The sequence below is a fragment of the Malania oleifera genome, chromosome 5 (assembly GCF_029873635.1).
Source record: "Malania oleifera isolate guangnan ecotype guangnan chromosome 5, ASM2987363v1, whole genome shotgun sequence".
NCBI lineage: Eukaryota > Viridiplantae > Streptophyta > Magnoliopsida > Santalales > Ximeniaceae > Malania > Malania oleifera.
In genome coordinates, this window is record NC_080421.1 from 3,317,857 (window position 1) to 3,462,035 (window position 144,179).

The 144,179-nt window shown below is 36.6% G+C and overlaps 8 protein-coding genes and 1 long non-coding RNA gene across 15 annotated transcripts; 5 read left to right on the top strand and 4 right to left on the bottom strand.

Moving 5' to 3' along the window:
- Nucleotides 1–5,941: 5,941 nt before the first annotated feature.
- LOC131156623 (translation initiation factor IF3-1, mitochondrial) lies at nucleotides 5,942–17,417 on the top strand. The gene is made up of 4 exons (XM_058110452.1): nucleotides 5,942–6,136; nucleotides 14,957–15,025; nucleotides 15,819–15,881; nucleotides 15,987–17,417. The coding sequence occupies exons 1-4, from the start codon at nucleotides 5,972–5,974 to the stop codon at nucleotides 17,007–17,009; spliced, it is 1,320 nt and encodes a 439-aa protein (XP_057966435.1). The 5' UTR covers nucleotides 5,942–5,971; the 3' UTR covers nucleotides 17,010–17,417.
- Nucleotides 17,418–19,110: 1,693 nt separating this feature from the next.
- On the top strand, nucleotides 19,111–39,553 carry LOC131156624 (uncharacterized). Of its 2 annotated transcripts, XM_058110454.1 has the most exons (14): nucleotides 19,111–19,299; nucleotides 19,709–20,371; nucleotides 24,678–24,759; nucleotides 24,875–24,931; nucleotides 26,102–26,157; nucleotides 30,786–31,020; nucleotides 31,486–31,572; nucleotides 32,154–32,228; nucleotides 35,747–35,830; nucleotides 37,220–37,284; nucleotides 37,362–37,611; nucleotides 37,714–37,802; nucleotides 38,921–39,035; nucleotides 39,131–39,553. In XM_058110454.1, the coding sequence occupies exons 2-14, from the start codon at nucleotides 19,749–19,751 to the stop codon at nucleotides 39,167–39,169; spliced, it is 1,857 nt and encodes a 618-aa protein (XP_057966437.1). In that variant the 5' UTR covers nucleotides 19,111–19,299; nucleotides 19,709–19,748; the 3' UTR covers nucleotides 39,170–39,553. The 2 variants fall into 2 exon arrangements, with proteins under 2 accessions (XP_057966437.1, XP_057966436.1); XM_058110453.1 differs by having other exon boundaries at nucleotides 38,921–39,553.
- LOC131156625 (uncharacterized) lies at nucleotides 27,650–29,539 on the bottom strand. Its single transcript, XR_009137043.1, has 3 exons — nucleotides 29,372–29,539; nucleotides 29,229–29,292; nucleotides 27,650–28,155 (listed from the first exon to the last, which is right to left on the bottom strand). It is a non-coding gene; the product is annotated as an uncharacterized LOC131156625 (long non-coding RNA).
- Nucleotides 39,554–41,392: 1,839 nt separating the features above from the next.
- Nucleotides 41,393–46,612, top strand: LOC131156626 (probable 26S proteasome non-ATPase regulatory subunit 3). The gene is made up of 9 exons (XM_058110455.1): nucleotides 41,393–41,570; nucleotides 41,698–41,788; nucleotides 41,864–42,054; nucleotides 43,917–44,054; nucleotides 44,136–44,272; nucleotides 44,469–44,523; nucleotides 44,602–44,712; nucleotides 45,014–45,253; nucleotides 45,633–46,612. The coding sequence occupies exons 2-9, from the start codon at nucleotides 41,710–41,712 to the stop codon at nucleotides 46,143–46,145; spliced, it is 1,464 nt and encodes a 487-aa protein (XP_057966438.1). The 5' UTR covers nucleotides 41,393–41,570; nucleotides 41,698–41,709; the 3' UTR covers nucleotides 46,146–46,612.
- A 1,759-nt stretch (nucleotides 46,613–48,371) lies between these two features.
- Nucleotides 48,372–53,198, bottom strand: LOC131156627 (uncharacterized). Its single transcript, XM_058110456.1, has 4 exons — nucleotides 52,921–53,198; nucleotides 52,199–52,277; nucleotides 51,970–52,051; nucleotides 48,372–48,723 (listed from the first exon to the last, which is right to left on the bottom strand). The coding sequence occupies exons 1-4, from the start codon at nucleotides 53,048–53,050 to the stop codon at nucleotides 48,583–48,585; spliced, it is 432 nt and encodes a 143-aa protein (XP_057966439.1). The 5' UTR covers nucleotides 53,051–53,198; the 3' UTR covers nucleotides 48,372–48,582.
- Nucleotides 53,199–54,879: 1,681 nt separating this feature from the next.
- Nucleotides 54,880–63,171, top strand: LOC131156628 (probable ubiquitin-conjugating enzyme E2 23). Of its 6 annotated transcripts, none has more exons than XM_058110457.1 (8): nucleotides 54,880–55,005; nucleotides 55,988–58,042; nucleotides 58,532–58,672; nucleotides 59,175–59,690; nucleotides 60,109–60,178; nucleotides 60,292–60,431; nucleotides 60,566–60,877; nucleotides 62,697–63,171. In XM_058110457.1, exons 2-8 carry the CDS (start codon nucleotides 55,988–55,990, stop codon nucleotides 62,946–62,948), a joined length of 3,486 nt encoding a protein of 1,161 aa, XP_057966440.1. In that variant the 5' UTR covers nucleotides 54,880–55,005; the 3' UTR covers nucleotides 62,949–63,171. The 6 variants fall into 6 exon arrangements, with proteins under 6 accessions (XP_057966440.1, XP_057966443.1, XP_057966445.1 ...); XM_058110460.1 differs by having other exon boundaries at nucleotides 59,199–59,690; XM_058110462.1 differs by having other exon boundaries at nucleotides 59,214–59,690.
- Nucleotides 63,172–123,460: 60,289 nt separating this feature from the next.
- LOC131156631 (uncharacterized) lies at nucleotides 123,461–124,343 on the bottom strand. The gene has a single exon (XM_058110466.1). It carries the CDS (start codon nucleotides 124,149–124,151, stop codon nucleotides 123,702–123,704), a length of 450 nt encoding a protein of 149 aa, XP_057966449.1. The 5' UTR covers nucleotides 124,152–124,343; the 3' UTR covers nucleotides 123,461–123,701.
- Nucleotides 124,344–125,731: 1,388 nt separating this feature from the next.
- Nucleotides 125,732–127,107, top strand: LOC131156630 (basic blue protein-like). The gene is made up of 2 exons (XM_058110465.1): nucleotides 125,732–126,058; nucleotides 126,340–127,107. Exons 1-2 carry the CDS (start codon nucleotides 125,869–125,871, stop codon nucleotides 126,708–126,710), a joined length of 561 nt encoding a protein of 186 aa, XP_057966448.1. The 5' UTR covers nucleotides 125,732–125,868; the 3' UTR covers nucleotides 126,711–127,107.
- A 489-nt stretch (nucleotides 127,108–127,596) lies between these two features.
- LOC131156629 (transcription factor ABORTED MICROSPORES) lies at nucleotides 127,597–131,212 on the bottom strand. Its single transcript, XM_058110464.1, has 8 exons — nucleotides 131,118–131,212; nucleotides 130,847–131,029; nucleotides 130,671–130,749; nucleotides 130,072–130,140; nucleotides 129,167–129,895; nucleotides 128,595–128,903; nucleotides 128,314–128,490; nucleotides 127,597–128,125 (listed from the first exon to the last, which is right to left on the bottom strand). Exons 1-8 carry the CDS (start codon nucleotides 131,204–131,206, stop codon nucleotides 127,910–127,912), a joined length of 1,851 nt encoding a protein of 616 aa, XP_057966447.1. The 5' UTR covers nucleotides 131,207–131,212; the 3' UTR covers nucleotides 127,597–127,909.
- Nucleotides 131,213–144,179: the final 12,967 nt, after the last annotated feature.

A 144,179-nucleotide genomic window follows, 5' to 3' on the forward strand; every position in this document is an offset into this window, starting at 1 on the left:
CTCGGGTTCCTACACCCGGTGCAAGTCACCCCTCCGTGAACTATAACTCGGGTTCCTACACTCGGTGCAAGTCACCTTTCATGAACTATAGCTCGGGTTCCTACACTCGACGCAAGTCATTCTCATGTGCTCTCAAGCATACATGCAAATCGGTTTTCACAAATCATTTTGGTCTCTTCCGTTACAATGGGCCTGGTCCAAAATCAGCGTCTTTTATCTTTGCAGGCTTGTTGCCACAAATAACGTAGGAGAGATCTTACTTTTACTTTGAAGCAACGAATCCCACAAAGAGGGGCAGCTGTAGACACCCCATTTTTTACCCAGGCCCAATCTATGTATTACTATTATTATTATTATTGTTATTTTATTATTATTATTATTATTTTATTTATTCTTATTATTAATTTTCACTAATCTTATTATTATTATTATTATTATTTTCTTTATTATTATTATTATTTTTCATTAGTATTATTAATATTACTTTTATTTTTATTTTTTATGTCTATTTTATTATTATTATTATTTATTATTTTCATTATTATTTTTATTATTTTTATTATCATTATTATTAGTATTTTTATTACTATTATCTTATTTATTATTATTATTATTATTATTATTATTATTATTATTTTTCATTAGTATTATTATTATTACTTTTATTTTTATTTCTATTTATATTGTTTATTATTATTATTATTATTTATTATTTTCATTGTTATTGACATTATTTTTAATTATTATTATTATTAGTATGTTTACCTTTATTATTACTATTATTATTAGTGTTTTATTTATTTATTTATCTTTGTTATTACTATTATTATTGTTATTATTTATTTCGGTTATTATTATTATTATTATTATTATTATTATTATTATTGTTATTATTTTGTTGCCACTATTATTTTTAGTATCTTTATTATCATTATTATTATTACTATTATTTATTATTATTATTATTATTATTATTATTATTATTATTATTTTCTGTATTATTATTATTATTATTTTGTATGTGCAGTGTATGTTCATGTTATGGTATATTCAGAATTTTTTTTTTTTTTTATTTATATTGCCTGTTTATTTTATTCATTAGGTTGAGATCATGATGGTGTTCTACATCTAGGTTATTTTTCGTATATTTCAGCTATTATGAAAGTGCGGTGTATTTATGCTATTGGTTCGTTTGCATATATTCTCACATATTCGTGTTATTATTAATGTGCGATATATTTATGTTAGTGGTATTTTGTTGTATATGCATTTTTTTTTTTATTTTTTATTGCTTGTATATTGTTTAGGGGGGATTTAGTATTTTATTACGGTTATTCATTTGTTTGTATATGTATTTAGGGGGTTTATATGACAATGCATTTATTTTTATTTGTATATTTACTCAGGATGTCCATATTCATGTTTAATCGTTTAATGCTTTATCCTTATTATGTATTTGTGTTTATATTGTATATTATTGCATATTTAAAATTATTGCATCGCTGTTATATATTTTTAACATTGTATATCTTATTCTGATTTATTGTATTATCATTTATGCATATTAATGTTAGGGTCGATGTTGTTACCATAATTCCATTAATTATTTTCCATATTTATTATTGTATATTTACACGTTGATTTTCAGGGCGATTGGTCTCCATAATTTCCATATTTATTATTTTTGTATTTACATTAATTTTAGGGTGACTGGTTTTCCATATATATATTAATGTATACATTTACATATTAATCTTAGGGCTACTTGATTTCTATAATTTAATGAGTAGATTGTTTCCTTCGTTTTAGTAATGTTATTTCTATATGTATTTAGTAGGTCATTAATTGTGTGTTCATATTAAGGTAAGTGTCTTATAGTTAAAATATGCATATTATCTTTGTTACTATTGTAATATTGTTATTATTATTGTATTACTTCTATTACTGCTAATACTACTATGATCAGTATTATTACTATTACTATTATCTGGTTTAATGTTGGTATCAATATGGTATTAATTATTATCACTATTATTAATATTATTGTTATTAATTAATATTATCATTATTATCACTATTAATATTATTATTACTATTGTTAATATTTTTTGTTATTTGGCCTTATATGTATCAGAGGATTTATTTTTATTAAAATATTTTCTTGATTTTTAAATCCCTATGATTTTATTGCGGGGGTATGAGCCTTCGGGCTTCACGTACCTTAAGCTCTGAGGGAATATATGTATATATTTATTTATTTATTCATTTTTCATGTGTGTTTATTAATTCATAAAAGGAGTAGTTTAAAGACTTATTAGATTAACTTAGGGATAATTTAAAATTAATTAGGTACCGTTTGTAAGAACGGGCGCGTAGGGGGTGCTCGTACCTTCCCCTCGCGTAACCGAACTCCCGACCCCAACTCTGGTAATGTAGACCGATTCTACCCCTAACAGGGTATTAATCATGTGTTCTAACCGCACTAAAGGTTAGTGGCGACTCCGACATCCATGTTTTTCCATGAAAATATTATAATAATTTTAATTTCGCCGCCCGGGGCACACGCGCTCCCCGGGACGCCGCGACATTAGGTATTGGATCAAACCATACAGTTAAGCACCTATCATCTACTCATTTTTTTTTTAATACAAGAAAAACCCAGAAGTAAAATTCTCAACATCCATAGAACATTGTCTCATAATAATAACTAGTCAAATTGATCAAATTGACCACTAATTTTTATGTGGAAATGAGAGTTCAACTAATTACTTCTAATTTCCTAAATATTGTAAATTACTACATGTACAAATCATGATAATTGAGGATAATTTTTTTTCCCAATTACAAATGACATAATGTCATAAACACATACATATTTCGATTAAAATCCATTAACCAAAAAAACTAATAAAATTTCAATTGGTTAAATTCTCTTCTGCTCCATTTTTAAAATTAGTCAAGACCTCTCCCAATTATAAAAAATATACAAACCAAATTTTTTGTTCAGTTTGGTTAAATTTATCAAAATCACCATACCAACTCAATGGTCACTCCTATCGTCACATGATAAAAAAAAAAAAACACTTTTCTTTCTTTTTCTTTTTCTTTCTTACATCTTTTTCGTCCTTTTCTTTTTTTCTTTTGTTCTTTATTCATACACCACCTCAAAAAATTTTAGAGAGAGAGAGAGGTTGAAGCTTAAGAAAAAAAGGGTTTCTTGAGAAAAAAAAAAAAAAGGAATACATGGTTGAAGGAGAGAGAGAGAGAGAGAGAGAGAGAGAGAGAGAGAGAGAGAGAGAGAGAGAGAGAGCTTGAAGCTTGAGAAAAAAAGGGTTTCTTGGGAAAAAAAAAATAGGGATACATGGTTGAAGGAGAGAGAGAGAGAGGGAGAAGGGTTGATGCTGAGTTAAAACCTCCCTATCTCAATAATATATAGAGGAGAGGAAAAGGGTTGAAGCCTCCCTCAGAATAAATGGCTTCCTTAAAGATCTTTAAATTTTTTAACATTGATACCATACTTCAAATAGAAAAACCATTGATGGGATTCCCATCTGCAAGTGTGGCCTTCAAAATTTGGCCTCTCCTTTATCTTTATCCCTTTATTAATTTTATTGCTTCCAACATTACACCACAGGCATTGACCATTCACTAACTTGGAATTTCCAAAACACTTTTCTGCAAGCAAATGCTTAACGTCTGTGACTTGTATGTGTAACCCACTCCCCATGTGAAACCCAAAGCCATATCTCTGAGTGGTCAATGCATGGTGAGGTGTGCAATGATCATGTTTAGAGTCTACATGGGGAGAATTTTGCCCTAAAAATATTAAAATAATAGAGTGTGTTTGGATAATGTTCTCTTAATTAAAGATAATTTAATCTTTAGAATGCATTTGAAATTTTATTTAATTCTTTTTGTTTGGATAGACTACAAATAAAAAATAGTTGTGGGTTGATGAATCATTTGTGGCGACGAATTTTAAATTGTCAAGTAGAAATTGGTAGGTTTTCTTTTTCTTTTTTTTACATACTAGTTAGGCAAACAAAGAATTTTAGAACTTCTATGATTCTATGCCGATCATTTTGATTTAGTTTGACTTTTTAAGGTTGATGAAAATAAAATTTTGAAACGAGCTTGTTCATTTTGTTGTAAAACAAAAGGAGCTTTTGAAAGGAAAAAAAAATCTTCGATAATATTTGACAAAAATATTAATATAAGTGACTAAAATGTTTAAGCCCCATTTGAAATGTTTTAAAAATAAGTATTTTTTTAGAAAAAAAAATGCTTTTTATGACTACCTAAAAATAAGTACAAGTACTTATTTCAAAAACTATATTTTTAAACTACATCTTTCTAAAAGAAAATTAGTACTCAAAATTTTTTTTCTAAACCAATATTTATTTGAAATATTACTTATAAGAAGTAATTTTAGACTACTTTTTCATCAGTACTTTTCTTATAGGTATTTTTTAAAAAAATACTTTTCTGTAAGATCTCCAAAAATAAAATTGATGATTTATCTAAGATAAATAAATACAACACTTAAGTCACATTTTAAAAAATAAAGAATAAATATTGAATGAAACAATCTACCTTTTGAAGTAAATTTTAAAAATTGTAGTTTTTACAGCATAAAAATAAAATTATTTACTTTTTAATCACTTGGAAAGAAATATTCAAAACAAAGGGCCAAATCCACTCTCAATAAGAATATTAGAAAATTTCTTTTGTAATTTAAACCATTTTTTAGGAAAAAAATTATGCATATATATCCAAACAGGGTATAATATTTTTCAAATGAAGAGTCAAAATTACATATAGCTGCAGCCTGCAGGCAGGCATGCATGCTGTTCATTAATTATTGAATCTTAGATTTGAAAAGACAAGCACATCTGTGATGAATCAAACAGTAGGGTCCAAACACATATCCTAAGTCTTCTTCCCATATGCATAATATTTTTTTTTTTAGAACATCACAGTCTCTCTCTCTCTCTCTCTCTCTCTCTCTCTCTCTCTCATGAGTATGGAATCTGGCAAGCTACATTGTCATGATTTAAATTATTGATTTTATCATGTTGCATGTCAATTTTCAAACCATGAGAATAGCTTCATGTCGAAGGTTATGGTGGCAAGAAAGAATAGACCGTAAAGCTAAATTTGAAAAATAAAATACTAGCTATATGTACAGTTCTTTGTTACGTGTGTTAGTCTATCTATGGTAGGCAGGAGCTTTTATGAAAGAAAGTTTATTGATTAATGGCTCGGCTAACAAAATTATATTTGATCATTAGAAAGACACTGCTGCTCAGCGAGTTTGTTCAAATGATAAGAGTGAAGTTGAGCCTTACTAGCTTCACGGTTTGAAATTCGATTCTTCACATATAATTTGTCTAGTGAATTACCAAGGATGTCATTAGTAGGCTAGCAACAATATTGTCATTTCCTAGGTTTACTGCTACCTGAGTGGGCGCGAATAGGGGTGGCAAAATGGGTCGAAATCTAACGAGTGACCCATGACCCGCCCGTTTAAATTTGGTTTGAATTTAGTAAAAGGAGACCTCTTTAATTTGATATATATATATATATATATATATCACATTAAAAAATACTAATTAAGCAGATGTACTATTTTTTACATTTTATTTTTTTGTTAAGATAATAATAAATAAAATAAAAGAGTGTTGCTTTTTAAAAAAGAATATATGTCACTTTATATGAAATGTTTTTAAAAATTAAAAATAATAAATTATATTTTTAAACGGGTTCTTAACGGGTACCTGTGTAAGAACCCAAACTGTGATATAGGGAATTAATTAATTAAGAGAGGGGTAAATTGGTAATTAAGCAAGCTTCGTCAATGAAGCCAGAGTTCATCGACGAACTCTTTGTAGTTCTCGGTGAAGAAGTGCAGAGTCTCGTCAACGAGGAGTGGCCGGATGAGGAGGAGGTATTTGACTTAAAAAATATTGTCATGCCGATGCCTGCTAGTTCTAAGAAAAGAAATCAACCCATCAGTTATATCTTGTTTTTGAAGTCAATTTTTTGGGAGATTGATTATTTATGCCTTTATTTAATGCAGTCTGAGTCGACTGTGCGGAAAGGAGATTCCAAAGAAGTTCGATTTTCAGGCAAAACTGTAAGTTCATCCTGTAATGCTGAATTTTGAATTTATTCTTAGCTAAATGTTGGCATTTTCTCAATTTCCTCATGACAGCACTCAACCGTTGAAGGCCACAAGATGCGGTTGTGCAGTCATTACATGAATCTTCTTCTGCCAGTCGCATGATCTAGGGCGCACATTAAAAAAATATACTACACCTATGTTGCCATTACGACATGTTTGGTACATAGAAATAGAATAGAATCAGGCTGAATCAAATTTATCGCTTAATTTCTTCATGTTGTCTATTTCCATTTAAATTTTCATTCCATTCCATTCCACAAACCAAATGTGACGTTAGTGTCTTCATTCTTGCCACACACAACTGGTTTCAAATTCGGGTGAATGAGGAGCATTGTGTTAGATGGTTGATGGCAAGCTTAAAACTCATTAATTCTCCATCATATGAATCCAAAAAAATAAAACATTTGCTATAATTAATTTCTTCTAATGTCTCTGTTAAGATTTGATTAAAAATGAGTGACCTAACTTGAAGATAGGTCTCTCCCTCTATTTATAATACAAATTTAAATACATTCTAATGATAATAATATCCTTACTAACTCTCACTAATTAACATACTAACACACTCAATAACAATAATACTAAAAGACATATATAACCTCTAACTCTCCCCATCAAGCTGGAGCATAAATGTCATTAGCTCCTAGCTTGTTACAAATGAATCTAACATGAGCACCCCCGACGCTTTGGTAAACAAATTAGCAAGCTGCATGCCCGACTTCACATAAGTGGTTGTAATGAGCTTCTGCACAAGTTTCTCCCAAACAAAGTGGCGATCAACTTCAATGTGCTTCGTCTGCTCATGAAAGATTGGGTGGGAGGCAATATGAAGAACAACTTGATTATCACACATCAACTTCTTAGGTTGAGAATGCAAAAACCCAATTCTTCCAACATGTTCTTCTACCAGACAAGTTTACAGGTAGTGTGAGCCATAGGCCCATAGTTCTATATTCTGATTCAACACTTGACCTTGCCACCATAGTTTGTTTCTTACTTTTCCAAGAAACCAAATTACCACCAACCAAGATACAATACCTGGTGGTGGATCTCCGATTAGAAGGTGATCCAGCCCAATTTGCATCTTTATATCCATGGATATAAGTGTGACCCTGGTCACGATATAAAAGACCTCTCCCAGGTGCACCTTTGAAATATCTCAAGATGTGAATTACTACGTCCCAATGACTTGTCCTCAGAGTATTTAGAAATTGACTCACAACACTTGTTGCAAAAGATATACCTGGCCGAACAACTGTGAGATAATTCAAATTTCCAACAACTCTCCAGTATTATCCAGGATTAGGTAGCAAATCACCTATATCCGACATTAACTTCTTGTTAGGATCCATGGTCTTAAATTTCCACGAAATTGTTGAAATTTCTGTCGAAATTTCCAATTTTTGTCACTCTCGAAATCGAAATGGCAGTTGATTTCCGTCTTGCATAATTTCTGTTGAAATCTCAACGAATCATCCAAAATTTATCGAAATCTCGAAATTTTAGCAATACTTATCGAAATTTTAACTATTCGATGAAATTTCATCAGAGTTCAAATGAGAAATTTTGGAGTGAAGTGAAATTTCTATCTTGATTTATTTTATTGAAACGAAAGATTATTACAAGGGCTTTGGAAATTATATGAAGAAATAAACGTAGTGTAATTTTTTATTTAACCATTCATGTATAAATTTTCATTAGTTGTATAATAAATCATATTTAAATGATTTATGAATTTCATTTGTATTAACTAAATATGTTTAATGCATATTATCTTACAAATATGTTTGATATACATACTATTTTGCAACTTTTCCACCTTATACAAAACATAGATGTATTTAATTTGTAATATATTAGTCCTAAAACTTATATTATTTTGTTTGTTAACCATTTCTAAAGTTTCACAAAGAATTCCATGCTTTACTACTAAGTTTCTTTTTTTTTTTTTCAAATTGAAATTGAAATTGACCTCAAAATCGAAATTTTCGGCAAAATTTCCATATTTTTGGAGCTTTGAAATTTGAGTTGAAATCGAAATTTAAGACCTTGGGTGTATGAACCGGTTTAGATCCCAACAAGCCAGTTTCATCGAACAGAGGAAGAGCATACTTTGTGACACAACGGTTTCAGTACGAGATCTCGATATTTCTATCCCCAAGAAGTATTTCAACGGTTCCAAATCTTTGGTTTGAAACTTAGTTTGTAGAAAAAGTTTGAGACTCTGAATACCTTTGTAATCATCACCTGTAATAACGATATCATCCACATAAACAACAAGAAGAATCCTACCTGATGAAGTATGACGATAAGACAAGGAATGATCCACAACACCCCGTTGAAGACCAAACTCAAGTACTACAACATTGAAATGACCAAACCATGCTCTAGGAGCTCTAGGAGACTGTTTTAAACCATATAAAGCCTTCTTATGCTGACCCACTAACCCTGACTCCCCTTAAGCAACAAACCCAGGTGGTTGCTCCATATAAAACTCCTCCTCAAGGTCATCATGCAAGAAGACATTTTTTTCTTCTAATTGATGCAAAGGCTAGTGACAAGTAGTAGCCAAAGAGAAGAACAGATGTACCATAGTAGTCAAAGCACAATGCGCATAGAGGCACAGAGGGTACTTGGAGCCGTCATGCAGGTGAGGCGCACAATTATTAAAATTGTGTACAATGCCTATTTGGTGGGTAATTGATATAAAAACACATCAATAGTTATATTACAATTTAAAATGCCAAAATATTCTAGAGTAATTATGACAACGAAGTACCCAGTTCCAAGTGAAACAAACATAGTTCAACATAAGTAATTACTATGCAAGATTTCAAGCTTCAAATTAGAAATGAAATAAAATTGCCAGGCTGAAGGCCCAAAAGTATCTTCAATATCAAAAGAAAAGAGTACAATAAAACAGCAGCTAAATTCAGTAAAAAAATGATATATATTAATATATTTTAAAAAAAAATGTATAGTTTGTATACTGCATTTCCAAACAAATTACAAAACAGCAGCAAAATTCAGTAAAATATGTTATATATTAATTATAAAGTATAAACTTGCATTAAACTACATAATTAATTACACATTATATAATATTAACTTAGAGGCTTGATGCAAGTTAATATTATAAGAAGCAGCAGCCGGCAGGAGGCAGCAGAACTGAAGGAGAACTGAAAAACAAGAAGCAGAAGAAGAATTGAAAAAGAAAAAGAACTAAAGAAGAATAAGAAGAAGGAGAAGAAGAACTGAAAAAGAAGCAGAAGCAGAACAAGAACTGAAGAAGCAGAAGAACTGAAGAAGAAGAAGAAGAAGAAGAAGATGAAGAAGAAGAAGAGAAGAAGAGAAGAAGATGGGCCCCTGCTGGCATGAAGGCTCGAACCTCAATGACGAAGGGCTTCTTCTGGTTCGAAGGCTTGAAGGCAAACTGAAGAAGGGCTCTTGCTGATTTGAAGGCTCGAAGACGAATAGCTCCTGTTGGTTTGAAGGGTCGAAGACGAAAGCCTCATGCTGGTTCGAACTTCGAAGGGTCGAATAGAAGGGATCCTGCTGGTTTCGTACTGCTTCAAAGGATTGATTGGTCGAAGACGAACTTTTCCTGCTGGGTTCGTGCTACTTCAAAGGGTCTAAGACGAAGGGCTAGGGCCGGTGCAAGTCGAACTGTTGGAGGCTGGATTCCTGGAAGGGGGCTGGGGCTGGGACTGGTTCTGGCTATGTTTTATTTCTTAACAGCTTCAAAAATTTCAAGGTGCGACTCACGGCACCTGGAGAATTAGTGTGCTTCAGTGCGCCTACCTGCGCCTCTTGAAGGTTGCCTCCCTTGAAGAAGGATGAGGCTCTACCTTGATTGCCTCACTACGCCCCGGCCTAGGTGTGCCTTAGGAATGCTTTTAACTACTATGAGACATATTGATGTAAGTTTGGTATCAGAACAATTCATACCATACACTTGAGTGTATCCTTAGCAACAAGACAAGCCTTTAGACGAGCAACAGAACCATCAGGGTTGACTTTCATAGTATAAACCCAGCAACAACCAACCACAAACTTGTTAGGAGGAAGAGATACCTAGTCGCAAATACCATTGTCTTGTAAAGCATTCATCTCTTCAACCATAGCATCCCTTCACCCTAAATGGGCTAAGGCTTTCAAAACAAATTTAGGAAGGGTAGTAGATGACAGAGTAGTGACAAAACAGTAATAGGAGGGTGATAAGGAGTCGTAAGTAACATGGTTGGAAATGGGGTGTTTACATGTGTGTTTACCTTTCCAAACAGCAATAGGAGGATCAACGTCATGGGAAGTATGATCATCAAATGAGGAAACCAAAAGTGTGGTAGTAGAAGCTAGAGGGGACACTTTTCTTTGGAGCTACCGTTGTGAATACACTTGCAAATTAGGATGATCAAGGCAATGTGAAGGACTCGAACTATCCGGAGACTTAGATGGTTAGTTGGGCAAGGATGAGACTCTCATTGAGCTTAGAAGCGCTCAGTGACTAGGTGTAGTAAGGTGTAGACTCAAAGAAGGTAACATCGGCTGAAACAAAGAAGTGATGCAACACAAGACTATAGCAAAGATATCCCTTTTGAGTATACGAGTAGCCCAAAAAGACACATCTTATGGCACAAGGATCCAACTTATCTACCCAAAGAGTTATTTGATGAACAAAGGGCACACACCTAAATATATGAGGAGGAAGAGAAAATAAAGGTGAATTAAGAAAGAGAATGGAGTAGTGAATTTTACCACTAAGAACAAAGGATGACAATTTGTTCATTAGATAACGAGCAATAAGTACAACATCACTCCAAAACACTTTAGGTACATGCATTTGATAAAATAAAATAAAGTGCGAGTGATTTCAAGATGTCTATTTTTCAACCCCATTTTTTTGAGGAGTGTGGGCACATGATGATTGATGAACAATTCCAAACTGAGTTGTATAAGGTAGTGAATTGTGCACTGAAAAACTCTTTAGCATTATCACTTCGAAATATTTGAACTGGCATACCAAATTAAGTCTTAATTTCAAAACAAAAAGCACAAAATACATGAAATAACTTAGGACGGTCTTTTATTAAATATAACCAAGTCATTCTTGAATAATCATCCACAAAGTTTACAAAGTATCGGAAAGCCAACTTGAGCACGACTAGGGGTGTGCAAATGGTTGGTTCGGTCAAATTCGGTTAATTAACTGAATTAATCGAATTTTTTTGTTAACACTAATCCCTAACCGAACCGACCAAATTAGTTGTTGTAACCCAATCGTACTCGATCGATCCAACTTTTCGGGTAATTCAATTAACCGAATTTGACTGAATAAATTTAAAATTAATTACAACAACAACAACAAAACCAAACCTTATTTCCACTAAGTGGGGTCGATTATATGAATCATTTTCCGCCAATTTATGCGATCATGAACCATTTCTTTTGATAGATTCAAGGATATTAAATCCTTACTCATTAGCTCCTCCCAAGTTATTTTAGGTCTACCCCTACCCCTACCCCTTCTACTGCCCCCCACAGTAACTAAGTCACTCTTCCTCACAGGTGCACTATAAGGCTTACGTTGCAAGTTTCTATAGCATCTGAGTCGTCCCTCCCTTATCTTATCTTCTATAAGAGTTACACCTAACTTACCACGAATATGTTTATTCCTTAATTTATCTTTCAATGTTATACCACTCATCCATCTAAGCATTCTCATCTCGACAACTTTTACTTTTTGGATAATATGTTTCTTCATCGCCCAACATTCCGATCCATATAGCATAGCTGGTCTTATAGGTGTCCTATAAAACTTCCCTTTCAATTTTAAGGGTATTTTATGATCACATAACACAGTTGAAGCACTTCTCCATTTTACCCAACCTGCTTTAACTCTATGCATTACATCATCTTCAATTTCTCCTTCAGCTTGCATAATAGATCCAAGGTATTGAAATCTACAAGTGCTATTTATTTCTTCATCATCAAGTTTAACTTTGTCTCTAATATTTCTCCTATCATTACTAAAATTACATTTCATATATTTAGTTTTATTTCTACTTATCCTAAAACCTCTAGATTCCAAAGCTTCTCTCCATAATTCTAACTCAGCCTCTACTCTGTCCCTAGTTTCATCAATTAATACCCAAAATTATCCAAATCTCAAACCGAACCGAACTTGTATATTAACCGAACCGACCGAACTCGGTCGGTTAATTCGGTTAAACCCGAATTATGCTCACCCCTAAGCACGACCCTGCTAGGACCCCATTCATTTGTATGAACTAACATAAAAGGGCTTGCAACCCATTTATTGACCTAGGAAATGAAAGAAACACAATGGTGCTTTCCCAACTGACAAGGCTCACAATCAAGACTAGACATAGAACTCAAACAAGGAACAAGACATTTTAACTTTTCCAATTAAGGACGACCAAAGCAACATTGAATTTGGAAAGGTGTGGCAGCAGTAGTGCAAGTGGTAGAGGGAGATAGCGGCTCAAAGTGATAAGAGTCCACCAACTTCATGCCCTCCACTAGTCGTCTTCCTCATCTTCAAATCTTGAATAACCACAGAATCAAGGAAGAATGTCATTGGACAATTCATGGATTTAGTAATTTTGCTAATGAACATAAGATTGAAAGGAAATTTGGGAATATATAAAACCAAAGGAAGTGATAGAAGAAGTGGGATTTACAGTCCCAATTCCCTTGACTGTAGTAATAGATCCATCAGCAAGAGTAACACAAGGTAAAATTTGCAGGATGTTGAAGAGGGGAGTAAAAGCTAGGTATACCTTTGAATCTTTGATATGATCAGTGGCAGCGGAGTCTATGATCCAAGGACTAGGATGAAAAGTACTGGATGACATGCATAGATTGGGAAGAGAAGCTTGTTGTGATGCTTTATGCTGTTGGAACTTGGAATACTCTTCCTCTGACATAGAGACAGTACGTTACCCCCACTCGACCCCAAAGGTGAGGAGTTGGTGGTGGCTGCATTGGCTGCCCACAAAGGTGTGAAGTCAGTGGTGGCTGCATTGGCGACACATGAAGGTGTGCCTTTGAAGATCCCAACACTGCGATAACTTTTGTGGTTGTTTGGTAGAGAAATAGAATCACTCTATGTAGCAAAGGCTGTCCTCTCAGAGCCAGTTGCAAGAATAGGAGAATGTGTGCTAAAGGAAGCACAAGGACACGAGAATAAACATGAGCAAATGATGGCAGCTTGGCACTACTGAGTATCTGGGACCGAGCTGCCTCAAACTCAGGAAGAACTGTCATCTGGTCCCTCTGTTTCTGCATCTCACGAACATCGGCAGTTGTAAGTTGCATGACGTTAAGCTCCTCATAAATACGCTTCATCTTTCCAAAATAATCTGCAATGCTTCTTTCGCCTTGTTGTAACTGAAAATACGCCTAGTATAATTCATGCATACTTGTAATGTTACTAGAGTAAAGAAGTTTGACATAATCCTAAATTTCCTTGGTCATATCCGTGCAATCTGTGGCTCCATCGAATTCCATAAAAGGGAAACAATAAAGGCATCTTCCTAAACCCACATGTCTTTTCTCTTCTTATCAGAAGACTCGAATTGGAGCAAGTGGTCATATTTCCCTAATCCTGCTAAATAAATCCAAACAGCTTTAGACCAGTGAACATAGTTCTTTCCATCCAACTTTTGAGTCGTTATTTGCAGCAGTGATGTAGGGAACAACTTTTTGGGATTCATAGATTCCATCCCAACACTCACAAATCAGTAATCACACCAAAAACAAGAAGAACAATCAAAACTAATCGGGACAATCACAAAATATGTGAAGCACCGACGCAACCACAGTCAAGGTGAACAACTCACCGACGGATATAGCACTGCAACAGCCTCACATCTGAACATACGAACTCTGCCATGGCTCCAAAAAACTCACAAGGAAGCCTTCACAAACCTTGAACAGAAATTAATGGAATACTGCGAGTGCATGGTTGATAAAGGTTGAATTTTTGAGCAAAAAACTGGCAGCTTAATAATATAGTCTAAAGAAGGAATTGAAGCATGGCAGAAGAAACAAAAAACGAAAAAACATGGCCAGAACTGCTCTCACGTGCCGGCATGTGGGGTTGGCCCTGGTGGCATTTGGCTGGTGCGTGGAGGGCCCTCCGGCGATGGAGTTTTGTGGAGTGGGTCGTTGGGGGGGGGGGGGGGTGTCTGATTATAGGTATATGGTTGGTTTTGTGATTTAGTATGGGATGGAGGTGGATTAGGGAAGAACAGACGTGAGAATGGTGTTTTCTGGCGACGTCTGAGGGAAATAGGGTTTAGATAGGATCATGCTCTGATACCATGTTAACAGAGATGGAGTCCTGTGGGATATGTCGGTAAGCATTCATCTATAAACTGGATTTTTTTTTGGCTGAGGTTAGAGAGGGAATAGGTATTTAGAGAGAACAGGAAATTCCCTTGTTAGATACACTGGTTTTGTAGTTTGGAAGTTTGCAAATTTCTTTAAAATAGTTGCTACTCACAATTTCGTTAATGGGTGATACATCAATACTAAATTTTGTTGCTACTCACAATTTGTGATTGGTACACTGGTTAGTAGTTTAAAAGTTAGCAAATTTCTTTAAAATAGTGTCAATGCAAAATCTTTGATCCTTTTAGTTATAGCTCTTGATGTTTATAATTTCTGCATAGGTTGCATATTTTGGGTTGAAAATGTCTGCAGTTCAAACCAATGATGTTACATAATGCCCTCTATTCATGCTTCCAGGACTTGAAAGACCTCCAAATAAAAGCAGATATGATTAAGAGACTGATGGAACGTCGTTACAGGGTTAAGGTATTTACCATCTTCTCTGGGAAATATACTCTGCTTGTTCATTTCCTATTTTGTTTAGTTTATGTTTGATTTCTTTCCATGTTATCCTATTATATCATGGGAAATTTTCAAATGGAGACCATCTGTTCACATTTTATGTTTTGTAATAAATGTACTTGCTAGAAGTCCTCTAGGACACATCCCAATCATTAGAGCTTGACTTCTAGGTTGGAGGTCTTGGGTTGCAATCTTGGTGGGGTTGGGAAGAGGTATGGGATGGGAGATAGGTCATAGATTACTTCCTGTTGTGTAACCCAAGCCGACTTCCATTATATGTACTATGTAATCAATGTATGTGCTGGTTGACTATGGCTGAGTATCTAATGTACTTGCCATATAAACTCTGTTATTTATGTGCCCTGATATGCAGTTCAATTTCAAAATTTTCAAATTTTAAAATGACAGCTTTACTTGTGTGTGTCTTACATGAGGGAGATTTATCTCTAGGGTAAGGCAACTTGGAGGATCCTCTCTTCTTTTTATTCTATTTGGAGCCTCTCAATTGTTTGGAAGGAAGTTGCTCATGAAAGCAGTTGTTAATACATTAAAAAATGTTATTAAATACAGCAATGGAACATATACTTATTTGTATGCAAATTGATACATGTATCCTGTATGTACTTAGAACACTCATGATACCTGGTCTTTATACCTTGGTTTGTCTAAAAATTTGTAGTATGTGTATGTACTATGTCCTCTCTCTCCTCCTATCAAGGATATAAAAAATTAACTCATCTTCTTGGATCTGAAACAGTGTACAGCTGTGGGTACTGAAGATCAAGATTTGGGAGAACTGTTATCTCGTCTTGCTGCTCTGGTACCACCATATCCTTTCGTTTTCGCAGTTTTCTTTGAGCTGTTTATATATGTATGTTGGTATGTGCTGTCTTTTTCACGTTGTACCATAAACAACCTTTGGCAGATTGAAGATGTTTCCTTTGTGGAAAGTGGGCCTTGGGTGGAGAAAAAACAAGCATATATGGTAGTCAGGCATATCAAGTTTGGCCCCTCAAAGAAAGGTGCTGGAAAAAAGGCTTCCAAAGCTGTGGGAGCTACAAGTTTGCCACCTAACACAAGCCTCTCCTCTCAAAGTGCCGAATGTTCCGAAGAAGATTTGAGCCCAGCAGAATCTGAATCGGAAACCGAAGACAATTATCTTTATGATGATGATGATGCCCCTGTTTCTGCTGCAGGAATGCCAGATGAAAAGCATGAATCAAACCAGACCTCCTGGTCAGTTTCTAATGCAGGTGATGATTTTGATCAAGTGTTCGACATCAGTAGTGGGGCTAACGACAGAGAAAAGACTGGAAATTTTTATGGTGAACAAAAGAATGATGGAGCAGTAACGCCATCCTCTCCAGCAGACCTTTTGCACCGCAGACTGGAACTTGATTCCACCAGAGCTCAGAGAGTTCCCGCCTTCTCATCTGAGCCTCCACGTGGGGCTGAAAATAGGTACAGAAGAAGGGAACCCAGCAATAGAATTCCTGCGACAAAGCCTATGGACAATGCAGCTTCGTCTGCAAATGAACCTGCAAGTTTAGAGCCTCAGTTCCTAAACCAGGGAAAACAACTGTTAGATTTGAATGGTTCTCCCTCAACGGGAGATACAAAGCGACTTAGAACCAATTCCCCTGCATTCCAAAACTCGAGACTTCCTAATGAGATTCCTAGTCGAGGACCATCTCATCCTGGCACTCCCAGTTCATCAGCATCCGGTTATGGGATTTTTAGTGTTCCAAAGGCCAATGGCACCGGGAGACAAGGTATTGCCTCAGATGTCAATATGGACAAAGAAAGAAGCACAGATTTTGGGAGGGATCCTAGCCCCAGACGGGTGCCAGAAAATTTGAGCTTACCCTCCCCAAAGTCGAACGAGCCCCAAGGGAAGTGGGGAATATTCAGTAGAGATGGTAACGTCCAACCTAAGGTGCAAAGGTAAGAATTTGCAATGGCTAGTTGGCTGGATATCTGCTGAATTGCACCCTAGATCCTTGGAGAAAATTCCTGTACTTGGGCAACCTTTCCCACTTCCCAAACAGTTTTGGTTAAAAGATTTTCCAAGCATGTATTACGCTATTACTTGGCATACGGTTTGGGGAATTTGGTGACGAGAATCCTATATATGAGAATAGGAGGCCAGTTCCTAATTAATTTAAGGTTATGAAAGAAAGAACAATTATGTATTTTGTGATTGCTTTGTGGAAATAAAATATTAGATTCATTGAAAATTCTAGCAGAGGGATAAATATACTGGGAATTGTTGTATTGTTCTTCCTATTCTTATTGTAATTGAGATATTTATATATGGATGAGAATGAATAAGTGTTCTTGATGTTGAAGAATTAAATGATGAGTACTGGGGGACCCGCTAATGTGGAAGATAAACTTTGTCTAGGCAGAAGACTTAAATTACATGCCTTGACATGCAAGTCTTTCTCCTTTTCAAGTATTATATATATATATATATATATCACCATTCATAGGCACCCTACCATAGCCTACTCAGATAAGCCACAAGATGGAAGAGTTCTTCATTTCCTACGCATGCCTTCTTTTCTACATTTGTTTTCATCAAATGCATAAAAATGAAAAAAAAAAAAGAAAAAGATGGGATAATGATCCTGATTTGCTAGTAAGAACCAGCAAAATCACTATGGATTAACTCTACAATATCTTATCATTCGTGTGCATTATAGAATATTTGTCTTATCCTCTCACTGGCTATTATGAACACTCAAACCAAACTCGCACATCCCTTTGATCACAGAGATGCAAGAACCAATCTGAGGTTTCAACTATTTTTTATCTTTTTTTCACAAAATTTGCCTCCAGCGTGATAGGGCGACGCCAAAAAGCCGTCAAGTGCAAGAACACTTATGTTTTTTTGGCTTCCTCTTTCACTTGAATTTCAAAATTTAGCTACGTATCCTTTGGACCCTTTGGCCACTTGAAAGTGGATTCAATCCATTGACACAAAAGATTTTGAGCCTTTGCTCTAACCAGCTGAACTACTTGAACTTTTTTATAATTTATTTATTTTTAAATAATAATTCATTTGAAATGTTTACTTCATATTGTGCTTTAGATAATAGCCAAATTACTAAGGAAGGTGTATATAAAGGCCACATGAAACAATTATTCTTAACAATCCTCTTTATCTTCAGTCACAATTTATTTAAACTCAAATTCATTGCCAATTTTTTCACAATAAAATGATAACTAAAAATGATTTCACATTTTGATTAAAAATTAATTCGTTGGTTGTATTATTTTTCGAATTCTTCCGTCTCATATACATGTACATGCACATATTATTCACTAAACAAATTTTAACAGTTTGCGCTCGTTTTTTTTTTTTTTTTTTCACTCATCATAATTTAAAAGCTCATAAAATTATTTACATAGTCCACACCTGACAAACTATCTTTTTTTTATTGAAATCAGACATTAATTTCATAGGTTTTACATCACCAAATATGACATTATTTTTCGCTTACAAAATTTATTTTACATTTAGTACTAATAAGAAAGGGGATTTTTGAAATCCTACAATTTATTTATAATTGATCGTTAATTCATTATATGATTTATGTAAAAGGATATAACAGTAAAAGATTTCAAAGCAAAAGATAGAAAAGATTTCAAATTCAGTTAATACTTGCGTAGCGTTTGCCATGATTATTATTATTATTATTAATTGAAAAAAATGGCATTATTTTTTAGTATATAATTGTAACATTGAAAAATAAAAACTACATTAATACACAATTAATTCCAAAAAATAATTTTAATTTTAAATTCTTCAAATATAAAATTTATAATTTTTCATAATTTCATAATTTTTAATTTTTAATTTTTAAATATTATGTTTGGAATGATTTGGGTATAGTGTAGGAATAAAATCAAATTGAATTTATCAATTTATTTATATATATATATATTCTTTATTAATCATTTTATTTTGTTTCGTTTTGCCCCATCGCGTTCCATCATTCAACCCGATTCGAGTAACCGACCCGGAGACCCGATAGCCGCATACCATACCGGATCAGTCTCCTACGTGTCAAATTCGAAGTCTCCGACTCTCCTGCCCTAAACCTCCCCCTTCCTTCGTAAGCTGGGCCATTTCTGCTCCGAGCAGGCAAACCTTGCAGCAACCTGCAACTTCGAATCCGCTCTACTAACTCTTCCAATTCCGTCTTCGTTCGAAGCCTTCTCCATTCCTCGAGGTAATCTCTCGCATTTGCGTTAAAACTTCCTTTAATTAAATTTAAGTGAGTTTGTTTCTGTGTTGTTTTTTGTCTTCGTTTTGTTTTTCTCATACAAAGGTTTGCGGATTTCGATCGCGTAGTTGATTCTTTCTCTGTTTGTTTTGGCGGAAAATATCCCTGGGGGTATTTTCGAGAATAGAACATCAAACTTTGATTGTTAAATAGGTTTGCTATCCCGAAGGAGAAGTAATGTTAATTGGTGCGTTTTTTAGTTTTTCCATGGGGAAAGTGTTCAGTAAACTATTCTTTATCGAAACAAAAAGAGATATAGGGTTTTGAAATTTAATATAGTATTTATTTGAATAAGTAAGATTCTGAATTTGAGTTTTTTCCCCCCTTCTTTTTGGTGGTCTTGTTCATTCTTCAGAAGTAGGTAGGTTTGGCTATTTGGTTTGAAGAAGTGCTCGATGGATTTTGACGAGTATGACTATTTGGAGAAGACGGTGGAAAATCCAGAGTTGCAAAAGGTGAAGGAAACTGCAAATGGTGTTGATGATGCTGTGAAATCTGGCAATAAGGAGCGCACAAGGAGCTCAAGGCATCGGAGTGATGAGAATGACAGTGATTTGGATCATCGATCCAAGCGGGTGAAGTCTGGGGATGAGCCACGTGATCTTGAAAGGCATAGAGAGAGGGGTTCATCACACCACCGCTCGTCGCCAAGAGAAGGAGAGAGGAATGAGAAGGATAGGCGCAGGAGTAGCCGTGAACACAGGGAAAGGGATAGGGATAAGGATAGAGAGGAGAGGAATGGGAGGGGCAGAGACAGAGACAGAGACAGAGAGAGGGAACGGGATCGGGATCGTGATCGTGATCGGGACAGACGAGAGCGGAACCGTGAAAGTGAGAGAGAAAAAGACCATGAGAGGGACAGGGACAAGGAAAGAGAGCCTGAACAATCACGCCGAAGCAGAAGCCGTTCACAAAGACATCACAGTCATGATGATAGAGAAAGGGAAGGGAGTCGAGACAGGGTGTCTAAAGAAACAGAGAGGGAGAGAGTGTTGAGGGAACCAGAAAGAGAAACCAGGTATTATATGTTTCTTTGTACACTCATTTTGAATTTGAAGCTAATACATAAAAGTATGAAATTAATCTTGAATGGTTTGCATATGTCAATTGTATAGTCATATTCTTCTTTGTCTCATCATCATCCTTAGTTTACTTCAACTCAGTTTTGCCCTGAAATTTTCATGTGATTACTGATTAATTGGTTGATTAAAAAATGAGTTTGCTACTTGCTATTTATTGTTTTATATGGAGTTAAATGAAATGAATCAGTTGTTGGTTGCATTGGCTTTCATGGGTCCATATTGGTTTTGTATGAAGCTGCAATGTATTTCAACAAAGCTTGAATGGTTGATGACTTGTGAAACACAGTTCTCATCAAATTTAACATTTCCAGCAAACTACTCTTGGAAAAAAGCATTATGATAATTACACAAAAAGGAGATGTTCTCTGGTCTTAGGCATATCATATCTTGTCCCAGTGCATTTTGCATAATGTTTGGTTTGTATAACTTGAGTCCTGAAGTAAATAATTTAATTGTGTAATTTTATTTATTACAATTTTTGAAAATTTAAACATTTGTTTGAATCCATGGATTTCTCTTTGAATTGCTTTTCTTCTGAAAAATGGGTAGGCTGCTGATGGAATTCTGATGTGCTCAAATAGGTATCCTTTTACTTGGTGATTTTGCTGTGAACCATTGGGTTGGAGGGTTTAAAGCAAGTCTGCTCTTAATTTGTAGGCTCAAATTTGTATCAATGAATCAAGTGCACTCCTAAAATGATGTTGAAAAGATAATGCAGAAATTGTTGTGGAAAGTTGACAAGGTTTAAATGGCCTTCTTTGTGTGAAAGCCTTTCATTGGAAACTGTCTTGATTACATGCACACACACATGCATGTTGTTGGATTCCTGGTTGTGTAGATTGTGTTGGAGATTCAATTTTGAGGTGAAGAATTTATGGGAAACTTTTCTGGTAAATTATGGTATATAAGATGTTGGGTACCATGATGCATTGGCGATTTATCCATGGAGCCTTGATTAAATTATTGGCTTCTTGGAAGTAGTGTATAATCATAGTTGTATGTTTGGTCTTCCACTACTTGTTTGTGTAATTGGAAGTTAACATTGGCCCCTTTAAGATGTCAAGTCTGATGACTGTTCTAGCTGGTTGGGACCAATAATAACCAGAACCATTGGAACTTGTGGAATTATCTATGCATAGATATGGGTGTATGGCCTCCTAGGAGACACCCTAGTGATTAAGCCTTGGGACTTCCTTGGAGGTCTTGGGTTTGAATCCTAGGAGTGGCGAGGGATGGGAGATGTGCTACCTCCAATTGTGTAGCCTAGGCCTAGTGTGGGTCTCAATTGACCAGAAAAAAAAAGATGTGGGTGCATGGTTTCTGGTTGTTGATGTGATTTACATTTAGTTTGGACTTTGGAAGGACTCTGGGGCAATTGATAATTTGATACAGATAAAAATATGCCAATGAAAACCAAAAACGAATGCGAAAAATTACAAACTGTTACTAAATGAAATTATGCACTTAATTGAATGCATGTTCATTTTCGTTGTTGGATAAAAATAAATAAAAAATTTATTCAATCACCATTTAGTTTTCCTCTATCTAGCACTAAGCAATTTAACTATACCACTATTAAACCTTGATAATTAAATATTAGAAATAAATTTAAAATTTTAATCAATTAAAATATAATAAGGATAATGAAAAATGTAAAAGAGTACAAATTTAAAGATAATTGTAATAAAAAATAGGAATTAATTGCTCGATGAATATATTTCTAAACTCAATCATTAGCATTCCTGGAGCAACCCTATTGTATATGAAGGTTGAAAAATTGTGAAATATTTTTGGGACGATTTTCTTATATTTTCTAATATTTGGAAATTTTAGAAATATTGTTATTTATTAATTATTATTCTAAATTCATGTGGTAAATTTATTTTAATTTGTATCCATTAAAAACATTGTCTACACAGTGATTTATGAGTTGCCCCAACAAATAAAAGCCAGAAATTTGGCTTTTAGTTGTTGCCACAGCAGTTGAAAGCCTGAAACCAACAGCAGAAATTGAAAACTAGTAATCCAGACAAACACGTTGCCACAAATTATTTTTGTTTTTTTGGTTTAAAATTGTAGTACAATTAGTGCAGAAACCAAAATGATACCAAACAGCCCCTTCGCTTTTCAATTGGTCAAATATGAATTCTGGTCATGCAAAGATTATGTTTCTTTGGTAACGTATGCTTTGATGGTTGGCCCTTTTGCGAAGCCCTGTCACCCTCCAACAATTTTTTTTGGCCTTGATCCTCTAATCAATCCAAATTGATGAAGGTCGTCTTTTTGACGTGGAATACATCTGATTGAAAGATAAGTTGCCTACTCTACACCATAGATATCGTTTATCCACTTCTATTTTAACAGTATAATTCTCTGTTGCATAACGGGTTTTATACTATATTCTAAATGAATTCTTTCAGTAGTGGTTCTTAAGTTACATATAGTTGTTTGTGCTGTTTAACAGTTAAAATTCTGAATATTGAACATTAGATTCTGGGAACTCGCAGATGTGCTAGAGCAATCTTCAGGTGGTCATTCTGGCAACTGAGCCAGGCTCAGGAACTCAGGTCATGGGTTTAAATGTTCCTTCCTAGCCTCTCTGGAATCTATATTAATGCTTGCATTGCAAGATTGGGGGGTTTCAGTAGTTGGAGGTTTTGACCGGGGTTTGGATACCATGTTATGATTTCGTTATCCTCCGTCTTTGGACTTAGTTGCTTAATTTTATTTATTCTGTTGCAGAAATGCTGATGAGGGAGTGATGGGCTTTGCTTAACGGAAGCACTTCATCTTCTTATGGTTGTGGAAAATTCATTGTTCAGTTGGCTACGAGATTGGCCATTATACTTTTGCAGGACATATTATTATTTTTATTAATTTTATTATTATTATTATGTGCCATTAGGATGTAGGTTTCTAAATGCCCATAGTGCCTCCAACGAAGATCTAGCTGGAAAGTTTTTGTTTTCTGTTTGTTGGTTTTCATTATAGTGGAGTTGAACCATGCAATTGAGGTATTGAACAGAAGTTTTCTTTACGTCATTTGTCAAACGAGTCTCCAGAATACTCTTGCCCTATCAGTAGTTGGTTTGCATTCATTCTTCATTTATTTTCTTGTTTTGTTTTCCCTACATAACCTTCTTTTTATTCCTAAACTACTTTTTTTTTTTTCCTAACATGAAATTCAACTGTTTTACTGCTTGGATATCCATTTAAAAATTGTATCCTATTTGCTGCATTTTTTTTCATTGCAAAATTTGTAAGTTACAAAGTGGTTTTTATAAGTTTTAATTGCGTTAATTTGGTTCCAGGTTTTATTAATCTTGCATTCCTATGTTATATTATTGTTATGCTGTTATAAACTTGAGTGTACATGTAGGAATATGGTCAGAACATTTCAAAGCTTATGTTTTTCAGAATTTGTTTATAAATGTGAAACTTTATCCAGTAATTAGCATTTGTCCATTGTGTAGTTCATGTTTTTGTTTTGTTGCCACCTGGCCCCCTAATTTTATTTTGGGTACTGGATGCCTTTTCGGGTTATGCCTATATGATATTTGTGGTTTCTTTTCTTTATCATGGGTGGTATATATGAGAAATGTTTTGATGGTTTTTTTAGCACTAAAATTGGAACAAAATGTCATTTTTGACTGGAATATAAGCTTTTAACAGGTTCCAAATGATGCTCTAGCAATCAGGTCCTCCTTTGATCATTTGTACCACTTGATGTGGTGTCATTTAAGATTAGGCCTTTTTATAGTAAGGAACAAAACCTCTTGTTAATCCACTGCCTGGAGTTGGATTATATCACTTCTTGGTCTCATTGTTCCCATTTTATTCCCAAGGTTGGTTCTTTAAATTTTAAAATGGAAGTTTCTTAATTTCACCAGCTCCATTTGTTGGTCCTGTCATGTTAACTTTGTGTAGTGCCCTGCAGGACTATGTTTCATGGGGTTCGGCCTTTAAACACATACCAGAGAAAACTTGGCTGGCATTTGGGATTGTTCTTTTCTTCCTTTTTATCTAATAGTTCAAAGCATTTTTTGCCGAATTATATATGTTCCTTTTGTTTCGGTAGCCAATAAAGGTTGTGTATATTCAAAGGAGCAAACATATTTTCTAAATGGTCCTCCCTTTTTAATGGTGGCAAAATTGTTTATTTATTATTTATATATATTTTTTGTTTTAACTTTATAAAAATGTTCCTAGTGGTTCATCAAGTTGTTTGTTATTGTCTTGCAGACGATACAAAGAGAAAAAAGAAGATGGAGCAGAGCCAGAGGCTGATCCTGAGCGGGATCAGAGGACGGTATTTGCTTATCAGGTAGTTGAAATTCATATGGCATTTCATACGCTTTTGTATTTGATTGTGATTTGTTGTGCCTTGAGTATTTTTTACATTTAATTTTTATGGCTGCTAACTTGGGTTCTATTAACAGATTTGTCTGAAAGCTGATGAAAGAGATGTCTACGAATTCTTCTCAAGAGCTGGCAAGGTAAACCGTTGTTTTTAAGAAACGGATGTTGTTTCAGTTTAATATTACTTAACTCACTTTATGCAATCCAGAGTATGATGGATATGGATAGTAGGTGACTTGGTGCCCCCCCACCCCCTCCCAGCACACGCACCAAAAAAAAAAAAAAACCTGAAGGGTTACTATGGGGGAAAAGTTAATTTTTTTTAAAAAGCTCAGTTGAGCAGATGAAAATTCAAAATTTTCGGCTAGATTTGAAGTTCGAACAATTGCAATAAGAAAGTAACAAAAGTTAAATTTCTTTTGATGAACAAAGAAATTTACTAGATAGACAGAAAAAGAGTACAACGGGATGAAAGAAAAGAAAACAGGAGGATAAGATATCCTCAAAAAGAAGAGGAAAAGACAAAACTAAAACCTCAAAACACAGGTCATTACAAAGCAGCTAATGCCGGAGCAAAGCGAAATCTGGCTGTAAATCTACCATGTGAATTTAAAATTTTTCAGTTAATGTTTTAGCATTCACACTACATTTTTTCTGGAATTATTTGTGGTACTTGGAGAGAGTTGGATTTGTCCATAGTTGGTGGAAGATTTGTTGGCTATTTCATGTACAGGTTTTGGGAAGAGTAGAAGAGTAAAGATAGTTTGGCTTTGTCGTGATCTTTTGCCCCCTGTTTTGTGGGGTATTTCGTTGGAGAGGAATGATCGTATATTTATGGGGAAGAAGATGTTTTCATTCTATGCTCTGTGGGATAGGATTCAATATAGGGCTTCGTTGTGAGCTTTTGCAGCTGGTTGTATCAGAGGGCCGTCTTCCCAGATTTACAACGTGATTGACTGGCAGAATTGTTTTCATTTTTTTTTTCCTTTTTTGATCTTTTCTCTTCTAAGGAGGGTTTTTAGCTTCTTTTTGCACATTCTTTCCTTTTTTTTTCCTATAAAAAAACATATTTTCGAATAAACTAGAGTAACTTGTTTTTTGTTAATATTATAATAAACATGTTTTTTTGTAAAAGCATGCATGCATGCATCTATGAGCTTCCTCGTGTATTGAAATGACTTTGAGAAGAAAAAAGGGATATATGCTCTTGATGCTGAATTGTTGTTTGTTGAGTTGAATGATTTTCTCATCATGCCTATAAATTTTTCAATTTTGACTTTCTAATGCCCATGATCACAATTTTTCAGGTAAGAGATGTGCGTCTTATAATGGACCGCAATTCAAGACGTTCCAAGGGAGTTGGGTAGGTTTTATTTGTACTTCCTTGTATGAACTTATGCGTTTTTGTGCATGCGCACTCATGTCCCAAATCATCAAGTTTTTGGAATATATCACTATTTCTAGAATAATCTTGGGATGTGGTTTCTGCATCTTTATTCCAGTAAATAAAGCAGCTAATATTAATTAAGAAAGATTCTGTGCACACAGTAAGCACAGCAAAGGAAATATTACCCACTCCTGACATGGGACAAGCCAGGAGCCCTATGCTTACATTGGCTGTCCTTGGAGCTTTGTAGTAGGTGTTCAATCATGTTATATTCTGATAAGACAAATTGAAAGTAAAAAAGTAGCTTAGCCTCTGTTTGAGAGCAATAAATAAAAGTGCTTATAGCATTTGTAACAAGTACTTATTGCTAAAAGTGCACTTTTTTAGAGCCACTTTTTTGATTACTTTTAAGTGAATTTTGAGAAGGAATTTTTGGTCATTAATAAGTGGCATTGTTCATAGGCAGGGTCAGTTTTGTGAATATAAGAAATTTTAGTGGTTATTTTTGTAATTTTAAAAAATATATTAAAATATAATCATATAATAATGTATTAATTGTCAATGAAGCATCGATTCTGGAATGAAGAAGAAGTACCATCTATTTATTTAAATTAATACTAAATTTTAAAAAATACTAATTACATTAATAATATTATTTTAACATACATTAATGTAATAATCATATGTTATAGATATACATTATGAACAAGATTGTTGATATTTTAAAAAAACATTATGTTATTCGTACGTAATAAAAAAATTATTAATTAAATTTTTATTTAAAAATTATATTTTAAATTTAAATTATATTAGAAATAATCGTATATTATTTTATTATGTATTATAACATATTAATTGTTAATAAAATATAATTTAATTTTGGGATGAATAAAAAGAACCATTTATAAATTTAAATTAAAAAATTTAGTTTAATTATTAATATTTTTTAACATAAATATGAATTATTGTGATAATCATATGTTAAAAATATACATTAATAAATAGATTATTGTTAATTAAAAATAATATTATATTATTTTAACTAATTGGAAATATTTAAATTTTAATTTGAAAAATTAATATAATTATCAATAAAATTTTTAATTATAAAATATTAATTTTTATTTAAAATATATTAAAAATAATCGTATATTATTTTACTTTGTATTATGACATATTAGTTATTAGTGAAATATAATTTAATTCTGGAACAAAGAACAACCATCTATTAATTAAATTAAAAATTTTAATTTAATTGATAATATTTTTTTATCATAAATTAATGTGAGTCATATGTTATAAATATACATTAATAACAAGAATATTGTTCATTTGAAATAATATTCTTATGTTTTTAAATATTAATTAGATATATTTAAAATATTATTAATGAATTTGTTAATTAAAAAATATTTAAAATTAATCATGTTGCTCCCTATAATAGCAGTAAGTATCCAAATACTACTTATTTGAAACACAATCAAACGCCACTTATAACTTTCAGCATTTTTACAGTTGAACACTTACTAAATTGAGCACTTTTTCTGAAAAACAATTCCTCTCCTTCTTCTAGACCTTATGGTGTTAGTTGAAGGGGGGCTGGGGAGAGACATCTTGTAACGACCCTACCCTTTACACGGACTCAGGTGTCACTCACATACATCAAATACCTATACCTGTTCAAGATATGGAAAGAACCCGCCCTAAACAGGGACATACAGGTGTAAATCATACATAATCATGATGTATATGTCGCGGAAAAACATAAACATCAATTGGGATTACTACTAGCCTTATACCAGAGTTCACTAATACATCCATAATTTACATACATTCGGACTTAGAGTAATCGTCATATTACAACCCTTCAAAAGGACTTTTATCAAGTTTAGTACAAAATTTAGATGCTTACGTAAGCTAACCAAAATAACCACCCCAGTCCCTTTATCTACTACGACCAACGCACGGACGGACCTGAAAACAAAGGTTGTAAGATAGGGTGAGACACCTCTTAGTAAGGAAGAAGGAGTTACAACAGTGTGTGACTGCATACATGTATATTTTCATTTAACATCTTGAATATAAATCAAATATTTTCAATATAGTAATGCATCAGGTATATCATCATTCATATTACAAAATTCTCACATCTGTCTTTCGACCATTTAAAGATTTATCAGATGACCAACAGCAAAATATCCCTATAACCAGTTTTACCCCGTGGCTCGGGTTGTGCACTGGTACTCGTCCAATGCCCTGTTCGTGCAGACACTGCCGAGTACCTACATACGATCCGACTGCCCTCGTTGGCCCAATATCAGACAATGGTTTCACCCTGTTAGCCAACCATCTTGGTACCCACATCGTTTAGTACGTGTGATTGCACGTGTACATCTAGCTACGATATCATGCCGTATCATATAACAGTGGTTTCATTTCACCTTGCAAAGAAAGTATTTTTCAACCCTCCGGGGACTCTCAAGCTGTAGTTCCGTGTATCATAAATTCAATTTATACAAATATGATAAGATTTTATATCCCATAATTTATATCAATAGTATAGAAATAATTCCAGCGGGTTCAAATTGGCGTCTTTCCACTTAGTTTACCCCTCTTTGTTTACTGATGCAGCTCGGTGTATCACCAGCCTCTGTTTATCACATTGTCAGTATAACAAATTGGAATTTCATTCCCATATTCTATATCAGTAGTATAGAAAATACATTCATTTCCATTTCAACATATATCACACAAGTTTAATACAAAAACCCGCTAAATGATAGAAATTTAATATACATAGTTTAACTAAATAAATAAAGGATTCGAGCCTCTCCTACTATAGTATAAATACAAATAAACAATATTTGTAAAATTTGGAGATCACACATCGAAATCCTTGTTTTGACCAAAAACCGTAAAATCGTCAAACCGGCATCTCTGCTCAGTAGAATTTCACAAATAAGCAGTTAAATCATACATAATAACGTAAACTAACTTTTTAGCGGTGTAGTTTTCCAAAATAACTGTTGTAATCAAGTTCCCCTTACCTTATATTCGAAATGAAATTTCGTATGAAAACGGTCCAAAACGACAACCCGAGATCCCGAAAACCTAAAACCACAGAACATAACCTTACTATGTTTTCTATTGCTATCCAAATATCCAATCAAAATTAGGATCAGATTCCTACCTCGATTCTTGGGAAAATCCAAAACTCTTCGAAACGACGATCCGATCCACTAAAAGTGTAGAGTTTCCTCTTCTGATCCACGCAATACCCTCCGTTTTTGGAAACGGACAACGAATGATGAAGAATCTTAGAGAGAGAGAGAGAGAAAATGAGGGAGAGAGAGAGAATAAGAGAATTTATAGAATAAATCCTTACTTAGCCCTTAAGTAATCTAAATAAATATCTCCTCCAAGATATTTATATATAAATATCTCAAAATATCTCTTTTCAAAATATCTTCTCCAAAATATCCTTTTGTTTTCAAGGTCGGGTTACTACACATCTAATCTGAGTTTGAGGGTATATACAATTGTGGAAGTTGATGAGTTTGTCAAAATGGTGGTAGAAGTTCTAATTAAGGGATCTTCACTCAATCTTCTATGGAGCACTTTAACAACTGGATTGGATTGGACAATGGCCTACATTTTGTGGCAAGCATAGTCAAAATGGTGGTAGAAATTCTAATTAAAGGGATCTTCACTCTATCTTCAATAGAGCACTCCTCCTATGGAACACTTCGATAACTGGATTGGATTGGATTCATTGGACAATGGCATATATTTTGTGGCGAGCATAGTAAAAAATATGTAGAATGGCGGAAGTTGAAAACTGGATTGAACTCCATCATTGGCTTCTCCTATGGAGCACTTTTTGGAAGTTTTGCATCTGGACCTCTCATTGGCCTATTTTTTGTACCAAATCTAATTTATAATGATCATTGATGTCATGGACCTCATGGTGTTAGTTGAAGGGGGACGGGGGGAGAGACATCTGAGTTTGAGGGTATGTACAATGATGAAAATTGAAAAGTTTGCCAAAATGGTGGTAGGATTCTAATTAAGCGATCTTCACTCAAGTTCTATATTAAGTTTAAACTACCCCAAGATGTTCTGGTAGAAAGGTTGCTGGTTGTTCAGATTCGAAATTTCGAGAGGTCCAATAGAAAGGAGTAGTTGGGTGTCTCTAACAAAGAATAATAGGCTTTAAGAAGTGATTTGAAGGTGAAGTTTTAGAAATGGATGGGTCGAGGCAGTTAATTATTGAAAAATTGAAGTAATTTGGTATATGGTGACAGGAAGTTGATGAGGTTCTTGGTTTTTATGTTGCTGTTAGTTTTACCTTATGTAGGGATAATAGTCCACCTCCCTTAGTACCATATTTTAATAATAATTTTTCTGGAAAGAAGAAGAAATTTACTTGTACCTTTAGTTCGCACAAAATTATATCAACATGATCTTAGAATTTCAATCACGAGTTTATCAGCATTCATTTTTGTATGCAGGAGAGTTGATTCAATTTGATGAATGAACTTCAGTCTGTTTTAATGATTTCTTTTATTGGTAGCATTTTGATATTGGTAAAATTCTTTTTGCAGGTATATTGAATTTTATGATGCTATGTCTGTCCCTATGGCAATAGCACTCTCAGGACAGCCACTCCTTGGTCAACCAGTGATGGTTAAACCTTCAGAAGCTGAGAAGAATCTGGTCCAGTCAACTACAACTGCAACTGGAGTGGCAACTGGGCTTATTGGCCCCTATTCAGGGGGAGCGAGAAGGCTTTATGTTGGTAATCTGCACTTAAATATTACTGAAGATCAACTTCGTCAGGTAGGGATATATTTGTTCTGGAATTCTATAGAATTTTAAATTATGTGGTGTCATCAGTCTCTGTCTGCTGGAACTGTAAGAATGCACTTAATATCGAATTGGATTGACCCAAAATTTCCATCAAGTGCATTGACTATGACTGGTATGACTGGAATGTTTTGGATGGGGCGGCAATGATAGTTTGGGATTGCTGTCTGCCGGTCTCAACCCAAAGTCTGCACTTGGATCAACATCTGTTTCTTGAATTATGTCATTATATATTACTTAATGATCATAAGTTCACACAGATGATACTTATTTGTTTGACAGATTTGCATGAAATTTTTTATTGCAATTATTGTGCATGATTGATTGATTATTGTCATTAGGCTGTTTCTCCATTATTAAATTTTTTGGGACTTCTGGACAAGTTGGCTTTTATTCATTGTGCCATATGGACTGTTTACTTGTATGCTTAATGTTCAGGTTTTTGAACCATTTGGTACCGTGGAGCTGGTGCAGTTGCCTGTTGACTTGGAGACTGGTCATTGCAAAGGTTTTGGTTTTGTTCAGGTGAGTTGATTTTAGAACCTGTAAACTTGAGCAGCAGCCTCAGAAGGCCTTTTCTTTGTGAAAATTTACTGGTACTACACATTAAATATCAAAGAAAAATGGCATATGGATGGCCTATTTTAAAATCTGGAAAGAAGTTGGTGCAAAAATGCAACTTCCAGTAACACAATGCCCACTTGCCATATCGGGATTCTGGGGAAATCTGGTGTAAAAAAGGTTGAAAGATTAAAATATGCTTACTGCTGGCAAAAGAGAGCTCGCTGTTCCTGCATCCTGCAAAACTTTATATATATAATTACATATATTATATATATATATATATATAAAATAAAGAAGATGATTTTTTCTTTAAAAAAGAAAGAATATATGATAAGAAAAATTAGATGTCCTCCTATTCAAAAAAAGAAGCAAAACTTGTATATTAAAATATGCAAAAATGTAAATACTCAGCCATAAACCTTTATTGAGTACACTTGCCCAAAGAAACTACCCCTAAATCTAATCCAAGTAGCCTTATTAAATGGTCTTTGATATTTCTATTGGAAATATAAGCTCTTATACAGTTAATTGTTTTGTTGCAGTTTGCTCGTCTTGAGGATGCTAGAGCTGCCCAGACTATAAATGGACAATTGGAGATTGCAGGTCGAAAAATTAAGGTAATTCTACTGTTATGCTTTGCGGTTTGTGTTAGTTTTGATGCCTTGTTAGGTCAGGCCACGTGGATAATCTTGATAAAATGATAAAATTCTCCAATGTGAGAATAAGATTGTTATCAAAATTAAGTTTTTTGTTATCTAGTACTGTACTGAATAAGATGTATTGAGGGAGGGAGGGAAGGGTATGATTCTCATAATTTGTTATTTGACTGGTTATAATGTCACAAGATATTTAGATGTGTCTGACAGGCATTGTGGGGAAAGTAGTCATAGCATGATAATTGGACAAGGGAAAATGGTTGTTAAAGGTGGTTTGGACATTGGCAATGGCGATGTAACTGAATGACAATCTGGTGGAAAAGTGAATCAGTTGATGTTTAGGGGCTGTAGGAGGCAGAGGGTAGACCTGGTTGTGGTAAATAAGGTTTTGGCACCTCCAACTCTTTCTGAGCATATGGTCTTAGATTGTGCAGAATGGCAGGAAAAGAACATTACAGCCAAGCTTGCGTAGTGGGACCTAAGGCTTGATGGTGATTGTTTGTGTCTGACTGGCGCCATTGATATATGGGGCTGTAAATAAACAGTATTTGGTGCAACATAAGCATTAAGGAACAGGGTGCGGGGGTGCCCGTTGTACAGGACGGCTAAAAGATTACATGTCAAAAGAATCTAATCAGGAGCACAGGTCTGGCTTGAAATTTCCACAAATCAACAGAAAAGTGTGCAAAAGTATGTCCTTAAACCCCTATAGAGAATTCATTCCCTTCAAAGGTTGTCCTACTCCTATTCCTCTCCTTAGCACCAACATGCAATGGGGTGCTAATTCCCACACCCTGTTATCTTGCTGTAGCCTCTAAATTTGCAAGAGAGAAGGAAGAAATGCGAAAGGGAATAACCTGCATTACCTTAAATCAAGACCAGACAAACTCCAAATGTAAGGCCTTAGGTCAGTTGAGGAAAAGATGGTTGATACTTTCTCATTCCTTGCAAATGTGGCATCTATCCACCATGTTCATCCCTCTTCTTGAATTCTCTCCAGCGAAGAGGGCCTCTCTGGTGGCTTCCCAAGCAAAGAGTGCAACTCTCTTAGGGCTTCAATCCTTCACTCACACAATCTTGCAGGAGAAAAGCTCAAGTCTACTGCACATCTGATTATAATGTTGCGAGTTGTGACCATATGTTAATTTGTACAATGCATAAGACAGTCAAATTGGAGCATTAAATTTAGCTGACTGATCTTTTAGGTTCTCCACTTCATGATCCATGATCATGCGTCTTGAATGTAATTTATGATGGAATAAGGGTTTATGGTACTTGATGTGACAATGAAAGGATCCATCAACTGGTTTGTTTACTTTTTTAGGCCCCTTTTGAAACTTGGAAAGCATTAGGGAAACGAAATAAAATATGAGGGAATCCACTTTTTCATCTTTGGTTATTGTGGAAATTGAGAAGAGAAATTAAATATATTAAATGAACAAAAAAGTTGATTTTACACATAGACATTTTGTTTTTTCTTAATTTTTATCATATTCTAGGAAACATCGACCTTGAAGCTTGAATGTTAATGCCCAACATGTATTGGACACTGACACCTGCCCAACACTCCCCGTTGCATATCTGATATGTGTTGGAAAGTAATTAATTAATTTATTTTTGGACACTGCTGAGACTTCCCAATACTTTCCCACGCAGCAAGGACATCTCTGGGATGCTTCTTGTGCCGAAGCACTGGGTTTTGTCGCTCCTTTTAATTTTGTTAACAACTCCCCCTCCCCCAAGAAAAAAAAGTACATAAATAAAGAATTCGAGGAGAAGTTGAGTGACTAAGAATTAAGAGATCTTGACATTGGAGTGGTTGGACTTTGAAGCCCTAGTGCTTCTGTACCATATAGAGCACCGCTGGACTTTCCAGCCCCCAGAATTCCCTCTCTTTAAAGCCACAGCCAGTTTACCACTCTCTGATAGTGCTATGTATATTCTAATTTCTTGATTAGCCATGCCCATAGCCCACCATCAGCCATGCCTTTGAGTTGTTTTTTCGTCGTTGGACCAATATCTGCAATAAGTGTAATTTGTAAAATGCGTAATTGATAATTTCGCATGAATGGTGCCTCTATTGAAATCACCATAATATTTGTCTTCTGTAAGGAAAAACATGTCTAAATATATATGTTTTTTAATTATTTAATTAACTTGTCCCTGACATATCGTCGTCCTATCCTCGTTTTTTCGGAAACTCTCCGCTAGTTGATTAGCCAACCCCATACCCACCATCAGCCATGCCCTTGGGTTGTTTTTTTGTTGTCAGACCAATATTCTGTAATATGAATGTAGTTTGATGATTGTATTAGTGTAGTTTGTAAAATGTGTGATTGATAATTTTTCATGAATGGTACTTATATTAAAATTATCACAATATTTGTCATCTAAAAGGAAAACATGCCTAAATATATATGTTTTTATCCCTGACGTGTCATCCTATCCTCATTTTTTTTTTTTGGAATTGTTGTATTGCTGTGTCAGTATCATGCCATATCAGCGTCTTATGTTGGTATCAGTACTTCCCAGATCATATTAGAACAAATTTTCTCTTTTCTTTTCCTTTTCTCAAACAAAGTCCTTGACCAAATGGAGCCTTAATGTTGGCACACACCATTATTTGATTGGAAATTTCAATTTTCTGAACTGGGAAGTTAGAAAATCATTATTTATTTTTAATTAGGCTTCTTGGGGTGCTGAAATTGAGTCTATATATGAGAATAGGCTGAATAGCTAAACCTATATGCATTCAGTTAACAGATTTTTTTTATATATTGGTTAATTGTAGGGGTTTTTTTCCCAGTGCCTCTGTAGCATGTTTAATATGGCTTAAGATATTTTAATAGTCTGTGGCTTTTTTATTTGTTGATGTAGTGTTTGGACTATATATGATTTGACTTGAAAAACTCTAATTTTAGTGTGTTTTTGCAGTGCTAACATGTGGTTATTTTTTAACTAACAGGCTATATAGGAATAGCCAAATAGGATAATAATGTAGAAATGTAGAAGGGCCAAATATACTAGGCAGTTGGTAATGTTCCTTGGGAGTGAGTGAGATTAACATGTAGGAATTGTAGCTTGTGCATTTTACACATTTCATCTTTCTAATATACACTTCCATTTATTTATGTTTTTCATGGCTTTGTTTTTATTTCCTGATACTTTTTGTCTCCACATATATTGATCAATACTCCCAAACTTATATTGGGTCTTATGAATGCATAAATGTGTTTATTCGTACCAGAGTCCCTCTATCTCTCTCATGAGATATTCAGATCATTGTGCGACTCCATCAAAGCTGGAATTGCTTCAGCAACTGTTCTTCCCACACATCTATCTCTCTTTTCCTTTTTCCTTTTTCTTTTTTTCTCAGATTGTGTGGCTTCGTGGTGTTGAGATACACCATAGAAAAAATGTTCATTTTACCCAAGTGGTCTTGTACCTCACCTTGTCTTTTTCTTTTGATGTCTATGTAGGTGTCTGCTGTTACTGATCAAGTTGGAATGCAAGATGTCGGGGCAATTGCTGGTGATTTTGATGATGATGAGGGCGGTGGCTTGGTTAGTAATACCTTTGTTATGCACTTTTGTTTCTATTAAGAAGAAAATTGGTTGAAGATATATTACTGACCATGTTGTGGCAGCATTTGTTACCTTAATATCCCAGGAATGTTCTTTATTTTGTGGCTTCCATGCAGCAATTTTGGTTTTATAATTTGTGTGTGTGTGTGTTTATTAATGCATTTGTTTGTCATGAAATCATGCATTGATCTATTTTTGTTATGTGTATTTTTAATGGGGCATCCAGACCTTTTGATGCAACAAGTCTCTTGGATACCTGTGCACTGACAAGTGTTGGTGCTGGATAAATCTCAGACCTTGTATTTTAGGGGATCTGAAGGATGATATTTGTGAGTTTCTTTTGGTTTGTGTCAGTTTGCTGTTAGGTTTCGCCAACTTTACAATGCTTTTGGAATTCAGAGCAGGCAGGGTAAATCAGCACTTGCATTTTATCTTTCTAGGGCTGTTTTTGATGGTTTAGTGCATTTGCACTAAGCATGGGTGTTTTCCCTCTTTTTTTCTTTTTCTTTTTCTTTTTTTCCGAAAAGGAAAACAAAGCAAGGGTATTTTCTCATGAAACTTCTGTGTTCAAGATCTGCAGTGGTAATTTGGCAGTGAATGTTCTCAATCAAACAATTTGGCTGTGAATTTTCTGGCAGCTGCATGAATTCTGATTCTCTGTGAACAATGTTCATATTGTCTAATAGTTGTGATAATGTACACTTGAATTATTTTTATTTGTACCATCCAGTTGAGTGGATTAATTGTCATTTGTCCATGGGCCCAATAGTGACAAGGTGAAGTTGCTTCTTTTGGTCTAATTGTGCTAATTTTAAGAATGCTTTTCACAATTGATAGTAAGCCTTTACCCAATGGTATTGGTGTTATATCCAGTCCTAAAGATTAGAGATTCAAGCATGGAAACGATCTGTCCAAGTGTGGATGTAAGGTTATGGTGCATCATGCCCTCCCTACTCCCTAGACCCCTGATAGTGTGGGAGCCTCGTATGGAGGGTTTTACATTTTTATATTTATTTTGTAATTGAGATGCAAATTTTTATTGGCTCTTCTGTTATTGTTGCATAGCCCAAGTGCCGGATTATTGCTTGTCATGAACTATAATGATTTAAAATTTTTGGTATATTTATTTTCACAGTTGTAGACACAGAAGTGTTTGTTGATTTGTGTGATTATAATCTGGATCCTAATTTCTGCTTATGGTTTTTCTCCTTGATTTCCTCTATATTCTGTTTTATTATTTTTTTGTTAAGTATTATTAACTTGCAATCAGATCACATCTCTTTTCAGTTTCCAGTTTTGCTTTACTATGAAGTTCTTCTTATGTATCAGGTCGTGCTAACTTTTTTTTTTTTTTTAAATGATTTTCAGTCTCTGAATTCACGTTCTCGAGCAATTCTTATGCAGAAGTTGGATCGTACTGGCACTGCATCTAGGTTTGCCTCTGATGAGCTGATGCTTGTTCTTTAAACTTGACCCTGTCTATCTTACCTTTTTCATTTACTATCTGCAGCATTATGGGATCTTTAGGAACACCCATTGTTAGTAGCTCTGGTGTTAGTCTGCCAACAGCACCACTTCTTGGTGCTGCACCTGTGGTTTCTCCTATTGTTCCTTCTCTAGTGCAGGCTTCTGTTCCTTCGCTTGTGGGATTGCCAGGTGCAGGTCTCCCTGTTCCCAGTACTACTGTTCCATCTGTTGATATGATTGGTGTTCCTAGTGAGTGTTTATTGTTGAAGAATATGTTTGACCCAAGTTTGGAGGTTAGTGATGCAGACCTTTTTTAATGAGAGTTTATTTGTGTGTTTTATTTTCCATGCTTTTGTTGCTGGCTGCACTTTAAATTTTGCCTCTTGTTTGACCAGACTGAGCCAGATTTTGATCTGGATATTAAGGAAGATGTGGAAGATGAATGTAAAAAGTTTGGAAAACTGAATCATATCCACGTGGACAAGTAAGCATGTATACCATGTAGATTTCTATGCATTGTGTCCTATACTGTTCATTTTGATGAGTCTTATGTGTTCATCTTTTTTCTTTTTTTCCTTAAAGGTAAGTTTTTAACCCTTTGAAGTCTCCCTTAGCCACATTCCATTACCTCCTGAACCTGGCCCTTAGGCACTTTAAATTTGTTACTTTAACTGATGTTTAATTTATATGCCAGTGTAGTCGATTGTGGAGTGGAACTCTTCTGATGTTATTTGATCCATGAATTGTGCTACAAATTTTCTTAATATGCTGTGTCATATATATATATATACACATACATACATACATGCATATATTTATTTAGTGTTCAATGCCAAAAGTGTACTTGGATACTTCATTACTGGAATTGTCCTGTCCCCCTCAATTATTTTTCATGGTTATCCCTCTTATATATATATACACATATTTATTTAATGTTAATGCCAAAAGTGAACTTGGATACTTCATTACTGGAATTGTCCGGTCCCCCACAATTATTTTTCATGGTCCTCTTGATTTGCTCTGTAGAAAGATGTTCTCATTATTGATTTTTGCACGCCTTATTGGTCATTTGGTCCAGTCCTATGATTAGCAGTAAATGGTTTAAATGTATTACTCTTTCTTGATTTTTTATTTTTTTCTCTTTTTACAATTTAAAGCATGTTTAAAGAGCTACCAGACTGTAATCCTATGCAGATGAAGAAAGTGAAGCTGTGAGTATTAGAAATATTTAATAAAAGTGTAGGAGATCTTTTCTTATTGGATCAGGTTAACTGCAAAAGCAAATTGTACTCGGGGCATCAATATATGACGTTGGCCCAACCTACTCAAAGCTAGACCTAGTTGAGCCCTTGAACATCAAGCTTTAGTTTCAGCCTCAGCCTTAAATTGTCACAAATAACCTGCTGATCTAGTTATGGCCTTGTTTGGGTTTGGTGATTGATCTAGTTATGATGAAAACTATGAAGGATCTTTGTTAATGGTTTCAAAAAAAAAGAACTGGACTTTGTTTTCATTATCAGCATGTGGAAGTGCAATATCCTTAAGTCACTTTATGAGCCATTCTAACATTCAAGTTGCTTTCTCTCTTCTTCAATGAAACAGGAATAGTGCTGGTTTTGTATACTTGCGATTCGAGAATACACAATCTGCAATAGGTGCACAGCGCGCTCTCCACGGGAGATGGTTTGCTGGGAAGATGATCACTGCGACATTTATGGTAATTGCGTACCAATCTCATTTGATTTTAATTATGGCCTGGTTTTACTTCATATTTGTCATGATTAACTTAGAATATCATTCGTGTGCACTCAGCTGCCCCAGAACTACGGGGCCAAATTCCCAGATAGCTAAGGTTGTGGATTGTGGACGCAATTGCTGAGTTCAAGAGAGCAGTACCAACTGTACCATACCCAGAATCCTAGTTAAAATGGCCGTGTTGGGACGAGGTAGGGTTTTCCTGGCACAACAAGCAGGCATTGTTGTGTAACAAAGTGAATGTTCTTTAAATCCTTCAGATGGGATGCCTATTGTAACTCTTAATGATGATAGTGGAGTGAAAAAGGTAGTCGAAAGTACAGATTTCATTGAGTGATTATTGCTTTTTGCCATGAAAAATTCAATAATCCGTGACAAATTTTGGTGTTCTTACTGCTGTAAATCTCTTTTACCATTGTCATTGTTAGCTTTGTTACCCTACTTTTTGGGCATTATCAGAGGAATGTTTTGTGTGATTCATTTCCAGTTGATCTTTTTGACTGCCACAATAATCCTCCTGCAATTTCTGGACCAGTAGAAACACACAATCAAATGACCAATAGAGCACTTTATCAGAACAGCTGGTTGATTTAAAACCCATATTAAATTCTCTCCTTGTCCAAACAAGACCCAAACCCATATTCTTGGCCTAGCCCTTTGCTGAACCACCATCTCGGATTTGGATTACATTGTGTTTGGTTCATGAAATGGCATGGGATAGGATAGGAAAGGAATGAAATGAAAATTATTTTTAAATGGTGATTATGATAAATTCAAGTGATAAATTTGATTGATTTCGATTTATTTAATTTTATATACTTTTATGTACCTAATGTGTGGATAGTGCCAGGGCTTTTTCATTTAAAATTAGAAATTTCCTAAACATAGAAGGTTAATTAGGTATTTGGATTCACCCAGCTAGTTTTATTGGGGATCTCAATAATGGTGATTGTTTGTTTTACATTATTTTAATAGATTCAAATATTAGTATATCATACAATTGAAGGGTTCCAAGTTTTATATGAAGGGCTCAGAAGTAATTGTTTGCTTAAAGTGCTCAAAATCTCTTTAAAAGTTTAATGCTTACCTCAATAATTTTCAACCCAAAATTCTCTCTGAATTGGTAGATATTCCATTTTGATTTGTCATTGTAAGGGTGGATTTGGTATTCAACAAACAGATTAGGAGCATAGCTGGTAGAGATTCAGTGAGTTGGGACAATAAGTGAAAAATGTATCTTGCTCTATCATCTTGTCTTGAATGTTGATATATTTAACTAAAATTCATGAAATATATGAAAGAATGTATGTATGTAGTGCATTCAACTATTCTTATTGTACTACCACCATTTCATTTTACATTATTCTACTAGTAAGCTTAAGTTTAATCAACAATATAGTTATATTAAAGTATGGTTAAATATTTTATTTTAACAATGTGTAAAATCTAAGTTTTTAAAAATATTTTTCTCTAATTGGCAGAGTAGATACGAATTCTCGACGGAAGACAAATCCTTAAATAAAATGGGAATGACATAAATTTAAAGCTGCATGGCAGATTTAGGTTGACAGATAATTAGGTGGTATAGATAACCCTCCGCGAGGTGGATTTGGCTTATTCTCCTCCGACTTCGTTTTTGTCCAATTTATATTCTTGCTTGTAGGCATAAAAAAATTTAAGATACACTTTTATAAATTATAAAAATACCGTTAGACTAAATTAAAATTATGTCGTTTTAATTTTCTTTTCAAAATTACAAGAAACTATGGTAATTTTCTAACCTTTTATAGTAATTTTCTTGTATTTTTTAAAGAAAAATATTGTTAATAATAAAAGGATGGCTACTTTTTTTTTTTTTTTGAATATCGCCGGGTGCCCGCGTCCGTTTTATGGTTCGCGACTAATCCCACTCCCCATGGAACGGTCCCACACACCATTAGGAAGTAAATCAGGAGCCAGCTGCAGGAATCGAATCCGGGAGGGGAGAAAGTCCTTACCTCGTGAAAGGCACTCCTAGCATCCGCCCTGCCAACTGAGCTACGCCTTGGGGGCAAAAAAAAAAAGGATGTCTACTTTTGACATAATTATTGATTGGTTATGTTTTAGGACTCGTTTTTAAAAGAATTTTTTAATTTTATAATAATTTATAACTTATGATAAAATGCCACATTTAAAAAATGTGTAAATTATATGTGAATTTTTTTATTTGTATATGCACCCTTTTTGAAATAATAAAAAAGTTTGGTTTTAAGTTTTCCCATAACTAAAATAAATAAATAAATAAATAAATATCACGTCACAGTCTCATGTACTTTATGCAAAGGCTTTTGAATTAACAAAACATAAACTCCTCTTTATTAGAATTTTCATATTTAAGACTTGCAGGGAAAGAGAAGAATGAGCCCCAAGGTTTTCAGTCGCTGAGCTCTTCCAGCTGCTCGGCACTCGGCAGAATTCAGATCAAACTAATTTCAAGCACTTTCTCTGCTGTTTCCAAGTGATAATTCCTCTCTGAATTGCATTCGTTCTTTGTCACTGTTCATCTCTCCCACTATCTCTCTTTCTCACACAACCTCAGATTTCCCTTTTTTGATTTTCTGAGCAATTTTGTTTGGACTAACCAGGGCTATTGTGAGATGACTCAAGATGCGGAGATGAAGGAGCTTCCAGCTCCATCTAATTCAGTTTCTTCAACCACTCCTTCGACCTTGCAGCGTAAGGAACCATTCCTATTTCAGATCAATTTCGCAAATTTAAGCCGTTTGTATAAATTTTTTTTTTCTTTTTCAGATTTGAAGGAGATTGCTTCGCTGGTGGAGGCCGGCGCATATGCTCGGGAGGTTCGCCGAATCGCGCGCGCCGCCCGGCTGACCGTAGCTTTGAGGCGGAAGCTGAAGGCGCACGTACTCTCGGCGTTCCTGAGTTTCACACTCGCACCGGGATCCGAGGTGCATACTCGCTTGTCCTCCTGTCTTCCCAAGGTAACTAATTGCTTGTCTGTTATTCTTGTGCATATCAATTCTCTTGGTTCTCTGAGGTTTATTTTTCATAGGGATGGATGGGGATCAAAATGTTTGCTCTTACTTTATGATGAACTTATACTTACATAGCTTTTTGAGCATAAAGTTCATATCTTTTGTATTGCTTTTTATGAAAATTCAAATAAGTCCAAATTCAATGCTTGGCATCCATGCTCCCAAGCAGGCAGTTTGGAAATATAAACCACTGGCTTCAAATTCTTGTTTCTGCAACAGTAATGAAGTAGGCATAAATATGGATTGATGAGAGTATGGATTAGTAACTATCTCTTTTCTTGTTCCTCTTGACATTACGAATTGGTAGACACATTTGCTCAAAATATGCAACAGAATATTGGGCTTTGGAGTTACCCTCTAGAATTGGCAGGGCATGCAGTGCCTGACTTAAAATGTTAATGGGTCTCTTTCTTTAGTACTTTGGACAACTGGGATGAGAATTTCACAGCTCCCCTTGGGATTGGGCATGATGTCTCCTTTTCGTAGAAAAATTTAGAATTAGTAGTTTTGCAAAATGGGCGCATCTCCAAAATGATTTTAGTTAATAATAAGTATTTAAGTGCCACTAAATGGGTTCAGCTACATAAATCCTTTTTCGTTAATTTACATGATTGAGGACATTTTCCTCAGCTAGCTTGAGAGCTGTTTTCTCACTATCTCATTCATGTTATTTTAGGTCTACCGCTACCTCTCCCCTTTTAATACCAATAGCAATAACTAACTTCTGCTCACAAGTGCTATTTGACGTACATTTCAAATGTCTAAACCAACTAAGCCACCTTTCCCTTATCTCTATTGGTGCTATGCCTAACTTATTGAAAATATATTGGTTCCTAAATTTATCTTTTGCTCTTATACCTCTCATTCACCTTGACATTTGCATTTTGAAATTTTTTACTTTTTGGATATGTTGTTTCATAGTTGCTCAACACTTTGACAATAGAGCTTGGCTGGTCCTATAGTCATATTATAGAATTTTAATTTTAATTTTAAGGGTATTTTTTGATGACACCGAACGCCCAATTTCATGAAGCCCTCCTTCATTTTACTTAACCTATTTTAACTCTATCTATGAAAACATCTTCAAATTCTCCTTCTGCTTGCATTATAGATCCAAGGTATCAAAATCTACCAGCGCTATTGATTTCTTGATTATCAAGTTTAATTTTATCTCCAATATTTCTTCTTACATGGCTGAAATTATGTTTTATATATTTTGTTTTGTTTCTACTTATTCTAAAACCTCTAGACTCTAAAGTTGTTCTCCGTTGTTCTAACTTAGAATCTACTCCACTCCTACTTGCAATCAATCAAGATGATATCATTTGCAAACAACATATGTCATGGGATCTCATTTTGGATATTCTTAGTGAATTCATCAATCACTAAAGCGAAAAGTTAAATGCTCAAAGTAGAACCTTGACATACACCTATTGTGATTGGAAATTCTTTATACCCTCCTCCTAGGCTCCTACAGTCCTATTGCTAGTCGTCACTCTATCATACATATCCTTAATGACCTTAGTATATCTACTACATACTCTCGTTTTTTCTAAAACCCACCAAAAGACTTCCTTAGGTACTTATTATAGGCTTTCTCTTGGTCAATATAAACTGTCTGCAAGTCTCTCGTTTTTTCCTGTACTTTTTCATTAATCTTCTTAAAAGATAAATAACTTATGTTATCAATTCATAGGCGTAATTAATAGTCAAAATTTTTAGTTCCTTCTTATGATAGTACTATGGCATTTGTGCGTCGATGCTTAACATTTGAAACTTAGTTCATGACTATTAAATATTTTCTCCAGGAAGATGAGCATGATATGGAAATTGATACCGCAACATCAGCAGCTCAAGCTCCTCCAAAACACTCCTTGCCAGAGATTGAAATTTACTGTTATTTGCTCATGTTAATCTTTCTGATTGATCAAAAGAGATACAATGAGGTATAATGATATTAACATAAAGTGTTTTTTTTTTCACTGAAGTATTTTGTCGTGTCAGTGCCTCCCATTGCTTTTTTACAGGCCAAATCATGTTCCTCAACATGCATTGCTCGTTTGAAGAGCCTGAATAGGCGAACTGTTGATGTTCTAGCATCAAAGATCTATTTCTATTACTCTCTTAGCTATGAACTCACAGGTGACCTTGCTGAAATTCGTGGGTGAGTTGTGTGTTAGTACCTGTTCCTTCTTCACCATTTTTTTTTTCCTGTATCACATTTAACCATTTATATCTTATTGCGATGCATGTTTGCATGTTCTGATGTACACTGAAGAACATACGCCTATATAGTTCTTTTGGAATCTAATATCCTGATATATAGTTTGTGCTTAATTTGAACTTGAATTTTTTGACAGTAACCTTCTTTCTTTGCACCGAATTGCAACTTTGCATCATGACGAGTTGGGTCAGGTTTGTTTACAATCCTGTAAGCACATTCTTCTTGTCCCATAACTGATTTCTTATGCTTGAAATGATGATATACTACAGGAAACGCTTCTCAATCTGCTACTTCGCAATTATCTCCATTACAATTTATATGATCAGGCAGAGAAGCTGAGGTCGAAGGCACCCCGTTTTGAAGCTCATTCAAATCAGCAGGCAATTCCTTCTACTTCTAATTCCTGTACCATGTAGTTCAGCTACATTGGCATACTCAAGAGTGTGTATCTAGTGTATGAGATTTTCCAAAAATGAGGTTTGCTGGACACTTGTACAGTTAAAATGTTTACTGAAGCTTGTCAGACTTTGGCATTATAATTAGAACAAACTGGAAGACTGTAGGAGGTCTCTTGTGACTCCAGGCCCCTTTTGCCTTAATTCACAAGTTTTTCCCTGGATCACATGACAAGATCTTTACTTTGCCTTCGGCATATTTTGATCCACTCATATTCTCTTGCAGTTTTGCCGGTATCTTTTTTATCTTGGAAAGATTAGGACAATACAGCTGGAGTATACAGATGCAAAAGAGTCCCTCCTGCAAGCTGCTCGGAAGGCGCCTGCTGCAGCTCTTGGTTTTCAAGTTCAATGCAACAAGTGGGCTGTGATAGTCCGTCTACTGCTGGGAGAAATCCCCGAGAGAACTGTTTTCGTGCAGAGAGGCATGGAGAAGGCTTTGAGGCCATACTTTGAGCTTACAAATGTGAGTCTGGGTTTCTTGAACTTTAGTTTGTTACTCTATGTTTATTTCTTCCACAGTGAACCAGGTGTGAGAACTTGTGAGTCAAGCTTGCATTGTTTCTGAGGAAACTAGGCTCAAACAAATTGGGAATTTGCAATTTGATATGGGTAGTGCTATATGCCCCTTGCTAATTCTTTGTTTCATACAATTGTGCATGCATTCCCTGTTGGATGGCACCTTGTTTGAAATGGGACATTTTTTTCTTTTTCTTTCCCCTTTTCCTCCCTTTTCCATTGCTTTTTCTCCCTTCTCTTCATAAGTGCATAATTTTAGGATACAAAATGGCATTTGTGCACTAGGCCTCTGCAACTGATTTTGAAAGCTACACCTGCATTTTTAGGCTGTTCGAATTGGAGATCTTGAGCTGTTCAAGACTGTTGCTGAAAAATTCACAAGTACTTTCAGATCAGATGGAACCCACAATTTGATCGTCAGGTTACGTCACAACGTCATTAGGACTGGGCTGCGCAACATCAGCATCTCTTATTCCCGTATCTCTTTAGCTGATGTTGCCAAGAAGCTGAGACTGGACACTGCAAATCCAGTTGCTGATGCTGAAAGCATCGTAGCCAAGGCGATCCAGGATGGGGCAATTGATGCCACAATAGATCATGCAAATGGTTGGATGTTATCCAAGGAGACTGGGGATATCTACTCTACGAATGAGCCTCAATCTGCATTTAACTCTAGGATTGCTTTTTGCCTTAATATGCATAACGAGGCAGTCCGTGCGCTTCGGTTTCCAACAAACTCCCACAAGGAGAAGGAGATCGCTGAAAAGAGGAGAGAGAGACTACAGCAGGAGCAAGAGCTTGCAAAACATATTGCCGAGGATGATGATGATGAGTTTTAATAGTGGAGCAAGTATCTCCTGGAGCATCTGGTTTCACTATGCAATAATACTGCTTCTTCCAAAATTACCTATTAAGGATATTCATTTCCATTGCCATGGCTTTTGATATGCTTATATTTCACTTTGTCTTTTATCTGGCTCTGTATTCGCTCCCTGTTACTAATTATCCTGAGGCAGTCTCTGCACTATGGTTCCACTGAACTTCCACGAGGAGAGTGCTGAAGAGGAGAGAGAACTGCTGGAGCATGAGCTTGCGCAACTCGTTGTCAAGGATGATGATGATGATGATAATGAGTCTTAATAAATTGAGCAAGTATCTCTTGTAGCATCTGGTATCTCTGTACCATTCTTGCTTCTAGTACTGCTTCTGTGGAAATTACTTGCCAGGGATATTCATTCCATGGCAATGGCTTTCGAGATGCTTATATTTCAACTTTAATTGTGAAATTGATGTGGTATTGAATTCACTTCCAGCTACTTTTTTTTTTTTAGAAACTGCATTGCTCTATTCCTCTTGATTTAGCTTTTCTACACCTTGTACAGAATGTGTGTTTGGATGGCACGAGTAATGTACTCTCTTTTGCTTCTCTGATCCATTGGAATATAATAGGAACTGCCTTTTGGAACTTTCATTAAAAAAAAAAACATGAAAAAAAAAACTTTTTATTTTTTGTTAATAAAGGAAAATGAATTATTGGGTAAACAAATAGAAAATTTTATGTTTGACTTCTTATTGGCCTTGGATTTTTATTCGTTTTGAATAATATTTTTATTAAGTTTTAATGTCTAATATTTAGCTCCTAGGAGTGAGAAGAAGTTTATCACCCTAAATTTGGAGACTTTGGATTTGAATTCGGATTGATTTTGGATAAGATGTAATATATAATTATGTCATAATTTATTAAAATTTAAATCTAAGGTTCGAAATTTATGCTCCCAAGCTCAGCGTAAAAGAATTCGGTCTTCAAACATCTCTCTTGTACTTAGGACTCTGACTCATAAAGAGTTTTGCAAAATGTTCAAAACTATCATGGCTGTTCTTTTTTTCCAAGACTATTATCAAAGGTTTCAAGAGAAAATTTAAGGTAGGTTCTGATATTATTTGAGAAAAAATTGTTTAGTTTTGAAAATTTGTTTTTATTTTTTATTTTCAAATTTTTGAAGAATTATAAAAATGCCAGCTTGTTAAGTTTTTCCAGATTCATTTGAAAAAAGTAAAAATTAAAGATTTGTTTAGCTATGAAAAATAATTTTTATTTTATATTTTCAATAATTACTAAATCACATGTTGTTTTTAAATTTTTTAAAAATTATATAAGAAGTTAGAAGTTAAGAAAATAATAAAAGGATGTTTCCCAATTTTTCTATGTAGATTTAGAAAATTGAAAAAGAAGTGACAATTTTGTAATTATTTGAAAAATTAAAATGAAAAATAAAATTATTTATCGCAAGTAAATAGTTGCCAACTTTTTTTTATTCTTTCTAGTTTTTATACAAATTTTCAAAACTGAAAAATAAAATGTATTTTTTCATAATTTAAAAACTAAAAATTGTTTTCCACGCCCGTAAATTTTTCTTTTGGTGGGGGGCATGATTGGAATAAAATGGCTATAAAATCAACCGGAAAAATATTCCTCAATTTCTTCTTGAAACTCATTGATGATTCTATTAAGGCTCCCTATGCCAAGGTTGCTTTGGAGCTATTTAGCTTTCCGAAATGATTACTTATTATTAAAAAAGAAAAATGAAAATCAAGTACTTACACTAGTACTGAAAATAAAGAAAACACATACTTACTCTATGATGAATGGCATCCCTCGAGTCCTTTAATTGAATTGCATGGTCCTCATCTCTTTCTAATAGTTTTGTTTCCTAAATTTTTTGAAGGCAAATGCTATTGTTATTAATGGGTATGGCTGGTCTTGGCTGGAAAATGTTTAGGAACTTGGTTGGCATGTATGAAACTCAAACTTGGCAGCCTTCATCACCATATATTTGAAGTGAGAAGTGAGAGGAATAGCGAGAGCATAAAATCATGAAAAGAGAGAATGTTTCGGACCGCTTATTTCTTCAAATTCGGATTATGGATAGAGGATATGAGATGAAGCACAGAAGTAAGAAGGGGATGAACACAAAATGTAAAGAGTAAATTCTTATATTCTCAATTCCAGCTTTATTTGAATTTCACAAGATCATGACACTCGCTGGGAAGAACCACATAAAGAATAATATGATAATATCACACACTGATTCTATTTCTGGTTCATTTTAAAAATTTGAAGTTCTTAACAGAGTGTGGAGAATGTTACAAACACTGATCAAATGTTGATTGGGCAAAACTAACCTTCTAAGTTAACCAGAGAAATAAACAGAGTTCACAACTTTTTTAAGAAAAAAAGACTCCACTATTTTCATGGGAGAGCAGCAGAGCATTTATTCACCCAGCTGAGCTCAACCCAAATGATTTGACAATGGCACTGACCCTTTCAGCAAAAGTTCTGGAGGTTATTTTTTTACCAGGGACGTGAAAAGGGTTCGAAACTGCATCCACGTATGCCTCGTGAAACCTCCTGAAAAACTGTTCAGCAATTTTCAAAAAAAAAAAAAAAACAAATCAGAGATAAAAGCTTGTTAGCTTACAGTAAAGAAATTAAAGTAATATTACAGCATTATATGTGCAAGAAATAGCACAGGTACCCAAACCTTCCAACAATCTTACCTTTATATGAATTAGCAATTACAACTTCTCTACAATTAATGGATCATGATCTGTAAATGATAATGGTTGCAGGAAACAAACACTTAACTAGATGAAAAAACCCCCTGCATCTATACACCAATTTGCATAATTGCATGTATGAACTGTGTTACTAGTTGTAACAAATAGACATAAATTTATTAAACTAGGAACCACGTCAACGGTCAGAATTGAATTCAGTTGGATAGCAGCAACAACAACAAACCAAGACTTAGTCCCACTAGGTAGGGTCGGCTATATGAATCTTTTTCCGCCAATTTATGCAATCATGGACCATTTCTTTTGATAGATTCAAGGATATTAAATCCTTACTCACTACTTCCTCCCAAGTTATTTTAGGTCTACCCCTACCCCTTCTACTGCCCCCTACAGTAACTAAGTCACTATTGCACTATGTGACCTATGTTGCAAGTGTCCATACCATTTGAATCGTCCCTCTCTTACCTTATCTTCTATAAAAGTTATACCTAACTTACCACAAATATGTTCATTCCTTAATTTATCTTTTAATGTTATACCACTCATCCATCTAAGCATTCTCATCTCGGCAACTTTTACTTTTTGGATATTATGTTTCTTCGTCACCCAACATTCCGATCCATATAGCATAATTGGTCTTATAGCTGTCTTATAAAACTTCCCTTTCAATTTTAAGGGTATTCTACGATCACAGAGCACACTTGAAGCACTTCTCCATTTTACCCAACCTGCTTTAACTCTATGCATTACATCATCTTTAATTTCTTCTTCGGCTTGTATAATAGATCCAAGGTATCGAAATTTACAAGTGCTATTTATTTCTTCATCATCAAGTTTAACTTTGTCTCATTTTTTTAACTATCATTCTAGATCAATTAAATTGCATTATTAAGCCAATCATGTACATGAATGAACTTGTGGCAACAAAGAAGCAAACACTTTTTTCAAGGCATTGAAAGGTCAAAAGTTGATCTTCACTGTGAGTATAGAATGGATTGTCGAGAGAAATTTTAACTTCTGAAGCAGGGCATTTGCCCTGCTAAAATAGTTGTTAGAATCTTACGATTCACAATTCGATTCATACGATTCGTATCAATTCCCCATCGAATTGATTTAAATCTTACTAGAGAATCTAAAAACAACTGAATCGTTGCTCCCTAAATGTCCAAAGAGTGCATCTGGGACTGCCCTAGACTTAAGAGGCCCACTTGCTCATGTATATAGACAATTATGATTTTGCCCTTAATTGCAAATTAATCTCAATTTTTGGCCCCACAATTCAGCAATAAGTGCATAATCGCTATCTCGTTTCATGTCTTTACACTGTACTCCTTGGTCACATGATGCCATGCCATTGAGCTATTCAAACTCTCTTTTCTCATTGGTCAAAGCTCTAAATGACCATCACTGAGTAATTCACTAAATGAGGATTTTTATCAGACTGCAACTTGGCATTAGGTAAAAGTACTATTGCACGTCAAACCTGCTACATTTTTCAGAGTGAGAAAATTAAAGGCTGCTATTTTCTTGGTTTTCTGGTGGACATCAAATTGGAAATGACGTAAACATCAAACTTAAATTTTCAAAAAAGAAAAAAAAAGTTGTAACAGGAATTGCAGGTTCAACTTGCAATTTCTGTGCATACATTGCTCTTCATGAGCTCAAACTTGTGAAATTGTACTAGAGATACTTTATTGGAGTGTTTGCACCAAGCACATGCATGTTGGTGTTCTGTCATTGTACAGTGAAGATGATTGAGGACATGCACATCAACTTTGGGCTGTTATCTAATAAATAAGCTGACATTCTAATAAATAACAACTTTGCAGATCAGCACAATAAATAACATGCCATAACAAAATCAGGAAGGGAATACCTGTCACATACATGTCAATCTTTGGATCTTTCAAGTTATTGTGGAATCCAAAATGGTGTTGTTTGCTTCTTATGGAATCCTAGTACATTATGCTGATAATTCTCTAGCTATTTGTTTGACAAGGGGGATAAGGGCACAACCTCCAATTTTTGTACTTTGCATTTTTTTTTTAAGGTTCCAAATGTTGACACATACGCAATTTGACGTGCATTATCAGATTGCAAGTTCAATTTTCATTTTCAAGATGCAATTATAATTGTTCTTGTAAAATGTTTCAAAAGACACCTGTTTCAATAAAATGTTTTTTTCTAAAAAACCTAATTCAAGGAAAAAAAAAAATACTCAGTTACAACATTGGAGGATGACCTCACCTCGAACACCATCAATATCCCCTTTTGCTTCATTTAGAAAGCTTCATACCATCACTTTCACTTGAAACTCTCCATAAAACAATAGCTTCTTTCTTGAGAATTCTCATTTCTTACATCACCCTCCACATTTAGATCTCAAAGGACATGGCACCGCCATCCTCACATCGTCCGCATTCCCTCCACCGGCCACTAACACTTGAACTGCTAGGGATTGCTTGGTTATCCTCTCTTGGCCCTCTCTACTTCATCATTACTTGTATGCAACACTGCCTCTTCCCCCAAATCCAAGAACCCCCATCAACAATATACAAGTGATTTCCCAAACAAATATCATTTCTTATTAAAATACTCAATTGGGTACTCACAAACCAAGTTGAACTCAAAGTCTGGGCAATTTCATGGATTAAAATGGCAGGTTATCTTTCCAATATAGTGATGTTCTCCATTATCTTAGGGGAAAGTTATTCTCCAGAACCAGGAAGAAGTTGCATAGCTTCATTCAGCGTGAAGAACATTTGGATTACTATATATGTTGCTGTTTTAAGTCAATCCAAATAATATATTTTTCTGGTAAATAACAAAATCAAATAAAGCCATATAGAAAAGAAAAATCCATGCACAGATGCAATAAACACCTGCATACCACACTCTAAATACTAAAAGCTTATGAATAAAACTATTTATTATTTATTGCACCTCAGCAAAACCATATATACAATGATTGAAGATAAATATAATTTTCGCTGCCTGTTTAAAAACTAGCATTTCAGTGCTATAGTCTGTGATTAAACCTTTTTTCTGGACAAGAAAGAAAAATTTTCATATGGAAACAATACTTACATTTCTCACATCTGCATCTCTAACATCTAGATCCGTTGTCACTAAGATAAATTTCACCTTTGTGTTTGTCAAATAGCCATACCTGCACCAGCCAAATATTGAAACTATGTAATATCACCAATGTAACCATGACCCAAGCTGACTCGATAGAATTTCTAAAATAGAAACAGCTGACATTGATATGTAAAATAGCCAATCAAACGCATAGAACCAAAGGCATCAAACTTACACTTTGTAATTTTCAGTTGGATAAAGAAGACCAAGAAATGTCTCATTCAATGTTGGACCAGATTTTTTCGGATTGTTAACTGAAACAGTCAGATCAGATGTATTAAGTCAATACAAATGCAGCCCCTAGTTAAAATATCAGATCCAAACCCTAAATTATGAATTCACAAATTGACACAAGCAGTCGTCCTGTTAATAAACTATTAAAAACCAAAATCCCCAGTATCACGCCACAAGTCACATTATTCAGAAAACAAAGGAGGCAATTAGGCTGCCTATTTCACTCAATGAATTACCACAAAAGAACAGAAAATCAAATCACGCTAATTTTTCATCAATACTAGTGCCGGTATGCAAATTTTGAAATATAAAAGAACAAAATTACTTGCTTGTAAATCCAATCCAAGCCCTAAATTTTGAATTCAAAAAATGACACGATCAATGGGCCTGTTAATCAATGAGCAGCTAACTTTTAAAAAAAATGCTACTACCGGTATGCACGTTCTGAAAATAAAAGCATAAATTTACTTTCTTGCAAACCCAATCCAAGCCCTAAATTTTGAATTCACGAAAAGACAAAATTAATGGGCCTGTAATCAATGTAGAATTAAAATCCAAAATCCGCAGTATCACCCGCAAATTGCATTACTCGTATAACAAAGTTGGCAGAAGAAGATGATAAAAAAACAATAGAACTCAGAAATAAAGATTGGGGTTGGTGACCTCGCTCGTCGACGACGTCCAAGGAGCAGTGGACGATGTGATGGAGCTTGAGGGCGTCGTCGGCCTCCGTGAAGCTCTGGATGTACAGAGGGTTGTTCTGGTGGCCGACCACCGCGACGCACACGATCATCCTGCCCCTCTCTCACGCTTCAGCTTCACTCACCTCCTCTTCGTCTCCACAGTACCGCCACAACTCCCCGGTAATGCAAGGTCTGCACCTCTCTAAAACGATGCCGTTTTGATACTAAAAGATGTCGTGCTCCTAATATTTCTCTTACTAATTACTTGCGTATGCATGCTAAAGATTTAGAATTGAGAATTAAATTAAAATTAAAATTAAAATTTTTAAAAAGGGTAATTAGGAAAATATGTAATACTTTATTTCATTGGGAGACTCATGGAGGACTAAATTTTTTAAATATGGATTTCATTATTGCTTTAATTTTTTTTTTTTCCAATTTTGATTTCATTCATTTGTATTTTTCATTCAATAAATTAAATAAGGGACAAGAACATGGCTAGATCTATTTTGAATGTTATTTCTTTGCTATATATTAATATCTGTTCAGTCTCATATCGTCTCTGTGAACAGTTCCAAAGTCAATATAAGATCTTCTGAACTTTCTATCCTTGATACCTAGGTTTTGAGCATGAGTTCTCTAACATGGTATCAGAGCAAGGCCTTGGGCTGTTTAACTTTTCCGTGGGCTGAACTTCTCCTCACCTCATTTTTTCTATTGGCTCGAGGGGGAGTATTAATGTCCTTCCAGTCCCACATCGTATCTGTGAGTAATTTCGAAGTCAGTTTAAGATTCTCTTAACTCTCTTTTTTTGATACCTAGGTTTTGAGCATGAGTTCTCTAACAAGATATGTTAGAAATATTTGAAATGCTTATGACCAAATATAGACCCATTTTGATGTCCAATTATTATATGCACCACCAACAACAATAAAAACAAACCTTAAGTCCCATTAAGTGAGATCAGTTACATAAAATTTTTTTCACCAATTCACTTGATTCAAAATATTTTCCTCTATTAAATTAAGGGTTATAATCCTTCAAAATTATTTTAGGTCGATTTCTACCCCTTTTTGTGTTAGAAACCATAACATCACTTCTTCTCATCGGTGCTCTGCTAAGTTTGTATTTCAAATACTCAAAGAATCTAAATGTCGTCCCTTGTATGCAAGTCTACTTAAAATTTAAATTCAAATGTGAACTTTCAATGATGTATTTGAATTCAAATCTAGTTGATTAAAGCTAATAATGACTAAAAATCTTGTTCATTAATCATATTTTAATTTTTGTTCATTGTGGAAAAGGAAAAAAAAGAAAGAAAAGGTATCCATTCTTTCCCTCAAAAAACTCTATCTTTCATTTGTAAAGAAAGCATCATACTTTTTTTCTCTTGATTAACTTTTAAATGTAATTTTAAAAATATTTAGTTCTATTTATGCAAGGTAGATCAGGAAAATAAAAAAAAATTATTTGTATTTGAATATAAAGAAAAGTGAGAAATGAAAATTTAAAAGTATTAAATTAATAGAAAAAATTAATTTTATGTATTATTGAGGTTTAATTTTAATTAGTTTATAATTATATTAAAATAATTTCTTATTTTTACTAATATTTGTTACAATGAGAAAATAGATGGAAAATCCTTCTTTATCCTTGATCCAAAAGGACACATTTTCCTCTTCTAGATTTAAATTTAAACAAAATTCAAATCAAATCATTCCTTTTTACTGACCGTCCACGTTTAGTCAACACATCGGACGGCCCCGAACGGCTGATCACGCCGTAAATCTCCATCATCAAATAATTGTTGATCCCTCGCACTTCGAAACAAGAAGACGAGGGTACATTCGTAATCTAATCCAAATATCGACGCCATCGTACACGCTTATGTGGAGGCTGAAATTACGTATTTATCCCTCGTCCGCTTGCATCGGCAGCTCCATTTATTTCATATATTTCTCAGCACCTCTGCAATGGCCGAAGAGAGCCCTTCTTTCAAATTCATCAATAGATCTTCGTCTTCTTCATCCTCTCTCTATCTGCCTGCAAAGCTTCCGATTTCGAGGTATCTCTCTCTCTCTTCGTCTCTCTCTCTCCCTGCGAAACATACTTTGCTTGAACCTCATTTCTGTTTTTGTTTCTTCCGTTCTTTTTTTTTTTTTTTTCCCCCGACGTGCTTGTTTGTTTCAATTTTAATCAATTGCTTATCTTCCGATCCCACTCATTTCCTGATTCATTTCCGAGAAGCTCCGACGCCGACTCGAGCTCCTTTGTGATTGATTATTCCGACTAATGATCGGCTCGTCTGGTAAAGTTTTAGCTGCCCTAGGGTTTCGGTCTGAGACTTATCTTGAAATTTGAAGATTTTAATGTTATCGTTTTTGATAATTTTATGGTTTTTTATTAGTATTTATCGGCTTAATTATTAATATGTAGGTTCTCTTTTTAATATTTGTGCCGTAGAGTTGTTTTTCGAATAGTCGCAGGGCAATTCTGCATAGATTGATTGATTTACATTCTACATGAAAATTGTGATGTCTGAAGAGTAAGGAATAATAGCATATAATAGGATAAGGGCTTTCTTTAATTTTCTCCTTTTATTTTGGTTTATTGTTTTTAATATATAGGTCTGGTGATGGCGCTCTTAACTACAGTTAAGACATATTGTTTAAATCTGAAGAATTTGATAATAGTCAATTCTAAGACACAATTTTGGATCATTAAAATGTTTCATGTTTGATCAAGAAATAACAATGATATTTGCTCCTTTTCATATTATGCTCACTTAAGAATGTTGGAAAAGAAATTTTGAAGATTATTTAAAATAATAAAATTTAGCATAAAAATCTACCTTGGGTTTCTGTTTGGGGAAATAAAAAGAAAAACCTCCATCAAGCTGAGTCTGATGCAGATCATCGGGTTATTATACACAATTATTTACTTCTAAGAAATTAATAATAATGCAAAATGTGCGAGATATGATGGACGCTATGTTAATGTTAAGATCCTGGCTAACACTTGAGCTGTAATTTTGTATTTATTTTCAGATGGTTACTGTACAAGATGGTGCTGTTTCCGAAGTTAACAAGCCCAACAATAGTGTGCAAGATAAATCTACATTGAACCAGGTCAAGTTCGCCACAGAGAAGAATCATGGGCCAAATGTAGGTTTTGAAAACAGTGAAGATAAGCCACGGGAGTTTGCAAGGGATCTGCTTAACACACCATATATTTATAGACAAGATGTTGTAAGGAGTATCAATAGTGGTATGATTGGAATTGTGACTGAAGTGGCTGGTGATTCGGATTCAGATAGTAGTATCACTGATGACGATGACGATGATGAAGACAACGATGATGACAATGAGGCTGATGGAAACAAGGAAGGTGATGAAGTTGGCAATTGTAATGCTAATGGGAGTGTTGATGGAAACAAAAGTAACAATGGTTACAAGAATTGTCCTCTCCCAGCCGATCAGATTCGAGTGGTTTGGGTTGATGATTCTGAGACGACTCAAAATCTTAACGATGTAACTGTTGTTGATCGTGCATTCTTGCATGGGGATTTTGTTGCTGCTGCTTCAGATCCAACTGGACAAGTGGGTGTGGTTGTGGATGTAAATATCTCCGTAGATTTGGTTGCTTCTGATGGAACTGGTATAAAAGATGTTTCATCCAGAGACTTGAAACGTGTAAGAGATTTCACTGTGGGTGATTATGTAGTCCTTGGTCCCTGGCTAGGTAGAATTGATGATGTTCTGGATAATGTGACTGTGTTATTTGATGATGGCTCTGTGTGTAAAGTCATGAAGGCTGATCCACTTCGTCTCAAACCAGTTGGCAAGAACATCGTTGAAGATGGGCATTTCCCTTATTATCCTGGCCAGCGTGTAAAGGCAAGCTCTTCATCTGTTTTTAAGAATTGTAGGTGGCTATCTGGCTTGTGGAAAGCTAGCCGGTTGGAAGGTACCATTACTAAAGTTACAGTTGGATCGGTATTTATTTACTGGATAGCATCTGCTGGCTTTGGACCGGACTCTTCTAATGCCCCGGCAGAGGAGCAAATCCCAAAGAACTTAAAACTATTGTCGTGCTTTTCACATGCAAATTGGCAACTGGGTGATTGGTGTCTTTTTCCATCTGCATTGTCATCCTCTACTCCTTTGGACAAGGGTATAGCAAAACTAGAACTCCAAGATTCCGTTAATGATGAATTAGATTCTGCTCAACCAAGAAGTGGATGTGATTCAGATGCTACAGTGGAGGAACTGATTGAACACAGTGAATCCATGGAACTTGATACTGTAGTTGCGTTGGACGGAAATAGTGGAAATTTCAAAAGTAACCCCTCACCTGAATCAAGCTCTTGTGGTAGTTCATTGTCAGTTTCAAAGGAGCCTGTCCATGAAACCTGGCCTGTTCATCGCAAAAAGATCCGTAAAGTTGTGGTGAGGAGAGACAAGAAAGCTCGAAAAAAGGAGGAAAATTTTGAAAGAGCCCTTTTGATTGTTAATACCAAGACTAGAGTTGATGTGGCATGGCAGGATGGTATGATTGAACAGGGAGTGGAATCAACGAATTTGATTCCAATTGACAGTCCTGGTGATCATGAATTTGTTTCTGAGCAGTATGTGCTGGAGAAGGCTTCCGACGACAATGATGATGCATGTGGGGTTAGGCGTGTTGGGGTTGTGAAAAGTGTTAATGCGAGGGAGCGGACAGCATGTGTAAGGTGGTTGAGGCCAGTTGCCCGGGCGGATGATCCTCGGGAGTTTGATAAAGAAGAAGTTGTAAGTGTCTATGAGCTTGAGGGACATCCAGATTATGATTATTGCTATGGGGATGTAGTTGTTCGCTTGTCCCCAGTATCTGTTTCATTGCAAGCGGCTTTTCCTGGGAATGCTGCTGGGGAATCAAAGCAGCAGACTGGTCCTGATGAGGTTAAACAGGATTTGAAAAAGGACACAGGATGTCAGAAAGTAGACGACGCATCTGGAGTTGAAGCATACATGGAGTTCTCAGACCTCTCTTGGGTTGGAAATATTACTGGTCTTAAAAATGGTGATATTGAAGTTACATGGGCTGACGGAATGGTTTCAAAGGTATGCTTTCTGGCAAATTTTATTCAAATGTTTATTTTTCTCATTTGTGTAGTGTATAGTATGCATTTCTGATAATTTTTAATAAGAATGGTGTGTATAATTAGTAACTTCATAATTGTACATTCATAGTACATTGCTATCTGAATCTCTTTTATGTCTCGTCATCGAAATTGAATGGATGAAAGGGTTTAAAGTTTGTTTATCCTTAAGATCGTGCGAGAAGTCTATGTATTGATTGCTCAAAATATTGGGGAAAAAAATTGAAATGAGTTTGGGATCTTGTGATTGTTGAAGGTTGAAATAATAATTGTGTGGTTTAAATTTTCTTTGCCCAATCAACCTTGCAATTAAATGGAGTATTCAAACAACTGTCTTGTAGTTTCTTTCGTTGCATGGTAATTGGTAATAACTATGATTTTTATTTTTAATTTTTTAAAATCTAAGAGTTGTTCCAGTTTTGGATTAACAGATTCTTTGGTTTGGGATTAGGTCGGACCTCAAGCTGTTTATGTTGTTGGCCGGGATGATGATGATGATTCGGTTGCAGGCGGGAGTGAAGTGAGCGATGATGCTGCTAGCTGGGAAACAGTTAATGATGATGAGATGGATGCCCTTGAGAATGCCGAGGAGGTTGGTTTCTGTTTGAATAATTATAATGGCTTGCAATTTACTTTGAAGTACGTCTTTTCAGCTGATGGAAGTTGCACCTCAGACACTGGTATGCATGGTCAGTGGTGCATATGCAAGGGTGATCCTTTTTCTCATTAGTGCTTTTCCAGAATTTCTACAGGAAATGTTTAGCAAAATTTTCCATTTTCACCCAACACTCACATGAATATTTCATGAATGCAATATATAGCACTTGGTGATTTTGAACAGGTGGAAGGTTAACTTTCATTTCTGTTGGATGGAAGAGTGACTATTGAGATGATTAGAATTATAAGTTTGGAAATGTCGTGTCTATAGTTATCTTAAAGATGGGACCATCAAATAGTTTGTTCTGTGAATGTGAACCATATACAAAACATTGTTATTTCAGTGCTGAACCATCCTTCCATTTTTCTGGTTGAATACCTAGATCCACTCATATTATCCTCTATTATTTTTTTCTTTTCTTTTCTTTGTTAAATAGATGATGCATATCAATGATGCTCAGGAACCTGGATTACAGAAGGGCAGCAGTGGTAATCTTGATGCAGAAGAGAGCACAGAAATAGAGGAGAATGATTCTGGAAGAAATGGAGCATTGTCTTTTCCTCTAGCTGCGCTTGGATTTGTTACAAAACTGGCCTCTGGAATTTTTTCACGAGGACGGAAGCACATAGAACCAACATGTTTAGATCCCAGAAATGAAAGTGAACTTCAGCCAGAGAGTATGACGATGACTCCTGAAAGCAGAGCATCCGATGAGTCCAGCTCTCAGAATTCTAATTTAATTGATAATTGTGATGCTCGTATGAATCCTGGAGAAGGACAAGAACATCGGCTTGTCACTGAGGCCTCAAAGTTGCTGGATGAGTCTCTATGCAACTTGAGTCCGAAAGAACCAGATGCTTCTTTATGTTCTGAGGACAGTCCTTCCAGTTTCAAGCGCTTTGATACTGCAAAAGATCCTTTGGACCATTACTTCCTTGGTGCAAATGGTCAGGTAAAGTTATCTTTCTCTTTTGATTGATTGTTAGATTTGTAGTGTTATGTTATTTTCAACAAATTATTCTTCCATATATGCAAACATATGGTTCGTAATTGTACAAGCAGAAGTTTTATTGCTATCTTATTAGGACTCCTCCATTTTTGGAACATTTTGCAATTATGCGTGTAAAATTTATTGAAGAAGTTATGTCATAGGCAATTGATTGTTGTTAAATAAATGGGAAAGGATTTGAGGAGAGACACTATTTTTGAAAAATAATAGAATATTGTTTAAGGACACTTTCCCAAAAGATGATTATATTTTTGTATCTGTTTATTTATTTATTTTTTGCGGCTGTTGGGGGGGGGGGGGTGTGGAAGGGAGGTTTTAGACTGTTCTGTCTTTACCTTGAACACAATGATCATACTCGCAGAATAATAATGGAAGGAAATGGCTCAAGAAGATTCAACAAGATTGGACCATCCTTCAAAACAACCTGCCTGGTATGTGCTATTTACACAGTTATTTATGTATGTATTTTTTGGTATTCTGGGAGGTTGATAACCTTCTCTGATATCAGTAGTCTTTGCTTTAAATAATATATGATATTTTTCAGATGGTATCTATGTTCGAGTTTATGAAGATCGTATGGATCTCTTGAGGGCAGTGATAATTGGAGCATATGGGACTCCCTATCAAGATGGACTCTTCTTCTTTGATTTTCATCTTCCCCCAGAGTACCCTGATGTTCCACCGGTGAGAGAAACTAATGTTTACTTCTTATGAATTTACTGGTGTCTGGTTGAAAGTTGAAATTATTTGAATTAATCAAATATATGCAAGCTCGTTGAAACTTTTTTATTTGTTCTCTGATTGTTTGTGGTTTGCAGTCAGCATACTACCATTCTGGGGGTTGGCGAATAAATCCGAACTTGTATGAAGAAGGAAAGGTGTGTCTTAGCCTTTTAAATACATGGACTGGCAGAGGAAATGAAGTTTGGGACTCATCATCTTCTAGCATCCTCCAAGTCCTCGTTTCCCTCCAGGGTTTGGTGCTAAATTCTAAGCCATATTTTAATGAAGCTGGATATGATAAGCAAATTGGGACAGCTGAAGGAGAGAAAAATTCTCTGTCCTACAATGAGAACACCTTCTTGCTAAATTGCAAGACAATGATGTATCTTATGCGGAAAAAGCCCAAGGTAAAATCTTAATTACATTTAAAAAAATTTTTGTATGTTTTTGCTGCTGCTAAATATTGTTACTTCTGCAAGTCTTCTTTTTTCTTCCGGAGCATTAGGATGATGGGGTTTGGGCTTAATTCCTACACCCTGCAGATTTCATCTGCAAAAATTATACCCTTTATAATGACAACACATGCTGTAGAGTGATAACGTTCAGTTGGGGGTTCCTTCGCATGCTGGCTTGTTTATGCTGCATTGCAGTTATGCAGATGTGAGGGCTTGTGTTTGGCCTACTGCCTCATTTGGATTAATCCAGTTAAGATTATAAAAATTTGTATTAATTAAGTCTAAAGTTGGGTTTCATGAATATTATAAAAGGCACTGGATTTGGTTGTCCCACATATTGTATATAGTGGATGACATGATACTAGGGTCAGAAGCTTGCCTCAGACCTATGAGGTACTTTCTTATTAGCAGATTGACTAGACACATTGAGCCAGATAGAATGCTTCTGTTTTTTTGGCTTGTCATTTGGGCGTATCATCTAGGCAAAAGATACCTCCCTTTAGGTTTAGCAAAAAGGAAAGGCATGTACCTCTCCTGAGGTTTCAAAAATCACTCAGACCTCCTTTCACACTTGGCTTTGTAGATACTTACACTCCCACTGTCAATTTACCATCAAGCAACCTGTTTAATTCTTTTTTTTTTTTTTTTAAATTGACTATTTTGCCCTTTTCCCTTGGGATGCATAAATTGACACAACAATGACTAGAAATTGATCCTCATGATGGAGTTTTATTTTGTTCAATATTTGGAAGAAATTCATTCCTGATGTTTAAGTGTGCAGTTTTAGAGAGGGGGGGGGGGGTTTAAATGGTTTTTTTGGATATTTGAAGAATATTTATCCTATTTCATGTTTGTCAAGGGGTAAAAAAAAAAAAGCAGGAAAAAAAAACATAATGGCTAGATTTTTTAAAAACAAAACTTGGCTATTTGGCGGTAAATTGATGGACGGTATAAATGTCCCAAAAATCAAATGCCAATAAAGGTTAATGGGATTTTTTAGAACTTGAAGGGAAGTCCACGTCTTTCTAAAGGTCAGCATCTTTTGTCTTTTGTTGATTATGTGTGCAAAGTTCTTTTACTTGATACCTTGTTCAAGGTAGTTATTTTTGTAAATTACAAGTGATGGTTCATTTGGTTGGAGGAACAGGAGAAGAGAAGAAAGAAATGAGTCTTTCCTTTCTCTGGTTTGGGTCATGTAAAATGAAGAGAAGAGAGAAGCTGAGAGTAAAAAATGCAAAAAAAAAGTTACTTTTTTCTTTCCCCAGTGGAAGAAATGGTTAAAAAGGCTATAATACCCTTAGAAGTTTCAAATGTGAACTTGTCGGAGGTATTTTTATAAATGGCAATTGACTTTTGTTTTCTTTACCCCACGTTTCTCTCCACTTCCCCTTGCTTATTAAACCAAACAATGTGGTGAGAGACTAGTTTCTCCTTGCCTCTTTTATTCTCTTCAATCCTCACCTTCAACTTTCCTCTCTTCAACTCTTATTAAACCAAACAACGTGGAGAGAAACTAAGTTTCTCCTCCCCTCTTTTATTCTCTTCAATCCTCACCTTCAACTTTCTTCTCTTCCTCTCTCATTAAACCAAACAATGTGGAGAGAAACTAGTTTCGCCTCTCTTTTATTCTCTTCAATCCTCATCTTCAACTTTCTTCTCTTCTTTCTACTTCTTCCAACCAAATGGACTGTAGCAGTTGGTTATTAGATAATGTTAATGTCCTGACTTGCCACTGTAATGTAATTTATTTCCATTTCGATGGCATGTACAGGACTTTGAAGAGCTCGTCAAAGAACATTTCAGGAGGCGTGGATATTACATTCTTAAGGCTTGTGATGCATATATGAAAGGTTACTTAATCGGTTCTCTGACAAAGGATGCTTCTACAAGCGATAAGAGCAACTCAAATGCAACTTCAGTTGGTTTCAAGCTGATGTTGGCTAAGATTGTGCCAAAACTTTTTGCAGCACTGAATGAAGTCGGTGCTGATTGTGATGAATTTAAGCATCTGCAGGAGTCATAGTAAAAGTTGAGGAGGATCAAACTTCAACCCATCTGTCAGGCCAGCCAAAGAGGTTAGTCTGTGATCCATTGTTGCTCTGTAAAAATTTTAGATGCCCTCCAGTGTAAAGGCATGCTTAAAGAATGCCATAATATAATTTGTGATTATAGAGTTCAATTATTTTTTGGTAAGTGTAGACATTCTTCTGTTATGTTCAAACACTTACCCAAATCATACTTCTATCCACACTTTGCTTCCGCCTTCCGACCCCCACACCCCCCCCCACCCCCCCCCCCCCCCCCCTTTTCCTCTTCTCCAGAGGCCAGAGTTTTCAAAGCAAACTTGCAAGCTGTTGTGTCATAGTAAAAAATTCATCAGCTAACTCAAGAGGCAAATAATGAGTAACATTGTCTTCGACTTGTGTTGGCGCTTTTGATTTTGCTCACCTTATTTTATTCTTTGGTTTTTTGTATTCTCTGAGATCGGAAAGGCGGTTGGAATTTTGCAGCAACTGTTCATTTTGCTATATTTCCCCCTTCCTTCTGTTCTGGATCGTTTGATAAATAGAATTGAAGGAGTTTTGTACATCATTCTCAATATTTTGTTTGATTTCTCTCTCTCTCTCTCTCTCTCTCTCTCTCTCTCTCTCTCTCTCTCTCTCTCTCTACTTTTGGGGTTTTTTTCTTTTTGAAGCCCTGTAAAAAAATTTATGGCAGGTTCAAGATTGAAATCCTTCAGGTTGTGTTTCCAGATATTCCATGGCAATTGAATATACCCATTTTGTTGTTTACATGGTATTAAAAATCATGCAGCTTGGATTTTATTTATTTTTTATTAATAAATTTGGCTGGGTATACTAACTTCATTATTTCTTTATTCATGTGCGCGATATCTAGTATGTAGATTCTCCATTTTGATGGGGACGCAATGTGCCTATAGCATAAATTTATTTAATTATTTTACAAAAAAAATAAATTTTTGAAAAACAATGAAAAATGAAAAACATGAAAGTGATAATATGGTAACTAAAAGAGGTTTGGACTTTTTGGTATTCTAAATAATGTATCCTTTGTGATGAGGACATCAACTGAGTGCGATGTTTTTGAAGAAGTGAAGAAAAGCACTGGAAGTACAATTATGATTCTATGTGAATTTGAAAGTTAGAAGGCCCTTATTATAATTGAAGTTATTTTTTCATCTTTGTAATATTTATTTTCTTAGCAATTGTAAATCATAATTGTTGGCCAAAAACGGTCAAGTAATGATTATATTTTTTGAATCATAATTTAATATTCATAGAGATTGAAGGATATAAAAAATAGGCGCAAGAATTATATGGATCGCTTGATCTAGCTAGTGATTATTTGTGAGGCACAATATTTCTATACATAAAGCATTTTTATTTGTAGTAGTCCTTAGGCATGATGTTTTCAATTAGTTAGATTTTTTTTTTTTTAAAATGTCACACATGTTGTTTGATAAACTATGAATGATTACACCCTTCAAGGGTGGTTGAAGTGATAAACTCAAGATTCTTTTGATTAAATAGTTAGGGTTCAAATCTTGATGGCTACAAATTTTCATTTTAGATAATACTTGACATTTAACTAAAGAAGGATTGAAAGACGAGTTCATTATCTCGGTGAATTAGTTGAGTGTTTGAAGGGTCTTCGACATCATCATTTAACAAAAAAATGAATCATTACATGTTCTTACAAAAATAAAATCAAATAATAATATTAATTTTTTAACTAAAATTTATAATAGGCATGAGAATATTTTCACATGTTTTAAACAACAAAAATAAAAATAAAAAATCAAGTCTTAGTCCCACTAGGTGGGATTGGCTATATGAATCAATTTTCGCCAATTTATGTGATCATGAACTATTTCTTTTGATAGATTCAAGAATATTAAATCCTTACTATCTCCTTTCAAGTTATTTTAGGTCTATCCCTACCCCTTCTACTGCCCTTCACAATAACTAAGTCGCTCTTCCTAATAGGTGTACTATGTGTGTAATGACCTCAAAAATATTTAGGTGTAGTGATCCTAAAAAATATAAAATGAAATAAAATAAAATAATTAGTTAAAAATTATGAAGGAAATTAATTAAATTAAGAAATCTGTGGGTTATATGTATATGTATATAAAAGTATATAATAATGGATAAAGTAAAAGAAAAAAAAAAGGAAAAAAGGAAGCTACTTGAAGAGATTTCAAATTGAAATCTCATCTTTTGCAGAATCCAGACGCCCCCCCCCTCTTTGGTCTCTTGCGCTTTCTCTCTCACCCCTCCGTCTCTCTTCCACTCTCCTCAATTTCTTAACTGATATTCATTCCGATCAAAAATCAGAAAATATCCCTAGACTCCATTTTTCGCCACCGTCAATTCAACCGGAGTGGATTTGTTATAGGGCGGCGTAAGCATATCTTCTGGGGTAAGCTAAATTCTCACTCTTATGTCAATTTCTAGTAAATCTTAAGCCTAATTGACAATCGGACACCATCACGAAAATCCAAGGATAATTCTCTACAAGTCTAATTGAATGGATCCTCATGGAGTCGTTGTAGACATAACCCCAAAATTAGGATAATGGGTTATTAAGGGGCTAATTATTATTTAATTAATATAGATTTAGAAATATTAGAATATTGGACAATCTAAGGTTAGATTTAGGGTTATTGAATTGAGGGTTCGGGTAAGCGCCGTGGGTATAATTCGGGACCCTGTAGGCATAGTTCAGGAAACCAGGTAAGAGTATTAAATATTAGTTTAAAGTATATGAAGCCTAGAGTAGTGTATATGGGTATTATTTTAATAAATGAGTTAATGAATTTGGGAAAAACGCGAATTGCAGAATTTAAGTTTCGGGCGCCGGGGGCGTAGGATCTGGATTTTAATGAGACTCTCAATATGTAGTTGTGACACCCTGATTTTTCGTACAATTTTTTTTAATAATAAATAAATAATCAAATATTCACACGTCATCCATAACATTCACAAATCGTCCACGTCAACAACCCTACTATCATTCGTACGACTCGACCCGCATTGGGTACCGGGTAAAAAGTCATTTTATTATACAACCTAAGAGCGGAAGACAGTATGTACATATCAGTCAGAATATAATACCCAAAGTATCAATATACATCAATATTCATCACCATAACAAACTCAAAAACAACTCAACTCTAGGGGACTTATACCTCCCTTAATCCAGAAACTCACCCTGTGTAGCGACCCTAATTTCTTAACATGAAATGTAACATAATAAATGGATAAGTCGACCTGAACCCGTGGGTAACGGGGACACCTGTCAATCACAGCGGAAACCTAAGCAGCAGTGAAATAAAATCTCGATCATTCAACTATGAAACATAATACTAGAGTTATTTACATTCCCAAAATACTGTATTTATTTACAATTTTCCAAAAAGTCAAAATAACACTAGGATTGTACAACAAAAATCTCATGGTCCTAGCTCAACGCTTACCTTTCTAGTTGGGAAGCTAAACCCACTTAACGGCGGCCCTGACCCGCCGATCCCTCTGGGTTTCCTAAAAATCATTTAATATTCAGAGGTGAGACACTTCTCAATAAGGGAAAATAAACTAAATACAGTTGTATGGAAACATGAATATTAAAGACACTTATATATATACAGTACAATTCATAACTCTATAAACATTCATCATATCATACTGGATAATCATATAATTTCATATTTGTTAATAAATCATAACATGCATAAAATATCTGTTATAACTGTAATACTGAAAATATACTCAGGATGAATAGTTAGTTAGTGTCATGTATTACCCCCTATGACGGGTTGTGCAGCCCGAAGGCGGAACCCAACAATGGTTGGTCGACCACTGCCGAGTCAAATATGTTTGTAAGTACGATGGACCCGCCACACTCTGGTCCGGACCGTCAGGTGGATGTCCACACTCTACTGAAAGCCAGATCGACTATCCATCTCCCACCCCCTCGTGGGGTGGTTAGCACTAATCTGATCATAAAAATCTGATCTATAAGCTACGGTACCGAGCCCCTGAACTGAACTAAACTAACATCCGGGTTCTGATAACATATAATACATAATATAATAGCAGTCTCGTGCCGATCATTTTCATAAATACAACATCGCGCCGAAATCATACATAAATATGGCCTCGTGCCAATATCATAAATACGGCCTCGTGCTGATAACATAAATACGGCCTCGTGTTGATAATAGAAATACACGGCCTCGCGCCAGAATCGTTTAAGGTATATACATTCTGAAAATAAATCATTTATCATATATTCATCAAAATCATCACAACATAACTCATCTTTTCATAATACCTGAAAACATGCTTTACTCATAAAATCTTTCATATCATAATACATTTCACGTAAAATAATATTCATGCCACACATGTGCTGTTAAAAGTCATACTTCATATTCTAAAATTGTGATTTTCTGGCATCTTATACATACATATACATTTTAATCATTATAGCAGTATTTTCCCAATCGTACATTTCATTCGTAATAAACAGATATAACATATGCTTTTTTAAAAATAGATTTACTCATAATTAATAATAATTTGCATAAAAAATGATTGTTTTAGTTTAATCCCTTACTTGGCTATTGAGAAAGCCCCTAAAATATCCTAAGCTGACCCCCGAAAGATTTCCTGATCAATACCCAAAAACTTAAAACTCCCAGTATTAAACTTCAGTATTTTTTATGCGTACATAATTTCCTATAACTATCACAAGACCAAATTTGATTTAAAAAGTCTTACTTCAACTCAGGGATGATTCCCAACTCGCTTTCACCAACGATCCGCTCCTGTAGATTTGGAGAGAACTTCCCCAGGAGTGTCGTGGTGACTTCGGATTGTCGATCCGACGTAAATCTGGCCCAAAAATGATGTGAGAGAGAGAGAGAGAGAGCCGAAGAGGAGAGAGAGAGAGAGAGAGCCGAAGAGGAGAGAGAGAGAGGGTGAAGATTGCTTAAAAATTAAGTTAAAAATAGGATTTTTGGCTATTTATAGGATCAGATTCGTCGACGAGACACGTCACCTCGTCGACGAGTCTTTTATTAAATTCGTCGATGAAATTTAGAGCAGTCAAAAACCACGCTCGGTATTTTCTCGCCGACGAATCCCTGTATTCATCGACAAATTTTCTTCTGCACTCGTCGATAAACCCATGTGTTCGTTGACGAGTCCTAGAAATTTCCTAAAATTATTTTTATCCCCCTAAATGCAATGTCGTCGACGAAGTCTACAGCCTCCTTCTGTTTCTGTTTCTATTTCTCTCCCTCTTAATTATTCAAATTTCATTTTTATTCGGGTTGTTACATTCTCCCCTCCTTATAAAATTTCGTCATCGAAATTTGCTATTCACATGATTCATCATCCCTTATCAGGAAAAATGGTCTACTCGTTTTATTACTTACCCTCACTTATGGCGGAGGAATACCGTGGTTACAATTCAAGTCTTGGGAGATTACATATACTAAAAGAAAATTCCTCCCAAAACTAAAATGCTACACTACTAAAACCATACATGTACCCGCCAAAGAAATATTACATATTTACTCACATTCTCTAATTACGTTTAAACTTCTTGGAATAATTATGGATATTTCTATCTGATCTGCACCTCGAGCTCCCAAGAAGCCTCTTCTATCGCATGATTCCTCCATAGAACTTTAACTAGAGGAATCTTCTTACTACGTAGTTCTTGTTCTCTCCTATCCAAAATCTGCACTAGTATCTTCTCATAGACTAGCGAGTCACTGAACTCCAACTCACCATAACTGATAATATGAGAAGGATTTAGGACGTATTTCCTCAACATCGATACGTGAAATACGTCGTGTATCCTGGATAGTGTAGGTGGCAAAGCTAGCATGTAAGCCACCGGCCCCACTTTCTCTAAAATCTTAAATGGACCAATGAACCTAGGGCTAAGTTTACCCTTCCTACCAAATCTCATAACTCCTTTTAACGGAGCTATCTTCAAAAATACGGGATCACCCATGTCAAACTCTAAATTCCTGCGGTGATGGTCGACATAACTCTTCAGTCGGCTTTGAGCTGCACTGATTCTTTTCTTGATAAGCCGAACCTTATCGTACGCCTGCTGCACCAGCTCTGGCCCCACAACTCGCCGCTCACCTGTCTCATCCCAATACAAAGGAGATTGACATCTCCTACCGTACAAGGCCTTAAACGGTGCCATGCCAATACTGGACTGGTAGCTGTTATTATACGCGAACTCTACCAGTGGCATAAATTGAGTCCAGCTACCTCCAAAATCTAAAACACATACACGAAGCATATCCTCTAGTATCTGTATTGTCTTCTTCGTCTGTCCATTTGACTGAGGATGGAATGCCGTACTAAACGATAATTGAGACCCCAGAGCCTCCTGCAAGCTCCTCCAAAATCGTGATGTGAAATGCGGGTCTCGATTTGAAACTATGGATACAGGCACCCCATGAGAACGAACTGTCTCCTGAACGTAAATCTCCGCCAATCGGCTGAGGGAATAACTGATCTTAATAGGGAGGAAATGGGTGGACTTAGTCAACCGGTCTACTATCACCCAAATCGCATTTTGGCCATGGGATGTCGACGATAACCTTGAAACAAAGTCCATGGATATATGATCTCACTTCCACTCTAGGATAAATAGCGGCTGCAACTGACCCGCTGGCCTCTGGTGCTTAGCTTTTACCTGCTGGCACGTCAAACACTAGGCTACATATTCGGCAATTTCTCTCTTCATACCACTCCACCAATAAAACTCTCGCAAATCCTTGTACATTTTCGTACTACCAGGATGAACTGTATACAAGGATCTGTGAGCCTCATTTAAAATAGACATCCTAATGTTAGCATCAGCAGGAACACATAATCTGGAATGGAACCGCAAAGTTTTGTCATCAGAAATGCAGAATTCCTCTCCCTGACCACTCTGCACTCTGTCCATCACCTCTACTAATTCTGGATCTTCTTTCTAGGCAACTTTAATTCTTTCATGCAGAGTAGACTGTACCACTAGGCTGACGATACATATTAGAGTATTACTCTCTATCAACTCAATGCTAAGTCTTTCCAGATCCATCATGATTGGATGCTGGATCTCCATAGCTGCTAACGCTAATACTCCAGACTTCCTGCTTAGTGCATCAGTTACCACGTTTGCTTTCCCTGGGTGGTAACTGATAGTACAGTCAAAATCCTTAATCAACTCTAACCACCTTCTCTGTCTCATATTAAATTCCTTTTGGGTGAAGAAATATTTCAAATTCTTGTGGTTGGAGAAAATCTCGCACTGCTCGCCGTATAGGTAATGCCTCCAAATTTTCAATACGTGTACCACTGCAGCCAACTCAAGATCTTGAGTAGGGTAGTTCTTTTCGTATTCTTTCAACTATCTAGACACATACGCCACTACCCTGCCATGCTGCATCAACACACAGTTAAGTCCCTTTAAGGACGCATCACTGTAAATAGTATAACCCTCACCCCCAGACGGGATGATCAATACCGACACTGTGACTAGCCTCTGCTTCAACTCTTAAAAACTCCGCTCACAGCTATCGTCCCACTTAAATCTGGCATTCTTTCTAGTCAGTCGTGCTAGAGGCCCTGATAAATCTGAGAACCCCTCGACAAAACGACGATAATAACCGGTTAACCCCAAGAAACTCCTAATCTCCTGGACGTTCCTCGGTCTAGCCCAATTCAATACTGCCTCAATCTTACGGGGATCTACAGAAATTCCATCTCCTGAGATAACATGCCCCAGAAATACTACTTTCTCGAGTCAGAACTCACATTTATTGAATTTTGCAAACAACTTCTTCTCCCCGAGCATCTGCAAAACCCGCCTCAAATGTATCTTATGCTCCTCATAGCTCATCGAATAGACCAGTACATCATCAATAAAAACAACCACGAACTGGTCTAGGTATTGGTGGAAGACTCTATTCATCAAGTCCATAAATACCGCAGGAGCATTCGTCAGACCAAATGGCATAACAAAAAACTCATAATGCCCATACTTGGTCCTAAAAGCCGTCTTTGATACATCTTCTGCTCTCACTTTCACCTGATGGTAACCTAATCTGAGATCGATCTTGGAATACACCCGTGTACCCTGGAGCTTATCGAACAAATCATCGATATGAGGTAGAGGATACTTGTTCTTGATGGTCACTTTATTAATCTCTCTATAATCTATACACATCCTCATAGACCTATCATTATTCTTTACAAATAGCACTGGAGCTCTCCACGGCGATACACTAGGTAGTATAAAACCCATATCAAGAAAATCCTACAACTGATCTTTCAATTCTGCCAACTCTGCCAGCGCCATTCGGTACAGTGCTTTAGAGATCGGTGTTGTACCTGGAAGTAGATCAATGGGAAAATCTACTTCACGATCAGGCGGCAAACCCGGTAATTCATTTGGGAACACGTCTATAAATTCTTTCACCACAGGCGTATTGATAAGTTTCAATTCATTTTCTAACGTTTCCTTCACAAAAGCCACGAATCCCAGACAGCCATTCTGAAGCAGTCTCCTCGCCTGAACAGCTGAGACCATCTAAGGTAAGGATTGCACTCGTGACCCTGTAAATCTAAATTCTGGTTTCCCTGGAGGTCTACATATCACTTCTCTAGCATGTCAGTCTATAATAGTAGAATTAGCTGCTAGCCAATCCATGCCGAAAATAATATCAAACCCGTGCATATCTAATACCACCAAATCAGCAGATAAAATCTTCCCCTGAACATCAACTGGACAACCACAGAATACCCTACTACATCTCACCGCTGACCTGGTCGGTGTAGCCACTAATAGCTCGATATCTAATGATTACATTTTTGCCCCATATAATTTAACACACTCCAAGGACACAAACGAATGTGTGGCACCAGAATCAAAAAGTACAATAACTTTAAATGAAAATATACTAACAGTACCTGTCACCACGTCGCCGGCCACCTCAGCGTCGCCCGACGTCAAAGCGAAAACTCTGGATGGGGCCGTATTCCTCTTCTGGCCTCCTCGTGGTGCCTGGTAACCTCCTCGTGTAGGTCTAGGAGCAGGAGCAGTACTAGTCTGTGTCGGACTCTCCCTCATCATATGTCCTAACTCCCTACACCTATAGCAGACACCTCGCCAGGCACAACACTCCCCCAGGTGTCTCTTCCCACAAGATGAGCAAGCTGGAGGTGGCTGCACACCCTGGAAATTGCGATGCCCGGTTTCCTGTCTCCGGTCTTTATAATAGCTATCTCTCTTCCACGTAGCATGACCGACTCCCTGCTGGGATCCAGAAGATGTAGACCTCTTCTTCTGCCTCTGCTCCTCAGCCTCCAACCGCTCTCCAATCTCTGCTATAGTGGCTCTATCCACTAGTTCAGAAAAATCCTGCAACTTCAGAATCGATACTTGCTTATAAATTTCTCTCCTCAGGCCTCTTTCAAACTGCCGTACCTTCTTCGCCTCATCTGGAATGATGTACGGGGTGAAGTGAGATAGCTCGATGAACCTCGTCGCGTATTACTACACTAATAGCTATCCCTACTTCAGATTCAAGAACTCCTCAATCTTAGCCTCCCTAGACGAGACTGAAAAATACCTGTCGAAGAATATTTCTTTAAATCGTTCCCACGTCATCTCCACAGGTACAATCCTCTGCTACTCTAATAATCTCACAGCCGACTACCATCTCTCGGCCTCTCTAGTCAGTTTATATGTGGCAAATAGTACCCTCTGATCCTCAGAACACTGTAACACTGCAAATATCTTATCCATCTTCTGCACCCAATTTTCAGCGACTGCAGAATCCATTCTTCCTAAGAAAGCTGGAGGACTCATCTTAATAAACTTCTCTATCGAGCTACTGTGGCCTACAGATGGATCACCCTGTTCCTTCAAACTCCTGACAATTTTTGCCATAACCTGCTGTGCTACGCTACGTAAAACGGCATCTGAATCACTACCTGCAGCGCCTGAGGGTCCAGCACCCTCACTCCCACTGGCATGGGCACTATTGCCACCAAGGTCCATCCTAAAAAACAAGTAACTTAACTCAAAACCTCCTTCTCTATACATATCACTCAACTCATATAATATTTTCTCCTAATTAACTCGTCACTCCTGATCTTAATTCAAGGTTCAATCCTGCAACCTAGATACCCAACTCGACAATAGTTTACAATAACTTTCCTGAAATCGTCACCCTAGGAAAATCATACAAACCACCACGGAAGTCATGCATCTAGACTACACAACTAAACCTTAAATCCCCTTATCCTATACTCTAGTATTATTACTGCTGCACTCTAAAGTCTACAGAACCTAGTATTCTAGGCTCTAATACCAAATGTAGCGATCTTAATTTCTTAACATGAAATGTAACATAATAAATGGATAAGTCAACCCGAACCCGTGGGTAATGGGGACACCTGTCAATCACAGCGGAAACCTAAGTAATAGTAAAATAAAATCTCGATCATTCAACCATGAAACATAATACCAAAGTTATTTACATTCCCAAAATACTATATTTATTTACAATTTTCCAAAAAGTCAAAATAACACTAGGATCGTACAACAAAAATCTCATGATCCTAGCTCAATGCTTACCCTTCTAGTGGGGAAGCTAAACCCACTTAATGGAGGCCCTGACCTGTCGGTCCTTCTAGGTTTCCTGAAAATTATTTAATATTTGGGAGTGAGACACTTCTCAATAAGGGAAAATAAACTAAATACAGTTGTGTGGCAACATGAATATTAAAGACACTTATACGTATACAATACAATTCATAACTCTGTAAACATTTATCATATCATACTGAATAATCATATAATTTCATATTTGTTAATAAATCATAACATGCATAAAACATCTGTTATAACTGTAATACTGAAAATATACCCAGGATGAATAGCTAGTTGGTGTCATGTATTACCCCTTATGATGGGTTGTGCAGCCCTAAGGCGGGACTCGACAATGGTTGGTCGACCACTGCCAAGTCAAATATGTCTGTAAGTACGATGGACCCGCCACACTCTGGTCCAGATTGCCAGGTGGACGTCTACACTCTACTGAAAGCCACATCGATTATCCATCTCCCACCCTCTCGTGAGGTGGTTAGCACTAATCTGATAATAAACATCTAATCTATAAGCTACGGTACCGAGCCCCTGAACTGAACTGAACTAAACTAACATCCGGATTTTGATAACATATAATACATGATATAATAGCAGTCTCATGCCGATCATTTTCATAAATACGGCCTCGCGCCGAAATCATACATAAATATGGCCTCGTGCCAATATCATAAATACGACCTCGTGCCGATAACAGAAATACATGGCCTCGCACCAGAATCGTTTCATGTATATACATTCTGAAAATAAATCATTTATCATATTTCATCAAAATCATCACAACATAACTCATCTTTTCATAATACTTGAAAACATGCTTTACTCGTAAAATCTTTCATATCATAATATATTTCACGTAAAATAATATTCATGCCACACATGTGCTGTTAAAAGTCATACTTCATATTCTAAAATCATGATTTTCTGGCATCTTATACATACATATACATTTTAATCATCATAGTAGTATTTTCCCAATCGTATATTTCATTCGTAATAAACAGATATAACATATGCTTTTTTGAAAATAGATTTACTCATAATTAATAATAATTTGCATGAAAAATGAGTACTTTAGTTTATTCCCTTACTTGACTACTGAGAAAGCCCCTAAAATATCCTAATCTGACCCCTAAAAGATTTCCTGATCAATACCCTGAAACTTAAAACTCCCAGTATTAAACTTCAGTATTTTCATGCGTACATCATTTCCTATAACTATCGCAAGACCAAATTCGGTTTAAAAAACCTTACCTCAATTCAGGGATGATTTCCAACTCGCTTTCACCAACGATCCACTCCGGCAGATTTGGAGAGAACTTCCCCAAGAGCATCGTGGTGACTTCGGATTGTCGATCCGACATAAATCTGGCCCAAAAATGATGAGAAAGAGAAAGAGCCGAAGAGGAGAGAGAGAGAACGAAGATAAAATGAAGTTAAAAATTGAATTTTTGGCTATTTATAGGACCAGATTCGTCGACAAGACACGTCACCTCGTCGACGAGTCCTTCATTAAATTTTTCGACGAACCCTTGTATTCGTCGACGAAATTTAGAGCAGCCAAAAACCACGCTTGGTATTTTCTCGTCGACGAATTTTTTTCTGCACTCATCGACGAACTCCTGTGTTCGTCGACGAAGTCTATGGCCTTCTTCTGTTTTTGTTTTTGTTTCTCTCCCTCTTAATTATTCAAATTCCATTTTTATTCGGGTTGTTACACCTTGTGTGTCAGGGTCCCAGCTCCCTATGATCACGGAGCTTTTTCACCTGACCTATCTCTATTTCCTGAAAAATTTAAATAATTTAGGTGAGACACATTTCAGTAAGACGGAATAAATTATTTACAGTGTGTGGTCATATTAGTACAATTATAATGCACTTTAATTTTCAAATCATCATTTCACCTGAGAAAATATACTGACAAATATATTCTCATAGTCATATATATATATATATATATATACAACACAAGCTTTTATAGGCTTTAAAATCATTTTTCAAGTTTATTCATTTCCAACGCACATAATTACTCACGAAGTTCCTGAGAATAGGGAGGATTGCTCGCCCATACAGGTAGCTTCCCTCTACCTTAACACGTTATGCTGCCAGGAATGGTTACATCTGATACCTATCAAGGCACTCACCTTACTCAGTAAGCCCTCAGGCGGAGAGTTTGACTTCGCATCAATTATTTATATTATAAAACACACACTTTTTCATTTTTCATAATCATTTCCTATTTTAACTCATTACATATCTATGTATACATAAATTCACATTTATGTACTTTACATAATACATTTGATCACATAATTCTAATTCTCAACACATTCATGATTGTCATACTGAGCATACCTCCCCAACGGCATCAGTAAAAATCTCACAACACACTTTTTCATACTGAGCATACCTCCCCAACGGCATCAGTAGGAACTTCACAACACAATTTTCATATTAAGCATACCTTCCCAATGGCGTCAGTAGGAACTTCACCACACAATTTCCATATTGAGCATACCTCTCCAACGACATCGGTAGGAACTTCACACACACAATCTCCTTAGTGAGCATACCTCCACAACGACATCAGTATGAACTTCACACACACACACACAATCTCCATACTGAGCATACCTCCGTAACGACATCAGTAGGAACTTCACACACACACACACACACACACACACACACACACACACACACACACACAGTCTCCATATTGAGCATACCTCCCCAATGACATCAGTAGAAACTTCATCCACACACACATAGTCTCCATACTGAGCATACCTCCTCAATGACATCAGTAGGAATTTCATACACACACACACACACACAGTCTCCATACTGAGCATACCTCCCCAATGACATCAATAGGAACTTCAAACACACACACACACACACATAGTCTCCATACTGAGCATACCTCCCCAACGACATTAGTAGGAACTTCACCCACACACACACAGTTTCCATATTGAGCATACCTCCCCAACGGTATCAGTAGGAACTTCACACACACACAATCTCCATACTGAGCATACCTCCCCAACGACATCAGTAGGAAAGGAGTATCACCTACCCGCAATCATTATGCGGTATTGGCATTTCATCAATCATGTTTCAGTAAATCACAATTCAGTTCAATATAAATATTCTCATCATTTTCTGTGCACATTTCATTATTTTTCACTAATCACATCAATCATTCTCGTTTCAATATTTTCTCAAAAAATACACATCGTTATATTTCACATTTTTTAATATGAGTCACATACCACACAGTTTTCATTTAATATTCACAATTTAATATTACTCACATGCCACACAATTTATCTAATATTTATATCATAATAATTTTCAGGGAAAATACCATATGCTCATTTTTACATATTAATTTAAATAATAATTTTAAAAATACTGTTATAATTTATTCTCCTTACCTGACTTACTGAGAGACTCGTTAACACCCATATTCTACTCCCTTGGCGCCCGAAACTCAAATTCTGAAATTCACATTTTTCCTAAATTAATTTACTCATTTCCCCCAAAACAATACTCAACTAACCTTCCCTAAGCTCCATATATCCCAAATTATCATTTAAAATATTATTTAACACCCCCACTTAATTTTTTCAAATTTTGCTTGCGGGTCCCAAAATTACACTCGCGGCGCTCACCCAGGTCCTAAATTTCAGAAATCCTACTTTAACCTCCGATACTCAATATTTTAGTATTTTTAAATTAATAATAATTTATTAAAAATAATCCCCTTAATAACTGTAGTGATCCTAAAAAAAAAGTATTTAAAAAAAAATAAAAAAAAATTAATTAAAAAAAATTTATTATTAAAAAAAATCAATTAATTAAAATTATATTAAATTAAAATTTAAAAATTAATTAATTAATTAAATAATATAATATAATAATATAATATTATAATTGTAACGACCCAAAAAAATAAATAAATAATAAATAAAATAAAAAAATTATTAATTAAAAAAAATTATTATTATTATTAAGAAATTAATTAAATTAATAAATTTAAGGATTTTGGATATATATATATATATATATATATATATATATAAAAGTATATATGTAAGTATATATATATAAAAGTATATATAAGTAAGTATATATAAGTATATATTAAAGAATGGATAAAGGAGAAAGAAAGGATAAAGGAAGAAAAAAAAAAAAAAGAGAAAAGAAAATAAAAAAAAAACGAAAAATTATTGTGTAAGTTTTCTCGCTAGAACAAAACAGAAGGAAAGAGGAGAAAAAAAAATTCACGCGCAGATAAGAAAGGAAAGAAAGAAAGAGAAAGAAAAAAATTAAATATATTCTCTCACTCTCCACTCCTCTTTCTTCTACGATTTTACGGCCGATTCTCGCCCAATTGGAAATCCGAAGATATCACCAAACTCCATTCTTTGCCACCGACATATCTACTGAAGTGGATTTGTCGTAGGAGTAACGTGGGAATATCTCGTGGGGTAAGCCAAATTCTCATTCTTATCTCAATTTTTCTTAAATTTTAAGCCAAATGGGCGATCGGACACCACCACGAGAATCTAGGGATGATTCTCTACAAGTCTAGCGGAGTGAAATTCTCGTGGGGTTATTGTAGAAATAGTCTAAAATTAGGATAAATGTGTTATTTAGAAATTAATTATCATTTAATTATTATAAATTAGGAAATGTTAAAATAATATTTTATTGGGGTTGATTTGATTGAATCAGGGTTCGGGTGAGCGTCGCGGGTATAAGTTTGGGAGCCCTGCAAGCGTAATTCAGGGAATCAGGTAAGGGGGAATAAAATTATATCAGTATTTTATTAAAGTGAACCAATTATTTACAAGCATACGAAATTTATTATTTATTTATATGATTTTCAGAATAGTTTGATTACTGGAAAAAAAATGATTATTTGGTTTACGGTTATATTTGGGATAATTGTTTATGATATTAAATTCGTGTGACATGGGAGTAATTTTCCTAATAAATTGGATATGAATTACTGTGGTATTTGGGTTTGCATGTGGGGGTGTTTGAAATGATTATGGTAAGATGAATGAGTTGTTATGTTTGATTCCTGTGTGGAAATGATTTAATGCGTTTGTGTGAACTAACTGTGTGGTTATTCGTATGCATCTCAATATAACGTTGGCATGAGGAGGTTGTTATATTGCCTATATATAAATGATGATGTGACGTTGGCAGGTCGAGGAGCTCGTCATATCGTTATTTATATGGGGTAGGATATTGGCAGGTCGAGGAGCTTGTTCTACTGATGTATGACGGGTAGGTCATGGGGATTGGATACTAGTGAATAATGGCGCCTGTGTGGGCCATGTTATATACCCTGTGTGGGTAGTGGTGCCTGTGTGGGCCACGTTATATCCTGTGTGGATAATGGCGCCTGTGTGGGCCATGTTATGTACCCTGTGCGGTTAGTGGTACCTGTGTGGGCCATGTGTAGATAAGAAGTACGTAGGTGCCTGTGTGGGCCACGTACTGACATGTACGCAGTTGCTCTGTGTGGGCCACGTACTGAGGACATTGGAAGATGAAGTATGAGATGCATGATTCCTGTGTGGATGTGTTGTGTGCATGTGAATTTAATTATAGCATAAAAATAATGGTATAGCATATTGTGAATGCATGTGTGTGCATGCGGCGAGGTAAACATACCACCGGGAGCTTGCTGAGAAAGGCGAGTGCTCTGTTAGGTAGTTTCTTGGTATCAGTGCAAAGGGATGCTACTTGTATGGGCGGGTAGACATCCCGATCCTCGGAAACCTTCGCCTTTAAAATAATAATTATCTGTGGACTAGCGGCAAGATAATACTTCACCTAAGGGCTTACTGAGTAAGGTGAGTGCTCTGGTAGGTAGTTTTTAGTACTAGAGCAGAGGGAAGCTACTTGTATGGGCGGGTAATCTTCCCTATCCTTGGGGACTTTCGCTTGCATAAAAATTATATACTTGTGCATATTGAATGTGTGTGTGATATTGGATGTCGGGAATGTTATTAATGGTACATTTTCTCAGTTGTTATTGATGTTATATAAGAAGCAGTTTATTTTGAGTTATAAATATTAAAACTCATTTGTCACACTGTTATAATTTATTCCACCCTTACTGAGAAGTGTCTCACCCTAGTGGATTAACAATTTTTCAGGTTCTTCTGGAGATCGAGTTTGAAGGCCTAGGCTGGGACTGTTTGTGATAGTTTCTTTTTGGGGTATTGTGAGATACTAATATATGTATAGATATATTTGTACGGAATTACGTTTTAAATGCTGGTTGTGGATACAATTATTTGGATGTTATAGTGTTGATTTTTGGTTGTTATATAGAACTCTAGTATTTATTTGAGGTTATTTAGTCATGTGCCGCTGCGTGTATGTTAATTATGGTATCAGATACAGGTGATTGAAACACCTGGCACTCGGGCCCCACTTGGCGGGTCGGGGCGTCACAATAATAATATATATTATGTAAAGAGATAAGAATCAAACCTGAGATTGAAAATCTCAGGTTTGATTTCACAAAGAAGTGCGCCATCTGCGTCTCTCTGTCTCTCTCACTTCTCTGTTCAGCCTCCGTCCTCTCTCTCCCACTTTCCTCCATCTCGTCTCCGTTATTCAGCCGATCAAAAATCCAAAAATATCGTTGGACTCTGCTCGTCGCTACTGACATTTCTACTAGAGTAGATCTGTCATGGGAGCGGCGTAAACATATCTCTTAGGGTAAAGTCAAATCTCAAACTTATCTCAATTTCTCTTAAATTATAAGCCCCATTAACAAATGGAAATTGCCAGAAGACTCGTGGGGAGATTCTTTATAATCTAATCGGAGCGAGTTTTCAAATTAGAGCTCCGGGGTACCAATCCTAAATCAGGAGTAAGTTTGATAATTTAGGATTTTATTAGATTATTTAGGGTATTCAGAACCTAGGGGAATTTTAAGGAAAGTTGCTTTAGGAATTGTGACGAATAATATAATGAATTTTGAATTTCAGGGTTTAGGGATTTTTTTTTAACGCGTGGGACGTAGGCCGAGGTATTAGCGGGCTTTTTCAAGAATCAGGTAAGGGGATTAAGTTAAGTCAATAATTTTATGAAATTTGAATCTATTTAACTATTATGTTTATATAAATTTATATATATACATATATATATATATATATATATATATATTTATTCATTTGAGAATTTAAAGGCTATTTTGAAAATCAACCATTCGAAATGGGTTTTATAAACGTAGGATATATGGTATGATATTTTTGAATAAAATGAACGGTGGAAAGCTTGTTTATTTATATGGATATGTTAAAAAGTGAAAAATTGTGTGGCAGATGATTTAATTTATATGAATTATTGTATATTTGGATTTGAGATTTTGAAATACTGAAATTGTTGTGAAAAATACTGAAAATGCTTGTGGAAATACTAGAACTGTTTATGAAATGCAGGGGTTTGATCTAACGGCTAGTGGCCGGGTATCGTTTGATTGACCAAGGGCCAAGATTATTATTTGACGGCCGACAGCCGAGTTTTAATTGATGGCTATATGCCGACTTGTATTTTTGGCTAGGGGCCGAGTTTTTGGAATAACAAGAAATATATGTGAAATGATGTTTTAAATGATATTTTCTATTATTTAAATTGCATGATATGCTTTAGAAACCTTGAGGACTAGTGTAGTATGAGCACGGTACCATTGCTAGAGATTTATTATGTGGCCGTGTGCGCCCACACCTGTGTTGAGAGGTGTAGGGTGGCCTTGTCCGATTTGCCTATGTGAGGTGAATGCACCCCCCCTGGGTTAGGGCAATCAGATCAGCAGTTGGAGCTGCGTGTACCCACAGAGTATGTTAGTGGAAAGTATAGATGACTACTGTCTGGGTGGATCCCCCAGGACATTAGTCCAGCCTTCGGGCCGCACAACCCGTGTTATGGGGATGTAAATGGCGTGTTTGTCACAAGGAGTGTCTTATATGCATATCTTTTAATTTATGTGAATATGGTTAATTAATAAGATAACTTCGAGGGCTTATTGAGAAAAGGTGAGTGCCCTGATAGCAGTAATGGTACTAGAACAGAGGGAAGCTACTTGTATGAGCGGGTAATCTTCCCTATCCTCGGCTAATTGTGTGTGTGAGTGTAAAATAAGAATGTTTTCATAAATGTGTTTATCTGCTTAGTAAACTGGTTATTTTCTGTACACTAACATGTTGGTCTAACATTGACATTAACTCAGTCTTTCCCTTACTGAGTTGTGTCTCACCCCTACTTTATAAACTGTCTTTTTAGGGAATCCTATAGATCGGGTCTAACAGGCTAGAGGAGCGGGGCTAGTGGTGTGAATTCTACATAGGTAATGTGTAGATAGAGATTTTATTTTTGTTTAGTTTTATGAGATGTAATGATGTGAAAATAGATATATTTGTGTATAAGGATAGTTATAATTTCGGTAATGTAATTTGAGGATTTTATATTTTATTTTCGCGGCGTATGTGTATTTTATATTTGATGAATAAGGTATCGGTACACTGATATCACTAAAGTAGCACTCTGAGCCCACGTGGCGGGTCAAGGTCGTTACAATAACCCCCTCGTACCCCAAATTTTGGGTTTTGCCCATGACGACCCCACGAGAATTTCGTCCCACTAGACTCATAGAGAATCATCCTTAGATTCTCATGGTGGTGTCCGTTCGTCAATCGGGCTTATGATTTGTAAGAAATTAAAGAAAAAAGGGAAATTGACTTACCCTAAGAGATACGTCTACGCCGCTCCTACCACCGATTCGTTCCGATAGAAATGACGGCAGCGAAGAACGGAGTCCAGCAGTATCTTTCGATTATCGATCGGGAGAAAATCCGTCAAGAAATCGAGGAGATAGGGAGAGAGAATGAAGAGAGAGACAGAGTGAGAGAGTGTCTGCACGCAATCAGAAGAAAAGAAGAAGAAGAAGAAAAAAGAAGAAGATGAAGAAAGAAAAGAAGAAACAAAAAAAAAACAACAAACCTTGAGTAATAATAATAATAATAATAATATATTTAATTAATATTAATAATAATATATTTTATTAATAAAAATAAAAATAAATTTTAATTATTTTTTTCTTTTCTTTTTTTAAATTCGATTAATTAATTAATTAATTTTTTTTTTGGGAATCACCCCACTAATCTTGTATAACCCTTTTTGGGGTTATTATAGTAGTCATCCTAAAAATAATAATATATTAAAAAAATAATAAATTTAAATTTAAATAAAAAGTTAAATGAATAAATAATATTATTAATTAAATAATAGAATATAATAATAATAATAATAATAATAATATATATATATATTTGTTATGTAAAGCTTCTTGAAGATTATCTTCAGGAAGCAACTAAGGAATTCCAGAAGACTGCACAACGCCTCTTGGTCTTCTCGTTCTCTTTCCCACTCTCCTCCATCTCATCTCCATTATTCAGCCGATCGAAAATCTAAAAATATCATTGGGCTCTGCTCGTCGCCACCGACATTTCTATTAGAGCAGATCTGTCGTGGGAGTGGCGTAGGCATATCTCCTGGGATAAGGTCAAATTTCAAACTTACCTCAATTTCTATTAAACTATAAGCCTCATTTACGAACAAAAATTTACAGGAGACTCGTGAGGAGATTCTCTACAATCTAGTCGGAGTGAGTTTTCGAATTGGAGCTCTAGGGTACCAATCCTAAATCGGGGATAAGTTTAATAATTTAGACTTTTATTGGCTATTTAGGGTATTCAAAACTTAGGAAAATTTTAGGGAAATTTATTCTAGAAATTATAACGAATAATATGGTAAATTTTGAATTTCAGGGTTCAAGGGTTTTTGAACACCTGGGGCATAGGCCGGGGTGTTATCAAACTTTTTCAGGAATCAGGTAAGGGGATTAAGTTAAGTCAGTAATTTTATGAAATTTGAATCAATTAAATTGTTATGTTTATATAAATTTATTTATTTATTTAGTTATTTTTTCATTTGGGAATTTAAAGGCTATTTTGGAAACCAACCGTTCAAAATGGATTTTATAAACTTAAGATATATGGTATGATATTTTTGAATAAAATGAGCGGTGGAAAACTTGTTTGTTTCTATGGATTTGTTAAAATGTGAAAAATCGTGTGGCAGATGATTTAATTTGTATGGATTATTGTATATCTTGATTTGAGATTTTGAAATGCTAAATTGTCTGTGAAATACTGAATTATTTGAGAAATACTAGAAATTCTTGTGAAAATACTGGAACTATTTATGAAATGCAGGTGTTTGAATTAACAGCTAGTGGCTGGGTATTGTTTGATTGGCCAAGGGTCAAGATTATTATTTGACGGTCGAGGGCCGAGTTTTAATTGATGGCTATATGTCAGATTGTATTTTGTGGCCGAAGGCCAGGTTTTTGGAATAACAGGAAATATATGTGAATTAATGTTTTAAATGATGATTTCTATTATCTAAATTACATGATATGCTTTAAGAACCTTGGGGACCAGTGTAATGTGAGCACGGTACCGTTGCTAGTTAGACCATATGCACCCACACTGTTTGGATAGAAGTGTAAGGGGTCCAGCTGACTGCCTGCGTGAGGTTGAAGTAAGGGCGTCGGACCTACAACTTTGCTGTGGATGCCTGCAGATGTGTTTGCAAAGGATGTTGTATTTGACTTTTTTTGGGTTTATCACCCAGGCTTAGTCCAGCCTTTGGGCCGCACAACTCGTGCCATGGGGATGTAAATGGCGTGTTTGTCACAAGGAGTGTCTTATATGCATATCTGTTAATTTATATGAATACGGTTAATTAATAAGATAATTTCGAGGGCTTACTGAGAAAGGTGAGTGCCCTGGTAGCAGTAATGGTACTAGAGCAGAGGGAAGTTACTTGTATGAGCGGGTAATCTTCCCTATCTTCGGCTAATTGTGTGTGTGAGTGTAAAATAAGAATGTTTTCATAAATGTGTTTATCTGCTTAGTGAACTGGTTATTTTCTGTATACTAAATGCATGCTAGTCACACACTGACATTAATTTAGTCATTCCCTTATTAAGTTGTGTCTCACCCCTACTTTACAAACTATCTTTTCAGGTAATCCTAGAGATTGGGTCTAGTGGGCTAAAGAAGCCGAGTTAGAGGTGTAAATTTATGTAGGTAGTGTGTTGATAGAGATTTTATTTTTGTTTAGTTTTATGGGATGTAATTATGTGAAAATGGGTATATTTATGTATAAAGATAGTTAGAACTCTAGTAATGTAATTTGAGGATTTTATATTTTATTTCCACTGCGTATATGTGTTTTATATTTGATGAATAAGGTATCAGGTACACTGACGTTACTAAAGTAGCACTCTGGGCCCACGTGGTGGGTCGAGATCATTACATAATAAGTCAGGTAAGGGCAATGAATTATAACAGTATTTTTAGAGCTACTGTTTGAATTGATATGTGAAAATGAGCATATGGTATTTTGTCTGAAAATTATTATGATATAAATATCAGATAAATTGTGTGGCATTTGAGTAATATTGAATTGTGATAATTTAGAATATGAAATATGATTATAGAAATATTTTCTATAATAAATGGGGAAATATGAGAATATTATTTGTATTATTGAAAAGTGTAGAAATTCATGAAATGGGATTTATATATACATATATATATATATGATTATGAGAATGAATTGAAAGGATGGGAAGAAATAGAAAATGATGAAAAAATTGTTGATATGATGTGATGAATTGTGAATGCTGAAAATGAAATTATTGCAATATGAATCCTGAAATGAGTATATTGAGATGGGGAATTATGAAATTATGAATACTGGAAATGTGAAAATTGCATTGAGAATTTCGCAAGGTGAATACTGAAATGTGAAAATGGGAAATATGAATATTACAATGTAAATGCGGCAATATGAATAGTTGAAACATGAATATTGAAATAAGTATACTGAAATGTAAATATGACATTGTAAATATTGAGTTGAGAATGAGAAAATGAGAATATTACAACGTGAATACTGTAATATGGAAATTGAAATGTGATGATTGAATTGAGTATACTTTGTAACAAACCGAATAATAATGAGATTTAAATAATAAAAAGGAAGGGAAATGGAAACTGGAAACAGAAGGAGGCAGTTGACTTCGTCGACGACATTGCATTTTGGAAGAAAAAACAAAAAAGGGATCATCAGGGCTTCATCGACGAATCCCCCGTATTCGTCGACGAAAGCTTAAGAAAATTCGTCGATGAAGACTGAATTTCGTTGACGAAAAAATACCGAGAGGTGTTTTGGAGCCGACTGAATTTCGTCGACGAATGACGTGGCTCGTCGACGAAATCCCCTATCTATAAATAGGGAAATCCGGATTTTATCTTCATTATTAAGGAAGTTTCCTTCTCTCTCTCTCCTCTTTGGTTTTCTCTCTTTCTTTCGTCAATTTCGGGCCAGATCTTCACCGGATCGACAATTTGAAGTCACCACGACACTCCTGGGGAAGTTCTCTCCAAATCTGCCGGAGCAGATCGTTGGTGAAAGTGAGGTGGAAACCATCCCAAATCCAGAGTAAGACTTTTTACTCAATATTTGGATTTGTGATAGTTGTAAAAAGTGTTATACACTTAGAAATATTGAACTTTAATTCTGGGCAATGTTGTTTCGAGGGTATTGAGTGGGGAACCTTGCGTGCGGGGCAGATTTTCTTAGAGACATTTCAGGAGTCAGGTAAGGGGATAAACTAAGCTGGTTCTTTTGAAAAAATGCATGTGTGTGTGTGTGTGTGTGTGTGTGTGTGTATATATATATATATATATATGTATATAGCATTTGTTTCCAAGAAATAAATATATTTATATATATGTTTTATATTTGAAAAAATATGGTAAAAATGATGGTATGTTAAATATGAGGAAAATCTGTTTAGTGTGGCATGAGTATAAATTGTTTTGAAATACTGTTTTCTGGAAATGTGATTATGATATGAATTTTATGATGGAAAACTGGCTTATGGGCCGAGATTTTATATATGTGGTTGCCGGCGTACGAGTTGTGCTATGTTGTGATTTTCCAGCGTACGGGCTGTGCTATGATGTGGTTTTTCGGTGTATGGGTCGTGCCATGTTGTGATTTGCCAGCGTACGGGCTATGCTATGATGTGATTTTTCGGTGTACAGGCCGTGCTATGATAAAATGTGTAATACCGGCGTACGAGCTGATGATTTTCCTGGGACATGTATATATGAAAAATGATAGGATTGATGTGAAAATAAATGATATGAGATATCTATGTATCACAGTTTTAGTATATGTTATATGATATCAGAACCTAGTTGACTTGGTCTAGGCTAGCACTTGCACGGTACCATTGCTATGTGTACATGGTCTTCGTGATAATGATATTTGTGTTAACGCTGCTGTACGGAGTGGTGTGAGATTGGATGGTCGATGTGGCTTTTAAGAAGTGTGTGTGATCACCCTTGGTGTACGGACCAGGTCAGGCAGGCCCATCGGACTAACAGACTGTATGTTTGACTTGAAAATGGTTGGCCAACCATTGTCAAGTCCCGCCTTTGGGCCACACAACCCAGTCATGTGGGGTTAGTACATGACAACAGTCAGCTAACCTATTAGGATTGCTTTTATGTTATTATTACTATATGAGATGAGATATGTTAATGAAAATGCAATATGTTCTGCCATGATTTAATATATACATGTTTTCCCAAATTTGACAAAACAGTTATCGAATATGTTATGTATGGTATATTTACAACACAGAATACCCATATTGCCACACACTAGTATTAGTTTATTTACTTTCCTGAAAGGTGTCTCACCCCTAAATCTTATTAACCTTTCAGGAGCCCCAGATAGGAGAGCGAGAAAAGCCCCGCTAACATAGTACTGTTTATCTGCCCTTTTTGAAGGGTAAGTTTTTGTAGGGACAGTTAGATTTTGTGGGGAATGTCCCTAGATCTGATTTTTGGGATGTATATACGGAGATACAGTGATTGTAGTAACTCTAGTGTTGTAATGTATGTTATGATGAGATGTATATGATTATATGTTTTCTGATGCTTAGGCTTCTATTATATATTTTGTTATATCCCTGGTACCCTACGGGTCCAAGTGGATGGTGACCTGTTGAGCTGGTATGTATGACGTTGATATTATTATTAAAAAAAAAATGTGGAAAATGAGTAGGTCGTGACATACTGACTGTGGATACTAAGGAAATGTGAACATTGCAAAGTGCGAAGGCTGTAATGGGATCATTGAAATGTGATTGATGAAATGCCAATACTGCATAATGATTGCGGATATGTGGTAATGATAACCCCGATGGATGGTTATGGAAAACCTAATGATGGGTTGTGATATTGAGCACCGTACTGTTGCTAGTGGTGTAGTGCAACCACACGGACTTTTGGAAGTGTGGCGTGGCAGTCGACTGAGTTGTATAGTAGAGTTGTTGTACCCCCTGAGTCCGGTTCAGGGATATAAGTCGGCCAGTCGTACTACAAATGCGAGATATGTGATATGATATTTTGATCTAACCGGTTCGGCCAACCGCGGTTAGATCCAGCCTTTGGGTCGCATAACCCTGACCATGGGGGGAAGCATGGCGTGGAAAGAAAGATCCTTAGGGTAGCCATGACTTACAGACGCGATGTTGGTACTAGCTACCAAGGATACTCATAAGCTGGATAGTGAAATGGAAATGGAAAGTGAAAGAATGATAAAAATGGGTTAAAATGAGAAATGAAAAAAATAATGGAAAATGAGAAATAGAGAACGATAAAATTGAGAAATGGATTCGTGTAAGTTAATAATATAAATAATTGAGGTAAAGTGAAACTCTCCGCCTGAGGGCTTACTGAGTAAGGTGAGTATCCTGATAGGTGTTAGATGTGGCAATACCTGACTGCATAACGTGTTAGGGCAGAGGGACTCTACATGTATAGGTGGGTAATTTTCCCTATTCTCAAGAACTTCGTGGGTAAATATGTGTTGAAAATGAATGAACTTGAGAAATGATTTTAAAGCTTATAAAAGCTTGTGTTGTATGTCTATATGATTATGAAAATATGTATATCGGTGTATTTTCTCAAATGAAATTATGATTTGAAAAGTAAAGTGTTTTATAATTGAACTCATATTGCCACACACTGTAAATAATTTATTCCTTCTTACTGAGATGTGTCTTACCCAAACTATCTAAACTTTTCAGGGAACAGAGATAGGCCAGGTTATAGAGTTCCGAGACAGTAAGGAGCTAAGACACTGATATATAGGGTGAGTTCTTGGACTACGGAGGTGTAATCCTTGGGCTGTGTTATTTTTGGGTGTGAGATGGTAATGCATGTGTGTGTATATATATATATATATATGTTGATACTCTGGGTATTGTATTCTGATTGTTATGTATATACTGTCTTCCACTGTTAGGTTGTATAAATGAAATGACTATTTACCCAATACCCAATGCGGGTCGGGTCATATGGGTGGTAACAAGATTGTTGACGTGGCCGATTTGTAAATATTATTGATGACGTGTGAATATTTATTATTGTTTATATAAAAAAATTGGTATGAAAATCGGGGCGTCACAGTTTGGTATCAGAACTTAGGTTGCTAGGTTCTACAAACTTTAGTAAATAACGAAATACAATACCAGAGTATAGGAATGGATTTTGAGGAAAATAGGAGATAGGTAGATTGAAATGTCAGTCATTATGGAGGATGAGATTGGAAATTTAGGATTCTATCTTGCGGCTTAGAGGCAGGAGTTGTCACACCCCAAACCCCGAAATGGGACTCAAGGGTGAAAATGTAATCTAACCTGTCCCTATATTTGATAAAGCATCCAAAGATACAGTACAATGGATGAGGGTTCGACCCTGTGGGGTTCCCAGGCACCTTAAACGCATCCAAATACAATCATATACGCAGCGGAAAAAGGTCATTCTATAACAACATATACAATTCCATACTAGAGTCTATACAAAAGCAGAAACAGGCTCTATCAAAACGTACAAACAGGTGCCCAAATACAACTCAAAATGGCAACCCATAAAAAATACAGTCCTAGCACTTACCCAAGCGCTAACCACAGTACATCAGCCAGTACGCTCCCTATATCAGGACGCTAGTTCCAGTTACTCGAAGGACTTGTAAAAATGTACGTACAGCAGGGGTGAGACACCTCTTAGTAAGGAAGAACACATGTTATATCGGTGTGTGACATTTGAGTGTTATCATAATACACTAACATGCATGGATCAATAGTCAAAACAATCAAAACAATTCCAGTATTTTTACAAACCAAGCAATACAATCTAGTGTTGTCACACCCTTTGGCTCGAAGCCAGACTGTCTGGTGGTATTTCACACCATTCGGAAAACGTCGGTGCCCCCGGTAACCAGGCATAGCATCAACGTTAAACCGGTGCAGATTTGGTGTTCGCACACCCTTCGGCTTGAAAGCCGGCCAATCTAGCGGTATTGCACACTCTTTGGCAAAAGCCAGATTTTCAAACCTGGAGCAATTTGGAACCCCGTTCTTATTTCACCAAGATACAACATATGCATGCTCATATAACCAAACAAACCACACCCATTTGATAATCTAAATCATGATTTTTTAAACAAATACAGTTTAAACAAGTCAAGGCACGGCCATCCCAATATCACAGTATAAATCAACATATACCTATGGTTTTCAACAAAACCAGGGATGCAACCCGTCACCTCCTTTTCCCAAAATTGTAATAATGAAAAACTCATAGTTTTTCTCATTAGATCCCCCCAAATGAGTAGCTAAAACACACACACAAGACCGTGAACCACAGTCGTAACGACCTGCTCCTTTTTCACATATATATTTTTTTTATATAAATAAATTATCATCACATCATACATTCCAACTCAGCAGGTCACAATCCACCTGGGCCCGTGGGCACCAGGAATATAACAAAACATACAGCAGAAGCCTACGCAGCAGAAAGTATAAAATCATATACATCTCATCATAATGTGCATAACACATACCAGAGTCACTACAATTACTATCTCACGGTATATACATCTCAAAAATGAAATCTAGGGACAATTCCCACAAAACCTAACTGTCCCTACCAAAAACTTACCCTTCCAAAGAGGGCAAACAACTGATCTAGATCAGCGGGGCTTTTCCCGCTCTCCTATCAGGGGCTCCTGAAAAAAAGTATAAGATTTAGGGGTGAGACACCTCTCAGTAAGGGAAATAAACTAATACCAGTGTGTGGCAACATGAGTATTCTGTGTTCTACATATACCATACATAACATATTCAATACTGTTTATCAAATATGGGAAAACATATGCATATCAAAACATGGCAGAACATACTGCATTTTCATAAACATTTCTCATCTCATATCATAATAATAATAACATAAAAACAATCTTGGTAGGTTAGCTGGCTGTTGTCATGTATTACCCCCACATGACTGGGTTGTGTGGCCCGAAGGCGGGACCTGACAATGGTTGGCCGACCACTGCCAAGTCAAACAATAGTCTGTAGGTCCGATGGGTCTACCCAGACTGGTCCGTACACCAGGGGCGATAATAGCACACTTCTTGAAAATAACCACATCGACCATCCAATCTCACACCACTCCGTACAGCGGCGTTAACACAGATATCATGATCACGAGGACCATGGACACATAGCAACGGTACCGTGCAAGTGCTAGCCTAGACCAAGCCAACCAGGTTCTGATATCATATACATATACTAAAACCGTGATACATAAATATCTCATATCATTTATTTTCACATCAATCATATTATTTCACATATATACGTGTATCATGAAAATCATCGGCCCGTACGCCGGTATTACACATTTTATCATAGCTCGGCCCGTACGCCGGCAAATCACATAGCACAGCCCGTACGCTAGCAAACCACATAGCACGGCCTGTACGCCGGCAAATCACATAGCACAGCCCGTACGCTGGCAAATCACATAGCACGGCCCATACGCCGGCAAATCTCATCCACATATCACGGCCCATACGCCGGCAAATCACATATAGATATAAAAATATCTCGGCCCGTACGCCGGTTTTCCATCATAGAAATCCATATCGTCCCCATTCCAAAAAAAAACAGTATTTCACAACATTTTTATACTCATGCCACACTGAACAAATTTTCTATGTATTCAACATATCATCATTTAAACAGTATTTTTCAAATATAAATCATATATATAAATATATTTATTTTTTCTGAAACGAGATGCTATATATATATACATACATTTTCTCAAAACAAAACTAGTTTAGTTTATCCCTTTACCTGATTCCTGAAAAGCCCCTAAGAAAATCTTCCCCGTACCCACAAGGTTCTCAACTCAATACCCTGAAAATGAAAACTTGCAGAATTAAAGTTTAGTATTTTCGTACGTATAACATTTTCTATAACTACCACTAAGTCAAATTCGACTTAAAAAGTCTTACCTCAACTTAGGGATGATTCCCAACGTTCCCAATCAACACCTTGGAACTGAAAATTTTCAGTATTAAAATTCAGTATTTTTATGCGTATATCACTTTCTTCAACTGCCAAAAATCCAAATATTGAATATAAAGCCTTACCTTGGATTTGGGATGAAATCCAACTTCGTTTCCTTGACGATCCACTTCGGCAGACTTGTAGAGAACTTCACCAGGAGCATCGTGGTGGCTTCGGTTTGTCGATCCGGCGTAAAACTAGCCCGGAATCGAAGAGAGAGAGAGTCGTAGGAGAGAGGGAGAAGAGAGAGAGAGAGAGAGAGAGAGAATGAACTCAAAGCTTCTTAAAGAAGCTTGTGTTATTTTATATATATATATATATATATATATATATATATATAATAGTAAACATTTATTAAAGTGTAGCTTCTTGAAGAAGCTTTTATACTTTATATATATATATATATACACACACACACACACACACACACATGTATATATATATATATATATATATATACATGCTTTAATATTTATATATATATATATATATATTTGTTCCTTATCATACTATTCATTTTACTTGTTAATTTAATTAATTAATTTTATTTTATTATTTTATTATTATTATATATATATATTTTTCCCGGTTACTACAACAGTTCCACTGGATCCGATTTAAAAAATAACCGATATAAACACAGTTCCCCTTACCTTTTCCCTGAAAAGCAAATCCTGAATTCCAAAGCCCCTAAATAGCGAACCGAGTTCCAAAACCTACAAATCACAGTACAGAGTATGCTTACGACACTATTACCTACAAAACTACCGGATCAGAAATTAAAACCGAGCCTTATCTCGATTTTACGCTAGAACCCGAAAATCTCCAAAACGAGATTCCGATCCGTAGAAATTGTAGAGAATTCTTCCACGATTCTCGTGGTAACTTCCGATTCCCGATTCTAGCAATGATCGCCGAAGAAATCTAAAAAGAGAGAGAGAGAGAGTAGGGAGAGTTCTAGAGAGAGAGAGAGAGATAGGATTGAAGTTTCTTAATGAAGAAGTAATGAAAATTTCTATTTATAGCCCTTTGACCCGGCTCAATTCATCGACGAAATGGTGTTCTCGTCAACGAATCTTTAACTGATTTCGTCGATGAATCGGTGGCCTCGTCAACGAATCTGAGATTACCGATTTTTCCGAGACTCCTTAGCTTCTCTTCGTCGAGGAGTCTCTGAATTTTGTCAACGAGAAGAACAAAGGCTTCATAGACGAAATCTGGCTTCATCGACGAAATATGCCAAATTCATAATTTTGCCCCTCTTTTATTTATCTAAACCTAGTTATCACGGTTCGGGTTCTTACAATCTCCCCTCCTTACTTGTCCTCAAAATTTGTCATCTCTCATTTGCAAACTCATTCATACAATCTAATACATAGACACAACTCAAGCGAAAACTGGCGACCACTACAGCGTAGTCCCATCATACATATACACATACACATACATACCCTCACTTATGGAGGAGGAATACTGTGGTAACATATACAACTGTCTTAGGAGTTCACAATACACACACACTCCCGACGACTAACCACCTATCCCAACCCATAGTAGGATCATGTACAAGTGCTCAAAACAACTATGGATGCTTCCGGCGTATTTTCGTTTCCAGTTCCCAAGAAGCTTCCTCAACCTCGTGGTTTCGCCACAATACCTTCACTAACGGTATCTCTTTGGTACGAAACTTCTGAACTTTATGGTCCAAAACCTGAACAGGTATCTCCTCATACGCTAAAGTATCCCCAATTTCCAACTCATCATAACTAATAACATATGAAGGATCGAACACGTACCTCCTTAACATGGATACATGAAACACATCATGGACCCTCGAAAGTGCTGGAGGTATTGCAATCCTGTAGGCTACCGGACTCACTCGCTCAAGTACCTCGAATGGTCCGATAAACCTCGGGCTCAACTTACCCTTCCTTCCAAATCTCATCACCCCTTTCATCGGAGCGATACGCAAAAATACTTTACCTCTCACTTCGAACTCTAACTCACGACGGCGAACATCTGCATAACTCTTCTGCCAACTCTCAGCTGATCTAATCCTCTTCCGGATCAAACCCACCTTCTCAGACGCCTGCTGCACAAGTTCAGGTCCTAACACCTGACATTCACCAACCTCATCCCAACACAAAGGAGATTGACACCTTGACCATACAAAGCCTCAAACGGTGCCATCCCGATACAAGACTGGAAGTTGTTATTATAAGCGAACTCTACAAGTGGCATAAACTGTATCCAGCTACCACCGAAGTCTAACACACAAGCTCGCAACATATTTTCCAATATCTGTATCGTCCTCTCCGACTGTCCATCAGTTTGAGGGTGGAACATTGTACTGAAAGTAAGCTTCGTTCCCAACGCCTCCTGCAAACTCATCCATAATCGAGAAGTAAATCTTGAATCCTGATCTGATACTATGGATACCGGTACTTCGTGCATTCTCACAATCTCATGCACATACAAATCTACTAGCCTACTCAAAGGATAGCCAACTTTCATTGGTATGAAATGAGCAAATTTCGTCAATCTATCCACGGTTACCCAAATAGCATTTCGCCCATGAAGCGCTGGTGGCAATCTGTTCACAAAATCCATGGAAATATGCTCCTATTTCCACACCGGAATAGGCAAAGGTTGCAATGGCCCTGCCGGCTTCTGATGTTCAGCTTTCACCTACTGACACGTCAGACACTGCTCCACGAACTGAGCAATCTGCCTCTTCATACTCGACCACCAGAAGGTCTCGCGTAAGTCCCGATACATCTTCGTACTACCAGGATGTACCGTAAACATAGAACGATGCGCTTCCACCAAAATCGTCTTTCTAATCTCATTATCGTTCAGAACACACAGTCAGATCCCAAACTTCAACACACCTCCCTTAGAGATATTAAACTCTGTAGTCAAATCCTGCTGTACCTTTTCCATAACCTCTGCCAACTCTGTATCACTAGCCTGCGCGGCTTTTATACGCTCAAATAAGGTCGGTTGGACCACCAAACCAGAAAGAAAAGTCTGATGATCACTAACCACCAACTTTATACCCGAGCTTTCCAAATCCCGTCTAATGTGACACTGAGTTACAGTCGCAGATACAACCATAAGCCCTGACTTCCGACTCAACACATCAGCTACCACATTAGCCTTCCCCAGGTGATAACTGATCGTACAATCGTAGTCCTTAATAAACTCTAGCCACCACCTCTGCCTCATATTCAATTCCTTCTGTGTGAAAAAACACTTGAGGCTCTTATGGTCAGTGAAGATCTCACACTACACCCCATACAGATAGTGTTGCCAGATCTTTAGTGCATATACCACAGCAGCCAATTCCAGATCATGCGTAGGGTAATTCTTCTCATACTCTTTCAATTGTCGAGAGGCATACACTACTACCTTATCTTGCTGCATGAGCATACATCTCAGGCCTTTCAGAGACGTGTCGCTATAAATCACAAATCCACTATCCCCCAAAGGAATAGTCAATATTGGAGTAGTAACTAGCCGGTGCTTCAACTCCTGAAAGCACTGCTCGCAATCACTGGTCCACTCAAACTGGACTCCCTTTCTGGTCAATCGTGTCAGAGGTCCAGACAGTTTAGAGAAACCTTCTATGAACCGACGATAGTAACTCGCCAGTCCTAGAAAACTCCGAGTCTCCTGCACATTCTTCGACCTTACCCAGTCGACCACAGCTTCAATCTTATTAGGATCAACTGATATATCATCCCTAGTAACCACATGGCCTAAGAACGCAATCTGACTCAACCATAATTCACATTTCTTTAGTTTAGTATACAATTTCTTTTCCCATAAAATCTGTAACACTAACCTCAAATGATCTTCATGCTCTTCTGAACTCCTTGAGTATACCAGAATGTCGCCAATGAATACCCCTATGAACCGATCCAGGTACTCATGGAAAATCCTGTTCATCAGATCCATGAACATCAGCAGAGCATTCGTCAACCCAAAAGGCATGACTAAGAACTCGTAATGGCCATATTTGGTTCGAAAAGCAGTCTTCGCTACATCCTCCATTCTAACCCTTACATGATGATATCCTGACTGCAAATCGATCTTCGAAAAGACCCGCATCCCCTGCAACTGGTCAAAGAGATCATCTATACGAGGTAAAGGATAGCGATTCTTCACAGTCACCTTATTAATCTCATGGTAATCAATGCACATCCACATCGACCTGTCCTTCTTTATAAACAATACTGGAGCTACCCAAGGTAAAACACTAGGTCGAATGAAACCCCTGTTCAGTAACTCCTGTAACTACTCCTTCAACTCCCGAAGTTCTATTGGAGCCATCTGGTATGGAGCTTTAGAGATCGGTACCTTACCAGGCAGCAACTCTATCGCAAACTCCACCTCACGATCTGGAAGTAAACCGGGTAAATCATCTAGAAACACATCTGGAAACTCGTTGACTACCTGAATGTCCTCGAGTCTCAACTCATCCCACGGCGGTTCCTTTATACAAGTTAGGTACCCTTGACATCCGTCCAAGAGTAGCCTCCTCGCCTGTAGTGCCGACAGAATCTGTGGTGCTGGACGCACACACGATCCCACAAATTTGTACTCCTGCTCCCCAGGAGGTCTAAAAACTACCACCTTCTTACGACAGTCGATCACAGCATAACTAGAGAACAACCAATCCATCCCCAGAATGACATCAAACCCCGACATGTCATATACAACAAGATTTATCGGTAGCAGCTTTCCCAGAATTTCCACTGGGCAGTCTACCAACATCTTCCTATAAAAAGATACTCCCAGATGGCGTAGTAACAGATAACACCTCATTCATGTCTCGGGTCTCAACCCCACACTGTCCCACAAATTTCACAGACACAAAGGAATGGGTCACACCCGAATTAAAAAAAACAGAAGCTTTATTCAAAAGCAATAATAAGGTACCTGTCACCACATTACCTGCATGCTCAGCATCCGCTAGAGTAAGAGAGTATACTCTAGCCGCAGCTGTATTTGCATGAATGGTTCCCGAGGTATCTGATTGCTCCCTCGGTTCCCACTGAATGCAGGCACATCTTGCTTCGGTGCACGACAATCATGAAACATGTGACCTAGCTGGCCACAGTTATAGCAGCCACCTCCAAATGACTGGCACTCACCCTGTGCCATTTGTGGCATCTGGCACAATGCCCACGAGTCTAGCTCCCCTGAGAATCCTGACGCTCGGTATTCTGATGATAACCCGAGCCCTTGCTTCTCTTCTTCCATGATCCCTGACGAGATCCTGTCTGAGAACCAAAAGGTACTGTCCTCTTCCTCGATTCCTTATCTGCCTTATCCTCTCAGAAACCGGTCTCAATCATCGTGGTTTTATCCACCAATACCGAGAACTCACGGATCTGAAGCATACCCACTAGTCTGTGGATATCCTTCCTTAAATCCTTCTCGAACCTTCGAGTCTTTTCATACTCGCTCGAGATCATACATGGTGCAAAGCGGGACAGCTCTATGTATTGAGCCGCATACCCCTGCACCGTCACACTCCCCTGAGTTAGCGCAGAAAACTCATCTGCCTTCGCATCACGTATGGAAGTCGGGAAGTATTTTTCAAAGAACACCTCTTTGAAATGGCTCCACGTCATCTCCTCAGGACCGAATTTCTGCTTCTCCAGCAGACTCACCGCAGTCCTCCATCGACCCGCCTCCCCAGATAGCTGGAAGGTAGCATAAAGGACTCGCTGCCTATCCGTGTAGTGCAAGACTTCCAAAATCCTCTTGCTTTTCTCCATCCAGTCCTCTGCTATCATCGGGCCAAGTCCCCCAAAGAACGTCGGAGGATGCATGCGTGTGAACCTCTCAATGGTGCACCCCGCAGCAGTAGGAGAGCACTCGCGTCTCCTCACACTCTGCCCGATCTCCCGTAACACCTACCTCGTCAAACCTCGAGGCATAGAAGGAGATCATCACTCACAGTCTCCTCGGAGTTATTATCCTTAGGCTCCATTCTGCAGCACAATAGGAATCTATGAGTATCCCTAAAACAGATACAGTTAACACAATGATCTACACTAATCGTGTTAACTACTCCCTGCCAGGTCTAGGTCTCTCATATCACACCGACACGAAAGTCATCAATGATCTGCCCTACTTTTATTGGAATCGTCATCCTAAGAAAAACACGAAATACCATCAACAAATCCCCGTATAGCAACCGAACAACCCTCAACCAACTCTACCCATATCCACATCCTATACTCTGGTATATACTCACAACTAAGCCTAACCAAGTCTACAAGATCTAATAACCTGGTTAGCTCTGATACCAAGCTGTCACGCCCCGAATCCTGAAATAGGACCCAAAGGTGAAAATGTAATCTAACATGTCCCTGTATCTGATAAAGCATCCAAAGATATAGTACAATGGATGAGGGTCCGACCCCGTGGGGTTCCTAGGCACCCTAAACACATCCAAATACAATCATATACGCAGCGGAAAAAGGTCATTCTATAACAACATATACAGCACCATACCAGAGTCTATACAAGAGCAGAAACATGCTCTATCAAAATGTACAAACGGGTGCCCAAATACAATTCAAAATGGCAACCCACCAAAAATACAATCCTAGCACTTACCCAAGCGTTAACCGCAGTACACCGACCACTATGCTCCCTACACCAGGATGCTAGTTCTGGTTACTCGAAGGACTTGTAAAAAACGTACGTATTGCAGGGGTGAGACACCTCTCAGTAAAGAAGAACACAGGTTATATTAGTGTGTGGTGGTCTGGTGGTATCTCACACCCTTCGGCCAACGCCGCCAGTCTGGTGGTATATCACACCCTTCAACAAACGCCAATGCCCCTAGTAACCTAGCATAGCATCAGCGTTGAACCGATGCAGATATGGTGTTCGCACACCTTTTGGCTCGAAAGCCGGCCAATCTTGTGGTATTGCACACTCTTTGGTAAAAGCCAGATTTTCAAACCTGGAGCAATTCGAAACTCCGTTCCTATTTCACCAAGATACAACATATGCATGCTCATATAACCAAACAAACCACACCCATTTGGTAATCTAAATCATGGTTTAAACAAGTCAAGACACGGCTATCCCAATATCACAGTATAAATCAACATATACCCATGGTTTTCAACAAAACTAGGGATGTAGCCCGTCGCCTCATTTTCCCAAAACTGTAATAATGAAAAACCCATAATTTTTCCCGTTAGATCCCCCCAAATGAGTAGCCAAAACACACACATAGGACCATGAACCACAGTTCCACCGAGTCTGATTTAAAAAATAACCGATATAAACACAGTTCCCCTTACCTTTTCCCTGAAAAGAAAATCCTGAATTCCAAGGCCCCTAAATAGCGAACCGAGTTCCAAAACCTACAAATCACAATACAGAATATGCTTACGACACTGTTACCTACAAAACTACCGGATCAGAAATGAAAACCAAGCCTTATCTCGATTTTACGCCAGAACCCAAAAATCTCCGAAACGAGATTCTGATCCGTAAAAATTGTACTGAATCCTTCCACAATCCTCGTGGTAACTTCCGATTCCCGATTCTAGCAACGATCGGCGAAGAAATCTAAAGAGAGAGAGAGTAGGGAGAGTTCTATAGAGAGAGAGAGAGATAGGATTGAAGTTTCTTAATGAAAAAGTAATGAAAATTTCTATTTATAGCCCTTTGACCCAACCCAATTCGTCGACGAAATGGTGTTCTCGTCGATGAATCTTTCACTAACTTCATTGACGAATTGGCGGCCTTGTCGACAAATCTGAGATCACCAATTTTTCCAACACTCCTTGGCTTCTTCTCATCGACGAGTCTTTGAATTTCGTCGATGAGAAGAACAAAGGCTTCGTTGACGAAATCTGGCTTCGTCGACGAAATATGCCAAATTCACAATTTTGCCCCTCTCTTATTTATTTAAACCCAGTTATCATGGTTCAAGTTCTTACAGGAGTTCTATGGTTGTTTCTATATTTTTCTTGAGGTGACGATTTCAGGAAAATCGTGGATACTATCAGTAGGTCTTGTTTTTGAGTGGTAGGACTGAATCTTAAATTAGGATTGAGGATGATAAAATGAATGGTCATAGAAGATTATTTTTGGATCCTAGTGTGTTAAGTGTACTAGTAGCATTACGTAGCATCACTCAACAGGTGATGGTAGAAATGGTTAGGAGTTCGGGGGGGCGGAGCTGCACGATCGAGCAGTCACGCGTATGCGACCCCCATCATTTGTTGGAGGAGCGAACCCACTAGTAGTAAAGAACTAGGTCTAGAACATAGAGGACATACTGGCAGTCCTCTTATGTACAGACGAGTAGAGAGTGTTATTTGCTACATTTAAATTTAATAGGGAAGCAAAACGTTGGTGGAGGTCGGTGAGACTGCTAAAGGAGTAAAGGCCTGAACTTGTAGCGATGACGTGGAGTTGCTTTAAGGAGATTTTCTTCGAGCGGTACTTTCCCGCTACGCTCAGGAGTGCAAAGGCATCAGAGTTTCTGTATCTAACACAGGGGCCTTTAATGGTGTAACAGTATGCAACGAGATTCATTGAGTTGTCCCAATTCGCCCCGTATCTGGTGCCAGATGAGGAAAGGAAGATTAGGAAGTTTGAGGAGGACTTGAGACAGAACCTGTATGAGCATCTGGTAGGCTTCCGGGCTCAAACCTTCTCAGAGATAGTAGACAGAGTTTTAGTGATTGAGAGCGGCCTACAAAGAGGCGCAACAGTACAAAGGTAGGGAAAGAGGCCCGTGCCTCCCGATTTTCAAGTAGGGTCTAGCCGATCATGGAGAAGATATGATAGCAGAGGGGGACGACGACAGGGAGGAGGAGATCGAGCAGTACAAGGCAGATAGATGCCCCCTCCTTGTCCCAGATGTTTTAGAAGGCACCCGAGAGAGTGTTGAGTGAGGGAGGTTATTTGTTATCAGTGCCATCAGCCTGAACATATCGCGAGAAACTGTCAGGCACCGCCAGTGATAGTCGCTGCTCCTCGACCATATAGAGGAGGCTAGCAGACACCTCGAGGCAGACAATAGAGGAATACTGCTCCGGCGCGAGTTTATGCACTGACGCCGGGAGATGCGGAGGCGGCAAGAGATTTGGTGACAGGTACTATTTCAATACTGTCATTTAAAGCTATTGCCTTGTTTGATTCAGGGGCGACTCATTCTTTTATCGTTCGAGAATATGTTAAGTTGTGTGGGTTTGAACCTCAGCAGTTAGATATTAGTTTGTCTGTTACTACGCCGACTGGGGCTGTAGGGATATGCAGAAAAGTACTCTAGGACTGTCTAGCAGGTATTCAGGAGAGGTTTTTATCAGCTAATCTAGTGGTTTTAGAGATGCATAGGTTTGAGGTAATCTTGGGAATGGATTGGTTAGCTGCCCACTATGCCAACATTGATTGCCATCAGAGAGAGATAGTGTTCAGACCTCTAGAGGTACATGAGTACAGATTAGTGAGATCATGTGTGTGCACCCCACCTTAGTTACTATCCGCTATTTAGGCGCATAGATTGCTATTAGAGGGCTGTCAGAGATATTTATCCTATGTAAAGGCAGTATCAGAAGACAGATGAGGATAGAGGATATCCCAGTAGTGAGGGATTTTCTTGATGTGTTCCCTGAGGATTTTTTAAGACTACCTCTTAAGCGTGAGGTAGAATTTGTTACTGATCTGGTTCCGGGGACATTGCCGATTTTGAAGGCGCCGTACAGAATGGCACTGGCAGAGCTGAAAGAATTGAAAGAATAGTTGCAAGAACTGTTAGATAAGGGGTTTATTCGGTCCAATGCGTCGCCCTGGGGAGCGCCGACTTTATTTGTGAAGAAGAAGGATGTCTCAATGAGGTTGTGCATCGACTATAGGGAAATAAATAAAGTAATTATCAAAAATAAATACTCACTCCCTCGTATTGATGATTTGTTTGATCAGTTACAGGGAACACAAATCTTTTCAAAGATAAACTTACGCTCCGAGTACCATCAGGTGAAAGTTAGGGTGAAAGATGCTCCAAAGAAGGCATCTAGAACACGATATGGTCATTATGAATTTCTGGTTATGCCATTTGGTTTGACGAATGCTCATGTAGTGTTTATGGATTTGATGAATAGATTCTTTCACCAATATTTGGATCAGTTTGTGGTAGTATTTATTGATAATATACTGGTGTATTCGAAGAGCCCAAAGGAGCATGAGGAACATCTGAGTATAGTGTTTCAGGTATTGCGAGAGAAGAATCTGTATGTGAAACCTAAGAAGTGTGAGTTTTTGTTGTGACCCGAAGAATAATAACATTGTAATAATAAGAGAGTGAGAAAATAGATACAAAAACAGAAGGAGGTCGTAGACTTCCGCGTTCGTCGACGACATTGCATTTTGGAGATAATATTAAATAATCATAATTTCATAAAATTGCCAAACTTTGTCGACGAACACAGGGTTTCGTCGATGAAGGTCTTCAGAATTTCATCGACGAACACAGGGCTTCGTCGATGAGAAAATACTGAGAGACAGTTCGGGCTGCTCTAAATTTCGTTGACGAACACAGGGCCTCGTCGACGAATTTTGTGAAGGGCTCATCGAAGAGGTGACGTGTCTCGTCGACAAACCTGGCCCTATAAATAGTGGAAATTCAGGATTTTTATCATTTTTCATCGAGCTCTCTCTCTCTCTCTCTCTCTCTCTCTCTCTCTCTCTCTCTACGTCTCCCTCTCCCTTCTCTCTTCGTTTTCGGCCCCACTAGTCACCGGATCGACGATCCGAAGCTACCACGACGCTCCTGGTGGAATTCTCTACAGGTTTGTCAGAGCGGATCGTCGAGAAAACGAAGTTAGATTTCATTCCAAATTCAGGATAAGGTCTTTTATTGAGTTTTTGACTTTCTGACAATTATAGAAAATGATGTAGACTAAGAAATACTGATATTTTGTTTTGGGGGATTGCATTTTCAGGATATTGGATTAGGAATCTTGCGGGAATAGAGCCAGATTTTTATAAGGGCTTTTCAAAATTGAGGTAAGGGAAATATGCTATGCTAGGAATTTTTATAAAGTTATTAGAGAATTTATAAACATATATTCATATCAGTTTATTATACAGTTTATACAGAATATGGGTTAAATGCTTGTGTGGCCTGAGTAGATTTTCATGAGATAAAGAATTTATATAGTTTTGTGATGTATCATACTATACTGAATACATAGTTATTGACAGTACATACAATTTACATAGTTTTTCCAGTATATGGGTTTACACAGAATATATAGATATAGATTTATATTCACAGAGAAATGTACATGCTTATACAGCTTTTCTATGAATGGTTTCATGAAACAGATATATACATATATCCATATACATGTATACGAATACTCGGAACAGTATATATATATACAGTGTTATAGCATGCCATGTTTTCTTATTACCATAACATACAGAACATACAGACAGAGTACATATATAGAATACATAGATAGATATACAGAGGTAGCATCAAGATGCTACAGATATAGTACACAGAAAGATAGAGTTATGGTAATTTTGGAAACATGATGAAAACAGTAAAAGAGTATATATGTATATATGTATATAGTATCAGATCCCTGAGGAAAGATACACAGATACATACAAATTACAGAGCACGGTACCGTTGCTAGATACATATAGAGTGCAACCACATATCTCAGATAGTATGTGGGTACCGTCAGCCGTGCTCGTAGAGTATGCAACTCCCTAGTACATTGGGTTGAGGGGGCCGATTTGATGAGGTAGTAGCCAGTCCCGAGCTTAGGAGAGGATGCAGTTTGGCCGGGCTGAGGTAGTGTAGAGTATGATGACTTATCTGGAGGGCCGACCAGATAGAGTTCCCCCTACGGGCCGCACAACCCTGTCATGAAGGGTTAAATCATGACGTACAGAGTCCTAGAAAATAAGTACAGTTATATCTATATGTATACAGTTTTACAGTATATGATGAGTATAGTATGATATTATCAGTATGAAAAGTAGAAAATACAGACGATACAGTACATTTTAAATTGAGAAAGAAAGATGTGTTTTACAGATTATTTATTGCATTTCAGATCAGTTGCTATTTTTAAGTATTCTTAACTTAGTTGCCACACACTAGCAATAACATATTTCCATTTACTGAACGTCAACTCACCCATCACTTTAACATTTTTCAGGTGAGCAAATTAGGTGAGCAGATCAGGCTCGCAGATAGAGTGTAGCTTAGATCACCCTAGTTATAGGGTGAGTTTTTGACAGAGTTGTGTATGTTTTTGGGATAGATGATACTGGATGGGACATTTTTGTATGGTCTGTATATTTTAGATTCTGGTATTGTACAGTTTATGTATAAATGATTTTATGATTTGTATTTCCGTTGCGTAGGAATGTTTATTGTATATTTAAAAAAAAATGATAAGAATTTTGAGGTCGTTACAGTTTTGGTTGGAGCAAGTTACCTTCCTTGGACACGTTATATCCAGGGGTGGTATTTCTGTTGATTCGAGTAAGATTGAAGAGGTAGTAGACTAGGTATGACTGAAGAATGTGCAGGAGATTAGGAGTTTCCTGAGATTGACTGAGTACTACTGCAAGTTTGTTGAGGGCTTCTCTAAACTGTCAGACCCATTGACCATATTAAAAAAGAAAAGAGTGAAATTTGAGTGGTTTGATGAGTGTGAACGGAGCTTTTAGGAGTGGAAGCAGCGACTCATTACTGCGCCTGTTAGAGGGATTTGTAATTTACAGTGATGCATCTCATAAAAGACTTGGATGTGTGTTGATGTAGTGGGGGAGAGTGATAGTTTATGCCTCATGAAAACTGAAAGAATATGAGAAGAACTACCCTACCCATGATCTGGAGTTGGCAGCGGTTGTTTATGTGCTAAAGATTTGTAGGCACTATCTATATGTGGGTAGGTGTGAAATTTTTACTAACCATAAGAGCTTAAAGTACTTCTTCACACAGAAGGAGTTAAACATGAGGCAAGGAAGATAACTATAGCTGATAAAGGATTATAACTACACTATCAGCTATCACCCAGGAAAGGCTAATGTGGTCACTGATCCTTTGAGCCAAAAATTAGTGGATTCATTTGTATCTACAGTGGAAATTCAGCATCCGATCTAGATGGATCTAGAGAGGCTCGGTGTGGAGCTGGTAGAGAGCGATCACCAGACATTTATTGCTAACCTGGTTTTGCAGCCAACTCTACAGGAGAGAATTAAAGCAGCTCAGAGGAATGATGCAGAACTAGTAGAACTTATGGAGAAGGTACAGGATGGTTAGGAGACAGAGTTCAGCATCTCAGATAATGGAGCCTTGAGGTTCCATACCAGATTATGCGTTCCTACCGACCCTAAGATCAAGAGGGTTATTTTGAAGGAAGCACGTCGGTCCTTGTAAATTGTACATCCGGGTGGCACCAAGATGTACAGGGATCTTCGAGAGTCTTTCTAGTGAAGTAACATGAAGAGGGAGATAGCTCAGTATGTAGACCAGTGTTTAACATGCCAGCAAGTGAAAGCTGAGCATCAGAGACCGGCAGGATCATTGCAGCTACTCCACATTCCCGAGTGTAAGTGGGACCATATAGCGATGGATTTCATCACAGGACTACCGCTGGCTTTGTATGGACAGAACGCTATTTGGGTAGTTATGGATCGATTGATGAAGACTGCCCACTTTTTACCGATTAGAGTTAACTACTCCATGGACAGATTGATTGAATTATATACCCAGGAGATAGTTATAATTCATAGTGTTCCAGTGTCCATAGTTTTAGATAGAGACTCATGGTTCACATTTCGTTTTTGGAGGAGTCTACAAGGGGCCATAGGTTCTCAGTTATCATTCAGCACAGCTTTTCATCCTCATACAGATGGGCAGGCGGAGAGGATGATATAGATTCTGGATGATATGCCATAAGCATGTGTGATGCACTTTGGAGGTCATTGGATGCATTATTTGCCATTGGTCGAGTTTGCGTATAACAGCAGCTACTAGACCAGCATTGGCATGACATCGTATGAGGCATTATATGGTAGGAGGTTCCGATCCCCGTTATACTGAGAGGAGATTGGGGAAAGACAGATTTTGGAGTCAGAGCTGATACAACAGACTCAGGATAAAGTCAGACTCATCAAAGACATGATCAGAATAGCACAAAGCCGACAGAAGAGTTATGCAGATATTTGTCAGCGAGAGTTGGAGTTTGACGCAGGAGATCACATATTTTTGAAAGTGACATCGTTGAAGGGAGTTATAAGGTTCTGGAGGAAGGGTAAGTTGAGCCCTAGGTATATTGGACCATTCGAGATTCTTGAACGAGTGGATCTAGTTGCCTATAGGTTGGCATTGCCACCAGTCCTATCTAGGATCCATGACGTATTTCACACTTCTATGCCTAAGGATATACGTCCCAGAACCCTCTTTGTAACCACAATGTTCCTCTGCCATAAGTGAGGGTAATTAATAAAATTGAAAGTGTTATCTCTAAGGATGATAAGCAGATAAATAGCAATTTCGAGGACGAAATTTTTATGAGGAGGGGAGAATGTAATAACCCCAAAAATATTTAGGTGTAGTGATCCTAAAAAAAATTAATTAAAAATTATTAAGAAAATTAATTAAATTAAGAAATCTAGGGGTTATATGTATATGTATATATTTAAATACGTATAAGGATAAGTTATTTTATATATATATATATATATATATATATATATATATAGTATATAATAATGGATAAAGTAAAAGAAAAAAAAAAGAAAAAGGAAAAAGGAAAAAGGAAAAAGGATGTTACCTGAAGAGATTTCAAATTGAAATCTCATCTTCTGCAGAATCCAAATGCCCCCTTCCCTGGTCTCTTGCGCTTTCTCTCTCACTCTTCCGTATCTCTCTCACTCTCCTCAATTTCTCGGTTGATATTCGCCCGATCAAAAATCAGGAAATACTGCTCGACTCCATTTTCCACCACTGTCATTTCTACCATAGCGGATTTTTCATAGGAGCAGCGTAGGCATATCTCCTCGGGTGAGTTAAATTCTCATTCTTACCTCAATTTCTCGTAAATCTTAAGCCTAATTGACGATCGAACACTACCACGAGAATCTAGGGATAGTTCTCTGCAAGTCTAGCAGAGCGGATGTCTCGTGGAATCATCATAGGCATAATCCCAAAATTAGGATAAGAGGCTTATTAAGGGTCTAATTATTATTTAATTAATGTAGATTTAGAAATGTTAGAATATTGGACATTCTAAGGTTGGATTTGGGGTTATTGAATTCAGAGCTCGAGTAAGCGTCGTGGGTGTAATTTCGGGGCATAGTTCAGGAAATTAGGTAAGGGTGTTAAATATTAGTTTAAATGTTAATTTAGAGTATATGGAGCCTAGGGAAGGTTATATGAATATTATTTTGGGAAATGAGTTAATTAATCTAGGGAAAACGCGAATTGCAGGATTTGGGTTTTAGGCGCTGGGGGCATAGGATCTGGATTTTAATGAAACTCTCAGTAAGTCAGGTAAGGGCTGTAACGACCTGCTTAATTTCCACATTTTTTTATAATAATATCATCATAAAATCAATACCACACATCTCACATTCTAACTTAGCAGGTCATAATCCTCTTGGACCCGTGGGTACCAAGGATACATTAGAACATACAGCAGAAGCCTACGTAGCAGAAAATGTACAATCATATTCATACCATCATATCATACATCACAATATACCAGAGTTACTACAATCACTGTACTTCCATATACACATCCCAAAAAATGAAATCCAAGGATAATTCCCACAAAACCATACTATCCCTATGAAAAACTTACCCTTCAAAAAGGGCAGATAAACCACTCTACATCAGCGGGGCTTTTCCCGCTCTCCTATCAGGTGCTCCTGAAAAGTTTATAAGATTTAGGGGTGAGACACCTCTCAGTAAAGGAATTAAACTACTACTAGTGTGTGGCAACATGAGTATTCTGTGTTCAACATATATCATATATAACATGTTCAATACTGTTTATCAAATCTAAGAAAACTTATATATAAATCAAAACATGGCAGAACATACTGCATTTTCATAACATATCTCATCTCAAAATAATAACAACATAAAACAATTCTGGTAGGTTAGTTGGCTGTTGTTATGTATTACCCCCACATAACTGGGTTGTGTGGCCCGAAGGCGGGACCTGACAAAGGTTGGCCGACCACTACCAAGTCAAACAGTAGTTTGTAGGTCCGATGGGTCTACCCAGACTGGTCCGTACACCAGGGGCGATAACAGCACACTTCTTGAAAATAACCACATCGATTATCCAATCTCACACCACTCCGTACAGCGGCGTTAACACAGATATCATGATCACGAGGACCATGGACACATAGCAACGGTACGGTGCAAGTACTAGCCTAGACCAAGCCAACCAGGTTCTAATATCATATACATATACTAAAAATCGTGATACATGGATATCTCATATCAATAATTATCAAATCAATCATATCATTTTTCACATATACATATTTCATGAAAATCATCGACCCATATGCTGGAACACATTTTATCATAATTCGGCCCGTACGCCGGCAAATCACATAGCGCAGCCCGTACGCTGGCAAATCACATTTACATATAAAAATATCTCGGCTTGTACGCCGGTTTTCCCATCATAAAAAAAAAATTGTGCCATAATCACATTCCTAGAAAACAGTTTTTCATACATTTTATACTCATGCCACAAAAACGGATTTTCACATATTCAATCATAAGATCATTTTCACAGTATTTTGCAAATATAAAACATATATATAAATACATATACATTTTCCGCAAATCAGATGCTAAATATATACATATACATACATTTTCTAAAAAAAAAACTAACTTAGTTTATTCCCTTACCTAATTCCTGAAATGCCTCTAAGAAAATTTTCCCTACACCTTCAGAGTTCTCAACTCAACATCCTGAAAATGAAAACTCGCAGAATTAAAGTTCAGTATTTTCGTACGTACACCATTTTCTATAACTACCACTAAGTCAAATTCGCCTTAAAAAGTCTTACCTCAACTTAGGGATGATTCTCAACTTCCCAATCAACACCCCTGGAAAAGAAAACTTTCAGTATTAAACTTTAATATTTCAACGCGTATAACACTTTTCTCAACTGTCACAATTTCAAATTTGACTTAAAAAGTCTTACCTCAACTTAGAGATGCTTTCCAAATTGCTTTCTCCAATGATCCGTTCCGGTAGATTTGTAGAGAATTTCGCCAAGAGCGTCGTGGTGGTTTCGATTTGTCAATCCGGAGTAAAACTGGCTCGGAATCGAAGAGAGAGAGAGAGAGAGAGTCATAGGAGAGAGAGAAGAGGGAGAGAGAACAATGGGGCTTCCTTGTACAATTTTATATATATATATATATATATATATATATATATTAATATCATAATGACTACTAATTAAAGCAAGCTTCTTAGAGAAGCTTGTAATACTATATATATATTAATATCATAATTACTTACTAGTTGAAGCAAAGCTTCCTAGAGAAGCTTATGCAACTTTATATATATACATTTAACTTATATATATTAAATATATATCATAATAACTTACTTATATATATATATATATATATATTTTTTCCTTATCATACTATTCATTTTACTTGTTAATTTAATTAATTTATCTTATTTTATTATTTTATTTTTAAAAAAAATTATTTTTTTCCCAGTTACTACATTCCTCCCCCCTTAAAAGAATTTCGTCCTCGAAATTTACTGTTCCCATAACTTGCCATCCTTTAACCAGGAGAAATGGTCTACTCATTTTATTACCTATCCTCACTTATGGCGGAGGAATATCGTGGTTATATTTCTAGTCTTGGAAGATTACATATACAAAAGAAAACTATTCTTCCAAAATTAAAATACTACACTAATTAAACCATTACATGTACCTGCAAAAGAAACTACCTAACTACTTGCATTTTATCCCATCAACTTTCTTGGAATAGATGCGGATATCTCTATCTCATCTGCTCATCGGATTCCCAAGAAGCCTCTTCTACAGCATAATTCCTCCACAAAACCTTTACCTAAGGAATTTTCTTATTACGTAGCTCCTGTACTTTTCTATCCAGAATCTGTACTGGTACCTCCTCATATCCTAGTGAATCACTAAGCTCCAACTCATCATAATTGATGATATGAGAAGGATCTGGAACGTATTTCCTCAACATAGCCACATAGAATACGTTGTGGATCCTAGAAAACACCGAAGGTAAAGCTAACCTATAAGCTACCGGTCCCACTTTATCTAGAATCTCAAATGGACCGATAAACCTAGGACTAAGTTTATCCTTCTTCCCAAATCGCATAACCCCTTTCATCGAAGTTATCTTAAAAAATACGTGATCACCCACATCAAACTCTAAATTCCTTCGGTGATGGTCAGCATAACTTTTCTGTCAGCTCTAAGCTGCACTAATCTTGTCTCTGATAAGCCAAACCTTATCACGCGCTTGCTGCACAAGTTCTGGCCCCACTACTCGCCGTTCACCCACTTCATCCCAAAACAAAGGAGAATGACATCTCCTACCGTACAGAACCTCAAATTGTGTCATGTCAATGCTAGTCTGATAACTGTTATTATACGCGAACTCTACCAGTGGCATGAACTGAGTCCAATTATCCCCAAAGTCTAGTACACACGCTCTGAGCATGTCCTCTAATATCTGTATCGTCCTCTCAGTCTGCTCATCTAACTGCGGATGGAATGTCGTGCTAAACGATAACTGAGACCCCAGAGCCTCCTGCAAGCTCTTCCAAAATCGTGACGTAAATCATGGATCTTGATCTAACACAATCGATACTGGCACTCCATAAGAACGAACTATTTCCTGAATGTAGATCTCCGCTAAATGGCTGAGGGAGTAGTTGATCTTGATAGGTATAAAGTGGGCGATCTTCGTCAAACGGTCAACAATCACCTAGATGGCATTCTAGCCATGTAACGTCGTCGACAGTCCTGACACGAAATCCATTGATATATGATCCCACTTCCACTCTGGGATAAATAACGGCTGCACCTACCCTATCGGCCTTTGGTGCTCAGCCTTTACCTGCTGGCACGTCAAACACTAGGCTACATACTCAGCGATTTCTCTCTTCATGCCACTCTACCAGAATGTTTCATGCAAGTCTTTATACATCTTCGTACTACCAGGATGAACGGTATACAAAGATCTGTAAGCTTCTACTAAAATAATCTTCCTGATCTCAGTATCAGCAAGAACGCATAATCTGGAACGAGACCGCAAAGTTTTGTCATCTGAAATACTGAAATCCTCCCCCTGACCCATCTGCACTCTGCATATCACCTCTGCTAATACTAGATCTTCCTTTTAAGCGCCTTTAATTCTTTCTTGCAGAGTAGGCTGTACCACTAGGCTGACAATACATACTGAGAGATCACTCTCTACTAACTCTATGCCGAGTCTCTCCAGATCCATCATTATCGGATGCTGGATCCCCATAGCCACCAACACTAGCTCATTGGATTTCCTGCTCAACGCATCAGCTACTATGTTCGCTTTCCCTAGGTGATAACTGATGGTATAATTAAAATCCTTAATCAGCTCCAACCACCTTCTCTACCTCATATGCAGTTCCTTCTGCGTAAAGAAATACTTTAAACTTTTGTGGTAGGAGAAAATCTCACACTGTTCACCGTATAGGTAATGCCTCTAAATTTTCAACGTGCGTACTACTGCAGCCAATTCAAGATCATATGTAGGGTAATTCTTTTCATATTCTTTCAATTTCCTAGACGCATATGCCACTACCCTACCATGCTGCATCAACACACAGTCAAGTTCCTTCAAGGACGCATCACTGTAGAAAGTATAGCCCTCACCCCCAGATGAGATGACTAATACTGGTGCTGTGACTAACTTCTGCTTCAACTCCTGAAAACTCTGCTCACAGTTGTCGTCCCACTCAAACCTGACATTCTTTCTCGTCAATCGTGTCAAAGGTCCTGACAAAGCTAAGAATCCCTTAACGAAACGACAGTAATAGCCAGCTAGTCCCAAGAAACTCCTAATCTCCTGGACGTTCCTTGTTCTAGCCAAATTCACAACCGCCTCAATCTTGCTAGGATCCACAGAAATACCATCTCCAGATACAACATGCTCCAAAAACAAGACCTTCTCCAGCCAAAATTCATATTTACTGAACTTGGCGTACAACTTCTTATCCCAAAGTGTCTACAAAACTTTCCTTAAGTGCGTCTCATGCTCCTCATAGCTCCTCGAATAGACCAGTACATCATCAATAAACACAACAACAAACTGGTCTAGGTATCGATGAAAGACTCTATTCATCAAATCCATAAATACCGCAGGAGCATTCGTCAATCCAAACGGCATAACGAGAAACTCGTAATGCCTGTACAGGGTCCTGAAGGCCATCTTCGAGACGTCTTCTGCTTTCACTTTCACCTGATGGTATCCGGATCTAAGGTCAATCTTCGAATACACCCGTGGACCCTGGAGCTAGTCAAACAAATTGTTAATGTGGGGTAGAGGATACTTGTTCTTGATGGTCACTTTATTAATCTCTCTGTAGTCTATACACATCCTCATAGTCTCGTCTTTCTTCTTCACAAATAGAATAGGAGCTCCCCACGAAGATACACTAGATCATATGAAGCTCTTATCAAGCAGATCTTGCAACTGATTATTCAATTCTGCCAATTCTACTGGCACCATTCGATAAGGTACTTTGGAAATAGGCGATGTACCTGGAAGTAGATCTATGGAAAAATCTACCTCTCGATCGGGTGGCAAACCTGGTAACTCATTTGGGAAAACATCTGTAAATTTCTTTACTATAGGTGTGCTAGCAAGTTTCAATTCATTTTCTGACATCTCTTTCACCACAGCCACAAACTCCTGACACCCACTCAGCAATAGTCTCCTAGCCTGAATAGCTGAAACTAACTGAGGCGGGGATTGTGCTTGCGACCCTACGAACTTAAATTTTGCTTCCCTTGAAGGTCTGAATATCACTTCTCGTGCACGACAATCTATGCTGAAAAAATTAGCTGCTAGCCAATCCATGCCAAATATAACATCAAACCCGTGCATGTCTAGCACTATCAAATCGGCAGACAAAGTCTTCCCTTGAATATCAACTAGACAACCTCAGGGCACCCCATTACACCTTACTACTGACCTAATCAGTGTAGATACCAACAATTCAACATCTAACAGTTGTGTTTCAGTCCCACATAATTTAATACACCCCGAGGATACAAACGAGTGTATAGTTCCTGAATCAAATAATGTAATAACTTTAAAAGAAAACATAACCATACATGTCACCACGTCACCCGCCGTCTCAACCTTATCCGGCGTCAGAGTAAACATTCTGACTGGAGCCGTATTCCTCTGCTGGCCCCCACGTGGCACCTGACAACCTCCCCGGTATGGTCTAGGAGCTGGAACTGCATTTGGTGGAGTAGGCCAGTCTTGTACCATATGTCCCGATCTACCGCAGCGATAGCACACCGGAGTTGCATCTGGCAGGGTAGGACAATCTCACACTATATGTCCCAATCTACCACAACAGTAGCACACTACACCACCAGCTCGACACTCTCCACATTCCCTCCTACCACAAGTCTGACAAACTGGAGGACCCTGCCCTGTCTGCACCTCGCGTCCTCCCATCTCCTGTCTTCGCCCTCTACCATGATTACCTCTCCTCCACTAACCCAGCCTGTGACCCTACTGGTAGCTCGTAGATGCAGATCTCTTCCTCTGCCCCTGCTCATCCGCATCAAGACGTTTACCAATCTCTGCCAAGGCCGCCCTGTCGACCAATTCAGTAAAGTCCTAGATCCGCAACACCACCACTTGTGTAAATATACTCCGCCTCAAGCCTCTCTCAAACTGCCTCGCCTTCTTCACCTCATCAGGAACAATGTATGGGGCGAATCGAGAGAGCTCGATAAAACATGCTACATACTATTGGATAGATAACTGGCACTGCTTCAGACTCAGGAACTCTTCTACCTTAGCCTTCCTCACAGTAGTTGGAAAATATCTGACAAATAACAGATCTTTAAATCGGTCCCATGTCATAGCTATCGGAGTCATCCTCTACTGCTTCAATAGTCTCACTACAATCCACCACCTCTCAGCCTCTCTTGTCAATCTATAGGTGGCAAAGAGGACCCTCTATTCCTCAGTACATTACAGTACAGTCAAGATTTTCTCGGTCTACTGCATCCAGTTCTTAGCGGCTACAGGATCAACTTCGTCTGAAAATGCTGGAGGATTCATCTTCGTGAACTTCTCTATGGTGCACCCCTGGCCTGTAGATGGACCACTCTGCTCCCTCGAACTCTTAGCGATCTCAACCATAACCTGCTGAGCCACGCTATGTAATACTGCGTCAGAGTCGGTTCCAGCTGCACTTGATGGTCCTGCTCCATCCCTACCACTCGCATGGGCACTTTCCTTTTGGATCCATCCTGGAAAATAGTAGTTGCAATTCAGTAATTCTATCCTTATAATTTACCCACCTATCCTCACCACTTATCTCAACATTTCTAACTAATTTCTAATCCCCAATCCTACATTCTAGGAACACAATCCGACAATAGCTTACTATGGCTTTCCTGAAATCGTCACCCCAGGAAAAACACAGAAACTACCACGGAAGTCCTGCTTCTAGACTGTAGAACAAAACCTCAAATCCTTTCCTAAACTCTGGTAGTGTTCCTGCTGCACTCTAAAGTCTATAGAACCTAGTAACCTAAGCTCTGATACCAAACTGTCACGACATGCTTAATTTTCATATTTTTTTTTATAATAATATCATCATAAAATCAATACCACACATCTCACATTTCAACTCAGCAGGTCACAATCCTCCTAGACCCGTGGGTACCAGGGATACATTAGAACATACAGTAGAAGCCTACGCAGTAGAAAATGTACAATCATATTCATACCATCATATCATACATCACAATGTACCAGAGTTACTACAATCACTATACTTCTATATATACATCCCAAAAAATAAAATCTAGGGACAATTCCCACAAAACCATACTATCCCTACGAAAAACTTACCCTTCAAAAAGGGCAGATAAACCACTCTACATTAGCGGGGCTTTTCCCGCTCTCCTATCAGGTGCTGCTGAAAAGTTTATAAGATTTAAGGATGAGACACCTCTCACTAAGGAAAATAAACTAATACTAGTGTGTGGCAACATGAGTATTTTGTGTTCAATATATATCATACATAACATGTTCAATATTGTTTATCAAATCTGGGAAAACTTATATATAAATCAAAACATGGCAGAACATACTGCATTTTCATAACATATCTCATCTTATAATAATAATAACATAAAACAATTCTGGTAGATTAGCTGGCTATTGTCATGTATTACCCCCACATGACTGGGTTGTGTGGCCCGAAGGCGGGACCTGACAACGGTTGGCCAACCACTGTCAAGTCAAACAATAGTCTGTAGGTCCGATGGGTCTACCCAGACTGGTCCGTACACCAGGGGCGATAACAGCACACTTCTTGAAAATAACCACATCGACCATCCAATCTCACACCACTCCGTACAGCAGCGTTAACACAGATATCATGATCACGAGGACCATGGACACATAGCAACGATACCGTGCAAGTGCTAGCCTAGACCAAGCCAACTAGGTTATGATATCATATACATATACTAAAAATCGTGATACATGGATATCTCATATCAATAATTATCAAATCGATCATATCTTTTTTCACATATACATATTTCATGAAAATCATCGACTCGTACGCCGGAATTACACATTTTATCATAGTTCGACCCGTATATCGGCAAATCACATAACACAGCCCGTACGCTGGCAAATCACATAACTCAGCCCATACGCCGGCAAATCACATAACATAGCCTGTACGCTAGCAAATCTCATCCACATAGCACGGCCCGTACGCTGGCAAATCACATATACATATAAAAATATCTCGGCCAGTACGCTGATTTTCCCATCATAAAAAAAAAAAAATCGTGCCATAATCACATTCCCAGAAAACAGTTTTTCATACATTTTATACGCATACCACACAAACGGATTTTCACATATTCAATCATATGATCATTTTCATAGTATTTTACAAATATAAAACATATATAAATATATATACATTTTCTGCAAATCAGATGCTAAATATATACATATACATACATTTTCTCAAAACAAAACTAGTTTAGTTTACCCTCTTACCTGATTCCTAAAATGTCCCTAAGAAAATTTCCCCTGTACCTACAGGGTTCTTAAGTCAACATCCTAAAAATGAAAATTCACAGAATTAAAGTTCAGTATTTTTGTACGTATAACATTTTCTATAACTACCATTAAGTCAAATTCGGCTGAAAAAGTCTTATCTCAACTTAGGGATGATTCCTAACTTCCCAATCAACACCCTTGGAAACGAAAACTCCTAGTATTAAATTTTGATATTTCAACGCGTATAACACTTTTCTCAACTGTCACAACTTCAAATTTGACTTGAAAAGTCTTACCTCAACTTAGGGATGATTTTCAAATTACTTTTTCCAACGATCTGCTCTAGTAGATTTGCAGAGAACTTCACCAGGAGTGTCGTGGTGGCTTCGGTTTGTCAATCCGACGTAAAACTAGCCCGGAATCGAAGAGAGAGAGAGAGAGAGAGAGAGTCGTAGGAGAGAGAGAGAGAGAGAGAGAGAAAAAAAAAAAACAATGGGGCTTCCTTGTATAATTATATATATATATATATATATATATATATATTAATATCATAATTACTTACTAGTTGAAGCAAAGCTTCCTAGAGAAGTTTATGCAACTTTATATATATACCTTTAACTTATATATATTAAATATATATCATAATAACTTACTTATATATATACACACACACACACACATATATATATATATATATATATATGTTTCAATATATATATATATATATATTTTCCTTATCATACTATTCATTTCACTTGTTAATTTAATTAATTTATTTTATTTTATTATTATTATTATTATACTTTTTTTTTAAATTTTATTTTTTTCCCGGTTACTATAAGGGCAATAAATTATAGCAGTATTTTTAGAACTACTATTTGAATTGATATGTCAAAATGAGCATATGGTATTTTTAAAAAAAATTATTATGATATAAATATCAAATAAATTGTGTGGCATTTGAGTAATATTGAATTATGATATTTTGGAATATGAAATATGATTATAAAAATATTTTCTATAATAAATGGGAAAATATGAGAATATTATTTGTATTATTGAAAAGTGTAGAAATTAATGAAATGGGTTACATATATATATATATGATTATGAGAATGAAATATGTATTGGATGCTTTAACTCTATGCATTACATCATTTTCAATTTCTCCTTCAGCTTGCATAATAGATCCAACGTATCAAAATCTACAAGTGCTATTTATTTCTTCATCATCAAGTTTAACTTTATCTCCAATATTCCTCCTATCATTACTACAATTACATTTCATATATTCTGTTTTATTTCTACTTATCCTAAAGCCTCTAGATTCCAAAGTTTCTCTCCATAATTCTAACTCAGCCTCTATTTTGTCCCTAGTTTCATCAATTAATACAATATCATCTGCAAACAACATGCACCATGAAACCTCCTTTTGAATACTCTTAGTCAATTGGTCCATCACTAAAGCAAAATGATAAGGACTCAAAGCAAATCCTTAATGTACACGAATGTTGATTTGAAATTCTCTAATTTTTTCATCTATAGTCTCTACACTAGTCATTATTTCATCGTGCATATCTTTAATGATATCTATATACCTACTACATACACCCTTTTTTTTTCTAAAATCTACCATAGAACTTCCCTATGTATCATATCATATGTTTTCTCAAGGTCAATAAATATCATATGCAAGTCCCTCTTCTTTTTCCTAAACTTTTCCATTAATCTTCTTAAAAGATAAATAGCTTCTGTGGTAGATCTCCCAGGCATAAAACCAAATTGATTTTCTGAGACCTTCGTTTCTAACCTTAATTTTTGTTCAACTACCTTTTCCCATAGTTTCATCGGATGACTCATAAGTTTAATTCCACGATAGTTATTACAATTTTGAATATCTCCTTTATTTTTGTATATAGGTATTAAAGTGTTTTTCCTTCATTCGTCTGACATTTTTTTAGTTTTTATAATTGTACTAAATAAATTAGTTAACCATATAATTTTGTTCTCACCTAAGCATTTCCAAACTTCAATTGGGATGTTATCTAGGCCCACATCTTTCCCATTTTTCATCTTTTTTTAGTGCAAACTTAACTTCGTTAACTCTAATTTTGTGAATAAATCTCATATGTTTAATATTTTCCTCATTTTACATTTCTAAGTTTAAGCCTTCTATTTGGTTTTCATTAAACAACCTACTAAAGTAACTTCGCCATCTTTTTTTAATGACTTCGTCCTCAACCAAGACAATATCATCCTCACTTTTTATACATTTTACATTTCCTAAGTCTTTACTCTTTCTTTCTCTAACTTTAGCAAGTTTAAATATATCTTTTTCCCCTTCTTTTGTACCTATTTTATCATACAAATTATTAAATGATCTATATTTAACTTCATTAACGGCCGTTTTTGCATATTTTCTTGTCTTCGTATAGTTTTCAAAGTTATCTCTGTTTCTACATTTTTGTCACGTTTTATACCAAATTCTTTTTGTCTTTATGATTTTTTATACATCTTTATCCCACCACCAGCTCTCTTTGCTATTCGAGAATCTTCTCATTGATTCACCTAAAATCTCTTTTGCTATCTTTTTAATAGAGCTAGGTAATCTATTCCAAAGAGTATTTGTATCTATCCCATCATCTATGTTCCAATCCCCATCTTTGATCATTTTATCTTTAAATTTTATTATATTTTCTTCTTTTAAGTTCCACCATCTAATTCTCTTATACCGGTTTATTTTATCATTTTTCTTCCATTTTTTAATACATATATTTAACACTAAGACTCTATGTTGTGTTGTTAGACTTTCATCTCGAATAACTTTACAATCCTTATATGATAAACGATCTACCGTCCTTGTCAAAAAAAAAAAAAACCTATTTGACTTTTATTTTGTCAACTTTTAAAGCTTATTAAGTGTTCTTCTCTCTTCTTAAAACAAGTATTCATTATACTAAAAGCATATGACATAGCGAAATCTAAGATCATCTCTCCAGACTTATTTTTATCTCCATATTCATATCCTCTACGTATCATCTCATAATTTTTATTATCTCTTCCAACGTGTCTCATATCTCCTCCTATAAATATTTTTTCAGTCCCTGGTATGCCTTGTATAATACTATCCATATTTTACCAAAATTGTCTCTTAAGATTTTCTGTTAAGCTGACTTGAGGAACATAAGCACTAATGATATTTATTATCTATTGTCCTAATACTATCTTGATTTTTATAATTCTATCCCATACTTTAGTTACATTCACAACGCTATCTTTTAAGATTTTGTCTATAATAATGCCTACTCCATTTTTATGTTTTTCTTTTTCAATGTACCAAAGTTTAAATCCTAATTTATCAATTTTTTCTAGCTTTCTCCCCACCCACTTAGTTTCTTGAAGGCAAATTATATTAATTCTTCTTCTGATCATTGTATCCACAATTTCCATGTTTTTACTTGTAAGTGTTCCTATATTCCAAGTTGTTAATCTATTCCTAGTTTGCAAGAATGCTTGAAATAAAATCCAATGGTGAATACTGCCCAATCATTTCCTATCACATTGTTTGACAAAATTCCTCCAATTAATTTGTACCTCCAAACAGTAAAATAGAGTTTAAAAACTCCATGATCAAGCCCTACTTGTAATTCAACAACATATACCTTATATTGGAGAGAAACTTTAGATTTGGATTAGGGTTAATTTCAACAAAATGTAATATAAAATTATATTTAATTTTGTCCAAATTTGTCCAAAACTCCTTAAATGCATGCCACCAAATGCAACATTAATATAATTTTAATTACATTATATTCATATCCATATAATTTCTAATCCCAAAGATTAAATTCTATGATTTCAATGCTTTCCTATCACATTGTCTGTTCTTACTTTGTAATTATAATGATTCTCACACAATTAAATTCTTTCAGATAATGTTTGAGAGCATAAAAGTTTTTCGTTTAAATTTATAAGGGTTTTAAAAAGAACACAACGTAAGTACTTGTACACTAACTCCACCAAGCATGACATAAAGGTCTATTATTGATATTGTTGCACAATATAATTTTATGTTATATTTTATCTAAATCTATAAAATTTAAAATCTGAGGTCCAAATCATTGCCAACCATTGAGAGAGATTACTTCGAATGAGAAATGGTCATATCTCATAGTCATTGCTAACCATTGAGAGATATTTGAGTCATGACTCTAATTGGTTGTGTGTTTGCTTTTTGTTTTTCGGTAACAATTAGTATCTCAAAAGTATGGCTTATTAAAAGGGTTTAAGTAATACTCTCTGTGCAAAATAAATTTAATTAGACCTTGATAAGCTAGCTTTGTGACATAATGTTGACAAGTCAATATGAGATTGAGCAGTCCCAGATCACAGTGAAGGAACCGCGCCTTACAAGTAATTGTTAATAAAATTCGTACTTACGGAAAACACCAAATGGTGAAAATTTTTGAAAAAAAATTGCATAGTCCCAGCAATGTCAAGCGATGCAGAAGAAAACACCAAATGGTGAAGAATGAACATTTCCTTTTGTTGGCTGTGGGTGAAGAATGAATACTCACAAAAACAAACATAGAAACAGCCAGTGATTTAGATCTAATAACTTGGGAAGATGAGAAAGCATCGAATACCTGCTTTGGAAGCATTGATTTCAGGCATTAGATTAGAAATTGTGTGAATTTAGATAGAATGCAATGCAACAATTACATTGAATTTCAACGAATTATTTTTCTACACAAATTCAAATTCAAATTCAAAAACGCTCCTAAACATTGGGTTAATGGAAAGCAAAAGTTTTAACGATTACAAAGGTAAGGAGTCTCCAAGATTCAAGTTCATTCATAAAAACAACATGTTCATCTTATTTATTTATTTTGAATGGTGAGAGCATGTTTATTCCAAGAGTTTCAAGATGGGATCGGGCTTTTAGCTCTGAGAAGATATGCACATTCAACCTTACCACAAAAGTACACCACCAACAAATATCAGGTCCACAAGCAAAATTCACAGTAACCAGAAGGTGTGCATTTCTCACAAGAAACATTTTCTGAAATTTTCCAAAATGATTTAAACCAAAAATAGTGCAATTTCAGAATATATAATAAAAACTAGTATCTACCAACACAGGGATGGTACTAGGATCTGCCAAGGATAATCTAATTCTGTTCTCTTTTAGATGTTAAGCTTGGTAAATATGCGACTATTTAGTATCAATTGAGGCTCTGGATATTCTATAAATGCATTGCGATTAATGCATTTCTTCAGTGACCTGCCACATTATTCCACAAACTACAAACAGAAGAGTTCATGAAGTTTTAGAAGTTGTGTATAGCCTCAGCCCTCAGATCACTCCTGTATGATATTTTAGGGACACAGCCTTGGGATTTATTCATCCATGCAATTGCCAGATCCTCGCAGCTTTATACCTTTTGTTCTTATAATGTGATCACAATGAGCTTTTGGAACCAATTGCTTTGATAAATGTACCAACAAAAAGTATAAAGCAACCGTTAATTCACCCTTAGGCTTAGGCAAGGAGTTCTTGGTCCTACAGCTATCAAAGATTTATGATATTACTAACTTGTTTTCCTGCAGTGGCGAGGATTGGGTGGCTCCGAAGAGTACTTATGGTTTTATACTGGTACAGTTTTGGGGCTTCGGTAGGAAGAGAAAAAAGAAAAGGTTTTCGTTTTGTGTAGTTTTTGCAATATTGTAGACTCTTTGGCTTGAAAGGAAAGGAAAGGATATTCAAAGATCAGAAGACACCAGCGCATTTGATTTGGGAGAAAGCTTCATTTTGGGCTGCATTTTGGGCTTATTCTCTTGGGGTTTTTAAGGATATTTCGCTGACCAATATCCAAAGGGATTGGAAGGCAGCATTGATGTAAATACTCTGTTTTTGTTTTCCTTTTTGTTTTTGCAGCGAAGGAGGATGGCTTGTCCTCTTTTTCCTGTAATTTTTCTTTTCTTTTCTTGCATTAATGAAGCTTTTGTTATCTGAAAAAGAGATTTATGCTATGAAAGCTGGTAATCACAGGATAATCATTGTATAATGTGAGATTCACTGCAATGAATGTAACTTTATGAAAGGCAACATTACATAATATCCCATTCACAATTACTTCATCAACATGTAATTTGTTCCATGATTCCAGCTCCTCAGCTCCTCACACATCTAATCTTTTTATTAAAGCATAAGATAAAATGATGAAACTGCTCAAAAGATCTAATCTGCATTTTAATCCATTCTAGCATCACTAAGTTTTTTGAAAGAATTTCTATGTGGGATCAATTATAGCCTCACTTTTTACGAACTTTCAGCTATCTAAAATTTTCTAATTTCCAATTCAAACGAATTTAAGCATCAGATTCAACTCTAGGTACAGAAAGAGAAGAGCATCATTACATCATGAATGCTTTACTTCAACCACAAATATCATCTCAAAAAAATTGGAATTACAAGCAATTCCAACCAACCAGAACTTTACTGAACATAATAAGCTTTACTTCTTCAATCTTCTAGGATAAACTCATCTCCATATGAGAGATTTCAAAATTAAGCGAAAACAATTGTGCTGCATTTAGGATTTGGAAACATGGATTTAAACCTTGGATTTGAATTTGGAATTTTGTAAGTTTGAATGAAACTCAATACAGGTTGTAATTTGTCAAACACTTGAACTCCGTGCTCCCAAAGGCAGCATAAGAGATATTTATCAGCTAATAAAATTCCCAATTCAAATCTCTAACTGTGAACAATATTTAAGTATTTCCACAGTAACTAATCACTTATTTACATCTCACAGGCATAATCAAATCCTTCTCAGACAACCAAAAAACAATTCATTAATGTTTCCATGAATTCGATTCCACATACAATTGAAGCATGAAATCTTAAATCAAACATGCACCAAAATCAAAATCAAATGAACTCCTTTCATTTCAAAACATCCCCTAGCTCACAAAATCACACTTTCTCTACTCTCTCCGTCTCCCAAATCAACATAACAGAAAACCACAAGTCAATTCATGAGAGAGAGAGAGAGAGAGAACGTACATGATCATACACTATTTTTGATAAATTTCCTTCTCGCCAAGAACCTCGCCACCGGCGGCGTGAGGGCGATGGTGATCGGAACCCTTATCGGGAACAGAGCTTTGTTGCACAGTACAGCCAAGGCAAGAGCACCACCACTGGTGGTGGCCAATTCAGCCGTCCGATTTCTCTTCTTCGCCGCCGTCTGATCACCGAGTCCTTCTTCTATAATGAACTCATCGGAAGAAGTTTCGGGCAGCGACGGCGGGGAAGGGATTTTCTCCGACGTGTCATCTTTGCCGGAGATGCCGCCGATGCCGACCTTCTCAAACATGGCCTCAACGTCGACGTTGTTCTTGATGGCTATGTAGAGACCGGTGATCGAAGCTGCCGAGACCGAGAAATGGACCCCCAACGCTACCTTCCCGTACTTCTTCAGGAGCTCTTTGAATCGGCCTCCGGTGGATGACGCCATTTGATTTGTGATCGAGCGTTTGGAGTGAATGGTGTTGGATTGAGTTCACGGTTATGGAGACACAGGGTGATGAGGTGAGGAGATGTCTGAGAGTGGCGTTCTGTTCAGGGTTTTGTTAGGGTTTTGGGCCCTTGGAGTCTTGGACTAGGCTGGGCCGCCCTGGTTTGGGACTTGGGAGTGGGAAGGAATTCGAAGGACGTCAACATTTTGAGGATGGTGCCAGTTAAACGACGTTGTTTTGAGGCTGACATTAAAATGTCATTAAAATTTACTTGTATGTTTAACGGTTGAAAATAAATTTTAATTCTTATCTTAAAATTTTTTAGGACAGAAGACACTCATCTCTCATGTCACATACATTTCCTAAGATTTTAAGAATATCATAAACTTTTTCTTAAATTTACCAAAAGCATAGAAAATTTCGGCACCAAGCTAACATTTTTTACAAAAGATGGTTGGTGCGGGCCGGCTTCATTGCCCCTTGGGATCATCGGGTTCACCGACCCTCAAAAAATTTATCTTTTTACAAAATATAAGGAGAAATTTATGTCTTTTTGACAAATCTCAGGAAATGTGTTTGTAATTCTTAAAATCTCAGGAGAGATCTCTGAAAATTTTGAAGTTTCAAGAGATGTCATTGTCTTTTTGTCAAATTCAAGGGAGGTCAATCTATTTTATCCAATTTTTTAATATTTATATATGAAATTTGAAGTCACTATGACCATTGGAAAATTAAAAAATGAGACATTTTCATAATTCTTTGAGCACTTAAAAGCAAAAAATAAAACCATATTTCACAATAAAAAAGCCCTAACTCCTTACTGATGATAGTCCTGATGAACCCAATAATATTAGCGTGTCTTGAATCAACTGTTTATACCATTTGAAAGTTCATTATGATCATCTTAGGCACAGTAATAGCTATGCCCAGTGGCTTCCAAGGTGAGAAAATTTTGTCAAAAAGCTTGTGGTTTATGCTACAACAAAATACGTATCTTCTGTTTCAGGGTTCTTTCATACCTTCTCCATCAATTGCTTAAAACCCTTTTCAATATTTCAAAATGCCCCTTGGCCCACAGGGCATTCATAACATGACCCAATCTCCATCTTGAGTTTGTTTGAGTTACCTTTGAGAACACCAATCAACTTTGATAAGGTCTCCACATCCTAATGTAAGTAGGTGTGCCCAAGGCTCAGTCAAAAGAGCCCAACTGGGAATGAAGAATGATTGCAAGACCTAAGCTTGTTTAAGGATTTAACAGTGTGTGTGGAGGACTAGGTTTTAGGAAATGTCCCATCTGCATCTTCATCTTCACTCATCAATCAACTTACATCATATATAAACAAATCCGATACCAAAATCATGTTCTGTTCCCATTAATTCAGTGTTGATGCCTCAAATGATCCTTGTCTTAGTGATCAAGTTGATTTTTAATTCGGGGCCAAGTTAGATCATCCACAAGATGGACCATGATCATATCACATGGGCCAAATTGCCAGTTAGGACCACAACCACCATGATTATGCACACCTTAGCTGTTCTCTAATGGATATTTTAAGCGAGCATGCCAACTACACATAATGATACTAAAAAAAAAAAAGAAGGGTTCAGTACTCCACAAGCAAGGCCATAGATCATAAACATCATAAAATTTAGACTATCATCCATTAATTCTTCCAGGTTCTTGTTAAGTGGTTTCCATATATCCTCAAAGCCATGGAAGAAGAAATTGAGTTATGTTTCAGATATTTTAAGTTCTTGAACATCCTCATATTGATCAGTTTCTTGTGTTTAGACACAGCCAGTTCTGAAGTTTATACAGTAGGAGATGAGGATGGGTGGGACACAGGGTCCAACTTTCTTACCTGGTCACAGAGATACAATTTTAGCGCTGGCGATGATCTGGGTAGGAATTCTTTCTTGTATATCTTATGTGTCCTTCAAGCCCCATGATCTGATCTGATCTCAAAATGAATCAATCTATTGTAAATGAAGAAATAAGTGTTAATCCAATGTTTCAAATGGGTTGGTATTAGTACGAGTACTCATCTCAAAAACTATTTGAAACTAACATTTATTTTAGAATATGGTCAAGAAGTTTGGCAACCGCTGAGTTCAAATGATTTATCCAGATTCTGGATGTCATAGCATGCTTTTAAATTTTTTACTTTGGATTCTGTGGTGCAGTGTTTCAATATGTGAAGGGGCAACACAATGCTTATGACGTAACAGAGGCCACATATCAATCCTGCAATGCAAGCTCTGGGGTTTTAGCGAAGTATGAGAGCGGGAACGATCAAGTCAAACTCACCAAAGCGAAGAAATACTGGTTTATTTGCAACATAGGAGGCCACTGCCTGGGAGGAATGAGGTTCGCTATCGATGTAAAAGCAGCCAGTACCATCTCCAATAGCACTAATACCACCAATGATGCATCAACTCCTGGAATTGGAACAACCCCACCACCCAACCTTGAAAAAAGTTATGCTTCTAGGAGAAATAGCATTGTGATATGCCTCATTGGTTTAGTGAGAGAAATACTACCCAAAATGTACTAAACAGCTGCGAAATTTGGAGTTAATTTGGTCAGTGCATCTCCTTTTATTTTATTTTTTCTTCTGCCTTTTCTCTATGAATAGAATACAGCTGTTGGGTGAGAGGGGAAGAAAAAGTATATAATTTACATGAATTTTCAAGATGTGATAGGCCAGGATCAACTTCGATCTGCAGCTTTGGTGTGGTTGCTCATATATTCATTTCTGTTCTCATTTGGAAATGACATAGTGATGAATTTTGATGAAGAGGTCATGGGATTTAATTTTCCACTAGTTTTGTGAACATTACTTTGCAATAAGAGAAGATGTATACGTATTATGCTACTATGCTGGGTTTCTAATGGCTTGCTTTGAGAGGGGGAAACCTCAATGGGGCAAAACTATAGACATAAATAGATTTATACATATATAGGATCTTCTCGCATGTTTTAATTTTGAAAGAGTAGAAAAATGATAATAACCTTCATAGTACAGATTTCCACAGCATGAGTAATAGTATAACTGGTTAAAAACTGGACTCTTGTTCTCCACATAGATCAAGCAGATAATATGTTGATGAGGGAATTGTATCCCAGGGTTCTGTCGGTGGACTATACCAGTACTAACAAGTTGAATCCAATGGTGATGTAAAATTTAGATGCCAATCTCAGGTAGCCAAGAGTGGCTTTGAGGAAAATTTTCATTTGACTGTGCTTTTTAAGATTAATAAAAGAAAGTGATTGCCTTCAATCGATTACCCCAAAAAATGAAGTGACTACCACTTCTTTAAAAAATAGATGCTGAAAATGCAGATGAGGCGTCTTCAGTGGAGTTATATGACCAGAGAGAGAGAGAGAGAGACCATTCTCATCTATTTTTCCTACTATGAACTTTGCCAAATAAGTAAACTAAGTCGCGAAAAACTTCTTTGAAACTTTTAAGGTTGAGAGAGTCAATGGTTGATTAGTTTAGCAGTATGCCTCTCATTTAGGATTTATAATTTAAGGCTTCACTATCTTGACATTGATCCTATATTCCAATTCAAAAGTTCTGAGCACAACTTTTAATCACTTCCAAACAAATTCATTGAAAAACAGTCCTGATTAAAAAAAAAATCATCTGAAACTAGCAGATAGACTGGCAGCACCCTTGTTGATCTAGACGATATCCTTGATGATCATATAATTTCTATCTTAGAAAATATAAATATGTATTATATGCGCTTAGTTATGCAGGTGGTGGAGGTGATGATGGGAACTGATGTGGTGGTTGTGGAGGTGGTGATGGTGGTGGTGGGGGTGGTGGTGGTGATGATAATCTGTGCTACTGCCGTTATCTTGCACTTTAGCTGTCTCAGGCAAATTTCTGGATGGATTCCTTGTTAGCTCAAGCAAAGAGTCTCTAACATGATCTGCTTGAACCATTTCACTGTCCCTCTTCTGCAACCATTAATCAGCAAAGAAAACCCAAAAAAAAAAAAAAAGCATTCATAGCCCTCTTTGAATTAAAAAAACTAATCTGTCTGAAACAAAAAAAACTTACTGATCAACTCAATAAGTCAGTATATGTCCTACATTATATACACTGATAAGTGAAAAGCAATGGTGATGCTGCTAAAAATTATTACCTCTACTTTGAAAACATTTGAGACCAGGCCCCTGAAGCTCGTAACATTTGCATTTGTTACTTCTAGGCCCAGGGAGTTCAAAGCCTCCATCAGTCTCACAAACCCACCAGGCTTGTGCTCATAGAATACCTTAACAAAGAACTCATTTCCATCGATTTGAGCCACTTCTACTTGCACCTGCAATTTTTTTCCCATTTTTTTTCTTGTTAAAACTTGAGAGATAGCAGAATTGAAGCTCAAAGAACTGATTTAGAATGCTATTTAAGAAAACAATGAGGCACCTCCATCTGTTGTGTCTTCTCGTTTGCAGTTTCTGGGTCATGCTGATTTTGCTTTGAAGGGTTGGTATTGCCATTGCTGGATGAACCCAAATGAAATCCACTGGGCGCTTTTTCATGTTCAAACTTGGACCCAACATTATTTCCACTTTGGTTTGGAGTAGTATCTGGTTGGACATTGCTGGTGCTGTTAATGTTCTTAGCACCTTCAACGTCCGAATGCTCTTCAAGCTCATCATGGAGATTTTTCACTTGCTTCTGCAACTCCTTTACAAATTCAATTGCATCCCCAAGGATGGAAGCTCTATCCAACTAAAATCAAAATGAGAGAGTACATATTGGAAAGACCCATCGCTGTAATAGCCCACCCAACTTTTAAGCAATAACTTGAAGTTAATCAAGTAGCATCTGTTTGTTCTAAAACCATCTACCATGTCGTAGATGTTTTAAAACTGCAAGCAAATATGGTCTAAAAACTATTGTAGGAATATTTACAATTCATTATGCATTGAATTTTTATTCAGTGTTATCATAGGCTGTGAGAGCTATTGAAAACCCATCATTGACGGATATACCTTCGAGATTTTGGGAACCAGAGCGCGAAGAGCGTAGAGCCTATCATTAAGCTTCTTCCTCCTCCTCCTCTCTGCAAGAAGGTTTTTTGATTGAGGCCCCTCCCCTGTCCTCTGACGGCACTTGAGATCATCCTCATCTTCAATCTGATCACTGCAATCTGAAATTGAATCTGATCGACCTGTCTCTGGTTTGATAGAATCCTTATCATTACCTGACTGCTCTTTGTTTACCAAAGGCTCCATAGTTTGCATATTTATGCTTTCTGTGCTTGTCATCATATTGGACTTCTGCAATGCATCCATATCTTGGAACATCCCATTATCTGCTGAGGAATTGAACGGGTTCATCCCCTGATGGGAGAGAAACGAGTCATCTGTTCCCTCTAAGAAGATATCACCTTTTGCTCTATTTTCAGGTGTGTAGTTAACTTGCTGCATAAAATTCATCTGGGAACTGTCTAGGCGGATTCGATCCACAGAAATGATGTAAGGGAGGCTGAAGTTCTCCAACCCAGTTCCAGGGGAAATGGGTGGCTGGAAATGATTGTTGGAGTCCCTTTGATCATTTCCATCAGGTAAAAATGGCTTTCGTTGAAGTTCATTAATCGAATTAACATTAGCAGAGGAGCAGCTTGTGTCCATATTGCTTGTATTGGTGTTGGCTTCTTGCTCTAGTGAGATGGTGTACTGAGCCATGATAAAATCAATGACTTGTTGATCTTCAGAAATCTGCATGGAAATAAACACAACACTACCATTGGTCTCATGCCATTTTAAGTAATAATGTGTAAAATAATGAATTTCCCTTGGCTCAACAAAGAAAATGAAGCATTATCCTGATCAAGCCGTGTGTGAATTGGACTAACAAAGAAAGAAAAGAAGTAAGAGGGGAAAACATGATATACTTGTTTGGCAACAAAGAGCTCAATTAGTCCTCCTGGAATGGGAATCAGAATCCTTGTACCCACTGTTTCCTGCAAAATAAAATTACTTACCAGATTAACTATTTCTAAAGGAGATTGTGATTATGCCCAAGATTTCATTTTTCTTTTGTTTCTTTAAATGTTTCTGTTTAAGGAGAATAATTATTGACAGGTGAAAAACACTTGAAGTCTGTCTGTGTGTGTGTGTGAGAGAGAGAGAGAGAGATTTCATGTGGAGGGAGAAGTAACTAAGTTTGTTCTATGGGTCTGTATATAGTATTTTTGAGCAAGGACGTAGTGTGAACATATTGTTATAAAGGAAGGTTTTCACATGAAGCTATATATAGTTGTAGCTGACGCCTGAGAGTAAGCCCAAAGGGAGTTCATTTATAGAGATTTGGGCTCCATACACCGGCCACATTGCCAAACAACATACAATTGTTGTATTCTGCTCTCTTTTTCTGTAAACCACATACATTGCCAAACCGCACAAATTGTTGTATTCTGCTCTCTCCTCTTCCGTTTCTTTCATTTCACTCTGTGTGCTACAAGTAGTATACACAACAATGAGAAATACTCACTTCCATAACACTTGAATCTGAATTACTAGAGAAGTTCAGCCACCTGGGTTGGTTATCAATTAATGTCTGTGCATGAATCCTGTTTATAAACATGTTAGCTTGTTAGATATGTACATAAAATAACACAGAGAAGAATTGCATATGCTGAAAATTTGCCCAAAGAAGAAGAAGTTTACCCAGAGTCTAGGGTTATGGAGGAAGGCAGTTGGGCAAGAAGATCACATGGCTTTGTTCTTGGATGCTGAAACATGACATCCCTACAAGAAAGAACCTGAGAAACATGAAAAAGCAACTCTTCTCCCCCACTCTGAACATTCTGATCAGTCCCAGCACAACAACAATCCAGCCACTCCAGAAACCTAAACCAAAACCAGAATGTGCATGTTTATGAGAAGCTAGCTAGAGAAACAGATAGCCAGAAAGAGGACTTGAACAATTATGTGCAACCTTTGGTCTTGGCTTAGTCTCCAAAGAACACAGTAATCCCAGCCCTTCAAACCCACAAGGGGCCTCAGCCTTTCCATGATGTTCATCATATCTCCTGCAAGTGCCAAACATTAATTAATCAATGTTCGCTTTGAGATGGACCCACTGAGACAGGAAATGGACCAATTAGGTGCACCGGGTGTATACACCAAGTGTAATATGATTTCGTTAGTGTACAAAACCTGCTTATTTAGTTAATTCTGGCGAAACACCCGGTGTATCTAATAACTTCTCATAAATTAAAGCCAGTGGATCTCATATAGCCAGCAGTGTGGATATTTCCCAATTCAGAGAATCAAAAATGTACAAAGCAAATCATCACAAAGCTTAAAGCTTTTCCCAAAAATGTATTGCAGAATCAAATGCTTATTCCTCATAGTACACTCACAAGCACCCACAGAGAGAGAGAGTGGTATACCTGCCCAAAGAAAGTACCTTTTCTTGTTTGGGATATCTCTTGGGCTACCTCTTTTGACTAAACAAAGTGAGGAAGACAAAAGGGGAATGGGACAAAAAACCTAAGTGAAGTAGAAAGAACAAAAGCAGAGATCCATACAAACTTCAGTTGATAGCAATGGCTAACTACTTCATCATCCAACACAAAATCCACCTCATATGCATCCTAATTAAGGTGCCCATCTCAATTCTCGCCCAGTTCTGGACAATAACTTAACTGAAAAACTAGCTTTTTCATTAATGTCCCTTTCAGTGCAGTCAGAAGGAAGAAGAAGAAGAAGAAACAAAGGATCAAACAACATAACGATATCCATCTTTCTTGTTTTCAATTCAATTATATTCTCTCAGTTTGGCTGGTTGCTCTGGTAGGTGAGCTGCAGTGCATGCATGAGAGAGAGAAAGAGAGAGAGCAGTAATTAAAAGAAGAAAGGAAGAGAGAGGAGAATTAGGAGTAATGACGGCAGGAGCAGATTGCGTGAGCTGTGATGGCGTACAAAACTCTAACTACCTTCTAAGTTTCTCATTCGTTCAGTTACATACTCTTTCTTGTCTCAACTACTCTGCACAATTGATGAATCACAAAGAACTTTTTATATTTTGCATCATTTCACACACACACACACACACACACATATATAACACCAAGTTGTGGATAATGGTTTTTAGCCCATTTGGTCATTTTGGGAACTGGGATTTTCTCTACATGAGACATTTCTTGCCACTAGTTGTACTTTCATATAAAAACCAAGCAGAAAGCTTGCTTACTAGTGTCCATTCATGTATTTACGTACATCTAAAAGGCTTTATATATATATATATATATATAATCACGGGTTTTATAGAAGGTAAATTCCTAGTTACGTATTTGGGTGCGCCTTTGATTTCTGGAAAATTGTCTTCCAGTATCTTGGAACCTCTTGTGGAGACAATTAGGAAGAAAATTGTAAGGTGAAAATTTAAGTTGCTCTCGTAAGGTGGAAGATTGATTTTATTAAGATATGTGTTGTCTAGCATACCGATACATTTGATGTCAGTTATTAGTATTTCGCAGGTCACATTTTCTCACATCAACTCTCTTTTTGCTATTTTTTTATGAGGAGAGGTGAAAGGTAAAAAAAATATTCATTGGCGCTCTTAGGAGAAAATTTGTAAACCTACCTCGGAAGGGGGTATGGGCTTGAGAGATCTTAAAGAAGTCCAAAAATCGCTTCTCATGAAATTTGCCTTCAGAATGCTTACTTCCAATAATCTATGGTTAGGTTTTCTCAAGGCTAAATTGTAACGTCCTGCTAATAAATAAAATCTTTTTCCCTAATTTTAGATCCAAACATTAACCTAAACAGCGGAAAGTCAATCATATAAAATAAATTCACATATAATACAATACCAGAGTGTCAAATCAACCCACAATATACAATCATCACAGTTCTCTCGAAACTACCCTTACTGATACGAAGGATTTACAAAACATGCCACCCAAAAATACTCACTCTCAAAAAGGGCAGTACAACAACCCTTCTACCTACGAGCCTGCTCCGCTCGCCTACCTGATTTACCTGAAAAATAATTTAACAATGGGATGAGTCAACGCTCAGTAAGACGAAACATGTTATTACTAGTGTGTGACTACTGAGTTATATTTCTGTATTAATAATCTGATTTAAAAATAATATCATGGATAACTGAAATTGTAAATGCTAACTATATAAATTTACTTATCATAATACTACTACTATTTTTGGAAATCTACATATACTTGTAATATTTGAGAAAATTTTCCTGGATGGCTGTATGTCATGATTTAACCCCTCATGACATGGTTGTGCGGCTCAAATGCGGGACCTATCATAGCTGGCCGACCAGGGTAAGTCAACTGAACTCCAACAGTCTAATGGGCCCCCTCAATCCATATCTGATGGAGAGTCTGTCCTGACGTGGGCATGATCGACCTCATACCACTTACTGTCTGAATAAAGTGGTTGCACTCTAAACTGAATATCTGTAGCTACGGTACCGTACTCTGCTGTCTGATCCATCAGAGTCTGATACTATATGGGTAACTGATATCTGTAATATACTGTTTTTACTGTGGTTTCTAAAATAACCATAACCTCATAAAATTTATCTGAAATTCTAAATAGACTGACTGAAAATATGATTTCTGTATAACTGAAATGCTGTCTAAATCTCTGTATATTGGGGCGTTATGGTACTGATAAACATGTTATTCTGAAATTATTGAATGCATATTTCTAATTATACTGTACATTGAAAAGATCGTCATTCTATAAACATGCAAATATCATGGTATTTCTGTTAATAACTATAAACATGGTATTCACAAATTCTATAAATATAGTACTGTTCTGTTAACAACTCAAGCCACACAAATAAATATTAATATTATCAGGTTCTGGAAACTATAAATATATATATATATATATATATATATATAATCTAAATAATAATTTGATAAAAATGTATAGTTCGTACTGAAATCGTAAAAGGGTTTCCTAGCATAGCATATTTCCCTTACCTAACTACTGGAAAGCTCCTACTGAATATCCGTCCTACACCCGTAGGGTTTCCCACTTAACTCCTTGAAAACAACATTCACCATAATAAAACATCATTATTTCTCTGTCTACTTCATTTCCTACAACTGCTGGAAAGCCTAATTTTGAATAAAAGGTCTTACCCTGATTCTGGGGAGAAATTCGACTTGATCCCACCAACGATCCACCCAGTAGACTTGAAGAGAACTCCGTCAGGAGCGTCGTGGTGGCCTCAGATCGTCGATCCGGCGAACGACGAGGCCAAAATCAAAGAGAGATGGAAGAGAGTCCATAGGGGAGAGAGAGAGAGAGAGAGAGAGAGAGAGAGAGAGAGAGAGAGAAAGTTTCTGTTGAAAATTCTGCGTAAAAATCCGAGGTTTACACTATTTATACTGTGGCCTTCATCGACAAGCCACGTCATCTTGTCAATGAGTCTAAGAAGCAATTCGTCGACGAGCTCTCCCCTTCGTCGACGAAATTCAAAATCGCCCAAAATATCCTCTCGGTATCTTCTCGTCAATGAAACATGCCCTTGTCGACGAGACACTCTTATACCCTCGTCAACGAATCCCCTGTGTTCGTCGACGAGGCCATGAGAAAATTCCTTGGGTTTTATATCCAAAGTGCAATGTCGTCGACGAAGTCGGGTGCCTCCTTCTGTTACTGTTTCCATTTCCCTCCCTCTTTATTATTTAAATATCATTATTCTTCAAGTCGTTACACTTGGTCGACTGACCTTGTAGTTCAAAATTGCCTTGATCGATCGAACCTCATGAATGGTCAACCGGCCTCTTGCCATGGTTGACCAAACTCATGAAGGGTTCAGAATCGCCTTTCTTTTGGTCGACTATCTTGTTCAATTGATCAACCGAGCTAAGCCTGAAAATTCAAAATTTACACAGGTTGGTCGACCGACCCTTACCCTTGGTCGACCAAACCTCTCGGGTTGTCAAATTTTTACCGTGGTAAACGTAGATTAATTTTAATTAAATTTCATTAATATTTTTCCATAATTCCTCCTATGTCCTCAATGGTCATAATTCTCAGAAAATCTATAAATACCCTCTCATAACCTCAGATTAGCAACTTTGATAAATTTCAAAATCCTCTCAAATTATTTTGTTAAACAAAGTTCCCCCAAACCATTTTTAATGCAAAAATTTTTTCTTTGTGGCAAAATATTTTAAACTCTTTCATACTCTTTTTCAATTTTCTTTTGAAAAATCTTTTTAGAAGAGAGTAGTTTGCTTTGGGCATTTAGTTTGTATCCATAGCATATACTCTCACTCAAGTTTTTATTTCAAAAACATTTGGAGAGTACACTTAAGGCTTCTCCCATAGTTTCTTTGATTAATATTCTTGTGAAGAAATTGTTTATGGCATTGTGAATCTTTACACTGCTCATTGCAAAGATTCATAAGCTCACTTGTGCTTATTGACAAAATTCTTTTTAAGCTAAAAACCCTGCGTTTTCCTATATCCTTTATTGAAAAATATTTTGTTTGAGAAAATCTTATTAGGGTTTAAATCTTTATGTGCTTATCATATACATCTTTTTCAAGATTGAAAATATTATTTTGAGTAAAATACCCTTACTCCATGAGCATATTTCATATCATTAGAGAGTGCATTTTGAGTTTAAACGTATACATCTTTACTTGTATTTAAAAGCATTTTATTATGTACAAAAATATTTTTACTAGACCAGTTGGGTTCAGTCCGTTAATTAAACTGTGAATTTTCTACCCCATAAGAGAGACCAGTTCAGTTCAGTCCAGAAATTGAATTGGGGAGTCTCCACCCCATAATGGAGACCAGTTGAGCTCAGCCCAGTAATTGAACTGGGTTTACCTTACCCTATAAGGAAAGGTTGTAACGACTTCTACTTCACCTGTTTAAGTAAGCAAAGATAGTGGAATCCTTGGGGGGTATGCCCAAGGTGGAGATGTCTGGTTTGGTTGAACCTCAATAACAAATATCGTGTGTGTCTCTTTCTTTATCTTATTTAAGTTCTTGCACTTTAATTTATGCACGTGTATGCCTGTGCAAATTTATCTTCATAACAATTTGCATACATCCATTTAATTTAAATAAGATACTGCAAACATGTGTGCTTGTTTTCACTGCTTAAATTATTTTACATACACATGTACATTTTGAATGAGATATGACATGTGGTGAATTGGCAAAAGTTTAAATTAGCCAAAAAATTTTAAATCCCAATTCACCCCCCTCCTCTTAGGATCACACCAATTCCAACAAATACCATCACGTCCTTTGGATTTAAGTAAAATACCGTTTATCAGTGTATATACTTAAAGGTCAATAGAAGCAAGTTTATTTTCTTGATTTACTAATGAAACCAAGATATTTCTTTCTATGAACTTTGAAATGAAAGATATGGGTGAGGCAACTTATGTGATAGGAATTGAAATATTTTGTGATAGATCACGTGGATTGTTATGGTTGTCTCAGAAGGGATGTAACGACCCGAATTTAAACTGGAAATTTGAGTAATAAGAGAGAGGGAAATAGAAATAGAAACAGAAGGAGGCCGTAGACGACATTGCAAAAGAAAAGGGAATGGAAACAAAATAAAATAAAGAAGGAAGCTGCCAAGCTTCGTCAACAAGCACGGGATTTCATTGACCAAGGTTTCAGAGATTTCGTCGACGAACACAGGGCTTCGTCGACGAGAAAATGCCGAGAGGGGTTTCGAAGCTGACTGAATTTCGTTGACGAGGAGTGGATTTCGTCGACGAAATTTGTGAAGAACTCGTCGACGAAGGTCGGGCTCGCCGACGAATTCCGCCGCCTATAAATATGAAAATTTTGACTTTTATTTAATATGCAAGCTTCCTCTCCACTCTCTCTCTCTCCTCTTCAGCCCTCTCACTCTCTCTCTTCGATTTTGGGCCAGTTTTACGTCGAATCGAAGATTTGAGGCTACCACAACGCTCCTAGCGAAGTTCCCTGCGAGTTTGCCGGAGCGGATCGTTGGGAGAACGAAGTTGGAAATTCTCCCAGAGTTGAGGTAAGGCTTTTTAAGCCAAATTAGACTTTGAGGTAGTTATAAAAATTGATGTACGCATGAAAATACTGATGATTAATATTGGGAGTTTTGAGTTTCAAGGTATTAAGTAGGAAATCCTACGGGGGTCAGGTTAGGATTTTAGGGGCCTTTCTCAGTAGTTAGGTAAGGGAATAAACTAAAGCAGTAATTTTTCATGCATATTATTATTAATTATGAGCACATTTATTTTCATAAAAGCCTATGCTATCTTTATATATTACATATGAAATGTATGATTGGAAAATACTGCTATTATGATGAAAATGTATATGTATGTATAAGATGCCAGAAACGATGATTTTAAAATATGAAGTAAGACTTAACAGCACATGTGTGGCATGAACATTATTTTTATGTGAAGCGAATCAGGATATGAGTGATTTTACGAGCAAAGCATATTTTCAGGTATTTTGAAAAGACGAATTATGTTATACTGAGTTTGATGAATATATGATAAATGAGCTGTTTTCAGAATATAAATAACTGAAACGATTTTGGCGCGAGGCCATATGTATGTTATCGGCACGAGGCCATATTTATGTTTCGGCACGAGGCCGTATTTACTATGATTTTAGCACGAGACCATACATATGATTTCGGCACGAGGCCGTATCTATGTTTCCGACATGAGCCCGTGATGATATTATGTATGTTCATGTATTATATGTTATTACAGCCAGGTGGTTAGTTTAGTTCAGTTCAGGGCTTGGTACCACAGTTATATGTGTAGATCAGATATCTACTTCAGATTTGTGCTAACCGTCCCACGAGGGGATGGGAGATGGATAGTCGATGTGGCTTTCAGTAGAGTGTGGACGTCCACCTGGCAGTCCGGACCAGGGTGTGGCGGGCCCATCGTACTTATAGACATATTTGATCCAGCAGTGGTCGGCCAACCATTGTCGGGTCCCGCCTTTGAGCTACATAACCCGTCATGGGGGGTAATACATGACATTAGCTAGTTATTCATCTTGAGTATATTTTCAGTACTACAGTTACAACAAATGTTTTTATGTATATTATTACGAGTTATAACATATGTTTATATATGTTATGATTTATTAACAAATATGAAAGTACATGATCATCTAGTATGATATTATGATTATTTCCAGAGTTATGAAATGTACTGTATATGTATAAGCACTTTAAATGTTCATGTTGCCACACAGCCATATTTAATTTATTTTCCCTTACTGAGAAGTGTCTCACCCCTAACATTAATTAACTTTTTAGGAAACCCAGAGAGATCGGCGGGTCAGGGCCGCCGTTGAGTGATTGGTGCTTCCCTACTAGAAGGGTAAGCATCGAACTAGGACTAGGAGATTTTTATTGTATGGTCCTAGTGATGTTTTTGACTTTTTGGAGATTGTACATATAAACAGTATATTGATGTTAATAGAAAGCTCTAGTATTATGTTTAATGATTGGATGTTGAGATTTATGTTTACTGCTGCTAGGTTTTTCGTTGTGTTTGATAGATGTTCCCGCTACCCACGGGTTCAAGTTGACCATTTCATTTATTATGTGATATCTTATATTAAGAAATTGAGGGATGTTACAAGGGATATATTGATAAAGCTCTTAAAAGATTTCATATGGATGAATGTGTGACCACTTCTGCTCTTATTTGTAAAGGGGACAAGTTCAGTGAAAAGGATTGTCTACAAAATGCATTAGAAAAGAAAAGAATGGAAAATAGTCTTTATGCATCTGTTCTTTGAAGCTTGATGTATGCTCAAACTTGTACAAGATCGAACATTAGTTTTGTAGTTGGAATGCTCGGGAGATACCAAAGTAATCCTAGAATGAAGCATTGGAAAGTTACAAAGAAGGTTTTAAGATACCTGAAGGGAATAAGACACTATATGCTCACGTATCGAAGGTCTGATTGTAAAGACCTGCTATTTAATTGGGTTTTTTTCTTATACTATAACATTTTAAATGCTCTAATACCATACTTGATTAAACTCAATCATCAACCTAAGCCGCAAGAAACAGAAATCAAATAAACATAACCATACGTAGTTATATACAATACCAGAGTGCTAAAGTGTTTCCCAAAATATACATATATGTCTATTTTCCAAAATACCCTCAACTGGCTAAGGCTATACAAAAATACTCCCAAAAATACTCACACTACTATCAGGGCAATACCGAGGCCCCTCTATCTGCGAGCCTGATCTACTTGCCTACCTAGATCACCTGAAAAATGTTAAAGTAATTGGGATGAGCCAACGCTCAGTAAGAAGAAATATGCTATTTCTAGTGTGTGGCAAATGAGTTACAATACCATGAAAATCTATTACTATATAGTCATGTATCACTTAATCTTTAAAGTACAATACCAGTAATATAAATCTTCATCTTTTACCTGTTGCTTAACATTTCTATACTTTAGGTTTCTACTCAAAATACTGCTATATATATATATATATATATATATATATATATATATATATATATTCCATTTCTGTAAACTTGTATAAACATAGTAATAGTTGTAAACTTCCCTGTGGATAACTGTGTGCCATGATTTAACCCCTCATGACAAGGTTGTGCGGCCCGTAGGCGGGATTTACCCTAGCTGGTCAACCAAGAATAAATCACTATACTCCATAGTTTGATCAGCCCTCCTCAACACATATCTGATGGGGAGCCTGTCCACTCGTGGGCTCTATGCGATCGACATTTATACCACGTATTATCTAAATAGGTGGTTGCACTCTATAAACTGTATGTAGTTACAGTACCGTGCTCTGTAACTGTATAGTCCAACAGGGTCTGATACTATATAATACATCTCTATATACAACTATCTGTTTTACCATGATTCTGTAATAACTGTATAAACCATGACGCTGTGGAAAACTATATCTATATCAATTGTGTTTCTGTAATTATCTGTAAATTTGTATGTCATGGTACTGTAAAACTGTATAATCATGGTATTTTTGTAATTGCTTTAAAATACATTCACTGTCTATATATTCTGTAAAACACATCTCTAAAAAATATTGTAAAGCATGTTTCTATACTATATATATATATTCTCAAGCCACATAGTAATTTTAAAACATATAAATCATACTTGATAAACTGTATAAATCTCTGCTGTGAATAATACTTGGTGGAACATTTATAATTTTATAGTAAAATCATACTCAAATAACCTAGTATAGCATATTTTCCCTACCTGTTTCCTACTAAAAATCTCTTACTATAACGGGTCCAACACCCGCAGGGTTCTCCACTCAATACCCTGAAAACGGTAAATCCCAGAACAAAACATTACTATTTCTACGTCTATTACATTTCTTATAACTGCTGAAAACTCAAATTCTAAATAAAAGACCTTACCCTGGATTTGGGATGAATTCCAACTTCATTCCACCGACAACCCGCCCTGGTAGACTTGGAGAGAATTCCGTCAGGAGCATCGTGGTGGCCTCAGATCGTCGATCTGGTGACTGACGAGGCCGAAATTGAAGAGAGAAGAGGGAGAGGCCGTAGGAGAGAGAGAGAGAGAGAGAGAGAGAGAGAGAGAGAGAGAGAGAAGAGAGCGGCACTGAAATTCTGCGTAAAACTGAGTTTAAGCACTATTTATACTGCAAGATTTGTCGACGAACCACGTCACCTCGTCGATGTGTCCTTTAATAATTTTGTCGACAAACTTCCTCCTTCGTCGACAAATTTTAATCTGTCCCAAAAACCCCTCTCGGTATCTTCTCATCAACGAACACAGGGGTTTCGTCGACGAGACCTATGGAAATTTCTTCGAATTATCACTTCCAAAATACAATGTTGTCGACGAAGTCGGCTGCCTTCATTTCCCTCTCTCTTTATTATTTAAATACCATTATTTTTCGGGTCGTTACATTCTCCCCCCCTTAAAAAATTTCGTCCTTAAAATTTACTATCTGTATTTCTATCTATACACTCCATCATCCAATAAAGGAAAAAGGTCTACTTATTTTATTACCTGCCCTCACTTATGGCGGAGGAATACCGTGGTTACATGGGTAGTTCTGGGAGATTACATATATAAAAGAAAATTCTCCCAAAACCAAAATACTACCTATCCTATACACTATATTACAATTCCACTATGCTAAACAAAATAAAATTACTATTACTTTAATTATACATCACTGCTATGACCCACTAAACAAGTGGGGATATTTCTGTCTAATCTCGCTTTCAAGCTCCCACGAAGCCTCTTCTATTGTGTGATTCCTCCACATGACTTTTACCAACTGTATCTTCTTATTGCGCAACTCCTATTCTTTCCTATTTAGGATCTGTACTGGAGCTTCTTCATATGTTAAAGCCTCTCTAACTTCCAGTTCCGCATGGCTAATGATATGGGAAGGATTTGGGACGTATTTCCTTAGCATAGAAACATGAAATACGTATGAACTCAAAATAGAGATGGCGGTAAAGCTAGCCGATAAGCTACTGACCCAATCTTCTCAAGTATCTCAAATGGGCCAATAAATCTAGGGCTCAACTTACCCTTCTTCCCAAACCTCAAGATCACCTTCAGTGGAGTTATTCTAAAAAATACATAATCACCCACTTCAAATTTTAGTTCTCGGCAGCGAGTATCCGCGTAGCTTTTCTGCCGACTCTGCGCTGCACTGATCCTGTCTCGAATAAGTAAGACTTTATCACACGCTTACTGAATTATCTCTAGATCCAAAACTCAACTTTCACCAACTTCATCCCAAAAAAGAGGAGATCAGCATCTCTTACCATATAATGCCTCGTAAGGTGTCATGCCGATGCTAGTCTGATAACTGTTATTATAAACAAATTCAACTAGCGGCAAAAACTAAATCCAGCTACCTCTAAATTCTAGCACACAGGCACGAAGTATATCTTCTAATACCTGGATTGTTCTCTCAGTCTAACCATCGGCCTGAGGGTGGAAAGCAATGTTGAATGCTAACTGAGTCCCCCCTCCAGAACCGTGATGTAAAACGTGGATCACGGTCCGAGACTATGGATACCGGCACTCCATGGGGTCGAACAATCTCCTGTATGTAAATCTCTGCTAACTTGTTCATAGGGTAGCTAACCTTAATAAGTAGAAAGTACATTGTCTTTGTCAATCTATTAACCACCACCCAAATGGCATTCTGACCATGCGACGTTGGCGCCAGCCCAGTAAAAAAATTAATGGATACGTGGTCCCACTTCCACTCGGGAATGAAAAGTGGTTGCAATTGACCAGTTCGCCTCTGGTGCTCAACCTTAACCTGCTGGCACGTCAAACACTGCTACACAAACTCTGCTATCTCCCTCTTCATGTCACTCCACCAGAAATACTCTCGTAGATCCTTATACATTTTCGTACTTCCAGGATGAACAATGTATAGAGATCTGTGTGCCTCCTCTAGAATCATCCTCCTAATGTTGTTGTTGACTTTTTGAGTCCGATCCCTGTTTTGATGCTGACAAAGCACATGTTTCTTATGTGTGTACTTAGCATGTGAACAGGTCCATTAATTTAACACACATGTAAGGAAACGACGATGGAAACTTGTAGGACTTAAAGACTATGCGATCAAGCGTATTCCATGAAGTCAGAAGAGCAAAAAGAAAGAAGAAAACATTTTTGTTGTACTTGTATTGCATTTATTTTTATCCTTGGTCTGTAATAATGCATACATCTACATGATATGTTTAAAATGCTCAGATGACCGTAAAATGACCTTAGGGGCCAAATGACCTTAGGACTTCCTTCGGTTGACCGACACCGGATTTTTTCGATGTTTTAAAAAAGGCTTAGAATGACCCTAGGACACTCACACATGCACATATATATATATATATGTGGTAATATGAATAGGGTTAAGGTATAAGAGAGTTGGAACCGAAATGCATTAAAAATGCATGTTCGGTCGACTGAGCCTTTCAGTTCATTTTCCTCCCGGTCGACCGAATCCGGACCTGGTCAACAGTTTGACCACAGTCCGGTCAATCGAGCCTTTCAGTTCGTTTTTCTCCTGGTCAACCAAACCTAGGTCCAGGTCAACAATTGACCATGACCTGGTTGACCGAACTGAATAATTCAAATAGCCCCGGTCGACCGAAACCTCCTGAAGTCAACACTTTGACCTCCTGGTCGAACGAGCCAAAAATGAATACCAACTACCTAGTCAACCGAGGGGCCTCGGGAAAAATGCCAACGGTCTGGTCGACCGAACCATCTAATTCATTTCGTCTCGGTCGACCGAACCTCGCAAATATGAAAAATCCCCTCTTCCGGTCGACCGAACCTTTAGTTCATTTTCACCCCGGTCGACCGAGCCATATGTCGGTCGACCGGTGCTCTCGAGTTGGTCCAAATTTTCACCGTGATTAACTTTTTAAAACGAGGTTAATTTTAATTAAACGTCATTAAACTTTTTCTAAAATGACCTCCGTGTCCCCAACGGTTATATTTCTCACAAACTCTATAAATACCCCCTCATAACTCTAGATTAGTAACTTTGATTAGCCAAATCCTCTCTCTAATCTTTTGGGCTAATTTTTATCAAAGTTCCCCCAAACTTATTTTTTCATTGCAAAAACTTTCTTTGGAGCAAAAGATTTTTAATCTCTTATACTCTCTTTCACTCTCTGCATTTGAAAAATAATTCTTGAAAGAGAGCATATCTTGTTTTAAACTCTCCAACTCTCTTTCCATCCATTCATTTCAAAATCATTTTGTTAGAGAGTATCTTTATCTTGGGCAGATTATCTTTGTATTCACATGCTATTTAAGTTTGAAAATCATTTTCAAGAATATAACTTTAGTTTTCTCCCGGATTATTTCCTTAATAAATATATTTTGGGAGAAGTTATTTATTACACAAATATTTTATTGGGCTTAACTCCTAGATTCTCCAAGTAGTTTTCATTTGCATTGATCTTTGTTAGAGAACATAG

What these genes read in the sequence shown, in the direction of transcription:
- LOC131156623 (XM_058110452.1), top strand. Translation starts at nt 5,972, where the DNA reads ATGCCGATGCCTGCTAGTTCTAAGAAAAGAAATCAACCCATCAGTTAT. An exon ending in TTCGATTTTCAGGCAAAACT is followed by an intron (nt 6,137 to 14,956) that starts GTAAGTTCATCC and finishes TCATGCTTCCAG; the next exon opens with GACTTGAAAGACCTCCAAAT. An exon ending in TATCTCGTCTTGCTGCTCTG is followed by an intron (nt 15,882 to 15,986) that starts GTACCACCATAT and finishes AACCTTTGGCAG; the next exon opens with ATTGAAGATGTTTCCTTTGT.
- LOC131156624 (XM_058110453.1), top strand. Translation starts at nt 19,749, where the DNA reads ATGGATTTTGACGAGTATGACTATTTGGAGAAGACGGTGGAAAATCCA. An exon ending in TCTTCTCAAGAGCTGGCAAG is followed by an intron (nt 24,932 to 26,101) that starts GTAAACCGTTGT and finishes ACAATTTTTCAG; the next exon opens with GTAAGAGATGTGCGTCTTAT. An exon ending in CGTACTGGCACTGCATCTAG is followed by an intron (nt 37,285 to 37,361) that starts GTTTGCCTCTGA and finishes TACTATCTGCAG; the next exon opens with CATTATGGGATCTTTAGGAA.
- LOC131156626 (XM_058110455.1), top strand. Translation starts at nt 41,710, where the DNA reads ATGACTCAAGATGCGGAGATGAAGGAGCTTCCAGCTCCATCTAATTCA. An exon ending in ATCAAAAGAGATACAATGAG is followed by an intron (nt 44,055 to 44,135) that starts GTATAATGATAT and finishes GCTTTTTTACAG; the next exon opens with GCCAAATCATGTTCCTCAAC. An exon ending in AAGCTCATTCAAATCAGCAG is followed by an intron (nt 44,713 to 45,013) that starts GCAATTCCTTCT and finishes ATTCTCTTGCAG; the next exon opens with TTTTGCCGGTATCTTTTTTA.
- LOC131156627 (XM_058110456.1), bottom strand. Translation starts at nt 53,050, where the DNA reads ATGATCGTGTGCGTCGCGGTGGTCGGCCACCAGAACAACCCTCTGTAC. An exon ending in CCAACTGAAAATTACAAAGT is followed by an intron (nt 52,052 to 52,198) that starts GTAAGTTTGATG and finishes TGGCTGGTGCAG; the next exon opens with GTATGGCTATTTGACAAACA. An exon ending in GAGATGCAGATGTGAGAAAT is followed by an intron (nt 48,724 to 51,969) that starts GTAAGTATTGTT and finishes ATTGCTGAACAG; the next exon opens with TTTTTCAGGAGGTTTCACGA.
- LOC131156628 (XM_058110457.1), top strand. Translation starts at nt 55,988, where the DNA reads ATGGTTACTGTACAAGATGGTGCTGTTTCCGAAGTTAACAAGCCCAAC. An exon ending in TCCTTGGTGCAAATGGTCAG is followed by an intron (nt 59,691 to 60,108) that starts GTAAAGTTATCT and finishes TCATACTCGCAG; the next exon opens with AATAATAATGGAAGGAAATG. An exon ending in TTATGCGGAAAAAGCCCAAG is followed by an intron (nt 60,878 to 62,696) that starts GTAAAATCTTAA and finishes TGGCATGTACAG; the next exon opens with GACTTTGAAGAGCTCGTCAA.
- LOC131156631 (XM_058110466.1), bottom strand. Translation starts at nt 124,151, where the DNA reads ATGGCGTCATCCACCGGAGGCCGATTCAAAGAGCTCCTGAAGAAGTAC.
- LOC131156630 (XM_058110465.1), top strand. Translation starts at nt 125,869, where the DNA reads ATGGAAGAAGAAATTGAGTTATGTTTCAGATATTTTAAGTTCTTGAAC. An exon ending in TAGCGCTGGCGATGATCTGG is followed by an intron (nt 126,059 to 126,339) that starts GTAGGAATTCTT and finishes TCTGTGGTGCAG; the next exon opens with TGTTTCAATATGTGAAGGGG.
- LOC131156629 (XM_058110464.1), bottom strand. Translation starts at nt 131,206, where the DNA reads ATGATGAACATCATGGAAAGGCTGAGGCCCCTTGTGGGTTTGAAGGGC. An exon ending in TCCATAACCCTAGACTCTGG is followed by an intron (nt 130,750 to 130,846) that starts GTAAACTTCTTC and finishes GTTTATAAACAG; the next exon opens with GATTCATGCACAGACATTAA. An exon ending in CAAATGTTTTCAAAGTAGAG is followed by an intron (nt 128,126 to 128,313) that starts GTAATAATTTTT and finishes TAATGGTTGCAG; the next exon opens with AAGAGGGACAGTGAAATGGT.